General features: G+C 38.5%; 11 protein-coding genes, 1 long non-coding RNA gene, 1 other non-coding gene and 4 pseudogenes across 19 annotated transcripts; 9 read left to right on the plus strand and 8 right to left on the minus strand.

Annotated features, from left to right (window-relative positions):
* Positions 1 to 2990: 2990 nt before the first annotated feature.
* LOC144706218 (small nucleolar RNA U3) lies at positions 2991 to 3215 on the minus strand. Its single transcript, XR_013582194.1, has one exon. It is a non-coding gene; the product is annotated as a small nucleolar RNA U3 (small nucleolar RNA).
* Positions 3216 to 8613: 5398 nt separating this feature from the next.
* LOC144705518 (alcohol dehydrogenase-like) lies at positions 8614 to 11079 on the plus strand. The gene is made up of 10 exons (XM_078578245.1): positions 8614 to 8799; positions 8931 to 9067; positions 9167 to 9213; positions 9317 to 9642; positions 9754 to 9836; positions 10000 to 10075; positions 10219 to 10280; positions 10404 to 10499; positions 10602 to 10763; positions 10897 to 11079. Exons 1-10 carry the CDS (start codon positions 8763 to 8765, stop codon positions 11011 to 11013), a joined length of 1143 nt encoding a protein of 380 aa, XP_078434371.1. The 5' UTR covers positions 8614 to 8762; the 3' UTR covers positions 11014 to 11079.
* Positions 11080 to 13300: 2221 nt separating this feature from the next.
* Positions 13301 to 15467, minus strand: LOC144705499 (uncharacterized). The gene is made up of 8 exons (XM_078578207.1): positions 15317 to 15467; positions 15044 to 15174; positions 14884 to 14927; positions 14731 to 14813; positions 14557 to 14665; positions 14214 to 14227; positions 13988 to 14089; positions 13301 to 13563 (listed from the first exon to the last, which is right to left on the minus strand). The coding sequence occupies exons 1-8, from the start codon at positions 15356 to 15358 to the stop codon at positions 13429 to 13431; spliced, it is 660 nt and encodes a 219-aa protein (XP_078434333.1). The 5' UTR covers positions 15359 to 15467; the 3' UTR covers positions 13301 to 13428.
* An 88-nt stretch (positions 15468 to 15555) lies between these two features.
* LOC144705498 (uncharacterized) lies at positions 15556 to 17683 on the plus strand. 2 transcript variants are annotated; one of them, XM_078578205.1, is made up of 8 exons: positions 15556 to 15716; positions 15895 to 15992; positions 16390 to 16454; positions 16562 to 16656; positions 16939 to 17047; positions 17170 to 17183; positions 17254 to 17355; positions 17438 to 17683. In XM_078578205.1, the coding sequence occupies exons 1-8, from the start codon at positions 15642 to 15644 to the stop codon at positions 17588 to 17590; spliced, it is 711 nt and encodes a 236-aa protein (XP_078434331.1). In that variant the 5' UTR covers positions 15556 to 15641; the 3' UTR covers positions 17591 to 17683. The 2 variants fall into 2 exon arrangements, with proteins under 2 accessions (XP_078434331.1, XP_078434332.1); XM_078578206.1 differs by lacking the exon at positions 15895 to 15992 and having other exon boundaries at positions 15576 to 15716.
* A 596-nt stretch (positions 17684 to 18279) lies between these two features.
* Positions 18280 to 21093, minus strand: LOC144705500 (uncharacterized). The gene is made up of 6 exons (XM_078578208.1): positions 20909 to 21093; positions 20659 to 20690; positions 19865 to 20056; positions 18972 to 19022; positions 18828 to 18895; positions 18280 to 18463 (listed from the first exon to the last, which is right to left on the minus strand). The coding sequence occupies exons 1-6, from the start codon at positions 20959 to 20961 to the stop codon at positions 18413 to 18415; spliced, it is 447 nt and encodes a 148-aa protein (XP_078434334.1). The 5' UTR covers positions 20962 to 21093; the 3' UTR covers positions 18280 to 18412.
* Positions 21094 to 22392: 1299 nt separating this feature from the next.
* LOC144706020 (ribulose bisphosphate carboxylase large chain-like) lies at positions 22393 to 29197 on the minus strand (annotated as a pseudogene).
* Positions 29198 to 44488: 15291 nt separating this feature from the next.
* Positions 44489 to 45845, plus strand: LOC144705373 (transcription factor bHLH153-like). Of its 5 annotated transcripts, none has more exons than XM_078578000.1 (6): positions 44489 to 44971; positions 45033 to 45090; positions 45157 to 45330; positions 45429 to 45494; positions 45566 to 45631; positions 45699 to 45845. In XM_078578000.1, exons 3-6 carry the CDS (start codon positions 45229 to 45231, stop codon positions 45843 to 45845), a joined length of 381 nt encoding a protein of 126 aa, XP_078434126.1. In that variant the 5' UTR covers positions 44489 to 44971; positions 45033 to 45090; positions 45157 to 45228. The 5 variants fall into 5 exon arrangements, with proteins under 5 accessions (XP_078434126.1, XP_078434128.1, XP_078434127.1 ...); XM_078578002.1 differs by having other exon boundaries at positions 45037 to 45090; XM_078578001.1 differs by having other exon boundaries at positions 45037 to 45090; positions 45160 to 45330.
* Positions 45770 to 46634, plus strand: NDHT (Chaperone DnaJ-domain superfamily protein). The gene has a single exon (XM_078577998.1). The coding sequence runs from the start codon at positions 45922 to 45924 to the stop codon at positions 46588 to 46590; it is 669 nt and encodes a 222-aa protein (XP_078434124.1). The 5' UTR covers positions 45770 to 45921; the 3' UTR covers positions 46591 to 46634.
* LOC144705369 (pyruvate kinase 2, cytosolic-like) lies at positions 46573 to 51719 on the minus strand. Its single transcript, XM_078577993.1, has 16 exons — positions 51472 to 51719; positions 50919 to 51015; positions 50742 to 50839; positions 50169 to 50324; positions 49851 to 49928; positions 49633 to 49764; positions 49245 to 49325; positions 48408 to 48476; positions 48194 to 48283; positions 47836 to 47980; positions 47523 to 47611; positions 47341 to 47436; positions 47190 to 47257; positions 47011 to 47110; positions 46880 to 46936; positions 46573 to 46809 (listed from the first exon to the last, which is right to left on the minus strand). Exons 1-16 carry the CDS (start codon positions 51538 to 51540, stop codon positions 46666 to 46668), a joined length of 1569 nt encoding a protein of 522 aa, XP_078434119.1. The 5' UTR covers positions 51541 to 51719; the 3' UTR covers positions 46573 to 46665.
* Positions 51720 to 51869: 150 nt separating this feature from the next.
* Positions 51870 to 53810, minus strand: LOC144705371 (Thioredoxin superfamily protein). Its single transcript, XM_078577997.1, has 9 exons — positions 53569 to 53810; positions 53429 to 53494; positions 53254 to 53334; positions 53112 to 53165; positions 52925 to 52993; positions 52710 to 52772; positions 52526 to 52608; positions 52122 to 52187; positions 51870 to 52052 (listed from the first exon to the last, which is right to left on the minus strand). Exons 1-9 carry the CDS (start codon positions 53794 to 53796, stop codon positions 52010 to 52012), a joined length of 753 nt encoding a protein of 250 aa, XP_078434123.1. The 5' UTR covers positions 53797 to 53810; the 3' UTR covers positions 51870 to 52009.
* A 217-nt stretch (positions 53811 to 54027) lies between these two features.
* LOC144705370 (glycolipid transfer protein 3-like) lies at positions 54028 to 57201 on the plus strand. 2 transcript variants are annotated; one of them, XM_078577995.1, is made up of 6 exons: positions 54028 to 54383; positions 54633 to 54688; positions 55932 to 56062; positions 56149 to 56284; positions 56353 to 56496; positions 56893 to 57201. In XM_078577995.1, the coding sequence occupies exons 1-6, from the start codon at positions 54179 to 54181 to the stop codon at positions 57076 to 57078; spliced, it is 858 nt and encodes a 285-aa protein (XP_078434121.1). In that variant the 5' UTR covers positions 54028 to 54178; the 3' UTR covers positions 57079 to 57201. The 2 variants fall into 2 exon arrangements, with proteins under 2 accessions (XP_078434121.1, XP_078434122.1); XM_078577996.1 differs by lacking the exon at positions 56893 to 57201 and adding an exon at positions 56568 to 56703 and having other exon boundaries at positions 54062 to 54383.
* A 17954-nt stretch (positions 57202 to 75155) lies between these two features.
* On the plus strand, positions 75156 to 75873 carry LOC144705950 (dirigent protein 21 pseudogene; annotated as a pseudogene).
* A 6448-nt stretch (positions 75874 to 82321) lies between these two features.
* Positions 82322 to 83238, plus strand: LOC144705225 (dirigent protein 22 pseudogene; annotated as a pseudogene).
* A 235-nt stretch (positions 83239 to 83473) lies between these two features.
* On the plus strand, positions 83474 to 89210 carry LOC144705227 (uncharacterized). The gene is made up of 4 exons (XR_013582001.1): positions 83474 to 83591; positions 84990 to 87620; positions 87698 to 87774; positions 89042 to 89210. It is a non-coding gene; the product is annotated as an uncharacterized LOC144705227 (long non-coding RNA).
* Positions 89211 to 92008: 2798 nt separating this feature from the next.
* Positions 92009 to 92899, minus strand: LOC144705923 (dirigent protein 21 pseudogene; annotated as a pseudogene).
* A 23149-nt stretch (positions 92900 to 116048) lies between these two features.
* Positions 116049 to 116864, plus strand: LOC144706119 (dirigent protein 22-like). Its single transcript, XM_078579022.1, has one exon. The coding sequence runs from the start codon at positions 116114 to 116116 to the stop codon at positions 116639 to 116641; it is 528 nt and encodes a 175-aa protein (XP_078435148.1). The 5' UTR covers positions 116049 to 116113; the 3' UTR covers positions 116642 to 116864.
* A 119-nt stretch (positions 116865 to 116983) lies between these two features.
* LOC144706021 (dirigent protein 21-like) lies at positions 116984 to 120731 on the minus strand. Its single transcript, XM_078578898.1, has 3 exons — positions 120711 to 120731; positions 120509 to 120653; positions 116984 to 117497 (listed from the first exon to the last, which is right to left on the minus strand). The coding sequence occupies exons 1-3, from the start codon at positions 120729 to 120731 to the stop codon at positions 117082 to 117084; spliced, it is 582 nt and encodes a 193-aa protein (XP_078435024.1). The 3' UTR covers positions 116984 to 117081.
* Between the last annotated feature and the right edge of the window lie 22239 nt (positions 120732 to 142970).

Genomic DNA, 142970 nt, shown 5'->3' on the forward strand with positions numbered 1-142970 from the left:
TACCATTATTCATAAGAACAAACATGAGCAGTCGGATTGTCAAGGGCATCAGAACGACATGTACTTGATAGCTGGTGCATGACCAAGTTATAGGACTGCAGAAACCTGTGCTGATGTCAGGCTTACAACAGCCAACAGGCTTGGGTGGTGCTAGACTAAGCGTAAATTTCACACTGATGTAGGAAATGGCTGTGTGTGTTTTTCACATGATCAATCGTGAATGATTGGCAGGAAGTAGCAGTAGAGGGCATAAAAAGTGGAGGATGATTTTAAGGGGGAAAATATGTTATCTTTTTCTGAAATTTGGGGGAGATACAATATAGATAAAATGTTAATAGTACAAGGAGAATTATAACTTGTATATAGGGAGAGTTAGACAGCATGGAATTGAGAGAAGTCAGCGCGAAACCGGAAAAATGGATGAAGATGATAGAAATGGATCATATCTATGTTCCTAGATTTTTGATACTCATGTCCTTAGCCATCAACGTATCTCTCTCACCTCAAATACTTACATCAGCATAAATTATGCATCACAAATGTTAACAAAGAGTAATCACATTAAAACACTAACATCAACCAGGTTGAGCAACCTGGATTTTTTAGATTACCTTGTCCAGCTGGCCACCCTACGTTAGACCACATCTAGAATGATATGTGAGAGGGAACAACATAGAGCATGATTTAGTGAAATATCTTTCCATAATTTACTAATATGCCTCATTTTCATGTCTTCCTCTTTTTCCATTGGCTGAGGGATTCATAATTTGAAATTGTGTTCCGCTTTATGAAGAAAGTTAGAGGCGTTGGTAGGTGGAGCGGGGTCATGGACCCACCCTATTGCTCAATTGGTTCCCATATCCATTTGTGCACCATTATACTGATTTTACTAATGACATGAGTTCAAGTTCCCATATAATGATTCAGCGCATTGATAAGTCTCCCATGTAATTCTGATATTTCTGATCACATTAAACTAACAAAAATTAATTATTAATAAAAATTATTGAATTGTATGAGGTCGGTCAAGGTTAATTGAAAATGTCAATATTATGTAGATAATGATATCCATATAAAATTGTATTAAAATGATATATTCATGACTTATTTTGATGAGATGATATATTCATGACTTAAATACCTAAAATTTATTAAAATACTTGAAATTATGAACCCATTTGTACTATTATCAAAGCACCATTTCCTTAATAATTCAATGTAAGAAATACATGTATCTTATTCATGGTTTATTTCATTGGATTATCATTTAATTTTCATGCCTTGAAGTAGACCTAGTAGTTTGCTTTTTATTATTTTTGTTATTTGAATACAATTAATTTTCTGTATACATATTGAATTCAAAGATTTAATTTGGCATCATGAACTGTTTTTAAAAATAGCTAAATGATAATTGATCTATATGTCAACAAATATCAAGAAATATATATTTATTAAACAAAACACATTTATCATTGTAAATAAATAAGGTAGAGAAAAACTCTCACTTATAAACCATTCATTTTCATCTATTTTTATGATAAAGTATACAAGATATGAGACTGATATGCTTTGATCAATGTTCACATTGGGCTTTGATTGAGTTATATGGCGTGAAATATGATCACATATATATGTCTCAATTAAGTTGAATGAAATAAATTATCTTCCTAGTTATGGATGTGCAATTCTGAAGTCCAATGATATGTCAAATGATAAGTGAATTAGACCATACTAAAAATTTTCTTAGATTTCAACGTGCATCCTAACCATTCCTATTGATAGAATATAACTATCTATTATGGCTCTTGTAATGAGAATGATTGATCGTGTAACCATTTGCGTTAATACATTGAGAGATAATGATTTATCTTCAGGAAAAGTATTCATTGAATTTTCCCATATGAACCCCTGTGTGGTTTTATACTTAATTATCAACCAAGGTGATTCATTTCATGGTTGTTTAAGGGATCATCAAACGTGAGACATCTTGAGGATAAATGTTGTATTATGAATGTAATCCATGACTCCCTAATCAGGGTATTGTAGATGATCTTAGTTTTTACTAAGCAATAAGCTTATGATAATCATTGAGTGGTTAAGATGGTACTATCCACCCTCGACAAAAGCGGTGACATACTTAAAGAAGATGATGCAATGAAAATTTGGACTGAGCCATGAAAATGTAAAAGCAATAATTATCTGATAGATTACTGAGGCATCAGTCCTTACCTACTTCACCAATATGAGTTTTTCAGTTGATCATAGTCTAAGTCATCAAGAAAAGGTCTCACAAATTAAGGATTATATGTACGCAGTAACTGTTGGTAGAAAATAGTTGTGAACTCCTTTATACATTCAAGAGCACTAAGCATATAATGGCACCTCATTTGTTAGAAAATTATACTATAAATTGTGTTCAATTTATCAATGGAAAATCAATCATACTATGTATGTATTTAACTAATTGGTCTATAAAATGAAGAGTTATTCGATTTACTAGTTATTATGTAGACTAGGATTAAAGCTTAAATGGTTCAAACATCAGGTTAGAAACTCATATTTAGAATATATTGGAAGGTATAATTAAAGTGTTAAGGGTTTCATAAAAAGATTGTACATAATTATATTAAATTTGTGTTTATGTTTCTCTTAAATATGCATTTTTAGATGGTAACTACTCTCTTCTTGCTATCATCTCTTTAGGTCTGTCCCTGAAGTAAAAATGTGCTATCTTAAATTTTTTAAGATATCATAATCTATCTTTCGGTTGGATATATGATGGTATTGGATGATTTACTTCTGATGTTTATGGGGAAATAATCTTTGTTGAATAATCCAATATCTAAACAATATTGGACAAAACCAATGGACGTTACATTCTCGCATGCAATAATTCTTTAATATGGTACATAGAAATGGTTAGACGCTAGCATAATTTATTTTTTTTCTAATATCTCACATGTAAAACACCGATCGGGTTCGAGCGGAGGAGTCTGTCAAACAATCCCGCGGTCGTCCCGAGCCCGTCGGCAAGGGCGGGCCGAGGAATGATCATCTGCATCGCTGCGGTCACTGGCGCAAGCCGCAGAGCAACACTACTCACGCTCTGACCGCGAGATCACGCCTCATCAACCAGACTTGGTGGTCTGTCTCCTTTGTGCTAAAGGATACAGTTGAACGAGCCTATAGAACAGATCCTGTTCAAGTAACGTCGTGATCGGGTTCGAGCGGAGCGTGTTACACCATAGGGGAATTGACGCTCAATGTGATGTGACAAGGTGAAATGATGAATAGGTTTAGAGGATTTAACGAGAAGTATGACGGAAGTCAGAAGACCCGAGGCGTAACCAATTGTTAACACAGTACGGGTTATGTCACAATCAAACTCCCAATGATCTGCGTAATTGGTTTGAGGGGTCGACGTGGTGGGGGACAATCCTCGTCCACTAGTGTCCACACCGTCGACGTGAACGGGCAGATCCAATACCCTCAAAGAAAATTTCCTAACACGACGACGGTGGTTAAGACCTATATCCAGTATTGAAATCACTCGGGACAGCAGAGCATTGTAGATCTGTACTGAAAGACGCAACCAATGCTGTAAAATTAAGGGAGAGGATGTAGTGACCTGATCTTTGGGGCGGACCAATAGGCTTTGTAAGAAGAGAATGACACCCTCTGAGAATTCAGACCGGATCGACAGACTTTGGCGCTTTGCTGTTGGGCATTCCTCAGACTCGAGGGAATCGAAGCCATCGCGAATGGGCGGAAGAGCCATAACAGTAATGTCTTCGAGTGAGCAGTGACTAATTGGGCTTTGGACTGTGCAGTAATTGAATCATCGAATTCCAATAGGTTCGTCGCTATGTGATCAAGCTGGCTCACGAAGAAGATGTGTACTAGTCCCGGCAGTGGATGAAACAGTAGTGTATCGGCCTAAATTCAAGTTCGATCACCAATGGAGCCGGTGGGATGACGAATGGGTGTTCTTCACGGATCGTATGAGTAGAGGGACTAGCACATTGGAACATCAGGTCAACGGATCCAACGTAAGACCTCCCCGATGTCCACCCGAAAGGAGGGAGAAATGAACACGACTTTTTCCTTGTCCGAGTGGTTGGAGACGAACTGCAGGATTGACGTGGATCCAGAAAACATCTTGAAGAAGGGTGGAGTTACCAATAATAATAATAATTTTTAATGCCTGATTTTTTTTTGGGTGATCGGGTCCACGACGGTGTGGAGGATTAACGGGGCTGGGCTGTCTTCAAAATCCCGGTGACTTGGAGAACTGTGGGATTTGGTAATGATGCGAGATGACATAACCTCGGCAGAGATGGAGGCCCGGAACACAATCGTTTTGACAATCCAGTCTACCAGGTCTGTTGACGAATCACAAAGTCTAGAGATGATTGAATCAGCTGGCCAAGGGTGTCTTCTGCCAACGTCCCTTGCTCAAGCTTGATCGGCATTTCAGCTAACTGACGAGACAATGTGGATGAAGTCAAGATGAAGAACTTTTCCCAAAAAGAAAAAACAACATGACTTCTCCATTTCATGATAACGGTTAATTCTCAAACACAGATCTGGTTTCTAAACAACATGCTTACCTCCCATGTCCACCCTCTTCCCTTTCTTTATAGAGAGAAGAAGGCAGTTGTGGAATGCCCAAATGGGCCCCTTTTTAAGAGGGAAGCTTATTGGGCTTCCCCTTAAAAGAGTTCTTTAGGGGAAGAAGAAACCCAACATGAATTTTCTCCCCCTAAAGATGGCAACTACTTTAATCAAGCAAATAAAACACATACCAGGGGCCTAGTACTAATGCAGGAGGGGCCACCCTACAATTCGAAGACGACAAGAAAAGATGAATACAACACAAAGAGGGGCTCGTATGTGAGGATTGAGCCATCAAAAGGAAAGAACACAAATGATCACGACACGTACCAAGACGAGGCAAACGCTTCTCAAACCTGATAATGGAAATGTGGGGTCCTTCACGTTGACTCAAGCTCTGCGAGGTGGCTGGTGTCAGCTCGAGGCGCGATAGACTGGATGGTCCTCCATAAAAAAATAGATGTTTTAATATGTCATTGTTGTTAATTTCACTTCAATCAAATGATTCTTACGATTTTAATCTTACTCAAGATGTATGGCTGAGAGCAAGGTCGTCTCCACAGGGATTGGTTCATAGAGGTAGAGTTAGTAAAGAGAAAGAAGAGGGGGGTTTAAAGATATTGGAACAGTACTACTAATATAACATTTTATGATTACTAATTTTTTTAATTCAAAGATAAGGAAAATGTCGAAAGATGTCGCTTGAGGTGGATAAGTAGAATATAAGAAATAGTTAGAGAGATGAATAATTATCCAGAAGGAGAGAAAACTGAGATAAAATATGTGGTAATTGATAGGGCAGTAAAGGTGTTCGCATGAATGCCCACGAGAGAAACATTACTTATAGAGTATTTTTTTATGAAAGGGTCAAATTATATATGTACGTTTTATTTAATTATGAGCATTGACATAGTTGATTAAGATGAAAAATGATTTTAGGGGTCCTAGGTATATTTTAGAGATTTTATGGCATTAAAAATGGTAAGAAAAATGCAGAAAATAAAATTTAGAAATAAATTATTGCAAGGTGTTCGATACAACGCCTATTTGAGAACCGAGAACTTTTAATGCTATGCCGTTGCTAGTCCTACTTAAGTTTTTATGATGTGTTCCATAGAAACGAATTTTCTATGAGTTATTCAGTTAAAGGTTTACTTGATTTCGTTGTCGTTTGGTGATCGTCGATTGACTATTGTCGACTTCAAACTGTTAACTTGGCGATGTTTTCCTTCTGGTTTGTTCTCTCCACTATCCTTCTATTACTTGTCTCCCACCCTTCCTCTGGCAAGGATATCACATCCTCAAATAAAAAGGATCAAAGATTGGATTGAAGTTGGAATATGATCTTCCTCATTCAAAGTTTAAATTTGCTTTCAAAATCGCTGAAAATGATGATGTTCTTGGCATGAAACTAAGGTTTTATAGGGTGGGAATGTTCCAGGGGCTTCCCTAGTCGATATGGGATCACTCCTAATTTTTTCGTGGAAGCAATCAGGTGGAGATTTGCCTTCTTGTTGCTGGAATTTGCTTGCTCGTTGATGGAGGCGGCAGCCAAGTATAGGAAGAGACGAAGTCACCCCTTTGGCCATTTGATCGCCATCATAAATGATTCAACAGTTGCGATTAAAGTGCAACTATGAACCCTCTTATGTTCTGGTGGTCCTCGACCTAGTAAACTCTGTTCAGTCAGCCTGTATTTTCATTTGGCCCTCCTTCATTTGTCTACGTCAAATCCAGCCATTGATTCACCATCTAAAATAGAAAGAAAGAGACATTAAGAAAAAGATGAATTGAACCTGACCATTCAACCTTTGCAGTGAAGATCGATAGTAAATATTAAAACATTTGGCCTTAAAGAAAAAAACCCAGAATGACATGGGCTTCATTCTGGTTCAGCTATAGTACAAAATTCCATTCCTTTCTTTGATTTATGATGGATATTATGTGGACGTCAAGCCAATCACACAACCATGTTTATTTAAGTTCATTGAATAAAATATTCAGGTTCATTATTATTCCGGTGTGATGTTTATAATGAAGTCCATGAATACGTGCAATGACATAGTGAATTATAATGAGATCATAATACAATGATCACAATATAAGTACAACATAGCAGACCCATTAACAAGTAAGTTATCTATCACATAGATACCTGAAGCATCGGCATGCTTCTTTTGAACTATCTCATTGCGGTACTTCTTGTAGTTCCTCTTTTAGTGGCCCTTTGTTCTGCAATCGAAACACGTGCCTTTCTCGCCGTTGTCCTTCTTTGCCAATGGTGATTTCACTTGCTTCTTTCCTTTGTCTCACCTTGAAGCAAACATTGTCTTTCTCTTCTTGTTGGTCCTACCAACAAAGAGAACTTGAGGATTGTCCTTGTCAATGTTGTCCTCATCCGTGGTAAGTATGTTAAGCAACTATAGTAGAGTGGTCTGAATTTTGTTCATGTTGAAAATAACAGTGAATTGGTAGAATGAATCAGGTAAGGATTGAAGAGTGAGTTCTCATCTCGTCGGGGAGTTCAGCTCCCAACACAGTCAACCTTTCTATCTACTCAATCATCATGAGTACATGACTTTATATTGAAGACGATTAGGTCATGTGAGCCCTGAATAGACTCTTTGATATCACATATCTCTGAGTCCTACTCTGTTCGACAAATGACTCCATCAAATGAAGTAGCATTGGCCTTGGCTCCATTTCTTCCCATTACCTCTACAACTCATTGCCCATAGAAGCTAGCCTATAGCATTGGACCGTAGTAGAATTATCTTTTCACTTCTGATATTCCATTATCTCCCCTTTAGTTGCATTCAATGTAAGCTCTCTGGGCCATCACTCTCATGGATGTAGGCTATGTGCTCAGATTTGAGGATCATTAAGTTCCTGAGTCAATCAGTAAAGTTTGGTCCTGTCAATAGGTTGGTACCCAATATGCCACGAATCGGGTTGCTTGACGACATCTTTGTGTGCACAAGATATATCTAATGAATTACTACTTCAAGCAGATTTTTCACTTCGACCGTAGACATGTTTGAATTTATTCTCCGTGTCTGTTTATGGTAACCATAATACCTTACTTCTTTGGAACTTTTATGGATTGGGATCACTCAAAGGCTATCAAAAGTAGGGTATATAATTCTAGACTTTTACAGCCTCCCATACTCTTGGGTTGAGTCTTCTTTGAGCTTTTCTTACTGATTTTGCATTATCCTCTAAATAGATCCTATGCATGTCACTAGGTCTAAACCTCTTAAGTGAGGGATATAGAGAGAGAGGGAGAGAGGGAGGGAGGGAAGGAGAGCGGGAAAGAGAGGGAGAGATGGAGAGAGAGAGAGAGGAAGGAAGAGAGGGAGGGAGAGAGCGAGATAGGGAGAGAGGGAGAGGGAGAGAGAGAGAGAGAGAGAGAGAGAGAGAGAGAGAGAGAGAGAGAGAGAATCGAGCTTCTCGTGTAGCAGTGACAAGAATGGCGGTAGAAGAGAAGGAGAAGAGAGACACTGGAGTAGTTGGAATCTTGATCCTCTTAATCCATAAAATCTTCCGTTAACAATGGGTTTTTATTTATAAGTAAAATAGTAGCCGTTTTATAATAAGATTCTATGTTTTAATAATAGCCGTTGTAACAGAAAACAACGGCTATAACAAAACAAATTCTATCCGTTGGATCTTCCCTATCTATGTTTAATCCTATCTAGATTTAATCCTAGCAATCTATGTTTAAACTTACGTTTAATCCTATTCACTATTTCCTCTAACGAGTATAGGGGTACGTTGCTTCATTTTACTAGCTAGTTATTATGTTTGATCCTATTGGCTCATACCTGATCGGAGGCACGTGGAAAAGATCGGAGGCCCAAGAGCCGCTCAGATTTTATTTGCAACGAGATAAGTAGCTGGATAAGCCTCGGTGGGGCTCCAGACGAGAAGAAGCAAGTCCTGACTTTTCTTTTCCTCCGGATGCTGCAAGCTTGCTTTCCCGCTGCGCAAATAGTTTTGGAAAGTAGGACTCACGAGACACAGTATCGTTTCTTCCCCTGCCTGTTCATATAAATAAGCCTACGTTGCCCCTCGTCTCTCCACAAGTCTTGCAGGAAGATTTTTCACAGAGAGAAGAAACCAAGGGATCGAAGAAGTGCTGATTCAAGATGGCGAGCACCGCGGGTCAGATCATCAAATGCAAAGGTTCATCCGATCTCCTCTCCTGATAAGCTTTCAGTTGTGATTTTATCATGAAGCAAGGGGATCTGGTTCTCAATCGGGAACCCGATCTATCGTCGGCAACCCGATCTCACCTCTGTTGTGAATAATTCCAGCGGCGATTGCCTGGGAAGCGGGGAAACCGCTGTCGATCGAAGAGGTGGAGGTGGCTCCGCCGCAGGCCAACGAGGTCCGGGTGAAGATCCTCTTCACCTCCCTCTGCCACACCGATGTCTTCTTCTGGGAGGCCAAGGTACGGCATTATTCATCAATTCATACCAGATAGACGCGATAAGAGGCTCCGATCGAAGGTGGAATTCCTGATTTGATCTGGTTTTTGACGGCATTGCAGGGTCAGACTCCCGTATTCCCCAGGATCTTGGGACACGAGGCCTCTGGGTAAGCCGTCAAACGCGTTCCTTCCTCTCTTCTCCAATTTTCTACTCTCCAGTCTCGCTGTGTTGCTAATCTGGGATATCGTTCTTGGATTTGTTGGGATCAGGATTGTGGAGAGCGTGGGAGAAGGGGTGACGGATGTGCAGCCGGGAGACCACGTTCTGCCGGTGTTCACGGGGGAGTGCGGGGAGTGCGCGCACTGCAAGTCGGAGGAGAGCAACATGTGTAGCCTGCTGAGGATCGACCCCGACCGGGGCGTGATGCTCAACGACGGGAAGACGAGATTCTCCAAGGACGGCAAGCCCATCTACCACTTTCTGGGCACCTCCACCTTCAGCGAGTACACCGTCGTCCACGTCGGCTGTCTCGCCAAGATCAACCCCGCCGCTCCCCTCGACAAGGTCTGCGTCGTCAGCTGCGGTATCGCCACGGGTGCGTCTCCCATGAAACAACGATCTCACAGCTTTGATTTTTGAAACGATGGTCTTCGTCATCTTCCCCGTTCAAGTGTTTTGGAATTTGATGATGGTCGGCTGTGCGCAGGTTTCGGCGCGACGGTGAACGTGGCGAAGCCCAAGAAGGGCTCGACAGTCGCCGTGTTCGGATTGGGAGCCGTCGGCCTCGCCGTGAGTCTCTCTCTCTCTCTCTCTCTCTCTCTCTCTCTCTCTCTCTCTCTCTCTCTCTCTCTCTCTCTCTCTGTTTTATCTTGTATATCGCTGTTCACTGGCTCTAGCCGTTTTCTCTCGATGAACGAGGCGTTGACATGGTCATATGATCTGATGAAAACAGGCCGCGGAGGGCGCGAGGGTGTCGGGAGCTGCAAGAATCATCGGCGTCGACTTGAACCCAGACAGATTCGAGCAAGGTGGGTCTCTTTCAATTACTTTCAAGAGAAGTTTTTTTGATTTCCGTTCGTCTGAAAGAAGTGGACGAGAGCATTGAAAAGATTAGATGATGGTTTCAAACTCGGGCTCATGTTTGTTTGTTTGTTTGTTCGTTCGTGTGCAGCCAAGAAGTTTGGAGTGACGGAGTTTGTGAACCCAAAGGACTACGACAAACCCGTCCAAGAGGTTCGCCCTCTTCTTCCCTTCACGCTCTTGCGGCTTCGTCAAGTTTTAAACTTTCAACCGTGTAAATTAAAGAAAATTTAGAGCGGGTTGCTCACTTCTTCCGGGTGTGAACGTGATCGCCAGGTTATAGCCGAGATGACCGGCGGCGGAGTCGACCGCAGCATCGAGTGCATCGGCAACGTCAACGCCATGATCTCCGCATTCGAATGCGTCCACGACGTAATGATTTCTCGCCAGTTCTTGATTTGTTTACTTGCGGGTTGGTAGATAGTGGCTAATTAATTATGCGGTGTAAATAAACCAACGCCGACGGCTGCGCAGGGCTGGGGAAAGGCCGTGTTGGTGGGAGTGCCTCCCAAGGGCGCCGTCTTCCAGACTCTGCCCATCAACTTCTTGTGCGAGAGGACGCTGACGGGCACCTTCTACGGCAACTACAAACCTCGCACCGATATCCCCGGCGTCGTGGAGCAGTATCTCAACAAGGTAAAGCAACTCGTTTTCATCGTTCATCGTTTCTCCCCACACCCTGCTTTAATTTGAGCCGTTTCCCATCAAACCATATGGGAAAAAGGCTCTGATCGAATAATTTTTGTAAGGAAACTTTCTCTCTGTCCAGGAGCTGGAGCTGGACAAATTCGTCACCCACGAGGTACCCTTCTCGGAGATCAACAAGGCCTTCGACCTCATGTTCAAGGGAGAAGGCCTTCGCTGCCTCATACGAATGGAACATTGAGTTCTTTTCGCAGTTTGTATACACTATATACTTGAATGCCTCAGTATTTTGATCTCTTTTCGGCAATTAATGACTTCAAATTTTACACTCGGCGAATGGCTACCGCGTGGAAACTGACGGAAAATATTAAATAGAAAGTCAACGAATCAAGCCTAAATAAGGCATTTTTGATGATTTTGTTGCTGGGGTTTACGGCAGCAACCAGAAAATGAATAGTTCCTAGCATGATTATGCATTGATGAAACATGGATAGCACCGTGAACCAGTTAAGATACCCATTTAAAAGGGCTAAAAATTCTGAACATAAAGAACTTAAAACTTAATTGAGAATAAAGTGGGATTTGAGAGGCCAAAGGTCTTGATAGAATCTCCGAGAAACTTTTCGACTTCTATGCCTGTCTTTGTTTCGTTCGTTAATATTTCATCCATGAAGTTCCTCGTTTTTTCAAACATGTGGTCCCCTAAATACCACAAAGAATGTCAGCAATTGGATTGGAATACAGAACCACAGTTGAATGAGTCAACCTATTTGGTTCCATATTTGATTGAGCTCTTAAAACATATAGATCATGACAACTGCACAATCGAGAAACCAATAAAAAATCAATGATATCAAAATAATGGTCATCACAACATTAAATCAATGTATGCAGTGTTAACTCTGACTTTCAATGAAACCTCCGCATAAAAATGCTAATTTAGTAAACTAGGAATCGTTGACTCTGTGAAATTTTGGATTTAGGTACAGGCTCTACACAGCAGATCCACATGGGAGACTGATTCTGACATGAAATCCAAAAAAATTTCTGACACATCTGAAAATTTGATCAAAATCAGGCCCAAAAGGCCGTGAAATAAGGGACGCTGACAAAAATGATCCAATTTGACAGAAAATTTACCAATTTCTCTAAAACAAGAATTATTGGAATAAAAAGTATATTTATCTTAGTTTTGTTTTACAAAACTCAAATAGACATATTTATGATGAGAAATAAAAAATATACGTGAGAGAGTAAAGAAAGGCCAAAACTCAGTCTTATTTAAGAACTGTTCAAACCTCTCACAAAATCAAAGCTCTAGGTTGGTCTCCCGACAGGACTGAGTTGAGGGATTGGCGCCACCTTCAACCCTCTCCTGAGGAACCATCGGATAAGCTGAACTAGTTACGGCTCCAAGATTATAAAGCATTTTATTGCGTATGAAAATCAACGGCCTTTTGCTTGGAGTTTTTCTTCAAATTATTCAAGGATCCATATGAGATAGAAGAGTTTTTAAATATGCTGAGGAAGATGAAAAACCTACTGAAGCCCAAATATATAATGTGGATGAACATTTTCGAGACCTCATAAGTTGGAGTTTCACCATAATGAAAGTGAAGGATTTTGGTTCCTAGCACATTCCAGTCCAAAATAAAAATTTATCAACATTTGAGTTCTTCATCAAAATATATTTCATTCCACAACTGAGATTGACTAATTCCTTGATCGATGAAATCGTGAAAATGTACTTAAACTCGACGGGAAGGCCACAATAAATTACCTATCCTCATTAACAGTTTGCTTTCTTTAGTCGTGTTTCGCTTGAGAATCAGTCATCCGAAATACTACTTTTACGCAGGAATCACTTTTATCTACTCCATTCTTACATAGTCCACCGAATCTTAAAAACACTCAAAGTTTCATCCATATTTTTGTAATAAATTTCATGTTCCCAAATTCATCAGACCCTAGTCATGGCGTTTAATCGTTTTAATATTGAATTAATATAATCTATCAATTTATTTAAATAAGTCTGGGAAGTTAATATCATATCGAATTTGAATTCATAAGCTTCATAAAGAATCCCTAGCTTATTTATAGAGAAACTTTATCATGTTTTTAGTTTAAGATTTCAGACATACATTATTTAAAGCATCGTATGCACTTGGTACTTATATTGATGCTTTCATTTAAATCATGAAATAAATGTGAAAATGCTCATGTGAAAATTTCCATGTATCTAATTTTAACACGAATCAAGGGAAAGTTTTCTTCAGCATGCATCTCAAAGAAATCTTCTCTGCTTCAACCTGGTTGCCACTTTGTATTTTCTTACTCGCTGCAAACAGTCGCTCGCTTAGCAGTTATTATCTAACCAAATCGGCTCATTATCATCCGACAACATTCATTGAGATAAGATGACACATTATCTGTGACTAAATTTTATCGCAAAAATTGGAGTACATTTTGATTTCAAAAAGAATACAATAGATATTACGCTAAGATTGATATGTTTTATTACGAGCAGGTTTTCTAAAAAAAATACTCGATTTTTTCTTTGAATAACGGGAACGGAAACGGTTCAAAGTAGATGAGAAGTAGACTCTGAACTCTAGAGAGTGATGAGGGAGAAGAAGTGGTAGACAGGAAGCTGTCTTCAAAGTTTTCTAGTTTCCTTATCCAGCAGCTGAAGAGTGACATTGAATATCAATGACTTTCCAGGCTCGAACACACCTTCAAGTTCCTCAAAGGTCTCATCAACCTTCAAATCTTTGGTGACAGTCAGATTTTCCTGTTATGTGAAAATGGGTGCAACGAAAAACACATTATAAGACAAAACTTGTTATCTTAAAACATATTCTGAAACTATATCTAATTATAAGATAAAACTGTACTTTTATTTCATTTACAAAGCGTTAACTTTCGTCAACAATGCTTTGAATAAAATAAAATTGGTAAGAGTATGATGATCATTTGAAAATGGTTCAGATATATCACCTTGGCAACATACTCAGACACCGCCGTGTTTATTATTTTCTTGATCGAATGTTTGTTGACTTGTTATCTTAAAACATATTCTGAAACTATATCTAATTATAAGATAAAACTGTACTTTTATTTCATTTACAAAGCGTTAACTTTCGTCAACAATGCTTTGAATAACATAAAATTGGTAAGAGTATGATGATCATTTGAAAATGGTTCAGATATATCACCTTGGCAACATACTCAGACACCGCCGTGTTTATTATTTTCTTGATCGAATGTTTGTTGACTTTGGAGGACCCGAGAATATGCATCAAGATGTCTTTGGGAATCTGCCAACATACGGCCGACCAAGAAAAAATTATTTAAGCTTCGTCTATTCAGATGAAGGCAGTAAATGAGAGAAAGAGAAAGCGAACAGTATATTTCTAAAAATAAGAAAAAAAAAAGACTCACCTCTCCCGTTTTTCCTGCACGATCCAGATCATCCCACAGTGATTCATGCATGTCAAACATAGTTTTAAGAAAAGTAAGACGTCTTTTTCACACAGATGATCAAGATATTAGCGCTAATACAATCAAGAGAGTGGAGGCAAATCAAAGGCTGTGGAACTAGAGAAAAACTCAACGCTTCCTCTGGAAAATGGCGTACGGAAACACTAAATCATTGCATATTTGATCAAATTCTTTGTTCAGTAATTAGTCGAAGAGTCTAATTTTTTACAAAATACACGATATATTACAAGCTAACAAAATAAATGAGAAGGAGAGAAACAGGATGTGCAAGGGTAAATCTAACCTCCTTTGAGTCTTCGAAAGCCTGGAATGGGCTGTGCAGCGGCTACAAGCCTCGAGAAGACATCGTCGAATAAAGCTTGGGTCTTGGAACCAGAGGCATCTATTTTCAACTGCATTTTCATATTTTTAGTCCGTGATATCCTTATAAAATTTCATGGTCTGAAGGTTCCTGTACCTTAACAACCCCATCAGCTGTGATGCTTGAGATTACCGTGAAATCATCAAATGATGACGAAGAAGATGCGACCTCGTTCGTATCTGCGGATATATAAATATAAGACACCATCAAATCGTGGAATTATAGGGAAAAAGAGGTCTCGATTTCAACCGGGGAGCGCGTAATCGTTAACTGTAGGCACTCGGGAACATAGTCTGCAGAAAGGGTAAAGCCAAGAAGTTAAAAAATTCAATTCATTGATTTCAGAGATGTACACTATACTTTTTTTTTCTCCACGACTACATCATGAATCAGACAAGAAAAATCTCACCTCCGAGAAGATTCCTTCGGAGAACTTCTAAAAGCGTAATAGAGTACGCCTTTCGAGCAAAGGTTCGCTTTCCCGAGCTGCATCTTTCGTTCTTGGCAACTAATTTGGTTGCTTAACCAAGAATTCCCGACCTGAGAGTGCAAAGATTTCAGCCGGGAGAACACGTAAACATCAAAGAACAAAGCCAATCATCTAACAAAGAAACAAGTTCTTGGAAATGAGCAAGCTTCTCGGCAGCCGATTCGATTGAGCTAAAATCTCGAAAGATTTTACCTTTGGATTCAAACTAAGAAACCCATCAACGACTGCCGCCATTTCTCCGCAAAGAGCAGGAAAACTGGAGAGAGATTCGCCTGCTCTGTTAGAAACTTAGAATAAAAGCTTAGCATACCCAAGTTGTTGTCTGCTGGTCCGCCAGAGTACACTATCCTTCGGATAATGTTGGGATTTAGGAAAATAACAACCACTAATTGGAGGCATGTGACATGAGTAAGTCAGAGCCGCAGGCGCAGCAGACCGCGCTACCCACAACGAACTTCTTTCTAATCAGCGTCTCCTCTCACCAGTCGAGCTTCGTCTCGGTTCAGCAACGAAGCAAATGAAGTCAATGGCGGTGGCAAATCTCCCGTCGGGCTTACGTCTTGATATCAGTCGACCGCTGCCTACCCGTCATGTAAGATTGTTGGTTGATTTTGTTACATGAAGCCTAATTTTCGCAAATTTCAGTGGTGTCGATTGGTTTCTGGATCTAGTCGCTTTCAATTTTTTTTCCTCTCCCTTTTACTGAGTTTTCCGTTGGATTTTAATCTCGGGGGATGAAGGTCTTCATTAACATGAACTGTTTGTCGTAGATGACGGTTCCTGGAAATGTACCTAAGCTCGTTCGCGTTCGTGGAATGATGATAAGTAGCTCTCGCATTGAGGGGTCTGTATTGAGATTTTCCAGAAAGTGAGTAATTTGCATGTTACTTTTGCTTTTTTTTTTCAGTTCTCCATCTTGAACATGAGCTTCTCCATCTTGCACTTCTCATCTTTTCTTCTCTGCGTTCTCTTTTTTTCTATAACCTTTCGAGTATACCTCGTCGAGAAAAGCTATAATTCAATATAAATTTAAAGAAAATAAAAAATTGAACCTGATGCTTATCGTCTCATCACTCGCACCGAAAAAAATTCCTGTAATCTGAGACATGATTCCTCAATTTTTATTCTGATCTGTTTACGCAAATCATCGACGAGGTTTCGAATTATAGGTGAAAGTATACGACGCGAACGACAGGATACATTCGTTTTCGAAATTTTCTATAGATTCCATTTGGCATTTAGACAATTGTTGTGATTATTTTCAGCATAAACTTTTTGGGGGACACGGTGATGAGACGTCTGTCTTGGTCAACGCAGGCCATTGGATCAGGTATTTCCTTGATGACTACAGAATTTGTTGTTTGAGCTCCGCATTAGGATTTTTCCTTAAAGCTCCTGAAATTTCTAATTAAACGACGTTAATTACTTAATTCGTAGGTGTTGAAGCGTCATTTACCGATTCCAGCAAAGACGACATTTCCCTGGGAGATGTTGAAACAGTGGTTGAATCCAGTGATGATGGTAAAATTCAAGTGAGCATGTAACCTGGAATTTTCATTTCTAGCCTTTGCCGTGTCACTGAAGCTTTGCATCGTGGTGCAAAAATATCTGAAATTTTCAACCAGAAGCTCCGATGTTGTTATCTTATGTGAGATTAGCAGTTTCAAATTTTAGAACAGCGTTTGCTGTTCCAAAATTTGGAATGTATCTTCGATTCGTTACTCTGATGTGAGAGTATCAGACAGAACTTTGGTTCTTTTTCTGGAAGAGCAGAAATAAAGTTTCTCTAATGATTTCTGATATTCCTATATCAGTTGAGAATAAACTTGACGGGAGAGCAGACACAAAGAACGTTTGACGAGGTGCTAAAAAATCTGGCTCGCACTGCGCCGCCTGTCCCTGGATTTCGCAAAAGGAAAGGAGGTCAGATCACAAGTTCATACTAAGGATATTTTCGGATTTGCTGTGTCAATTTAGTGATTTCTTCTCCAATTTCTTTATTACTAACCTTTACCTTTTTTTCATTTTCCCCGGTTGCGTTGCAGGAAAAACATCCAACGTAAGTTGAAATCTACCAGAAGTTGACCGTCGATTTTTTCATAGGATTTTCTGACTCATTATCCGTGCAGATTCCGAAGAGCTTTCTGCTGCAGATGCTCGGGCGAGACCGTGTTTACAAGTTCATCATCCAAGAAATAGTCAGCACGACGATAAGAAATCACGTCACCAAAGTAAGTTTTTCTGCAGATTAACCACTGGATTAGTAAACAGTTACGGAAATGAGTACTAATTTTGCTGCTTATTTCGAACCAGGAAAATCTCAAAGTTGGGAACAAATGCACTACCATCCAGTCAGCTGAAGAACTGGAGTCTGAATTTTCCCCCGGATCAACGTTCGGGTTCAATGCCATTCTAGAGTTAGAGGTAGAGACCGAAGCATCAGAGCCCATATCTGCTGAAGCGTGAATCAAATTTTCCCAAAATCTTGCTTGGGGCCATGAAATGACTTGCTTATTTTTTAACAAGAATTATGAGAAAAAGTACGTTTGGTTTGCGTCTCCCTATTTTGAATTCGAAATCAGTCAATGTCTTGATAATTTTATGCTAAATCATTGTCCTAACCAAGCGGCCATTGCAAGAAATTCTGCACCCTCTTTGTTTCAAGTGGATGATGATCGATCCAAACAGATCGATCATGACTGCCTGATGGAGAAGTGATCCAAAAATTTATTGATAACGACATAGTCTTATCCATCCAATTCATGATAAGGATTTCAAACGGACCTTAACCTCTAGCTGCCACTAAGCCTCGGATGGCAATGCTAAGGAGTTGGTTTTGGAGCCATGTGGGCTTGAGCTGGTTCTTAATGGGCCTTATATGGGCCTGGGCCTTCTTCCGGGCCGACGCCAGGCCTCCTTGGGACTCAGTTGGGCCCTTTACTTGGCCTTCACCAACCTGCCGTAGGAGCCAACTATAAGGTTGCAAGTTGTGAATCCATATTTGAGGTTGAACGGCCACAACGTTGGGAATCCATCCATAGAAGCAGTAATAATAAACTAAAAGTTTCTGATTGCAAGTTGTGTTGCAATAATGCCTGAGACGTCTCTGTAGCAAGCTCAGTATTTGGCATGATTAATTCAGGATTATACAGATATACATCCTTGTATTGATTTCCTTCTCTAAAAAAGCAGACAGTGCAGTACATTTTTCGAAAATTAGTGCATGGATATCAGTAAGATAAAAGGCAGTCAACTGAGAAGAATGGAGCGCCAGCTGTGCAGTCCATTTCAAGTACCAGTGCTCTGACTGGCGCGCCTGAGTTCTGCCAGAAGGTTCATCTGCCTCATTAAAAAAGGAAAAATAAAAACAAATAAGAGCCTGTCTCAGATGGTGAGAACAGATGGAAGGAGGAAACTAGGATGATGAAAATCCTCATCATCATCATCATCATCCTCTCTGGTAGATTGAGATATGATGATGCTTTTTTTATTGTCATCCTAGGCATAGACCAATAATGACTTGCAATCATCTTTTGTCATTTGAGAGATATTGGCTGAGGGAGAGTGACGAGAGGTGATGATGAGACATAATCTTCATCCTATCAGTGGACACGACACAATGATGACTTTGTCATCATCATCATCATCATCATAATCATCCGTCATCATTCTGGCACTGACAAATAATGGGGATGATGCCCACCTGATGAGGAAATTTAAGCTGTGGTGCACAAGACGTGTCACTTCCTCCAAAATAAGTAATGGGCCGCCCTGTTCAGAGGAACAAAGCTGAGGATACAAGAGGAAGGAAATTTAGTAAATAATTAACTTGCTTCCACTTGCTTACCCCCAGGCAGATCAGTATTTTTTTTGTAGGAATTGACAGCCGCTGCCCATCCTGAGTTTTGCAGCAAAAGATGCATGGTTAGTGTCTTTACATCAAATTTATCCAGAGTTATTTCAGAAACTTTCATCATTTATCCACTGGACAATCTTTATTTCAGTTTTCTGTCATTATAAATACATTCAAGCGAACGCAAGAATCGTGTTATATAAAAAATTGAATGACAGATATCAAGTCAGTCTGGCAGAACTCTAGCTGTTATAGAGCTCATCTAGACTTCTCAGACATGGCAACGCTGTTGAATGATCTAAAAATCACAAGGCACCAAAGGGTACCTAGCATTTCATATTTTTATTGAAGAAAAAGAGGGAAGCTCACCCAAAATCGGTGACCAACCCCTTACCTAGGATTTCAATACTCTGAGTTGAGGCTATGATTTTTGATAGATCTGCTTTAAAGTAATTTAAATCAAAATCACGCTATATTATTTTTTAATTCTTTAGACTCGGTCTACAGATCGGAGCAATGTGACCTTAAATGAACCTAAGTTCTAACCAGTCATTTATTGAAACATCAGAAAGAACAGAAAACTGCTACATGTACATGAATAACGCATTACTTATTTCCGTGGTAGATTAATGGAGATCAGCTAACTCGCATGAACCTAAGTTATAGTAAGTTATTTTCCAAATCGTATGAAGCATTCATGACAACCAGGGACATATTAATGCGAACAAATTAATCTACACCCAGGGACAGATCAAGTCGAATGAACCTAAGTTATAGTTACTGATTTTCCAAACCGTATAAAGCATTCATGAAACCCAGGTACAGATTAATACAGACAAATTCAGATGAAACGTTTTTTTGAGGTATGATTCCAATTTTAAGCTTACTCTGATCCAGAAATTTTGCAGCCTCGCTGCCATGGCATCCCGCTAAGGGGATTAATCCGGAATGAGAATTTCTTTCTCTGAAAATCTTATCAACGCAGTGCGCGGAAGAAGAGGTTGAAGGACGCGATGTAGAATTGTCCCAACTCTTGTTGCCAGACGGGCCATGGGAGCTGCTTATCCTGTCGACCCGCTCTGTTCGTTTAACAAGAACACAACATGTTAGAAGAATAGAACAGAAAACCCGGAGACTCCAAAGATGTTAGATTTAGAGAGAAAATAGATAGAAATTGATAGATTTATATAGAGAGAGTGTTGGGAAGATAGGGAGTGGGAAATAAAGAGAGAAACAGAGAGGTAGAGGAGAGAGAAGAGAGACAGAGCGAGACAGATAGGAGAGAGAGAGCGTGACAGAAAGAGGGAAAGAGATAGAAAACGGGACAGAGAGGGAGAGAGAGAGATACAGAAAGAGAGGGACAGAGAGATACAGACAAAAACAAGAGAGAGAGAGAGAGTAGAGAGAAATATATCGATTTATATATAAAGAAGGGGGAAGATGGGGGCTGGGAGATAAAGATAAATACAGAGAGAGAGAGAGAGTGAGAGAGAGAGAGAGAGAGAGAGAGAAAGAGAAAGAGAAAGAGAGAGAGAGAGAATGACAGAGAAAAAGAGAGAACTCTGGAAAGAGAGCAGAGTTCGAGAGAACAGAGGGAGAACGAGAGAGATATACACACATAGAGAGAGAGAGAGAGAGAGTGGAAGATAGAGGGAGGAAGGGAGAGAAAGAAGAAACCCACCTCCAGATTTCCGCCGGTTGGGCACATGCTTCCTACAACAAGATGAAGAATGTCAACAGGTAGAACATAGTCTGAAGTAAGTCCTCGGCAAATCAGAAAATCAAAAACTTTCAGCGACCCACGATTCGTATGACCCTGAAACCCATTTGAAAAATTACCCAGAAATTTTCCACTCGCACAACCCAGTAGATTTTACCCCGAAAATTTCAGCCCAGCAAAAGAAAGAAAAATCAGAGACAGAACCGCTTGCCTGAAGGGAGGAGGTACGTAGCGTTTAATATCTGGAGCTACGTCCTCGAGCATCTCCACACGAACAAAGGAAAAAAAAAGAGGAATCGTGCGATTTTTCTGCAGAAAGCTTCGGCGATCGCCGGCCAGTAAGAATTACAGGCGAATAAGAACGAGCGCAGGACACGTACGAGTCTGCCCAACTCTCAAGCGTCAGGGTATTGTATAATCACCCGGGTACGGAATTTTAGGACAAAAATTTAGGAAAGACCGGAAAGAACGGAACCGTCGGTTCGCACGTGGGACCGAAAAAAAAAGGTTTTCAATAATCAGATATATTAGTAATAATATTCTTCTTATTATTATATTTTCAAGTTTAGTGGTAAATATTAAGATAGAGAGTACGGGAGGCAGGCCGTGTGTTGTGAAAATCCGTACACCTGTGAGAATTTTTCATTCACACCAAAGCCCTTGTGTGATGTCCAGTGTGAATTTGTGCGGAAATTTGCATTACACAAATTCACACAACTGATTGTCTTTTTTTGCTTACAAAAACAGTTAGGAATAAAAGCATTTAAATAACCATAGTCAGCCACCACGATAGTTAAATTAAATAAATATTTTATAGGTTTAATTTCATAATTACTGAATTTCATCACTACCTAGATAATAATTATTGAATATTATGCAAACTTAGTAACATTGTGGTTAATGTTTTTTAGAAACATTAGTTTTACTGTGGGCGTGCAATATTTTACATGATATTTGTCACAAATTAAATTTAGGCTCACTGGATTTCACCTCAATGTTGATAATAACAATAGAATCATCCAAACTCACTAATCTTATATATTAACATTTTAGAAATATTAGGTTCAACGTGGGCATGCAGAATTTTATAAAATATTTATAAAATACAGAGCAACGGAGAGGGAGAGAAACATAGAGAAACATAGTGAGAGAAACATAGAGAGAGAGAGCCTGACAGAGAGAGGGAGAGGGAGAGAAAGCGGCACAAGGAGGGAGAGAGAGGGAGGGAGGGAGGGAGGGAGGGAGGGAGAGAGAGAGAGAGAGAGAGAGAGAGAGAGGTACTGAGAGAGATATATAGAGAGAGGGAGATAGAGTTACAGACACGAAGCTAGAGAGGACAGCAGGAGGACGTGGGAGACAAAAGAGAGAAGTATATAGATTTCTATATAACGAGAGGGGGGAAGATAGAGTGTGGGAGATAAAGATAAAGATATGTCGCGAGAGAGGAGAGAGGAAAAAGGAAGGGGAGAGAGAGACAGAGAGAGAATGAGAGAGAAGGGAGAGGGAGCCCTAGAATTCAAATTTTGAAAAAGACAAAAGTCATGGGATAACATTGATTTTCCACTTTATAAGTTATATGCAAATATAAAAGATCCTCATTTTTTCTGCCCAATCTTTTATTAAGAAAGGATTGAGCTGAGTTTAATTGCATTTAGTAGAACAAATAGGAATTACTGAATTAGAAAAGCTTAGCTTTTATTTAACATCTAGCTTATCTATTAGTTTGAACTCAAATTTAATCTCTTTCCAAACTTCACAAACAGCAGCTACTTTAGGACTCCATTTTCAAACTTCATAAGCATTGTCACATCCCTCATTACAAGTTTGCGCACACACTTCTAAAGCTACATTGTTAGATACTGGACCAGGTGCATTACCCCAAGGTTGTCCTTAAGTTTCGTCACTAAAATCTAGTAGGGAATCATCTTTCAAAGATCTCATACAGAGCAGGCATATGCCAAACATGAATACCACCTGAAGCTACATAGATAACCCCAGCCAGGTATTGAAGCTACATGGATAACACCATGCATAGATACCAAATTTTGAGTGAATAAAATACCACAACTTCTATCTTTTTTAATGAAATCATCATACAATAAATTAACAAAACCTAAAGTTATATTACACTCACTTCTAGCTTACATATAATACTACCAGAGTAAATATGGTCCCCACCAGACATACATAATGCTTTAGCTAGTACATGGAAATGTATACAACGGTTCTTATGTCTATCAATAACCATATGCAGTGCATTGTGAATGTGAAGAAGTAAGACATTGTCTTGGCAATAATGCGCTAAACTAGTATTTGCAGTGAATCACACCAGTTAAGTAGTCATCCGTAATGATAACATGATAAATGCATGTATATTTTCATACATTTTAGATGATTTTGGTAATTACTAATTTACAATTTATCATATTATCACTTGAATTAACTGAATATTTATGCACTAGCTATAAACTCTAATTTTTGCACATTAGGGTTATTATTGACTAAACTCCTTGACTTCTCTAAGGTTTGAGCAATTGTAGTACTGATGAGTATTCTATAATTTCACTTGTGCAGAAATTTACTGGAATGAGAAGATGGTAATTCTTAAAGAGTTGGAGAATTTTTTTTATAATTAAGTGATTCTCAAAAGGGACTTGAAAGGAGCGAAAGTTGTAGAGGGCCTTCAAGAGAGAGGTCTGAGGGAGATGGGCCACAACCTGGCAAGCCCATTGGCCTCTCAAAAACCTTAAAAAGAAAGAAGCTAAAGATTACAAGGGGAAGCTCTCAAGCAATGGAGAAAAAGAGACAAAATGGCAATAAAAGAGAATAGAAAATGCACAGAGGGGTATTTTAGCAACTCTCTCAATGTATGAATACAATTTTTCTCCCTCATTATGGACATGCTCTAGCAATTGGCCAGCAAGCAGGACAAGACATTTTTCAGAATCCAGGTTTTTCAACATGCTTGATGTAAGTTTATTGAAGTTTTCTCTTAATCTCAATCCCATGTTTGCATTGAAAAATGCCTGATCCTGGAAAAATAAAAGTATACAGACTTGAAAGGAAGCATTGAGGGCTCAGTAAACTTGCATTGAAGTTTTAGGAACATAGACTTCCATTTTCACATCATTATCTATCCATTTTCCCTTAAATTCCATCACTTTCTCACTCTAATCTCTCATTTTCCAAAATATTTCTTCTCAATAATACACCCTTTATCTCTCTAGACCTTCATCCATAACCCAAGTTCATCCCCTCAAAATTTCATAAAAAGTCTCTTTCATTTGCACCTTCAAATTCCATCTCAAACTCCCTCTATCCCCTTCTTCATTTTCTCTCTCTATCTCTTCATTTTGATACTTTCCCTCTCTAAAACTGTTTATTTCTCTCTCTACATCCATTTTATCTCTCTTTAGACTCTGCTTCATCTTTTCAACTCATCCCTAGGAAAATTTTCATTAAAAATTTCATTTTTTAACCTTTCATATTCAGATTTCCTCCATTTGTGCCCTCCTTGTGCAGTGGTGTGCGGTGCACTACAGTGCGTGCACCAGCTAACGCACTTGCCCACTGGTTGCGCGCATGTTGCAGCTGTGTCTTCTGGGCACAAAGGCGCCAGTCTTGAGGACCTAGCCGATTTGCGGCTAAGTCCAAAGAGTTCGACTAGTTCGAACTGGTCTGAACCGGGTCAACCAGCCTTAAAAAAACAAAAAAAAAACAAAAAAAAAAATATATGTTTGTTTTGTTGGGCCAAGCACAACAGGTGACCCACTCAGGCCAGCCCTATATGGGCCACACCAGGCCCACCGGCCCATCCAGTCCGCCATCACTATTGCCACCGTTTTGCCCCCGGTGTGCCCCTCCACTGCCGCTGCTAGCGAAGGCGATCGTCGGAGCAGGTAAATTCCTAAATTTTAGCATTTAAAAATTATAAAAATATAAAATTTGGAAAAATAAAATAATTAGGAAAAAATATTTTCTACATTTAAAATTTCCTAAAAAATAGGGAAATCCCCAAATTAATATAATCAATTTCTAGTGATTTTAACATCTAAAATATTGTAAAAGATCTCTAACTCTTGTTTTTAACATTTCTAGTGGTTTTTGGTGTAAATTAAATTCTACAAAATTATTTAAAAATTTTATTTTTGATTTCTGATGGTAATTAAAATTAGAAAAAATAGTGGAAAATATTTTGTGTTTTTTTGTATTTCTGCTTCAATTTGAATCATAGGAAATTAAATAAATTAACTAAAAATCCATAAAATACCAGAAATTATATTTTCACTTTTAATGGCATATCCTTCATTCCAAGCTTGAGAAAAAGAGTTGAAATTACATTTATGTCTCTCTGTGGATCTACTGCTTACTTGCCCTATATTAATTATAGAGTATTCAAGTATAAATTTTCATAAATATTGTTCGTTATGTCTGAACTAAAACAAAGACACTCAAACCCTAAATTTGGACTTATCACATAACAATAGGGACATCAAACATCTAGAAACTATAACTCTCTTGATTATTTCTTCACAAGTACCGGCAGGAACATTTAGGTAATGCCCTTTAATTTCACCAGTTTCAGCTTTCACTTCATAAATTGCTTCAGTGTAGAATAAGAAATGGTCTCTCCGACACATAAATGGTTGTGAGTTTACATTTTCATTGTCCTTGGTAAAATCAAGTCCACCATGTAGACATTCATAAACTGTTCTACTGTAGCTTTTTGCAGATAATCCCAATTTTTGTCTAACGGTACATCCTAATAGAGGGCAACCATACTTGTTCAGTTTATCTCTTTCAACTTGGATCCACCTGTTGGGTTCGGTGCCTTGGTTCGTCCATGGAAATCATGATTCCATGGATGCATAAGCGTGGTCGATTGATTCTCAATCGATCTTTAAAACAAAATATTGAGTGTACCTTTTGGGGAACTTATTCCACCCTTGACATGCTCACTTTGAGATCGTTCCAAAGCCGCTCACACGTCTGGCCTCTAGAATTATCCATGCGATCACTCGGCGCTAGGATCTCCACCACTTCTTGTTCAACTCTCCTTGGAGACTCTCTCCTTAGTTGAAGTAGAGAATGAATAAAGAAGAGGGCTCTCAAATCAGGCTTGCATCGGTGCTTAAAATGAGACCCCTTTCCCTCTTTATATCTCACTTAAGGTTTTTCTCAAAAACCCTCCAAAGTAAAATATCTCCACCAATGCTATTATGACGTTGTGCGTGTGACCCTCTAGGCCCATGTATCATTCTAGTCAATAACTTTAATGGCCAAATAACCTTTATTGATCAACCTTATTAATTAACTATATCAACATATAGATTAATTAAATACAAATAGATTTAACCCAATCTATAGGTTAAGTTGCCGGCCCGTGGGGTGCCAAGCTACACCTCGTGCTCTAGAAGATACCGAGTAGTCTCAAAACTCTCTCATGAAACCTTTACTGTCATCGGTTACAGTATATGTATAATCCATCATACGCATGAGACTCTTGAATGACTTAGGGTATGGTTTGCCGTCAAACCCTAATCTGTCATTTGATTAGTACAGATGTGTAATGGGGATCATTGGAGAATGCCTTCTCCAATTTCCTCACTACCCTGACAAGGGATTTTTCTGCATTGTCTTCCTAGAGTCAATCTCCTCTTATACCAAGGGTGGATGATCCCATCTTGACCACTCAATCATCGCCGTAAGCTTCTTACTACATCCAATCTATAACTTATTTGAATCCCTTGATTAGAGGCTCGTAAGTCATAGTCAAAACGTAGTCGTCCATTCACGAGATCCCCTTGGTGTCTCAGGTCAGTTGATCACTCATACAACCATGACTTGAATCGCCCTGATTGACGTTTAGGTATCATATCATTCAGGGATTCATACGGATCAATTCAGTGAACTCTTTCTTCAAAGAGCACCCACTATCCGTCCTTAATGTCGCCACATTGATAGCCACATGATCAGCTATACTTATCAAATAAGTAGGATCAGCTAGTGCTATCTATCCGGATAATTCGATGTCCGTCTTGACTATACATTGAATAGGAATATTTAGAATACATGTTTAAAGACTAGTGATCACTGTATTATGATCTCATCATAATTCACTAAGTCATTGCACGTATTCATGGAATTCATTATAAACATTACACGGAATAATAATGAAAGTAAATATTTTATTTTATTCAATGAACTTAAATAAACATGGTAGTGTGATTGGCTTGACGGCCACATATTATCCATCACCACCTATGTATAAAGTTGCATATGCTTCATCTATTGGATCCTTCATGTACAAAACACTGTGTACTAGGCTTGATGTTGCCTTTTCCCTAAGTGTGACCATCATATTATAGGCAAATCCAATGGAAGGAAAGCCGGATAGAATTGAAATACATGCTTCATTACTTCATAATTACATGGTTTAAGTCTTATTTATGGAGGAAAAGAAATGAAACTTCATGGTTATACTTTATGATGCCAGACATCGTCGATGGCATCGTCTGATGGCTAAGTCACTAAGGAGATGTAACTATGTGATGATGTGATTCCAAGGTGGATGTACGTGCATGCCCCAACTTGAGGGAAATTTGACGGGTTGCGAGATCCAAGTGGACGGTCGATGATGATGATGGTGACCTTCTAACCTTCGTCAAAGCGACGACGACAAGTACGACGTCAAACATAACTAATTATGTCGACACTCACACGTAATGGACATGCTCGACCCGTACCATAGAATTCACTCAATTTGTAATTTTCACGATAAATTCTCTCACCTAATCTAACCCGAGCATGGTGGAGTGTAATATACTAAAAGACGTAATATAACTAGCAAGCGAGGGGAATGCCATACCTCATCGGTGATGTCGATCGCCATCAAATGTCTTCGTTAGTGCAGCAGCCGATGCGGGCAAGTACGATAGAGACGTGCCGGAGAGGAGCACGGTATAGCTGGACAGGCGACAGAGATACGTGACTTGGCACCTAGACCGTTGTAACAACATGGATCTAGCGGCATGACGCACGGTAGAAACAACACGCAGATATGGCAACAATGGGGTCACAATGCAAGGTGCACACATCGGTGTTGGTGTCTCAAGCCGATTGGCATCCACGAGAGTGGAGTTGCGGAATGAACAGAGCTTTCATTTGCCCAAAGAGTGACCGACGATCATCCTGGCTCATCCCGCTGCCACACGACCGGCGAACGGTCTGGTAATCAGCGCATTTGGCGAGTCAACGAGCGGTAGGCGATGCCAATCTCAGGGCGTACAGTGGGTGGTGCAGCAATGGATGGCCGATGCCGTTTGACGATTGTCGGCGGGATGTCACTCAAGCTCCCGACGGAGCAACCAGCAGAATACTGAATGCACATGTCCAACGATGGCCAAATAGAACAATCAACATGACCAGTAGCAAGGGCGATCGTCCGACGCGATGGTTTGCGTAGGCACGGGGCACCGTGATGATTGACTTCATTTGGATTTGCACGTGCAACGCTATATAGAGTGGTGGTGCAGTTCTGGATGATGGCCCAGTACGCGTCGTCACTTGGTGGAGACAGCCATGACACGGATTGTCGTGGTGATACGTAGATCAATTCTAGAGGCAGAATCGTAGCTGGTGTGGCCCACAAACCATGCAGAACTTCACGTGCAGGTTGCGTGCAAAACGTCGGGTTGGAGTACGCGGAGACGGATGGTGCAGCCTGGCATTTTGACCAAAATAACAATAGTGTTTGATGGCGTTCGATCGTGCGCTAGAGCATGCACGCATACTGTGATCGGTGTGCGGGGGACCAATAGAGAGAGAGAGAGAGAGAGAGAGAGAGAGAGAGAGAGAGAGAGAGAGAGAGAGAGAGAGCACGGTGGCAGACTGGCTAGTGGCACAGGCAAGTGGCGGTGCTCCTTTCTACTTTCCTTCCTCTTCTTCCTTCCCCTCCTTCCTCTCCTTTCCCCTCTTCTTCAGCTTACGGTGAGGATGTGGGTGTAACTGCCAAATGAAAAAACTCCAGATCTGAAAACGTGATGGTGTCCATCATGGCCTTATATAGGGCCATGATGGGCCCTTTACAAGATACCAATAAGGGACCCCATTTACAACGTAATTAAAAGAAACTAGAGAAATTAACCAACATGAAAGTAAAATGTTATGGATGGCTATGAAGATATGGACACAAAAACATGGCGAAACAAATGATGAAAACAAAAACATGATAAATTGGCGAATGAAAGGATCACGAGTCGGCGAGAAATTCGAGTTAGTCGGTGGTGTGGTTGTGCTACTCACTCGGGATGTTAAACCTATATTTCTTCATCGTAAGCCGAATTCAAGATACGACGGTTGCGTTGTCATGCTACTCGCTCATGGTCATGCTACTCACCTTGGCGTGCCGGTTAGGCAGGGCCTGAACTGGCAGGGGTCGATGAAGATGATGACGAAGGCTTTGAAGATGTGGCGGCGATCTCGGACGGTTGCACTCCATCACTCGAGTCTCCAAACCTATATGATAGTAAATCAACATTTAAAATTATGTTCACATTAAACGAAATAGAGTATATTGAAGAAAATTACATGAGCACTACTATAGACTCGAACAACAAAAGCTGACTACATTGCAAGAACCGACATGTATTAAGAAGTAGTGTGGTTGAAGAAATTCATCATTGAACTTTTTGTTCTTCCTTTGATCTCGAAACCTATTCCATTATTGTGTGACAACAATGGAAGGATAGCACAAGTGAACGAGCCACTTTCTCAAAATAAATTAAAATAATGTATGAGGCTTCACTTGATTATGAACATCATTGTTCAAGGAGAAAGTGATAGAAAGGGTTCCATCGACTGACAACATAGCAGACCAATTAATGAAGTCCTTCACTCATAAGTTCTTTAGTGTCACTGAAAATAATGGAGTTTTTTAGTAAGGGTGATTGTCTAAAGTCTAAGTGAGAGATTGATGGATATTATATGGCCATCAAGCCAATTAGGCATTCATGTTTTATTTAATAAATATTTATTCATTGTTATTCTCATGTCATATTTATAATGAAGTCCTTCAATATATGCAATGACTTTATGGATTATGATGATATCATAACAAAGTGCGGACTAGCCTTAAAGCTTGTATTCTAAATATTCTATTTTATGGATATTCGAGATGGACACAAGGCTATCCATATCGAATAAAACTATTTGATCATATTTGATGATTATGAGAGATCATATGGCCATTAATGTGGAGACACTAAGGACATATGGTGTGTTGTCTTTAGAGAAAGATTTTATTGAATTGATCTGTATGAATCCCTGAATAGCATTATCCAAAAAAATCAATCAATTGGATTCATGTCATGGTTTTATATGTTGCTTGTGAATGTAAGACACTAGGGACATCTCTTCCATGGATTTATATTTTTTGACTAATATATACATGCTTTTAATCATGAGATTCAAACATACATTTTCTTTAATATAGTGAGAAGAAAAGAAGAAAAATGAGTAGCCAATATGGGAGAATCCATCATCGGTATAGGAGCATATTGGATCAAGGCAAAATATCACATCCTTTACCACAATAATGAGGATATTGGAGAAGTCTCTTCAATGATCCTTGTTATGAGTCAATATTAAGTAAATCACGGATTTGGCCTTGACTTATAGCCATATCCTAAGTCATTCAAGAGTCTTGTTCAACCAAAAGGTTATACACATATGGTAACACATGACGACAATGGTTCCATAAAACAGTTTAATTAATATTCAATATATTTTACACCTTGAGGCATAGCTTAATACTGATGGATATTATGCGTCAATCAAGCCAATCACACCACAATATTTATTTAAGTGCGTTGAATACAATCTTATGTTCGTTATTATTTTAATGTGATATTTATAATGAGGTCCATGAATACTTGCAATGAGTTAATGAATTATGATGGAATCATAATACAATGATCATTATTCTTTAAATATGTATTTGAAATATTCTAATTTGGTGGATAGTCAAGATGGACATCAAATTATCGGAATACGATAAGAATAAATGATCATATTCATACAACAAATCTAGTTGATCATGTAGCTAGTAGTGTGGTGACACTAAAGATAGATAGTGGGTGCTCTTTAGAAAAAGGGTTCACTGAATTGATATGTGTGAATCCCTGAACGATATTATACCTAATTGTTAATCAGGTTGATCATGTTATAGTTGTATAAGTGATCCACTAACTTGAGACACCAAGGACATCTCGTGAATAGACGATTATATTTGGAGTGTAACTTACAAGCCTCTAATCATGTGATTCAAACAAGTTGTAGCTTGAATGTAGTTAGAAGCTCGCGGAGTTGATTGAGTTGTCAAGACGGGATCATCCACCCGCAGTATAAGAGGAGATTGACTCATGTAAAATGATACTAAAAGTTCCTGGCCAGGATAGTGAGCATATTGAAGAAGGCGTTCTCCAATGATCCCTGTTACACATCAATACTAATCAAATGATGGATTAGGGTTTGACAATCAACCATACTCTATGTCGTTTGAGAGTCTCACACGGATGATAGATTATACATATAGGGTAATCAATGACAGTAAAGGTTCCATGAGAGAGTTCAAACACTACTTGGTATCTTCTAAAGTATGAGGTTTAGCTTGGCATTTCATGGGCTGGAAACTTAACCTATCGGCTGGGTTAAATCGATACTTTGTTAATTAATCTACATGCTGATATAGTTAATTAATAAGGTTGGTCAATAATTATTATTGGGCCACTAAAGTTATAGAATGATACATGGGCCTATAGGGTCACACGCATAAGATCATAGGGGCATTGGTGAATATATTTTACTTTATGAAGTTTTGAGAAAACCTTAACCAGGATAGGGGCACTCATTTCAAGCACCCCAAGGCAGAAAAACCAAAATTATGGGAATCAGGGATGGAACAGGGAAGGCAAAAGTAACTTCCAGCCACGTCCATATCATCAGCAGAACAACCAAATTTATAAGAATTTTGCTTCTAACCCTCGTCCTAATTTTATTTTATTTCAAATTCTCAAGATTCATCTTCTAACTCCATGATAGACATGTTGAAGCAGATGATGCTGAAGCAAGATGAATTCTTTGAGAATCAAAGAAGAATGGAGGCCAGAATGGAGAATTTGGAGAGGAGGAATTCTGGACAAGGAGGGCAAAATTCTTGAGGGAACTTCATAGGTGACAAGAATGAAGGTAAAATGGATGACTTTGGCACCACTGCCAAAATTCAGGTCGAATTCCAACCCAACCTAGTGTTTACCCAAAAAATATTTATTTTATTGAACATGATATTGATGATTCAGAACATGATCCATGTAGTGAAACATTTGAATCTCATGAATCTTATCATGAACATGTGCATCTAAGTGGAATTTCTTGATTAAGGAATGGGAAGGAACTAGCATATGCGCTTAAGAAAAAACCTTGTGAGGAACCAGATATGGAGGAGGATGATAGGGTTGTTGATGATTTGGGAGAAGATATGAAAGAATCTCTAGAGAAAAAAATCACACTAGAACCTAACCCAAAAGACTATGTGCCCCCAATTCCTTTTCCCCAAGATATAAAACCTTCCAAAGTTCCTCCTTGTGATTGTCATTACTTAAAAATTTTAAGGAAGCCACTATCACTATTCCTTTGGTAGATGCAATTCAGAATATTCCTTCATACTCGAAGTTTTTGAAAAATCTTTGCACTCCATCTAGGAGGCAAAAGAGGATTCAATTATCTGAGAGTATTAGTTCTATTTTATTTAGTAGATCACTTTTGGATACAGGGGCAAGTGTGAATATTATGCCCAAAGCTATTTATGATAAGTTTAAATTTGGAGAATTAGAGCCAATTTTGATAGAATTGCAGCTAGCTGATGGATCAATTAGACAACCATATGGGAAGCTAGAGGATGTGATTGTGAGAGTAGAGAATTGCTGTTTTCCTGTTGATTTTATTGTAGCAGATATGAAGGTTACAGAAAATATGAGCCATGCACCTATAATCCTTGGTAGACCTTTTTTAGCAACAGCCCAAGCAACCACTGATTGGGGCAAGGGGATAGTTGAACTCAAAGTTGTCCAAGAGAAATAGAAATTCAGATTTCTAAGCTTCTAAAATTCCCTGAAAATTCTGGAGAGGATGCATGTGTCTGCAATCTTATTTTGAGTTGCATGCATCCCCTTGAATTCAATTACTCCGTATGAAGATGAGAAGGAAACAAATGATCTAGATATTGATATTCCACCTAATATGTGTACATCTGAATTAGAAATCAAACCTCTACCTAGCTCTCTCAAGTATGCAGTTTTAGGACCTCATAGAACTTACCCAGTTATTATTTATTCTCATTTATCTCACAAGCAAGAAGAATCATTGTTAAAAGTTTTAACTTTGCATAAATCAGCTATAGGATGGTCTATTGATGATATTCATGGCATTAGTAGAGAAGTCGATGAACATATAATTTTTATTGAAGATAACATCAAACCATCTAGAGAAGCCCAGAGGCTCCTAAATCCTCATATGTTAGAAGTGGTTAAAAATGAAATTATTAAATGGTTGAAAGCTAGTTTTATTTATGAAATTTCTGACAGCCAATGGGTGAGCCCTGTTCATGTTGTGCCCAAGAAATCTGCAATAACTGTGCAGAGGACTGAGCAGGGAGAAGAACTCCAAACTAGACTTTCCACAGGATGGAGAGTTTGCAAAGATTATAGAAAATTGAATTTAGACCTTCCATTTATTGACCAAATTTTAGAAAAACTTTCAGGACAAGAATATTTTTGTTTTCTTGATGGTTATTCAGGTTATAACCAAATTGCCATACATGAAGATGATCAGGAAAAAACCGCATTTACTTGTCCCGTAGGAACTTTTGCTTTTAGGAAGATGACTTTTGGTTTGTGTAATGCACCAGCCACCTTTCAAAGATGCATGAGTGCCATGTTTTCTGAATTAGTGGGAGATTGTTTAGAGAGATTTATGGATGACTTCTCTGTTTTTGGTTCTTCATTTGATATATGTTTGTCCAACTTATTTAAGGTGTTGCAGATATGTGTGAAGAACAAGCTAGCTCTAAGTTGGGAGAAGTCCCACTTCATGGTGCAAGAGGGGATAGTGTTTTGCTGGAGGTAGAGAAGTCAGCAAACGTGGGCTGGAGGTAGACAAGGCCAAAATAGAAGTGATCAAGGGCCTTCCTCCTCCTACAAACCTCAAGCAACTTAGAGGTTTCCTTGGCCATGCAGGCTTCTATAGGAGATTCATCAAGGATTTTGCTAAAATCTCCAAACCCTTAACTAATTTGCTTTCCAAAAATGTAGATTTTATTTTTGATTCTCAATCTGAAACTGCCTTTTTGCAGATCAAAGAAGCTTTAATCCAATCTCCAATTTTACAAGCCCCTAATTAGGATGAACCATTTGAACTAATGTGTGATGCTTTTGATTTTGTAGCAGGGGCAGTTTTGGGCCAAAGGGTTGAAAAGAAGCCAGTGGCCATCTACTACGCTAGCAAGGACTTAGGAGAAGAACAAGTCAACTACTCAACCACAGAAAAGGAATTGTTCACAGTTATTTTTGCTTTAGAAAAATTCTGTTCTTATTTATTAGGTAGTAAAATAGTTGTTTTTTCTGATCATGCAGCTTTGAAATTTTTGCTAAGTAAAAAGGAAGCTAAACCTAGACTCATGAGATGGATTCTATTAATGCAGGAATTTGATCTAGAAATTAAAGATAGGCAGAGGTGTGATAATCCTGTTGCAGATCATCTTTCTAGATCAAATTTTGACTCACCCTCACCCATTTTTTATCATTGTCATGATGAGCAGATCTTGGAAGTGCAATCAACAAAGATCCCATGGTCTGCACATATTGTTAATTATTTGGTTTCAGGTCAACCTCCTGATGACTGGGATGTTAATGCGAGAAAGAGGTTCTAAAAATAAATTAGGCATTATTTATGGGAAGAAACTGAATTATTGCATCAAGGGGTTGACAATATACTTAGGAGGTGTGTACCCTATGAAGAACAATGGAAAATTTTAGAGTTTTGCCATTCTTGTCCATATGGAGGACATTACTCTCCTAAAATTACAGCTTCCAAGATCTTACGAGCTGGCTTCTAATGGCCTACCTTGCACAGAGATTGTTTTGAATTATGTAAATTTTGTTTAGTATGCCAAGCTGCAGTGAATTTGCGCAAGCAAGATCTCATGCCCTTGCAACCAATTATAGAAGTTGAGGTATTTGATCTATGGGGAATTGAATTCATGGGACCATTTCCAATTTCTGAGGGATATGAATATATCCTAATGGGAGTTGATTACGTTTTCAAATGGTTGGAAGCCATTCCCACTATATCAAATGATCACAAAGTGGTGCTTAAATTTATTTTACAGAATATTGTTAGCAGGTTTGGAGCCAGTAGCAATCATTAGTGATGATGGTAGTCATTTCAACAATTCCCACTTTAGGAATTTTTTGAAAAGATATGGAGTCTATCATAAGATGCCTACCCCATACCATCCTCAGGCTAATGGGGAAGTAGAAGTTAGTAATAGAGAGATTAAAAAGATTTTGATGAAAATAATAAGGCTGATGGGAAATATTGGGCAAGTAGAATTTATTATGCTTTATGGGCATATAGGACTGCCTATAAAACACCCTTAGGAATGTCCCCTTATAGAGTAGTTTATGGGAAAGCTTGCCACCTTCCTGTTAAAATTGAACATAAGGCATATTGGGCTATTAAGAAACTTAATCTCTCTCTAGATGATGCAGGGAAAAATTGCCTTTTGCAGCTACATGAACTTCAAGAGTTGAGGAATGAAGCCTATGAGAATTCTCTCATCTACAAGTCAAAGATGAAGCACTTTCATGACAAGGTCTTGAAGAGGAGGAATTTGCATGAGAATGAAATAGTTTGGCTTTATAACTCTCGTTTGAAGTTATTTCCAGGGAAATTGAAATCACGATGGGATGGACCTTATGTTATTAATGAAATTTTTGATTCTGGTCCAAAGACCGGAAAGTCTTTTACAGTCAATGGTCAAAGGTTGAAGCCATATCCTGAAGCAGATCAAATAGAGCAACCTATGGTCACCATCCTTCAAGACATCCCAGCTCTACCACCATTTCCTGAGTCTTCCACCATCTCCTAGTTTTTAAATTTTTACAAGCTCTCCTTTTCTTAGCTTAATTTCATCCAAAGACATTTTAATTTTGCTTGTTTTTACTTGAACTAAGGCCATAGTGGCCATTTGTTTTTCTTCATGCTTTATTTCCCTCATTTAGGTTTTCCATCAAGCAAGATGACAACTAAAGCACCATCAACTAGTCCAATGGCAGCCAACTCTCATGGGATGATCAACATCTACTCCATTTCGGTTTGCATTTTTTTATCTTCCTTTCCTTGGTTTACTATTATTTGCATTGGGTCAATGCATATATTTGTTTGGGGGGGGGCTAATTTAGGTGTGCGACTGAAAATGCATTAGGTTTTATGCATGAATGGATTATTATTATTATTATATATTAATGTCATTATTCTTGAGTGCATACATCCCATATAATCAAACCCACCTTGAGAAGTTGTCCAAACCATGATCCCAAAAGCATGAGTCGAGAAGTTAGGCTCTTGTAGCGGATCAAAAGAATATCTTGATGGTATAACACATGAATCTAGACACTCTTGGTCAGTTCCTAAGTGGTTAGGATATCTATTAGGGTGAGGAGCAGACATGAAAAATAAAAGGGTAGAAGTACTATCATTGTGAAAAGGAGTGATGAGTGAATTAATTGTATCCCACTCTTTGGTCAATGATATGCATCATAAAGAATTTCATCTGGAAAAAGAGATAGTCATTTCTTCAAGTCTTAAGCACGGAATTACCTGCCCTTGAACCACCTAAAGCCAATTTGAAAACCATGTTTACTAATTTCCCCATCTATATATTTGTGAACTTAGATTTTATCATTTTAGATATTATCCATGTTACTTAGAAGATGCCCAACTCCTAAATTGTTCTTCTCTTCTTTCCCTTTGTGATATAATCTATTGATGATATATCTTCATTGTTATCTTCCTCTTTGTTCTTCTACATATTCTCATCTTACTTTGTCTCATTCTCACTAGCATGGGATGACTTGTTTTACCTTCAATCGCAAGAAGTTCATCCTATGGGTTTGTGTTTTTTCACTTCCTTTCTTGTGGGAGACTCAAATTAGCAAGGAAAGGGAAATTTAATGGTCCAAATTTTATACAATTGTTGCACATGCCCCCTACATATCAAGACCATGTAGCTAGATCAACATTTCATTTCTTCTGTTGGAGAATATGATCTCATATGTATTTGGTCTTTCACCCCTTTGAAAAAAAAAAAGAAGGAAAAAAAAGAAGAAAAAAACAAAGAAAAATATTTGAAAAAAATGAAGAAAAACAGGAAAAAGAAAAAAGAAAACAAATAAATATTATGGGGTTTCTTTTGTTTAATTCTTCATTAAGATTTATCTTTTCCCATGATTTTGTTGGTCATTGTTATTATCCTTGCTTATGTGGATATATGCCTATCTCATCCACACCCTTGATGAGTCTCCACATCCTCATTTTTGTTCACATTCCTCTTGTGTATTCTTTTCATTCGTCCATCATTGGAAGTGGGCTATTTTAAGTAACATTCACCCATCTTTCATCCATCATTTTCCCTTCACCCAAAACTCCTTACATGCCACTCACCTCTCTCTCTCTCTCTCTCTTTCCTACCTATAGGTACCTACATTTGAATTAAACCTCACCTCACCTTATTTCTGTGGTACACTCTTGATATTCATTGCTAGAACTTGGATGAGAAGCATAGCTGATTTCAAATTTAAGGTGGAAAAGAGGTATTGCGAGGATGAGATGAGGGCCACTTTTTTCTTGAGTGATGAGGGCCACCTTTCTTGAGAGGGTGAGAGCTTTTCATAATGGTACTACCATACCTAGAGAGAAGTAAGCTTCCCTCTCCATGACCATTAGCTCTTTCCATCACCACAAAGAACTTGTTCACCTGTGCTTTAGTATTTTATGGATATGTATACTTAGAGATGCAGTACCAACTCATAACACTTCATATTTGAGTCTTTTGTTCCAAGGGATGGATGGACTTCTCAAAGGATAACCTAAAGCACATTGCTAAGGGACTAGCAATGAATCAAGTTGGGGGGTGTTGATAACATGATAACTTAATGCATATTTAGATACATTTTAAATGATTATGGTATTATTAAATCAGAATTTATCATGTTATTATTTGAATCAACTAAATATTTTATGCATAAGCTATAAATTCTAATTTTTGCACGTTATGGTTATTTTTGACTAACCTTCTTGACTTCTTTGAAGTCAAGCAGTTTTAGTACTTATGAGTATTCTTTATTTTCACATGTGTAGAAATTCACAGGAATAAGAAGATACAATTCTTCACGAGTTGGAGAATTTTTGAGAGTTTAATGATTCTCAAAAGGGGGCTTGAAAGGAGAAAAAGGGTGTTTAGGCCGTCAAATGAAAAATCAGAAGATGGGCCACTACCTGACCTGTACATTGGGCTCTCAAAAGCCTTCCAAAGAAAGAAGGTAAAGATTATAAGGGAAAACTCTCAACCCATGCAGAAAAAGACGCAAAAATGGCAAGAAAATAAAATAGAAAATACCCAAAGGGGTATTTTAGTAATTCTTCCAATTTATAAATAATCTTTTCTCCCTCATTTCCCCTCATTCTGGACGTGCTCTAGCAAGTGGCTGGCCAGCAAGACAAGGCATATTTCATAATCCAGGTTCAACCTGCTTAATGTAAGTTTGTTGAAGTTTTCATTCAATCTCGTCCCTTGTTTGCATTGAAAAACGCCTGATCCTGGCGAAATATAAGGATTTAAACTTAAGAGGAAGCATTAAGGGCTCAAAAGTCTTGCATTGAGGTTTTCGGAACCTAGATTTCCATTTTCACATCATCATCCATCCATTTACCATTAAAATCCATCATTTTCTAACTCTAAATACATATTTCCCTAATTTATCTCTCTAGAATCATTTCATTCTCTCTCTAGATCTTCATTCATATCTCTAGTTCATCTTTTCGAAATTTCATCAAAAGTATCCTTCATTTTCACCTTCAAATTCTATCTCAAACTTCTTCTACACTCTTCATTTTCTCTCTTTATCTCTTCATTTCAGTCATTTTCTCTGTCTAAAACTATTTTTTTCTCTCTCTACAATCCATTCCAGTCTCTCTCTAGATCATCCTTCACTCCTTTCAAATTTCAAAAAAATATTCATATTTGAATTCCATCATTTAGGGCAAAAAAAGTGGACAGTGGAGGACTTAGTCAAATTGAGTAAGTCCTAGCCATATTCGGTCAAGCCCATTAGGGCTTAGCCCATTTGGCTAAGTCTTGACTTAGCCGAATTAGGCTGAACCTTAGTGGGGTGACCCACTAAGGCCAGCCCTATAAGGGCTACACAAGGACTACCAGCTCATCTTGTCCACCGCTCCGGCCACCGCCACGGCCACTGCAGCTGCCGCTCTGTCACCGCTCTGCCGTTGCTACCGCCGGCGGTAGCCGGAAAAAGTATTTTTCTTTTTTATATATTTAAAAATTCCAAAAAAATCATAAAATCCCTATAATTAATATAATCAATATTCAATATTTTGTAACATCTACAAAAATTCCAAAAAATATTTAACTCTCGTTTTTAATATTTCTAGTATTTTTGGTTGTAATTAAATTAAATAAAATTAAAAAATATTTATTTCCTATTTCTACTGTTAATTAACATTTTAAAAATCAGTCTAAAATTTTTTTAGTGTTTTTATTTATAATTATGATTTCATTTAGATCATAGGAATTTATATAAGTTGACTAAATATCCATAAAATCTCAAAAATTATATATCTCACTTTTAAAATCACTTCCTTCATTCCAAGCTTGAGAAAAATTCTGAAATTAAATTTCTGCCTCTCTGTGGATCGGCCCCTTACTTTCCCTATATTAATTATAGAGTATTTAAGCGAAAAATTTTCATAAATATTGTTGGTTAAGTCTGAATCAAAACAATGACATAAAACCCCTAAATTTGGACTTATCAACTAATACTAACTCGAATGACCAATTAGGATTTGACAATTGACTGTACCCTAATTCTTCATAGGAGTGTCAAGTGGATGAGGGACTATACATACACGATAACTGATGACGAACATGTTCCATAAGTGAGTTGATACATACTCCTTTGTATCTTCTAGAGCACGAGGTGGAGCTTGGAACCCCACGTGTTGGAGATTCAACCTATCGATTGGATTAAATTGACCAGACATTAATTAATCTATATGATGATATAGTTAATTAATTTGGAAGGCCAATAAAGGTTATGGGGCCACTGGAATTGTTAACTAGACTGATACAAGGGCCAAGAGGGTCACACGCAAATAGTCTTTTGGACGTAGGAAAATATATTTAACTTTTGGGGATTTTTATGAAAATATTCACTTAATAAAAATAGGGGAAGGCCCTGAAAGGATATCACCCAGACCATAATTTTTCAGGAGCTTTTCCCCTTCTTCTCCCTTCTCCCAACAACCCATCTCCATCCTCGGTGTGATTAGGAAGATGTAATGACGACGACAGAGATTGAACGGGGCTCGTCAACGAGAAGGAGGAGATATGAATTGCCGAGGATCACGTGGATACGTCTAGAGGCTGCAAATGAGCAGCTCGACTCGTCTCACTCAGGGATCCAAGAAATTACAGATGCGCTATGTGAAAAGGTAATTTATTTCATGTCTTTATCGATGTCGTACGATTTTACAAAAATCTTCCGTTGCGTGTCGTTTAATTTCTTCATCCAGATCTAGGCTTCTAAAACCCAACACTAGTTACTTATCATTTACTATATTTATTATGTTTGTTATTACGTCTCATTAATTACAACTCAACTATTAAATTCAACTCTAAAAACTAGTCCTTGTGGAGACAACCACACTCTCACTTTACATCAAAACGAGTTTTCTATTTTAAACATTTATCTGATTTAGGCAAATTTAACTTAAAATGACACTAAAATTACTTGCACAATTTTCTTTCATCATATAGCCGCAATTGTTGATTCCTTTTTCCCTCTTTTTTTGTTCCGCTCTCGCGCGATTCTCGTATCACATTTATTATGATTTAAATCACTTCTTTTTTATTGGTCTACGTCACTCCTGGGGACGAAAAGAGAGATAATGTCATATAAGTATTGGCCCATTATGGATAATTATATATGTATGACTTAGAAAATTAATATATTTATGAATAGAAGTATTAAAAATTCACAACAAATATATTCTGAAATAGAAAATGAAGTGGATTAAATGTTGAAAAATTATTTAAAATCCAAACAGATTCTTAAAAATCAGAATATTAATTTAAAAATAGTTTTAATCATTAAAATATCGATGACACATTTATATTCATTTTAATGCATTAAAGTGTATTTGACCAGAATTAACCCCATAATTTTTGTGTTATCAGGTTGTAACGATATTAAAGAAGATATTATCCAATGATTATCATCATACATCAGTATTAATAGGAACGTTGAATTAGCTATTGACGGTAAACCATACCCTAAGTCATTTGGGAATATAATGCGGAAGAAGTATTCTTCATGTATGACAAATGATGAAGGTAAAGGTTCCCGAGAGAATTCAATTAATACCATATATGTTTTAGAGCACGAGGTATTGCATGGCACCCGACAAGCTGAAAACTTTATTTATTGATTAGGTTAACTTTATCCCTGATTAATTAATCCATATGCCAATATAGTTAATTAATAATGTTGGCCAATAAATATATTGGTGCATTAAAGTTATTGACTATACTGACTAATGGTCTTAGTATGTCACACATATAATATTAATGAACATTGGTGGATACACTTATGTTAGTAGGCTTTTTAAGGAAATTTTAAAAATAAGTATAAATAGAAAATATAACCATTTTAGGTGTCCATACCAGCCAGAACTAGATGCCCTCCTTTTTTTATTTTCTTTTCAATCCATTCCCTCCTTTAGTGAGACTTAATGGTGAGATTATCTACTAGATCTCTAATGAAAGTTGGAGGAGAAGACGGCATCCATTGGTTGGGTGGATTTGTCCAATGACTGCACATGTGAATGGCTTTAGAAAACTCTGATTGGGAGAAAGTCAAGGGTGAAAGAAGTTCCACTCAAAGTGATGAGATCTTCTATTGTTTTATAACCAATCGTGTAGGGGATTTTGGTTTGTTATTAGGAATTTTAGGTTTTTATTGGATAACAGGAATTTTTGATCTATTGTTCTCTACTTTATATATAATGCTGCATGAAATATGATTTTAAATATAAATCAAAGCCCCCAAAATCTAACACATCCCGGTTAGTAGGAATGCACTGGGAACAATCAAAGAATATGTTATCCAATATCTTCACTGCATTGGCCAAGAATCTTCTTGCTCGAGTCAATATCCTCTTATACCGAGGATAGATGAATCTGTCTTGACCACTCAGTTACATTTATCTATTTCTTTCTATACCTGAGCTAAGACTAGTTTAAATCTAATATTTAGGGACTTGTAAATTATAGTCAAAACATAGCTGTCTATGCAGTATATGTGATGGGAAATGCTTAACCGTGTTCCCTCTCTTTTTTCTCTCTCTTTCTATCATGTTCTTTGTCTCTCTCCTCCCTTAGCCCCCTTCTTTGACTTTTCTCCTCCCTCTTGGTCACATTCTTTTTATCTCTCTCTCTCTCCTCACTCAACTCCTTTCTTTGACTTTTCTTCTCCACTTGTTCTCTTTCTTTGTGTACGTTCTCTCATCCTCTTAACCGCCTACTATTATTGACTATTCCACCTTTCTCTTTCCTCTCTAATTTTATTTCTTTTATCTTCTCCTATCATTTCCAAGTTGACTGTTCTCATAACCTTTCTCCCTCACCTTTCCCCACAACTTTCTCTATGTGAACCACCATTCTATCCACCACTTTCTCTTAAACCACCATTTTGAATTGAGGGTTTATTTTCTTTATAACTGCACGTTTCTTTAATTTTAAAAGGGCCATAAGCCTTGCTTGTATGGACACTTTTTCTTGAGAATTATTGTGACGTTTTTTGCAAGAAAAGAATGATTCCTTGGTGATTTTCTGGTGATAACGGCAGTAGAGCGTAAATGGAACGACTACGGTAGCTTTTTTTCTTCAACATCATCAACTCCTCTTGGGTTCCTCCTTTCCCTTTCTCCATAATTTGTCATCTCCATCATTTTCCTACCATCTTATCCCCATCATTGAACCACCCCTTCATCTCACCTCATCATCCCCATCTAGTTCTCATTATCACCCTTCTTCGTAGCTTCATCAATTCCCATGCCTGGTCCCATCCAACTTGTAAATCATTTTTCACACCATCTGCACCCCTTTCACATAACATATCAACATCCTCTCGTGCATATCATATCTCACACTTCCTTTTATCTGTTTTCCCACGCCTTTCCCTTTATTTATTCGCACCCGCTCGTGGAGTTGCAGACCAACGTCAATCAAGGCCATTCAACCTCAGAGCATTCAAGCTATTAGCTCCATCTTTAAAGTACCTTGTGTCACCTTAGCTTTGAGATAATTTTGGTTCATGATAATGGTTAATTTGCTCTGAGTGATTGTTTACTTCGAAGTTATCGTGTGCTAAACTTTGGTCGTCCACTTCAAATCTCCTATTTCCATTAAGTTAGGAATATCAAAGGTATTGCCAAATTGTCTTTGTTAAATCCTTGCTCCATTGACTTAGTCCCCTTCCATAGGATTAAACCGAATTCGGATCACTCTCAATAAACACGAGATTATACATATATATTTGTGTTAATTTAATAATTTCATGAATTCCATTTTCATGTCCCACATCAATACGTCTTTGGTGTCTCAGTTCTCAGGTCTAATGAGTAACGTGGTGCTTAAGCTTTGTACCATCAGATAAGCTCATATTCCATCAGTAGGATCATTCATAAGATTCGTACCACAAAATATTTTTGGTGAGATTCAGACCCGCCACGCGTTACTAAGCTTTAAATGCAACTGTTTATTAGAGACTTTGAGCAAGCCCTGGTTTTCACTATTTCTCTATAGCAAAAGGCACGCGCGACTCAAGCGCCATTTTCTTTTGCATTTATTGTTCTGTCATCCTGGAGTATCTTCCACGTGGTTCAAGGAGTAGCGTTTCTTTGAGCTGGATTGCGCGCTTTCTCCGTCGGTTCGGATACAGAAATGGGGGATTTCTGCCTTCGTTCGGTCAGATTGCTATCCGGAACGGTCGTCTCTTTTAAATCTCAGATATCCCACATGTCAGTTTGTCTGCAACTACCACCTACCTCAAGTCCTAGTTATATTCACAACCCCACGTTGTCCTGGATACCCAACTGAACAAAATGGTCAGAGAGAAGACCCATGCTTCCAAAACAACCCAATAACAGATAAAAATCAGCCCTCCTATGATCCCAGTTTCTGACGTACTCCGAACGTCGCTCTCGACGATTATACATCTATTATACGAAATGAATTCCGTCGCATTCTTTGGATCGCTACAAATAGCTCAAAGCGCAAGATAAAAGACAAAAAACTCTGATTTTTCTTCTGCTTCGCGTCAAAACTAGTCGCGTAGAATGGCAACCAGCGGGGAAGGTTCATTCTGACTCACCTCGGCGATGTAAGATGAACCCAAGCGCAGTTCTTCCTCCGCGTCTTTGCGTATGGCGATGTTATCACCGCCAGAGAGATGGGCAAGACTTGGCTGGAGAGACGCCGATAAGAGGACTTAAAGGCCGCATGCAGCGTGCGGGTTGGCTGTTCAAACTTGGCACTTAATGTCAGTAAAGAAATAGGCAGAGAGAGTCTCACAGGGCCAGAAAGAGACAGGAGAAGGTGCAGGTGCAGCGCCTAATAAGAGTCCGTGCCAGGCCCGTGGATTCGAGACGGAGGGCGGCGTCGCAATGGGCCTTCCTCGTTTGGATTCGAGCTGTTAAGTTGTTCCCCGCACAGTTCACTGTCAGCACCTGCCTTTAAAATGTTCTCTTGCTTTTCCCCTTCTCCCTTCTCTCTTCTCTTCTCTTTTGCGTGCTCCTCCTTCGTCTTCTTCTTCGGGGTGAAGGATAATCCACGTGAACGCCTCCGATAACTCCTCTCTGGGTTAGTCTCTCTCCTCTCTTAAACTCACGAACCAAGACTCATGGGTTGTTTTTTTTTCTAGATAGATTTTTCGACGTAATCTTCAGGAGAGAAGAGCCCGGTTCCAGAGCTTGTTCAAGGTGAGAGATTGTTCGACTTTAGAATATCACGGGAGATGTAATGTCACAGTGGTTTGAGATTTATAGCAGGAGTAGGTTTTGTTGAAGTTAGTCGAAGGCAAGGTGGAAGGGCGAGGAGAGGGCGGTCGGGCGGCCGCGATGACGATGGAGATGGCGGAACAGAAGAGGAAGAGAGAAGGGTTCCGCGACTGCGGCAAGAGAGTAAAGTCCTCGGCCGGCGAGGGCTCCTCCTGCGTCAAGGTAAACAAAAAACCCAGAAATAATCGTTCGTAAACTAGAAAAAAAAAACTGGGTTTTCCAAGTCTTTTGACTAGAACCGCGTCTTTTGACTTGAACAGGAGGGAAAAGGCGGGGTCACTAGACGAGTGGCAGCGCTGCAGCAGTTGGTCTGTCCATTCGGGAAGGTGAGAACGAAGCTTCCTCTTCTCTCTCTCCACCAACCCCCCTCCACAATCTCACTCCCTCACAACTGCAGACCGACACCGCTTCCGTTCTCCAGGAGGCGGCCGACTACATAACTTTCCTCCACGCCCAACTCCAGGTCTCTCTCTAATTCATAATATAACCAAACATACAACATATATTTATATTTTAGATTATGTCTGGAGGGTTGGCAGGTGCTGAGCAGGCCGTATCTGGAGGGAAGGGGAGACCTGAGAGAGCGGGGGTTGTGCCTGGTGCCGCGGCTGGGGGCGGAGCAGATCGCGCGTAGCAACGGAGCGGACATTTGGGCCCCCAATAAGGCGGCCCAATAAGGAAGGGGGGGCCTACCTTTCTCCCCGCCACTAATATTCCGGAGTCCGCTCCCGACCACTAATTGGAGGAGAGGGAATGGCGGCTTCGTCGGCGCTGCCGCTGCTCAGAGCGCCGGTGCGGCGGGGGCCGCGCGCCGCGGGGTCGGACGGCGGCGGGGGGCGGCGGGCCAAGGGGTCCCCTGGCGTGGACACGCGGATCCACTGGAGCAGCCCCGACGAGGGCTGGCTCGGGGCCAAGCCGCGGGCTCCCGAGCCCGCGGCTCCCAAACAGAAGCAGCCCGACCGGCTGTTCGCCGACCAGGGCGCCGACTCCGCCGACGTCTCCCACTACGACTTCCTCGGCGTGGCGGCGGAGGCCGACGCGGAGGAGATCAAGGCGGCCTACCGGCGGCTCTCCAAGGAGTACCACCCCGACACCACGGAGCTCCCCTTAGCCGCGGCCTCGGTCAAGTTCATACGGCTGAGGGAGGCGTACAAGGTGCTGGGCGACGAGGACCGCCGGCGGTTCTACGACTGGACCCTGGCTCAGGAGGCGGCGAGCCGGCGGATGCGGGCGCGGCTCGAGGACCCGCGCAAGCAGGACGTGCGCAACTGGGAGTCCGTGCCCGACACCGTGGACCGCCTCGCCGGGAAGAACATGCCGCTCAGCGACCAGGCCTTGACCGCCCTCACCATCGACGTCGCCATCATCCTCTTCGCCTTCGCCTGCGTCGCCTACGTCGTCCTCTTCAAGGAACAGTACTGAATTTCTTAAATTATAAAGCAAAAAAAAAAAAAAGATTGCGGGTGTCCCGGTACTGCAAATTCTACTTCTCCTTGGTCAGGCGTCGAGTAGCTCCCTGATCTCGACCACGGACGAGTCGCCGACCTTCTGGAAGACGACCACCCGGTCGTGGGCCTTCACCAGGCCCGAGGACTTGGCGTAGTTCAGGGCCAGCCCCAACTCCGACTCCCCCGGAGTGACCTACCCCGCAGAAAGAAACTCGGAATTAATCAAAGCTCTTTCCTCTAACATTAATAAGGCTTAATTTTACCATGCTCGGGCTTGCCAGGACGGGGTAGACTCCTCGAACGACGAGGCACTGCCGGGCCTGCGCATCACACCAGATGAATGAATCATGAAGAGAAACCCTTGATGGTGGGTGTAAATGGATTTGTATTGGACCTGCATGGCACCGGAGAAACTCCATTTGAGGGAGTTGGAGCGCAGCCGCGGAACGACCACGGCCAGCACGGGCATGGTGGGTCGGTACTTGGCGATGAGCCTGCAAAGCGTACGATTATCATCCCCATTGACAACGTAGCCGCGTGTTTACTATAATATAAGTGTGTGTGCAAAGTTACCTTGCCGCTCTGCCGGACATGGTTAAGACTACAATAACGGCGGCCTTTACTTTAAAAGCTGCGCGCACCTGTCAGCGGCGGAAGAGAGGGTTAAAAAAGGTAGAAAAAAGCGGTTTATCGGACACTGTTTAATTGAGGTATTCTTTGTTACCGCGGAGGAGGCGACGGATTCCAAGTGTGTCATGGGCTCGCCGACGTGTTTCACCACGCTTTTGAAGTGGGCGGAGTGGTCGTAGACAATTTCAGCCTGCGAGATTGAAGAAGGGCGATCAGTCGGATGTCATAAGTTTCAGCATTAAGTGGTTTTAAATTAAATTGAGGCGGATCGAATGCCTCTGCGCAGATCCTTCCAACAGTTCTGACGGCTTCAACAGGGTAAAGACCCCGCAGCGTTTCCGCGCCCAGTAAGATCCCATCAGCCCCTGAAGATGAGAGAATCTATAAAAACATAGAAATTATTGTTCCTATTGGGCCATCTGTATTTAAAGGCATCAGCATCACGACTAAATCATCTCTTAGTTCCTAAGAAAGGAGGATCAAACCATTTCTTCTGACTCTATTACAAATTCGATATATGTTGGTTGATCGTATACTTCCAACTTGATTCTTTTGAATTCGGAAAGATAATCGTGCAGTAGGGAGATACCATCAAGGACGGCGTTTGCGACGTCAGTTGCCTCAGCCCGGGTTGGGCGTAAGTTGTCGGTCATGGTATCCACAACTCTGGTAACTATGGCAGTTTTCCCCATCATGTTGCACTTGTGAAGAGCAGCCTTTTGAAACAAGAACACCTGCAAACACCATGAATCAAAGTCTTCAATATCTTGAGAGTGAAGAGAGAAGGTCACATGACTTTGTTCCAGGATGAATAAAGAAAACTAGACAGCGCGGACGTTTATACTATAGAAGTTTGGAGAATGGCGGAGTAATTTCTGATGGAAGGTTGAACCATTTATCAAACTAGAAATGTCCAACCGCTAGAGTTTGACAGATATGAACATAACCTTTTCTGGGGGAAGGTCGATGCCTAAACTGCCACGAGAGAGTATAATGCCATCCGCTTCGCGTAGGATATCATCAAAATGCTTCAGACCCTGCAGTTTAAAGAGAATTGAGTACAGTAGCTCGTGATGAAGTACATGACTTACCCATTTGAAAAAGAAGAAATTGCCACGCGATGAAAAATTGTACATGATCACGTGCTGAACATTCGCTTACCTCGATAGTTTCAATCTTTGCATATATCTGAGTGTCGGAGAGATTATGCGCATCTAGAAATGCCCGAAGCTACGACCGACAAAGAGCACACGAGGTCATCCAATGAGTAAAAAAAAAGGGATTTGGAGGAAATCTTTGTATGCCAATGTCATACTTTATTAAATAAATTATGTCCCTAGAACGAAGTGAAGCAAACATGATGGCAGGTTTTCTATAGCTGAATTATTCGCGTTCAATAGATTCACTGATTAAAGAAGAAAAGATGAAGCGAGTTATATTTTCGTAAGTTATATGTTTACTTGAAACAGAGAGTGCAAAACTTTTATATTGTGATCTTTACGAAATGCAGCTTTAAATTAGAAATCAAGGAAACTATTGAAATACAACATCCTGCTTAAAAATGATAAGTAGTGCCCTTGCTATCCGCTATATCTTCTACCACAATTGGCAAGTGCTTGAATCTAACAGAATACTATAATGATAAGGAGTCAGAGAACTCCACATAGAGAGGATGTGAAAAGCTTTTGATGGAGGTAAAAGGTACAACGAAAGATAGTGGTAGCAATCCAAGATCACGAGTAAAAAGATGAGTTTGAAAGGTTAATTAACTTCCACAATGATTTTTCCATATTCTGCAAAAAGAGCTGCCCAGAAAAAGATATCAATGTCTCTGTTATCTCTCTATCTATGGGTGGGCTAAAGCCTTCAGGAGAGACGAGACAAAGACTAATGAACTTGGCTTGAGTAAGGCAATCATCTCATTCAATAATATTTGGGACCAGAATTTGAATAGACTTCAAAATTATTTTTTGAATGAATAGATTTCACATTACTCACTTCTTGTACGTCTTGCGCCTTTCTTGTGTAGGAGAGCGCTAATATGTCAACACTGTTGCGGCTACCAAACGTAGAAATAACCTAGCACAAATCAGCTCAGCATTAATCTCGGAGTTATAAAGCCTAAGAACGAAATTGCAAAATCAAACCGCTGATAGTAAGTCCACAGCAAATAAAATACGACTCACATTGATATTCAAGTTTATAGTTTACAGATAGTAAATCCACAGCAAATAAAACACGATTCACATTGATAAAGTTTATAGATGAACCACAGGGATCTACACAAATAAGGGGCCAAATCCTAATATAATCTGGGCAATCTGAAGCATCTTCAGGAAATTATATTTTTTTCTCGAATACACCATCCATAGCCGAGAAGACTGACCTTCTTATCAGCATCGGTCAAAGAAGGCACGTTAATGTCAAGTTTCGCCACATGCATGACTAAATGAAGGCCAGTGAGTGTGGCCGTGTTCTTCACGAGACAGATGACATCCTCACCATTTGTCTCGATAACCTGAAAAAGAAACACAACTAAATTAATGATATTGAAAGGTACCACAACATTCCACAAGGCTATGATTATCAACACCATAATGTCACCTCAAGCCAAACTGATGTCGTCTCACTTCCTGTGAAGAGATACTGGCCAACAAAAATCGTATCACCCTTTTCAACAGCCTGCAATTCAGTGTAAGAGTAAATTTTTTATGCCTCACGAAACGAAGTTTTATCTCAGGCAATAACGGATTCAAAAGAAATTAGAATAAAATATTAATTGGCCCAGAGAGCGAAGCTCAGTTAAGATGCGAATTAGAATAGTGAATCTGTAGATACTCAGATGAGGGAATTAGAATAGTGAATCTGTAGATATTCAATAGAAAGAATAGATCATAGTTGTTGGTATCTCGCTCAACAAACCTTTGCTAACCCAGTGTAGTTTACTAGTAACACATCTGATGACGAATCTTTAGACAGATCGGGTGTAATGGTAACGCGATCATCTGTCTTCAACTCAATCGGCAATCCCTTATCGTTGCAAATCTGGATTTCAGGGCCAACCGTGTCGACCATAACCTGGAAAAATACTCCACAAGTTGGCTTCTTCAAAAAAAAAAAAACGAACATATGCCTACATGTTCCAAATAAAACGAGATCGGAGACGGAGGGAATAGATTTAAAAAAAATCAACTATGGAAGTGAGAGAAATCGCATACAAAAATTAACAAAAAGACAACAACAATATTTTAGAGTAAGGTGAAAAAAAGCATATCTAACATATAAGGCAGGCTAGCAGTCATATATAACGAACAATTAAGCTCCTCCTCGGTACATTAACGCCTTATGAGGAAAGATTAATGAGTAAATGAGAAAATAAGGGATATTCGAGAAGATCAGACCACTAATTTCGCGAATAGCATGGAAGGAAACCAGAACGAAGCCAGAAAGGAGAAAGACTCGATTAGAAAGACAAGGTGAATCTCTTGAACTTACGGCACATAGTTTTTTCACATTTTTCACAGCCTTCCTCAGATTCTCAAGGGTTTCCTGGTGATAGTCAGTATCCAACCAAGAGAAGTCAAATCGTGCAACTGGCAAAAGAAAAAGGCGTCATCAGAAAATTATGTATTTGCATGTAAATATACTTAATGTCAAACTTGAAAAGATTACCTGACATTCCAGCATTCAGGCATGATTCAATAACTTCGACCGAACGAGACTTTGGTCCAAGCGTCGCAATGATTTTGGTCAGCGATGAGAAAACTCTCTGCGCATCATGAGCGTCTTAAATCAGACTTCAGGCACAACCCTGGAAAACCCTTGAGTCGAAAGCGAGTCGATACAGAATATAATAATCCCCAAACCTCAGCAAGATCCTCGATAAAAGTAAAATGACCACCCCCAAAGCTATACTAGACTCAAGTCCACAGCTCAAGATTTCACTCTAAAATCGCCACTTCTAATGACGCAAAAAAAGCATCAAGGATAACAATACGCGAATGCCGAATCTCTATCTAAGGATAAGAGAAGGCTTTGGAGAAAACAGCGACAACACTTCGGGAAAATCTCAGTGCGGATGCCAAGTGGCTCCAGATAATCACGACGCATGAAACAACATACATTCTGCCGGAAAAACTACAAATTAACTCCTAAAAGACAACACAAAACACTTTCAGATCAAAAACAAAGCCAGAAAGAAGGGAGTTGAAGGATGAGAATCTACAAGTTTCGAAGGCGTGAGCACAGTAGAGAGCCGAACGGACTCCTCCATCAACATCCGCCCACCCTGCATTGTTGAAGCGGAGAAGAACGACGGCGAGAGCTCACAAGACTTGCGAACGAAGAAAGGGTGGCGCGCAGTGACCAACCACGCGGCCGCCCGCTGAGGAAGAGAGATTTTAAACGAAGAGTCAATGTACACAACAGACCGGCCGGTCGGTCACCTGTACCCGCGGTACAACTCTGCCGGGATGCCGCGTCGTCCTCGTACACTACACACGCGATCAGTTTCGCTCTTTATTTTCACGGACATTCTATTCCGCAGGACCAGCGCAAGCGCTGCCGTACCAACGTTTAACACTGCCCTGGCCCACGAAGTTCGGCCCGGCCCACATCATCGAAGAATTTAATACGTCGGTCGATAGATACTGAGGCAGGAACCGTGTGATAGACAAGTTGACCCACAAACAACAAAAATGTTGACCGAGAGTTGACTTTCGGTGGGCCCAGAGTTCTCCCGTTGACTTTTCTCGCGGAAGCGGTTAAGAGCTCCTCTCGGGGTGCCATTTGATGCTACAGCCAATACTGAAGAGGAACCATCGGCGTCAGAGAAGAGATTATAATAGAGAAATGGCGCTAATTGTGAAAACCCACCTAGGTTTTTGCTTCGAGGGAGGCTGCTGGCCGCTCAGGCATGCGTCAATGGCCGCGCTCAAGTCCCTGCTTTGGAAAATCATCCATGATTAGAAGCACTTCTCAATGAATCAGTCGTTTGAGCAAGAACATAAAGATGGTGAAATAAAGATGAGTGATCTAACTTGCTCTTATAAACTTTGAGGGAAGAATCATTCGTCCCATCGCAACCAGCTAAAATGTCATGATGACTTCTTTTATGACGCTTTTTGGTAGGTTAATTTAGATGGGAGTGTTTAGAAACAAAATAGGGTTCCAAATTTCCAGTGATCTCATCACACATTAAACCAAATTCGTAAGTTATGAAGTCAAGTCAGATGCATCTTCATGTTACGAAATCAATTCAGATTAGAAATGGGTTCCACCTTCCTGTCACCGGAACGCCGTTTCTCGGCCGGGAGTCGTCGAATTGGCCATGGTAGAACAATTCAAATGGCCTCCGGCCATCCTGCAGAAAAGAGACAAGTGTTTTTCAAAAAAATTGTCAACCCTTCTCCTTCGTTTGATGAAAACACAAGGATTAAAGAGGGAATTTTGGTGTGAAGAGACCTTCTTAAAGAGAAAGAACTCTGGCGTGCAGACGGCCCCAAACGCTCGGGCAACATCTTGAGTCTGCATCTCAGATGAAACGCGAGTCCAGAAATTTTTTTTTTTTTTGAATAACACGAGTTTAGAATTTTGATCTATGACTGTACAGAAGAGAGACGCTGCCCAATTTCTCTTTGATTCGGCGTCATGAAAGAATTGAAGACATAGAGATCTACCTCGTCGAAAAGGTAAGGGAAAGGATAATCCAGAGATTTGGCTTCTTCTGCCATGAAATTCGGCCCATCCTGTGGGATTTTGTCGAACAAGTTATCATCATCGAAAAGAAACATATTAATGAATGATAAAGGAATTTTTAAAATGAGCGAAACATGCGAGATCATCAACCGTGCGGTCGATTACAACCTGAGGATGAGTGGCAGTGGAATTAGACGAGATCGCAACGACGGCTAGTCCTTTCTACGATGAAAATTCGCAAATGAGAACCTCAAATTTCCAGGTTTGACAGCCCACGAGACTCTGGTAAAATAGAAAGATTCAAACTCACTTTCATGTAGAAATTCGCGAGCTTCACGATGTCCTTCTTCAAGTGTACGACGAACGGACAATGATTGCAGATAAACATAACCTTCATCGACCGATTGACGAGGAACCAAATAAAATTCAGTACGAAAATAAATCAGATCATAACCACAAGAGAGACAACAGAAGCAGATCACAACCAGGAGACCAGGGTAACCCTCGAAATCATCCAGAGTCCATGTTTTCCCGCTTAAAGGCTCCGGAAGCTGCGGAAGAGTAGCGCCAACTCAAAATTTTTGACAAAAACAAGTTCTCCAATCGCAAGAACTGCTCGAATTACCTCGAAATAAGGAGCTCTAAAACCGAGATCGACGCCGGTTGACTCCATTCTCGCCGCTCGGACCTGCAATTTCCTCGCAGGAGTCGATCTCCCGCGACGTAGACAATTGGCGGTCCTTGAGCGAGGAAAGAGCGTCGTTGTCGCTTCCAAAGAACTCAGCCGGCGTAGCGAGCTCGCTCCACAAGCGGCATGGACGACCGCTGAGCAAAGAACTCTTGCCGACGCCATACCCCTCCACCTCTCGATCACGTAGGATAACCCGGCATTCTCAGGCCCATTAACAAAACTTATTGGGCTTGGCCCATTTACCCGAAAATCCAAATCGATCATCCTCGGCTATTTAATAGCCGCCAAACCGGTCTACTTCATATTAACCCAGATAAGGAAGAGTACGACATATAGATTTTATTTTGATGAAGGAAAGTCAATTTCAGAAAAGAATATGGGCTTGTTGGCAATTAGATGACCGAGGATGAAATAAAGGAGCTAGATTATATGTAATATTATTGCCACGGAAGTTGATCCTCTGCTATGCCTTGGCCGCTGCGGGCGTTGACCCTGTCGGAAGAGGGGAGAAGAAGGCCGGCGGGAGGATTAGGGGGGGGGCAAGATGAAGGAGTTGCAGGTGGAGAAGAAGCGGAGAAGCGACGACGATGAAGAGGATTGGCTCCGATTGAAGAAGAGATGGAAGGAGGAGGAGAACGGGGCTCCCGATATGGCTTTCGTGGTCGATCAGCTCTCTCGGAGGAAGCCGGGCGGCGGGATTCCTACCGCGGCCTTCCTCTGCGCCTCTCGACTTCACCTCCATGTCGTGGGTTCGTGTCTCTCTCTGAATCTCTTCTTCGAGCTCCATCTCTTGTTCGATCATCCGTCGCGGCCTCGATTTCTTTGCCGATTCATCTTCAGCCTTGCGATTTTGAAAATTTTGGGCCATCGTTTTGGGGTTTTTTTTTCGTGTCTGATGTGGTTTTAATTCGATCGATTGATTGCCGTGGGGAAACGGACGGTTTGGGTGTTCTTCGCGTGGCTTACACGTTCTCCTCGGGTGTGTGGGGCTTGGGCAGATAGGATTGGACCGACCATGGCGGTTCTTCGCGAAGACGTCCGCCGCAACATCGAGGTTTCGCACTCGTCCTCCCTAAATTCCTCTCATCATGAAGGCCACTCTCTCTCTCTCTCTCTCTCTCTCTCTCTCTCTCTCTCTCTCTCTCTCTCTCTCTCTCTCTCTCTCTCTCTCCTCTCCTCTATATCCTTCCCTCTCCTACATCTCTCTCTCCTCCTTAATTCTTATGGTGAATTGGTGATCACCTGGTATTCGACTGGACCTTTCATCCTCTTCTCCTGCTCTCTCTTCCTCTCTCACCCTTCTCTCTCTCTCTTACTCCTCTGCCTTCTCTCTCTCCTCTTCCTTGATCCCCCTCTCTATCTTCTTATCTCTCTCTCTCGCCCTTCGTCCCACTCTCTATCTTCTTATCTCTCTGTCTCCCTTCTTTCCCCTCTCTCTCTTCTTATCTCTCTCTCTCCCTTCTTCCCCCTCTCTATCTTCTTATCTCTCTCTCCCTCTCCCTTCTTCCCCCTCTCTATCTTCTTATCTCTCTCTCTCTCCCTCTCCCTTCTTCCCCCTCTCTATCTTCTTATCTCTCTCTCTCTCCCTCTCCCTCTCCCTTCTTCCCCCTCTCTATCTATACTGTTGCCTCTCTCTCTCCTCAGGTTTCCTCTGGCTCTCCTCCCCTTCTCTCTCTCCTCTCTCCTCCACTTCCCTTCTCTTCCCTCTCTCTCTACTCTCCTCTCTCCTCTCTGCTCCACTTCCACCTCTCTTCTATCTCCCTTCTCTCCACTCTCCTCCTCTCTCCTCTCTGCTCTACTTCCCTTTCTCTTCTATCTCTCTTCTCTCTACGCTCCCTCTCCTCTCCCCTCTCCTTTTCTCTCTCTTATCTCTACGCTCCCTCTCCTCTTTCCTCTCCTTCTCTTGCCTCTCTCTTCTATCTACTCGCTCTCTCTCTCTCTCTCTCCTCCCTTTCTCTTCCCTCTCTCTTTTCTCTTCTCTCCCTCCCCTCTCTCCTCTCCTTCTCTTGCCTCTCTCTTCTCGCTACCCTCTCTCTCCTCTCTCCTTCCCTTCTCGTTCCTCTCTCATCTCGTAACTCTCTCTCTCCTCCCTTCCTTCTCTCATCTCTCTACTCTCTCTCTCTCATCTGTCCTCTTCCCTCTCTCTCTCTTCTCTCCTCTTCCCCCTGTTGCACTCCTCTCTTTCTCTCTCCTCTCTCTCTTTTCAGTCTCTCTCCCTTCTCGCTTCTCTCACTCCTCTATTCCTCTCCCCCACTCTCTCCCCTCTCCCTTATCTATCTACTCTCCCGCCCCGGCAGAGAGTGGAGTGCGCGTACGCGGCCGACCCATCGACCAATTCTTGCCTCTCCGGCATGATTAAGAAGGAGATGGACGCGGCCACGGCGAGGTCCGCCGAGAGCTGCTCCCGAGCCCTTCTTTGGCTCGCCAGGTCTTCCTCGCCCTCTACTTAGATTATTACTTAGATTATCACCTCTTCTTTGTCTGACTTCGTCTTCACCGGCCAATCTTCTCCAGATCCATGGACTTTGCCGTGGCCCTCGTCGCGGGTCTAGAAGGCGACGCCGAAGCGAGCCTTGAGCACCTGGTAGAGGCCGCCTACGAAGCCACTCTCAAGCCCTGGCACGGCTGGATATCCACCGCCGCCTATCGAGTTACGCCCCTCTTTATCTCAAGAATTATCTCCTTGAAAGGCGTTTAATTGACGTTGCTTCGTCGCAGGTGGCTCTGAAGATGATTCCCCATAGAAGAAAGCTTGTGGAGATGGTTCTGGGCGAAGGGGAGACGGGCGATTCCTTCGAGGGAGGGATACGGGACTTGGTTGCCCTGCTGCGCCCTCTTCTCGACGAGATCCATGCCCTCTTGGTAAGTTCTCTCTGGCCTTCTGCTTCTGCCTTCTCTTCTTGAGCTTTATCGCAGAGCTTTAATGGCCGCAGGGGGAGTCTCGCTTGGACAGGATGAAGTCTGCGTAGGGTTGTTAGATACGCGGGTTGCATGTCCGCCTCTGTATAGCCCGCCATTTTTTGTGGCCTATGTATATAAATTTGCGATGAGATGACCGTGATTACCGCTCGTCCGTTGTCATTTAATTTACCGTTCGATCGGCGAGGTGAAAAACAGAGAGAAATAGGGAAATCGAGGGGAGTTGACAATGTCATTCGATTGAAATCTAGGGTTCTTCGCCTTCGGCGGGGAATTCCTTCTCGGGAGATTCAAGAACGTCGTTAATGGAATCCATTTTACCGTCTTTCTCTTTTCCAGGATGATCTTCTTCCGCTGGGGAGCGGCTTTGGCGAAGGCTTCGTTGATGGCCTCTGGAGGGAGAGCGCAGTCTTCCAGACCTGCATCTTCTATCTTGATCAGCGCAGGAAGCCTTTGAATTTCTTCTTCCCTGGCACCGTTTGTTGGTTATATGTACGCATGGAAGAAGAGAGGAACGTTTTTTGACTTTTCTTCTTTTTTGAGTTTGACATTGACTTGTCAACCTGATTGGACAAGGGCCTGACAAGACAAGACAAGGGCCTGACAACCTGATATAAGTTTAGATAAGGTTTAAGTCCTTGCTCAAAACCCGTGCCAAATCAGGAATGTCTAACCCGTGCCGTATTTAAAGGCCATATAGTGGCCAGCTCCCCATTTATTTTGAACTGTTTGTGTGATTAAGATGCACTGGGTTGGCAGCTTATGCTCTCCCTTTTGGCGTGATATGTCCTGGGTAGGAGCTTATGATGGCATTGCTTAGTTGACCCCTCAATCTTCTAATACCGGGCTGGGGGGTTTGACACATTCCAACACTCACTCATAGTAACTTGGTTTGAGTGAGTATTGGAATGGGTCAAAACCCCCGGCCCCGGTATTACAAGGTCCTTCCCATGGCTTATCACTCCAAAAGGTTGAGACGAAGCCACCAACTACAAGAATCTTAATCACTCATGAACAGGTCAAATTAAATGGCTGACTGGCCACTATAGAGCCTATAAATAAAGCTCAAGGTGGACGCCATTTTTTGAACCTCCAAAAAATGGTTACTGGTAACACCCAAATTTCAGTATTTATTTTAAGCAATTATCATAGTTTTATGCATCGAAAGAGCTTTAAATAGGGTCCTTGTCATATATTACATGTTAATTAATTTTTCCAAGTGAATTCTGATTTTCCCCTAATTTTCTAATAATTTATGAATTTTCTGGAATTTATGTAAGCTTGGAATAATTCTGTTTAAAATGAAAATGGCAGGTTTAAAAGTTAATTTTAATCTTAATGCATGTGGGGACGAATTACTGAATTTTCTTGAATTTTGTAGGATTTTATTAGATTTGTGGGAAATTTATTCGAGGAAGAAATGAATTTTTAAAGAGGAAAAGGATATATTTATAAGGGGAATATGAGTTTAACAGTAATTTCTAAACTTTGAGGGGTTTTTCTTAATGTTTTGTTGCAATAAGGCCTTTAAAAAAGCTCTCTATCTGTTGGGTTCTAGTGGTCTTGAGATGGATGAGCAACACAAAACGATGCGCAGTGGAAAACGTAATTGCGAATCGAACAGCATCAACAAAACCATTAAAACGGTGTACCTTTGCACGAATCCGATTCGTGATTTCTTCGATCCCGGAGCAAGACGAGTCAAGCTGCTCAAGTGTGTAGCCTCTAGACGTATCCACGCGATCCTCGGCACGTCGGATCTCCTCCTTCTCGTAGACGAGCCCTGTTCGATCTCCGTCGGCGTCGTTACGTCGTCCCGATCACATCAGGGGTGGAGAGGGGGTGTGGGGAGAGTGGAGAAGAAGGGGAAGGCCCCTGAACAAATCTGGCCTGGGTGAATTTCGTTCAGGGCCTTCCCCTATTTATACTAAGTGTGTATTTTTCATAAAAACCCCCAAAACTTAAGTATATCTTCCAACGTCCAAAAGACCATTTGCGTGTGACCCTCTAGGCCCATGTATCAGTCTAGTTAACGACTCCAGCGGCCCAATAACCTTTATTGGCCTTCCAAATTAATTAACTATATCATCATATAGATTAATTAATGTCGGATTGATTTAACCCAATCGATAGGTCGAGACTCCGACACGTGGGGTGCCAAGTTACACCTCGTGTCCTAGAAGATACAAAGGAGTGTCTATCAACTCACTCATGGAAACTGTTCGTCATCGGTTACCGTGTATGTATAATCCCTCATCCACTTGACGCTCCTTGAACGACTTAGGGTATGGTCAACTGTCAAACCCTAATCGATCATCCGAGTTAGTAATGATGCATTCGGAAATCATCGGAGAACTCTTCTCCGATATTTCACTGCCTTGGCCAAGGACTTCATCGCATCATCTTCCTTGAGCTGTCACCTCTTATACCGAGGGTGGACGATCCCATCTTGACCACTCAATCGCCTTCGTGTACTTCTTGATGCACTCGAACTAAGACCGTTTAGAATCCCATGATTAGAGACTCGTTGGCCATAGCCAAAGTACAACCGTCTATACACAAGACGTCTTTGGTGTCTCAGGTCTAAGGACCACTTACACAATCGTGACGTGAATCAACCTGATCGACAGTTCGGTATAATACCATTCAGGGATTCGTACGGATCAATTCAGTGAACTCTTTCCACTAAAGAGCACCCACTATCTATCCGTAGTGTTGGCACACTAATGGCTACGGGACCGGCCATACTCATCATATGAGTGAGGCTAGATAGTGCTATTCTATCCGGATACTTCGATGTCCTTCTCGTGTATCCTTTGAATAGGAATGTTTAGAACACATGCTTAAAGACGAGTAATTTCTGTATTACGATCTCATCGTAATTCACTAAGTCCGATCATGTATTCATGGACTTCATTATACGCATCACACGTGCACTATAATGAATATGTTCTATTAATGAATATGGCACGAGATGTGGATTGTGTGATTGGCTTGCCGGCCACATATATTTCCATCACTATCATGACGGCAAGCGTAAAGATACGATTTAAACAAGTACAAGGTTTAATTGCAATTCAACCAGATTTTTTTTAACGATTTCAGAAGAAAAATTAGAGGAGAGAGAATGTGGAAGGGAGTATACTCAAATATTTTTGGGTGGCATCAAGCGGCAAAGAAATGTTTTAGAAAGGACCTAAATGCAAAATGACAAGGGGGATTTTGGGGTGACCCACGTGGCAAAATCGTTGTAGTGGGATGAGAATACGACGGCGCTTAAGGCATCTCTCTCTAGGTTGTAAGTTCACTGCCCGCTTCTCATACAAAGTGCACACATGCTCTTTCCGATTGGGTCACGCTATGAAAAGCGCACAGCTGAGTGCATTTTGAATTTTCATCTGTTGGTTTTTTTTCCTTCTTCATTCTTATTTCCGCTAGGGGTACGTGGCGCTCACGGAAGCAACCTGAAAATTGGAATTCAAATTTCTCCAGCCAATGGGACATTGACACATCGTTTCGTGTGAAGAAAAAAATTATTAAATAAATAATTTTTGATCCAACGAGTATGATTGGTCGAAATTCATTTATCAATAACTTTTGATCTTGACGTCTGTTTGAGGTGATTTTTTTATGGATTTGTTCGTCTAAACCTTCTCTTTCCATCTGTATGTTTAGATCATTCAGATCAAGACTACATTGATGGATAAAAATTAATTACTAAATGGGGTTAAAATGGTAATTTTTATCATGTAACCTAAGCATAAAAGCCAAATTTCAAGAGGAGGAGGTCATTCTGGAGGTGGCTCTATCACAGCTGCTAGACAAAGAGGAGCTTCAGCCTGGATAAACCCTATTTGGGATTTCTTGTTTCATTGTATTAGATTTTGAGTGTAATTTGGATTATGTGTAGGTAAATTTTGTGATTGTTCTTCTTGATCTTGGTCTGCATTTTCTAAATCATTTGGCTTGAGCAGAATGTACAAGCTCATACTAGGATTGAGAGGATAAATTATGAAAGTGATGTAGCTATTCCATTTGCACATTGAGAAAAAAACTTATAAAAAGTTTAATTTCTAGGAGATATTAAATTGCCCTTTATGATCTAATAGATAGTAAATTTGGATATGCTATTGCCCCAAAACAATTAAAATCAAAATTTCTTCTTATTCCCTCTACTTGATTCCTTTGATCCTTTTCATTGGATCAAAGAATTCAATCTAGAGCTCCCTATTTCTTCTATCCCTCTCATCTTTTCTACCTCCCTTTCTAGATTCCTCCTCTAATTAGGGTGATTTGATCTTTAATCAAATTATTCAAGCAAATCATCAATTGGATTCCTTACTAGTTTCCCTTAGATGATACCTCTACTTATCATTATACATCTTAAGTTAATGTTTTATAAATTTTATTGTATAAGCTAAAATTAACAACGACAAGGGGTTAAAAAATTGTAAAATTCACCCTTATTTTTGGCTTATCAGTTACTCATATTAGGATGGAGCTGAGAGATCCTCTCATCCATAGTGGGATTCACTGATCCAATGTCTCCATTGTATTTTCACTACTACATCCCACACTCTTCCTCCTTGTCAGAGTCTTTATTATTGCATCGTTGTACAGTTACATTGTTCTTGATTACTTTCTAGAATCAGAGCTGGCTGGGGTTCATTCTTCTATTGGATTATGAATCTATCCTCACTGAGTATTCTATCTTGAGCTATTCTATCTTGGGGAGAGGGTGAGACTGCAAGCTACTACAAATGAGTATTGGAATGTGTCAAAACACCAGCCAATATTACAAGATTGAGGGGTTGACTAAGCAACGTCAATTATTATATTGTAGATCCTTGAGCATTGGAACATGTCTGTTTTCTAGGGGGCAACTACGGCCTTGGTTTGTGGGTTCTTATAGGCTGTGATAACTATTGTTTTTCATCCCTGATATTGGGTTCCTTTCAAGGTTCTTTAAACTAGGGGTCTCTATCTCTTCTCTTTCTAACTCCCCATTTGTGCAAAGGATTTTCTCTTCACGAGGGACATGACAAGGTTGATGGAGCTGCCTTGGGTGTTCTCCTTGCATTAATTCATTAATCACCTTCATTTACTTCTGGACTCACGTCCAAATCCGCTTGTGCAAGTGTTTATTCCCAAACAAGTGGTATAAAAGCTATGTGTTTGTTTGGACGTGTGAAGTTTAATGAAATGTTGACTTCTATTATTTCTCAATATGATGTTGAATCTGCTAGTTCATCACCCTCTCTTAATGGATCTGCCCATGCTTCTCCTCCCTTGGTTGACATATTCCCTCCTTAGTATATTCTAGAATATTCCTATCAGCTGAAGACTCGAAACGACCATTAAGTTATCTAAATAGACACTATGGACATACGATGGGTGATCTTTAAATAAAGAGTTCACTTAAGTGCTATGAATGAATCCCTTAATGATATTATACCTAAAAATCTATTATGTTGAATCATGTCACAGTTGTATGATGTGTCTTTTGACCTACGACACCAAGGACATCGTGTGCATGGATGGTCTTGTTTTAACTAAACCATACTCTCCAACCATGGCATAAAGACATGTCTCAGCTCAGCTATAGTAAGAGATACACGAAGGCGCTTGAGTGGTCAATATGGGATTTATCTGCATGTGGAATACGAGGGGACTAACTTTAGCAAGAATATGCATTATATCCCTATCAAAGGTAGTAGGAATAATGGAGAAGGCATTCCCTAATGATTATCTTTATGCACTAGTAACAATTGAATGACAGATTAAGGTTTAATGACTAGCCATGCCTTCAGTCATTCTGGAGTTTCACATGGACAAAATATTATAAATATACAGTGACCGATGACTACAAGTGTTTCATTAGAGACTTCAAATACTAATTTATATCTTCTAGATAATGAGATGTATCTTCCCACCCTAAAAAATGGAAACTTAACCAATTAGTTAGGTTAAATTGATCGTTGATTAATTAATAAATATGTCAATTTAATTGATAAGGTTGGCATTTAAGTGTTTGTGGGTCACTAAATGTATTTACTACATTGATACATGGGCCTGGAGGGTCATATGCGTGAGATTAAAGGACCCTGGAGGTTTTGCTTTATTTTTAAGAACTTCTATGAAAATTTATTTAAAAAGTTTAAATTGAGGGTACCCATTTTAGTTTTACTCACTAGCCAGACCTGGCCAGCTCCCTTTTCTTCTTTTATCTCACGCTCCACTCATTCCACTAGAAGGTATTTATGGTGAGAAGATAAAATAGATCTTTAAGAAGATTTGATGAAGATGAAGAGGCGATCCAATTGATAAGCCAGAAATAAGGGGTGCATTATTTATTTTTAATCCCTTATTGTTGTCAGTTTCAGCTTATTCAATAAAATTAGTAAAACCATAAACTTAAGATGTATGATGATGAGTATAGTGGTCGCCCAAGGGAGGCTAGTAGAGCAACGTAATTATTGATCCAATTGAGTGATCTGGCCATAATTAGGGTTAATTTAATATTCAATGAATATCAAATTACTCTAATTATATGAAGAATTCTGATGTCGGACGACGTCGGTGACGTCATCCAACGGGTAATAACCGACGGGGATGTAAGTGCGTGAGTGCATTGTCCTAGGTGGAGTGTACATTCAGGTTCGACTCGTAGGGATTTGCAAACTTTCCAGCTCCGGGCAGGCGACCAGTAATGGTGACCTTCTGACCCTCGTCGGAGTGACGACGTCGACCACAGCGTTGAATGGAACAATTCCGTTGATGCTTGCACATAATGGAGGGGCTTGACCCGTTACTGGAAATTCAGTCGTGACGTAGTTTTGTCAAAATAATCTCTTGCCTAACTAACCTGAGCGAGGTGGAGCGCAACTGAATGTATACTAAAAGATGTAATATAACTGATGAGCAAGGGGAACGATGTACCTCGTCGATGGTGTCATTCGTTGTTAGTGTCTTTGTGTGTGCTAGGGACAATACGGGCAAGTACGGGAGAGGAGTGGTGCCAGAAATGAGCACGGGGTAGCTCAACAAACGATTGCGGTGTAACGTTGGAGCGGGAGGCAGAGCGAGGTGTGCGGTGGCGAGTCAGCTCAAGCGGATGATCAAGTCCGGCGAGCATGATCCAACGAGATTCGGCGCTATGGAGTTTGACGGTAGACACGAGTGATAACATGTAGCATGACGACCTCGGGGAAGTGGCAACTGCGAGGTCGAGAAGGCACACCATTGATCAGACGATGGGCGTGTAGTGTGACGAGTCCAGTCAAGGCGCAGGTGCCAGTGGTAACGATATAGGTGCCAACGATGGGCAAGCGACGACTAGTCGTCCACGCCCAAAGCGGCGAACATGAACAATGTTCGCGTTACCTGGAGGACAGTTAGGGTCCACGTGGGGTTTCTTTGTTGTGGGAGGTGTCGACATTTCGCAGCCGTGCGCAGTTAGCTATGGTGAAACCTAGCGGCAACAACCTGGGGTGACCCATCGTGGCAACGGCTACATCACGTTGACCCATCACGGAGGTGCACCGGATCCCGTTCGAGGAATGACGGCCAAGCATATGCGCCCGATGCGTTGAATAGGAACAGTGGTCACGTTACCTGGTAGGCGTCTCGATTCCACATGGGACCAGTAAGCTTTGACTTTTTGGGGTCGTGCGCAGTCAGGGATACACATGGATGCACAGTGATAGCAATCCGGTGGACAGCGAGACCACCTAGGAGGGGAGACAGGCGATCGTTGGCTTAGTCTGGGGTTTGCTACGCGTTGACATGAGGCCATAGGCACGGTAGGACACCGCGCATGAGGGGCAGACATTGATCGCGTCTAGCACCAGTCGCGTGGCTCGGTGTCGTTTGAGGGAGGTGCATCTACAGAACAGCTAGGGAAGACGCTCGCGGTCTGCCGTGCTTGAGCAGAAATGGACTGCATATGTAGGTTCCCCTCCCTTCTCCCTCTTCTTCCTCCTCTCTTCCTTCCTCTTCCTCTTCACCCTTCTTCTTGAGAGAGATCCAAATTGAACGTACCTTCTAAATGAAGCACAACCAGATCTCTAACCATTCTGGCGCCCATCATGGCTTTATGTAGGGCCATGATGGGCCTTTACAAAGGATCCATTATGGGACCCTTATGATTTAGGGCCCCATTTTGAAATAAAATAAAAATAGAATTTTGAGAAAACACTTGACACATGAAACAAATATAAAATGACTTGAAAACGACACGAGCACCAACATGATAAAATCGAGGAAAGCGATACAACATCAACTCCAGAAAAATACGGATACACTTTCACCGAGGTATTTGCACCCAGGCGCCTTTACTTGTGCCTTGGTGTGCCAATTGGGCTGGATGCGAACCGGCGGGGCTGTCGATGAAGATGATGGTGGTTCCGAAGATGTCTCTGGTGGAGCGAGCTGGCACACTCCATCAAATTCTGAAGGGGGTAGAAGAATTAAGGATTCTTTAAATTGACTTCTTTTATCTAATAAAAAGGATCACATGAGTCAAGTAGAGGGGTTAATAAGTAAATTTCGTGTTAATTTGTTTTTGGGGGAACTGGGTCCAAACTAGCTCACAATTATCTCACAAACACAATCTATTCTTGCCTAGCAATAAACTCTTCTTTTTTGTTATTTTTTTTGTTCTTAATGTGCAATTGGAGCTCTTAGCTCAATTCAATTATCACTCTTATTAATCATAGTACGGGCTTGTACATGCCACTCAAGCAAGGGGATTTAGAATTTCAGACTAAGACAAGGAAGAACAATCAAGAATTTCACTAAAAAAAATCTCAAATACACTAGAATTCAAATACAATGAAGTAGAGAAACCAAATATAGTTGATCTAGTCAGGTTCTCCTTGCTGTCTTGCAGCTATCAAAGAGCTCCCTCTAGAATGACCTCCGCAGATCAAATTTTGATTCTTATACTTAAGTTAAATGGTAAAACTTACCATTTTACCCCCCAAAATTAATTAATTTTTATCCATCAGTGTAGCCTTGATCTGATTGATCTAACCATATAGATAGAAAGAGGAGGTCAAGATGAGCAAGCCCATAAAATTTGAGTTTAATCTTACTTCAGGAAAGGATAATTAATAAGCAAATATTGACCAATCCTAACGGTTGGATCAATATTTTATTGATTTAAATAAATTTTGTTTTACTCAAATGTCATGTTGATTTCTCATTGGACGGTGCCATTTGTACAGAAGTTTTCTGGCTTCTCTATCAGCGTGCCATGTACCCCCTTTCAGGAAATAAGATAATAAGAAATATATTTAAATTTGCACCTACCTGTGTTTTTTTACCAACGACACCCACTCAATTGTTGCCATGTCACCTCCCTTGCGAGCATATTTATATGCATATCATGGGTGGTGCACTTACCACCCTCAAGATTTGATGCTGCCAACCGCATTATATTTCTCAAATTCTCTTATGATGGACTAGATCTTGCCACGTGGCGCCACAATCTCACTTTCGTGAAAATTTGTGCAAAAGTCCCTACTTTTAGTTGCATATGCAAATCGATGCCAGCCCAAAATAGTTGTCAGTATGTCCCTCTGCTCCCTCTCCTCATATTTTCATGAAAATTGTAAAAATACCCATAGAAAAAGCCATACTAATTCAATAATAATTTTAAATTATTGTTTATTGGATATTTACGACTACATCACTTATCAAGAGCTATTTTATGGGTATATTTGCATCCAAATTATAAAAAAGTACCTCCGATTTTAGAAATTGCTTGAAACTCCTATTTTCCTTTTATTTATACCTTTTTTTATTTAAAGAGTCATTTATTTGTCAAACTGATAAGCCTAAGAATGATGTGTAAATACGTCGTTGATTGGGCTTTTACACTTATGCAATAAAATTTATAAATACCCTTAATCACTAAATACAGTGTATAGAGCAAGCAAGGGGTCGAACCACTGGGGGGCAACAAGCAAGAATTTTTATAAAATTTTTAATAAATTAATTCAAGAATGAATTAATTTTGAAATTGACAAACCTTAATTATAGTTAATTATGTTTTTAATTAATAAAAATTAAGTTAAAACTTAAATTTGATTTGAAATATTTTTGGTAAAAACCCTCAAGATAGGATAGTTTTAATTATAAGATCAGATTAAGTCGAATTACTAATTTCCCAATTATTATAAAATTTTAAGACAATTTTATGAATTAAAATTGGGAATTAATAATCAAGAAGGGGTTTTTGACATTGGACTTCAAGATGGACGAATTTTTGGATGCAATTTTACATTAAGGTTTTTTATATATTGAGTTAAATTTCCAAAAAATTAATTTTGAAATATAGAGAGATAAAATAGATGAATTAACGTAGAGAGATAAAGTGAAGAATTTGGGGAAAAAAGTGAAATCCGACCCTAATTTAAATTCTAAAAATGCAGGCCTGTTCCAAATCTATTTAAAACTAAGTATTAAAAATCAGACCTCAAATCAGACTCAAATTGAAATGCTAATTTCATTATAAAAAAATGAGAAACTTACAACATTGAATGCAGAATCAAGATCTGTCAACTTCCAAAGCAACTCATGTGTCCTTCGTGGCCAAATCCTTGGTGAGAGCTTCAAAAAGTGAATTTCACCTTCTTCCAGACCTCTATTTTAAGATCCAACCATCTGGATTGGAAAGGGGTAAGAGACGAACATGCCCTCAAAATTTCAGCTCAATCGGATGGGAAGATCCCAAGATATCATCGTATTACTGAGGATTAATCGTAGCCGTTGGATTAATTCTATCTCTCCTCCAAGAAGGTAGAAAATGGCATTTCTGATTGGTTGGCGCATTTTTTTTCTCGTTTCCCCCCTTCTCGGATTGCGTTGTGACATGGCGTTGTGCGCGTCCGCAGCACGAAATCATTGGAGAATGATTGCTGTGTTCCAACGGCTAGAAAAATGCGACGTCACCCTATATTTAAAAAAGAATAAATGACAAAAGATACCTTTTTTCTTTTCGTTAGAATTAATAGTACGCAGTCGATTTCCGCATGCATTTAATGCACGCTGCGAATCGACAACGGGCGTATAATAAAAAAACCTTAATGTAAAATTGCATCCAAAAATTCGTCCATTTAATGCATGCATTTAATGCACGCGGTTTACCGACTACGGTGTGAGGTAGATCATCATTTAATAAATGCATGCAGAGATCAATTCGCTGCGTGCATTTATTGCACGAAAATCTAACTAAAAAAACGAATCTTACCTTTACTTAGCCGTCAGTGCCACGTTGTCTTTTGAGCAAATCATTCGCTCATTATGGCATCACGCATTGTGATGCCATAATGAACAAATAATGCTCTCTCTCCTCTTATAATTATTATTAAAAAAAATCATCCAATTATGTGCCCCAATTTTGGGCGAATGACATGGATGCCACATGGTATATATGCAAATAAATTGTAAAAATGCCTTCTTAAAATGTAAAATAAATAGAATATGTTTTATTTAAATTTGTAAAATCATTTCTTGGCTCAATATTGGTCAGAAAATTACAAAAAAATGTGGAAAAATTACAGAAAAATTAGGAAAACACTTACCAACCTTAGCCAAGTATTTTAAGCACTGTAAAAAATATTTCTTCGATGCAATGGGGTTAAATACCATATAAAAAATACTAAAAAATTAGAAACAATAATAAAATCAAAATGTATATCATTTATCTCTATTTATATATGATAATATGCAAATATGATCATTAAAACACATAAATATAATGTTATATTCACCAATTAAACATGTTAATTTGCAAGTCATCACAAAAAATTCTTAAAAAGTTCAATAAAATGCTAGAAAAATTTAGAAAATTCATAAATTCATCCCCAAATTAATGAACGTTAAATAAATTGTTACTATCACTAATCACTGAAACACGTGCATACTTCTAACGGGTGGGTATGTGAACAACTAGAAGACACTGGTGGAGATTCCACAGTAAACCCACCCAAGAGTGCGACATGAATGATCCACATACGTATTTGTGGAGGATCAATGTCGTTGAAGTAGCAACCGCTGCCACCTTCCTCCCTCACTCTTCCCACTTTCTTTCTCTCCCACCATGGATTTATAAGATCCGATACTCTCCTTGTTTTCGATGATGAATTTGCTTTGAAGAATAGATCCCTTTGAGGGATTTTGCTCATAGGTTTCTCTTCAACCACCAGCACTGGAAGTTACTGCCACTGTTGTGGGCAAGCCCTCCTGCTGCCTTCAATCACACTCAATCTCCCTTCAGTCAACCAGTCCCCTTTCCCCTCTTTATCTCTGTCTCCCCTCTCTCTCTCTCTCAGTAAAACTCTCTCTCTCTCTCTCTCTCTCTCTCTCTCTCCCCTAGGCAACTCCTCGATTTATCACACTCTCTTCTTTCTCTATCACACACTCCCTTCCCTCTCTCCATTGTTCTTTCTCTCTATCGTACCCTCCCTCTCAATTGTTCTCTCTTTCCTGTTTTCTCTTGTGATTAACTCTCTTTCCAGTTCTCCCCCCACTCTCTCTTTCTCTCTCTTTCCCCATTACTCTCAATCATCTCTCTCCAGTTATCTCGCAATCACTCTCTCTCTTTCCTGTTCTCCCTCTCATTGATCTCTCTTTCCAGTTCACTCTCTCAAATCGCTTTCTCTATCTTTGCTGCATTCTCTCTCGCCACCTCTCCCTCTCATTCTCCTTCTCCGTTGTTTCTTTCTCTTTAGTGCACTCTCTCTCTCTCTCTCTATTACTGCACTCTCCCTCCACCACACTCTTCCCCCTCATGTGCTCTCTCTCTCTCTCTCGCCCTTTTAAACCTCTCTCTCCATTTCTAGTCTCTCCCTCATCACACACATCCCCCTTTACTGAACTAGTTAATAATGAACTCAAGGACAAGTCAAAAGTCAACTTAAGGATAAGTCAACGGTCATCCAAATAGCAATATTCGATGCTCACAACCCATTGACCTTAGACTGTCAACTCGCATTTGTGTGCCATCCACGATCAAACTCTCTTACAATAAGCATGTCAAGGGCATAAAAAGTTCTCCAGGAGGTAATATGAGTTTACATTGTTATATAGATCAACCATGAATTGATTGCCTCTTATGCTGCATTGAAATGTCTTTAAATCACTAACCATATATTGATGGCCCTCCTTTGCTGCATAGAAAAGTCATCTAGAATATAAGAAATAATTTAATGGCATTCTGTTGAAACCTTAAAATGTATGTTTTAATGTGAAACCCTAATCAGTAATCTGAGGAAGAACTAATATATTTTTAAATTATTAATGAACTCTCCTTTTGTTATTCCACTATATTGGCCAAGGATTTCATCAAATAGTGTTCCTTGAGCTTTCTCCCTGTATATTTAGGTCAAACTATTCCTTCTTAACTGCTCAATCATCTTCCTAAAATTTTAGCTTCATTTGAGCTTGAGTTTTTTGGAGTTCCATGAATAGTAACTAGTAGGTCGTATTTTAAGTACAATCGTCAATCCATAATACTTGGTGTCTCAGGTTTAAGGACCACTTACACATCCTTGATGTAATCTACTTGATTGACATCAGGGATCCATGTTGATCAATCTAATAAAGTTATTTTTCAAAAGAGCACCCATTATATATCTTTAATGGCTGATGGCTATAGGATCAATCATGTCCATTATATGAGTGGGACTACATTGTGATATTCTTTAAGGATATTTGATGTACTTAATATGTATCTTTCAAATGTGAATATCTAGATCATACATTCATAATTCAATAAGTCAGTTCATACAATCATGAAATTTACCATAAGCATCACATGTGAATTATAATGAATACGTTGTATTAAGAAACACACAATGCAATATAGAATGTGTGATTGACTTTCCAGCCACATATATTCTGATCAACTACATTTGGGATGCATTTGTTTAGGGTTTAAACTCCACATCACATGATGTCACTGAAAAACAACTCACAAACTTTGTCAAAAGCCTCTCTAAGATTTCTTATAATGTTTAATGCACCAATATAAGGGTATTTGATGTATGGACTCCATCTAATGGGTGAATATTTGGCCTTCAGATTCAAATAAATTCCTACTTCCCATTACGGCCCACGGCTCTCTGTTTATCTATCTCATTTCCCCCCTCTCTCTTCCACCTATATCTACTAGTGTATTCTTCAGGGGCAATATAATTAAGCTCATTTTTTTCCCCTATCTTTAATAATCAACACAGTTAATAGAGTATTTTAGATGCCTTTTATATTTGTGGGATTTTATATATTTTATAATAATTTGATTTCATTAAAAGGCATCCCATTTGTGAAAACTGATTTTAATACAAAAATCTTTATTTTAGTTTTGATAGATTCTACTAATGCTATACTTTGCAGGAATTTTAGGTGGTCGGCTATCTGATAGTAATTTCTGTTGGTAGTCATGGTGACTAAGGTGGTAATGTTGGGCAATAATACCATGGATGAGAGACTTGGGAAATGGCGTGTGGTAGCCAAAAAATGCTTTAGCACTTTCTAAATAAGTTTTTAACATGGTTGGTAGATTTGGAAGTTTCCTAAAGAAAATTGTACCAAAATTTAAATCCAACATTCTAAAGAAAATCTCATTGTCACTTGCCCCAGGGTGGAGTGGTTCTTTTTTCCAAAAATATTGATCAAACATGAATTTTCTCTCTACCTGACTTTCCAAGCCCTTGGATTTAATTCTAAAGGTTTCGAGGTCTAGGGCATCTTGATAACCAGTTTTTATCCATATCGTTCCTCTGCCAATTTTTTTAGATATACTTTCTAAAATCAAATTTGGATAGCATTTCACACCAATGTCCATCCACCACCATAGAGGGTCTTTCTCGGTTTTTATATCAGGCACCACTATATAGCTCTCAAGCTTTAAAAAAAAAAATGTTGATTTAGTTTTTAAAATTATGATGATTACAGATACAAATATCTCAAATTTCTAGTAGACTCATTTAACCACATACATTCAAGTAATCAATGCTAAAAAACACACATAAGTTGGTACAAAGGTACTTGCATAATATTTGAGATCTGAATTATATAATTATCTAAGTACCTTTTGTGCGCCTAAAATAAAAAATAAAACCTAATACATAATACTTGTATTCATCCAATAAACATGTAGCAAGAAGCAAGAAAAAAACTACTGAAACTAAGAAAAATCTCTCACTTCCCCCGATTAAAATAAATAAGATTATTCATACAATGCATGAATATTTTAGTGGGAATACACTTTCATAGCTACATCTGCATATATTTTTTGTGCTTTTCAAATACTTTGTGTTATACTAGTTTCAGTTTATAAGTCTGTAGATATGTTCTACTTTTTCATTTTCTAGAGAGACAATATTTAGTCCCACTGTGACAATAGTCGGGCTTCATTTTATGTAGTGCACATGAAGTAATTTATAGTGATTCAAGATATACTTTTGTACATATCTTCATCCAAAATAAATTATATATTTGCAATTTATACATTATGTGAAAGTTATTAGCGCTCATAGAATCATTAAAAAACTTAAGTAAACTCAAAGGGTTTAATAGTAGATTCTATAGGCTCATAACCTATATTATTATAATCCATTAACCTGAGATTTAAAGGCATTATGAGTAAATTTAATATCATTCTGCATAATTTATATCTGTTTTAATATTTTGATAATCAACTTGTGACATACCTATCTTCACTTGGATTATTTTAATGGGAAATGTGGGAAGATATGTTTTATCTTATAATACAATTAGCTTCAAGGATGTGAAATATATATATAGAGTGGAGGAGAGAGAGAAAGAGAGGGAGAGAGAGAAAGAGAGAGATAAATAGAGAGAGAAGCGGGAGAAGTCACACTCCCTGCCTTCCAAAGGTGCCTAGAGGACGGGCCAGACGCTGCAGAGCGACGACCCGGGAGCGGATTCCCCACAGGGGGACAGGAGACGGCCATCTCGAGGTTCTGAAAGAACGACCTACAGGTAACACCGGCGAGACTCAGGAAGGCAACCCGATTGGGAGTCAGAGGATCCATAGTACCTGCAGCCTCCCGGATTTAATATTCATAATTTTTGAAAGCGCGGGTAAGGGATCTTTTTTCTGCAACAGAAAAAACACAGAGCAGATTTGACTCGGCACAACCTAACGATACATCCAATACCAATGAAGAAAGAGAGAGAGAAATAAAGAAAGAGAGAGAGAAAGAGAGAGAGAAAGAGAGAGAGAAAGAGAGAGAGACAAAGAGAGAAAGAGAGAGAGAGAAAGAGAGAGAGAGAGAGAAAGAGAGAGAGACAAAGAGAAAAAGAGAGAGAGAGAGAGAGAGAGAGAGAGAGAGAGAGAGAGAGATCCTTAAAGTATACACAATACCTATATTTGATATTATCATCCTCTATTATTTCTAATCATTTAACTTCTGATTAAAAAATTTAGGCATCCATTACTTATTCATGTTCCTGTTTCAATGTCACTAATTAAAGATGGTTTTTTCTATGCACAATTTTATCCTTCATTTTATTTTTCACTATCTCTGTCTAATGCCTTATTGATATATTTTTGAGTCATCTATTTAATCACTCTTGCTTTATTTTTTATGTTTCAATAACTCTCCATACTTTCTCTGATAACACTCTCCCAGGAATGATTTTGTAAAATTTATCTCTTCAAAAAACAAAAACCATCTGCTATCTATATAGGTGTCCTACCCTTGATTAATTTTTCAGGATTCTTATTTTTTATAATTATGAATATGAATGGTGAGTATTCATATGTATATTTTCACCCCAATCTTTATGCCGAGCTAATTTCCTTTATTAACTCAACGTTTACTGTATTTTAATATCCTTCTGTTTTAATCTTCCAAAAAGTATATAAAAATTAAAATGAGACATATTTTTCTTGTGGCATAATTTGTGAACCTTGAGAGAGAACCTAAATGTCCAACCCTTGAGAGAGAACCTTGATAAAAAGAGTGGTAAGGCTGACATTGTATGTTGAGGCAACTAATGTTCTTCATTTTATAGTATCATGACAAGACAATATTAGCTCTGCCCAACAATTTCTGTAGTCATTTATAAACCATAAGCTTACTTACAAGCAAAGAAGTTGTCTATAACTATGAAGATTGATCCACATTTAGAGGCATGATTTTGTCTTTAAACATATCATATGCATATAATAAAAGTCTTAAAAAAGGTGGATGGTCTTAGAAAAATCTTGGGGCAATTCTACGATGACAAAGATTATTCATGAAGGACAAATCCTAACTAATGATAATCATATATTAGAAAGGTGATAAATTTGTTTATATTCAAGGTAAGGATAGACACTTGAACCCATAAAATAGGTGGATGGTCTTAGCTCCGACATATGTGGATGAGATAAGAGGATGCAAATAATATGATAGTGGTTGAATGTAGAACAATGTGATGGAAAGGATAAAGACTAGATAGGGATCACGTAAGGGAGTGAAAGAGTAGTGAACAAGAGAATAATAAACCCTAATAGAGCTAACAATGGTGTCAAAAAAAGAGAAATGTAAGGCAAAGATATTTACCTTAGACCCTGACGTTCTGCCAAGATCACGGAGATTTACGAGTGCCGGTAAACTCCTCTTCTCCAATGCTTCTCCCAACACACCCAGGATACCAAGAACACACTCGATAAATCTCAAAACTCACCATCTTTCAATCAGCCCACACAAGTAGGAAGCACGTTCAAGATGAATTTCACAATGATCCATCTTTGAAGGCTCCGGCTGCATCCTTTTCACCGCTTCTAAGCATTCTCCAGGCCTCATTTGTTCAAAGCCATGGAGATGCCTGATAGAGGAGTTGAAAAACTCGGCGCCATGTCAGCATTTGACGCCACATCAAGCTCCAGCTGAGAAGCCACATAGGACACTTAAATAAGATTAGTTAATGAGAAAAGGAAATATATATACCCAGTATGGGATATTAGTTGATAGGATTCAACATAGGAAAATCTAGTGGCTAGGATTAAAGATAGACAGGGCTCATCTAGCGGTTAGGATTAAAGATAGATAGGGCACATCTAGCGGCTAGGATTAAACGTAGTATAGACGTTATATTTAGTTATAACGGCTAAGATCTGTTTAAGAAACTTGGAATAATTAACTATTAGTTTATTATTATAAATACTGAACCAATTGTAACAACACTTTTGCGGACAAGACAATCTCTGATCCACTTCTTGTCGTCTCTCTTCTTACTTCTCCTTCTCTTCTTCTCTACGTATTGTTTTTTGTTCTTGTTACTTGGAAAAGATCTACGATCTTCGAATGCCATCGTAGAGCAGGACGTCTACGTCCTCCATCGCACACGCGCTGACCGCCTCTTTCTCTACCTTGTTTTCTCCTCCAACACGCAATTATCTTTCATTCGTCGCGGGTTCTAGTCCTGCAAAAGTCTTGTAGATCGACAAATTACAGTTTCCGCGTTGGCTTCTCTTGTCATTCCCTCACCTAACTTCTCAAAAAAGGATTTTATTTTGTTGACTCCACCAAAATGTTGAATAGAACGGTACCCCAACCCTTCTCCTACAAATACGTGTAGGGAGATGATCGGTTGGCACTAGCGTCGTGTCTTTCTGAGTTTCCATCAATGGCGTCTTCCTTGCTCTTTGCCTCCAGTGTCTGCGTCTTCCTCTTCACGGCCGCTGTCAACGGCCAGGATAGCTTCGATCTGGGGAAGGAGAAGAAGACCCACCTGCACTTCTTCTTCCACGACCTCGTCAGCGGTCCAAACGCGACGGCCATCCCCATCATACGGGTGCCAACGATAAACTCCTTTCCCGGCAACTTTGGCATTGTGGTTTTGGTTGACAACGCGCTGACAGAAGGGCCCAACCGCTCGTCCAAGCTCATCGGCCGGGCTCAGGGCTTGTACGCCACGGCGTCGCAGCAGGATATCGCGTTGTTGATGACGATGAACTTCTATTTCACCGATGGAGTCTTCAGGGGAAGTTCACTCGCTATGCTGGCGAGAAACGCGGTGATGGAGGAGAGAAGGGAGTTATCCATCGTAGGCGGCACTGGCTACTTCAGATTTGCGCAGGGTTACGCCATTGCTAAGACGACCTCCTTGAATCTCGGTACGGCAGACGCCATCGTTGAGTATGACGTCTACGTCGTCCATCGCGGCGCAGCGTAGGAGACAGCGTAGATGAGTGCTCCTCTTTCATTTAATAGTTATATTTTTCTTGAGAGTTCTTCCGCCTCCCTGTGATGTACCTTTTGTCCGTGAAGAATAAAGTACCGAGTTTTCTCAAAACAATTGTTATTCGTCTTGGCCTGGATGATGCAGTCTCGTGTGAATCTATTATATGGTCAACTGTAATTTGTGGATTTTTTTTATCAATCGTCAACAGCGAAAGGAGGAATCCGCGTCAGTTATGGCGTCTTTGATTGCCTGAGTTGTCGACGATAAACGGGAAATGATCGGGGTTTCCAGGCAATTGTCAGCAGTCAAAAGGTCCACATCTCAATAATTTTCTAGCAGATTGGTTTTTATTTTTCTTAGTACATTAGAGTTTTAGTATCTCTTACTGATTATACCTTCACGGGTCATCGTGAATATGCAATATCACTATTCCCCATTTAACTACAACAGGCATTTAAAACATATTCTGTACTCGGTCAATACATTGAAGGCATATGAAATGTCGAATTACATTGGATTAAACAGCATTTAGGGTAATAGGATCTGAATTTTAAAATATACTGTACTATTTTCTTATGAATCATATTTAAATTAATTAAAACATAATGCTGCGATTTATCCACTACTATATCCCTATGAATAAATGAACCCCGATAACCCACATAATGATATAATAGGCTGAACTCTCCAATTGATACGGGGATACACAAACGTCTTATTATAAAGAATAAGACATTATGAAAATGACAGTCATATTTTAAATTTAAATAAAACTGGGAAAAAATATATTTTTTGATAACTACTTCGTATCCATTAACAACTCATTTGTTGCACGAGCAAAAGGTTATTATATATATATATATATATATATATATATATATATATATATATTTATTAGATCAAAGCCTTAAAAGGATTATTAAACATAAATAGTCTTTTATCAATACGACACAAATTTATCTTTTGAGGGCTCCTTATTCTGCACTTTATTTCTTTTAAAATTGGAACCACAAAAAATCTTCGCTAATTATGATTTTTTATGATCATAATATAGCAAAAACATCAGAATCACTAGGAAAATAAAGTGAAGATAAAATCATAATACCTTAATGGAACTGGGTTCAAATTTTGTTGCCAAAATAATAGAACATGTGACACTAACAGTGGCTTAAGTTCAAATTTCATAATAAATTTCATGGAATTAAGTTCAAATTTTGTTGTCAAAATAGTAGAATATGTGACACTAACAGTGGCTTAAAATATAAATCAAGTCACATCCAACCTTCTCAACATATTATTATTGATTAGCTCGAATGATATATTGTATATAAAGTAGAAATGATGAATTGGAGTCATAATTAATAAAATTATGTTGGTATTTGTTTCATGCTTTTTCATGAAGAGATGATTGTAAACAGGAAAAGCTGTGGCATCATCCAAAACTTGAATTAAGGTCTTTTGGCTTTCATTCTATATGAATGAAAGTAAGAGAGTTGGTTAAAGACACTAGTTTATAGATAAAACCATAATTAACGTTTTGAGAAAATGTTCATGCACAAGATCAAAGTGTTGTCCTGTTGCCAACATATTCAAGATTGACTACCTTCATAAAATTGAATACTTTAATCCTAATTTATCTGAAACACTCAATCAAACAGTACTCCATATGCCCTCATTTTTTCATTGAATTTTCAGGAGAAACTACCAATACTGTATTAATAAAATTACATAGTCATCGCACATATATGCTACAGTCAATACTATCCAAATGAATTAACATTTAACTTTATTGGAAACTACGAGATATGCATTGTTGGTTTTAAAGTAAATATAACTATCTCTTATTTATCACATACTTTTTCAGGAACTATTAAGCATCTATTTGAGTAAGGATGGAGATAAGCATTTACATATTTTCTATGAAATGTATATTAGAACGGTGTAGATGATCTAAGTTAGCTGATATAGTTTCAGAATTATGTTTTTGTTCATTTATTGACTAAAAAACACCTTAGAGTGGAATTATTTATTATTTAGATACGGAATATTTAGATTAAAATAGAAAGAAACATAATGTTGAGACAATAAGAAATGAATCTGAATGTTGATTGGGTAATAAATAATCATCCAGCTGAAATATATCAAATGACACCCAAAATGTATTTAAAACAGCTCTTGTGTATTTATTTATCTAAAAGAGAAAATTTTGAATTCTATATCCTTATGCAAAGATGATCTAAGCGCATTGTGATTGATTTTTTGTTCTAATATTTTTAAATCCAGAAAACTCTGACAATCAGAATGATAAGCCTAAATTTGGTGTATAAAGTATGTCGCTATTTTCGCTTTTAGACTTATGCAATACAATTTATAAGAACACTAAATCACCAAATACTATGTATAGAGCTAGCAAGGGGTCGAATCACAGGGAGACACTCTGCAAGATTTTTTATCCTATTTCAAATTAATTAATTCAAGAATGAATTAATTTTGCATTTAATAGGCCTTAATTGTGTTTAATTTTGTTTATGATTAATCAAAGTTATGCAAAGCTTAATTTTGATCTTAATATTTTTGGTCAAGACACTCTAGATATGATAATTTTGGATCCGACATCAATTTAATTTGGATTACTAATATTCAAATCAAGATAATTATGAAGATAATATTTATGCATTGAAATTTGGGAATTAATAACCAAGAAAGGGATTTTTAAAATTCGACTTGAAGATGGACAGACTTTAGGATTTAGGTTTTTTATATATTCAATTGAATTTTCAAAAAATCAATTTCTAATCTAGAGAGAGAAAGTAGACTAATTAACCTAGAGAGATAAAGTAGAGGAATTTGGGGGAAAATGAATTAAAGGTGAAATTCGACCCTAATCTAAAGATCTACGATGACAAATTGGATGATAATCAATGTAGAACTAATGACTCAGAGTGAGATCTAGAATAAAATCAAAATTCAATGCTAATCATCATTCAAATCAACATTAAGGGCATGTACATTTCGCCCATGCCAAGATGTTTTAGTATCGTTCAAGAAGAAGTTCAAAAAGAAAATTAGAATTTTACAACTTTCAATGATAAATCAAGATCTCTCGACTTCTAAAGCATCGCCTATGTCCTTCCTGGCCAAATCCTTAGGGAGAGCTTTCAAAAGACAAATTTCCCTTCTTCTTGACCTCCATTTAAAAATCCCCGTTTGGATCATAGAGGGTGAAAGGACAAACCTTCCCTCAAAATTTGAGCTCAATCGGACGGCTAGATCGCAAGACATCGCCATTTTACTAACGACTAATCATGGTCATTCGATATTTTATCTCTCCTCCAAGGAAATATGAAAAATTTCTTTTTTATTTGTTGTCTTGATTTTTTTACCCTCAAAACGCATTCTGACACGTTGTTCCACACTTCCGCAGGCCGTAATCATTTCCAAAAGGAGATGTCTTTTCAGCTGCTACAAACATGCCATATATGAGATGTATATATGTGTGTAAACAAGACGATCAGTAAAAAGCTTCCTATTGAGAGCAGGAAAGGAGAGATCAAAGTGCAGATTCTATTTGCTGGCATATATAACAAATTTGAAGGGATGCCTTTGTTACATACCTATAAGAGATGAAGTGAAAAATATTGACATAAGATGCTTCTATAAATTCCGTGGTACCTTAATTTTAATGTTTTGAAGTTATTTTATCCTCTCTAGTTTTAACTGAATATAATTCAAAGTTGTGCTTTGAATAAAATAGTTAAGATCGGAGAAATTTAAAAACATATTTTTTCAGTTTTGAAGGGAACATCTTGAACAAGTATTTAGGGAATCCATGAGCTGATAATTAAAATAAATACTAGAATGAACTAATCATTTATTTGAATTATCTTAAGGATACGTTGACATCTATAATATTATGGGTTGTGAAATTTTGACAAATAACTGTCATTTTAGCGAAGCAGAAAAAGGAAAATGTGAGATTTTAAGGATATAAATAGATACATATTTGATTTGATTTTATTTTAATAACTTGGTGTAAAAAAATGGGAGAGTCCAAATTTTTTTGATAGGTAAATATTAAGACCTCATGAAAATATAAGAGGATATAGGAACGAAATGGAGTAGATCTGAGGTTGAAATTGAAATTCATGCATATGGGTAGGACGTAGGACGACTACGGGTAGGCGAGGAAGGGCGGGACGACAGGACTAAGGGTAGGATGGGCGTGAGGGATAAAACAATCCACAGAAATTCACGGTCGGCTTCGGACTTTAAAACCGATGAAAAATCTGGTGGTGCAGCTCTGACCCTTATCAAGGGCGGGAGTACTGTCTTCCCCCACCGCGACGATGCCTAAGCACCGAAATCAATAAGTCGGATTCGCGTCGTGAGGAAACACTCGAGAGGGAGGTAGAAGAAGCAGAGAATCCAACCCAATTCAGATTCCGACGGCGGTGAAACTTCCCGAGAAAACACTGGACGGAGAACACTTCGACACCAAAGAGTTTAGGCGTACCTCGGCACCATAGTGCGTGAAGAGGTTGCGGGGAATTCTGATCGTGACGAAGCTGGGCGAATCCGGGCGTTGAAGTGCCCACTGGACGAGGATGTGGCTGGACGTTCCGGGCGTTGAACGGCCCTGGCTGAGTGCGGTTGTCGTGGGCGAAGTGTCAAGCGTGGGCAAACACCCGCGCGGATGGCGCTTGGATGGCTCGAAGCGGATGGCGGACGGAGGCGACGGATGGTGCGGCGCGGCGAGGGCGCGGACGGCGCGGGTGGCGCGAGGGCTAGCGGGCGCGCGCGGTGGCTCACGAGGGCGGGCGGGCGGTGCTCGGGGTGCCAGGCAGCGCCACGGGCACGCGGGCGTGTGCGGGCGGCGCGCGGGTGAGCGCGGGCATGCGCGGGCGGCGTGCAGACGTGCGCGGGCGGCGCGCGGGCGGCCTGAGTGTCTCCTTGGCGGGGCTACCCTTGCAGCCTTGGGCGAGAGAGGGAGAGGGTGAGAGAAAGAGAGAGAAGAGGGGAGGCTGACGTCGCAAGGCCACGTAGGTGACGGCAGCGGCGGCGGCGACAGCGGCTGGGGTTTGAAGGTGGAAGAGAGGGGAGGCTGGGCAATCCTCCAAGAAGAGTTAAACAAAAACTCGATTCTTGAATTATTACTGCCTAAGAGTTTCTAGAAAACAATGGCCTTTATATAGGCCTTGGAGGAAAGAGAAAATGACAAGAAAATAAAGACGTGCGCCGTGTCACGCCAAAGGGCAGTTGTGGATCTGCCTTTGGCGTCGTGTCATGACGCGCGTGGGGACGTGCACGGGTGGAGACGTGGTGGTCGACGGTTGCGGCGTGTTGACTCCTGTGTTGACTCCCGTTGACCGTGGTGGGTTGACTTCCATTGACCGCGATGACGTGTTTGACGCTGAAGTGTTGGCGTCCTCGCCATCAATATAGGAACGAAATGGAGTAGATCTGAGGTTGAAATTGAAATTCATGCATATGGAGACATATTGATTGAGTCGAGATATTGCATTGTATATTATATGAAAAAATGGGATTGAGACGTATACCTACATATCTTCAATGAGTTTTCGTTGAAAATTTCATGTTAACCTCATTGAAAATAAAACTACTTAACTTCTAGTGATTCAATAAGTTATAACACTGAAGAATACTTCCTAGTACCGTCCATGCATAAAATTATAGGAATTAAATAAGGGTAATATGAATCAGCAATAACACTTTATGGGATCTTGAAGTCAAAACATTTTGATATTAGGCTTAAAAGGATCCTTTCTGTTTTGGGCTTCGAAGGGAAGTTAGAGAAGTGCAGTTCACATACAGGATCCGTTCAGTAACCCGTCTATTTTCACCAAATTCAAGTTACGGGCCTCTCAACTTATTAGGAAACAGGAAGAAAGGACATGGAGAGAAACTGGGAAATGATTGAAGGGAATGTTCACAATCATTAGCATGTGAAACTATTGTATTCCTCTCTTTCTTTCTCTCATCTTAGATGTCCCCTAGTAGTGGCTAGCCAATAGGACAACACTACTCTGGATCCGGGTTGCTCAACCTGTTTGACGCAAGTGTTTTGAAGTGTTCATCCTCTTTTTAAATGCCTGAGCCTTGTGAAATATTATATCGAATTTGAGAAAGAGGCATTCAGGCTCAAGACACAATTATCAACATCCCGGGAACTTATATCCATATTTTCTGCATCATCCGCATTACTTTCCTCCATTTTCCGCTATTTTTTCCCAATTTCTCTCTCTATCTTCGCTTTCAACAAATTTCTCCCTCTCTCTAATTCAGAATATCAAATTTCTCTCTCTAATTCTATTTCTTCCTCTCTCTAATTTCGTTGACGCCTAGGATCTCCACTGCTGACGCGCCGACGACCGCTTACCGTGTTTTCTTCACCGTACGCGCCAATATCGCTCCTTCGTCGTGGGTTCATTTTAATCGTACATCAGTTTTTGTAGCCCAGCAAATTAGACTTTGTTTCCGCCATGTTTTCTCGAATGATTCCCCCACCTAACCTTTCCAAAAAAAAATAGTTCTTTTGTTGATTCCACCTACTCCGTCGAAGAAAAGCTCATAGACCATGTCTTCATTCCAGAAACGAGTCTGGCTCCTACAAATACGTGTCCGGAGAGGTCCGGTTGCCATTGGCGTCGTGTCTTTCTGAGTTTCCATCAATGGCGTCTTCCTTGCTCTACACCTCCTGTGTCTGTTTCTTCTTCTTCGCGGCCGCTGTCAACGGCCAGGATAGCTTCGATCTGGGGGAGGAGAAGAAGACCCACCTGAACTTCTTCTTCCACGACCTCGTCAGCGGCCCAAACGCCACGGCCATCCCCATCGTGCGGTCGCCGACGATGAACTCCACCGCCGGCAACTTCGGCCTTGTGGCCTTGTTCGATAACGCGCTGACAGAAGGGCCCAACCGCTCGTCCAAGCTCGTCGGCCGGGCTCAGGGCTTGTACGCCACCGCGTCGCAGCAGGATCTCGCTCTGTTGATGACGATGAACTTCTATTTCACCGATGGAGTCTTCAGGGGAAGTTCACTCGCTGTGCTGGCGAGAAACGCGGTGGCGGAGGAGACTAGGGAGTTATCCGTCGTCGGCGGCACCGGCTACTTCAGATTTGCGCAGGGGTACGCCGTTGCGAGGACGAGCTCTTGGAACACCACTACGGGAGATGCCGTCGTCGAGTACGACGTTTACGTCGTCCACCGAGGCCCAGCTGAGGGAACCGCGCCGGGCCCAGGCGCTGCTGCTGCTTCTCCGGCGATGTCTGCCGCCTCCCATAGCGCTGTTTTCCGCCCGGCGGTGCTCCTCCTGGGGGCGTACTTATCTATGGTGCTCCTTGGGCTTTGAGTTTTCATTATTATGATATGTTTCATTATCATGCTATGTTTCATATTAATATTCATGTTTCGTTTCTCTTGACTGTTGAGTGTAATTTTATCTCATCGTGATTCACTTTTTACATGATGAAGAATGGAGTATCTTTTCCCTTGTCCCTACCTCGTGTCACGCCGGTATAGTTCCGAATCGTCCAGGACGTGGACAAGGACGGGACGGGACGAAATTCGTCTCGTCCTACGTCCCCTCCAATAATCTCCGGACAGTTTTTCGTCCCGTCCAGGCGTAAAATCGTCCCGTCCTTTGTCCCGGACCAAAAAAATATAATATAATAATATAAACAACTTCAATATTTCATAAGTGCTCCAACGCTTGATAGATTTGGGGCAATTTCTGCTTCTCTGAAGGAGGGACAAGACCATTCACTTCCGGCGCTGGGCGATCTTCCACCAGGACCACCACTTCTTCGACGTCCAGGTATGTTCTGAAAAGCCGTTTTGGGTGTGTTGCCGGTGTATCATCCTCAGTAAACAATGAGAAAACAAACAAAAAGATACTCAGTTCTTTGATCAATCGTTCTCATTGGGCCTTTCTTTCCATGTTCGTCCTTGCTTGTTTTCTCCTTCTGTTCATATTCTTTTCTGTCTTCTTTTTTCATCTGTGTTCTTCTTGTTTTCTTTTTTTTCTATTATTCTTATTTTCCTCTTGTTTTCTTCTGCCTTCTTCTCTTTCTTGTCATTTCTTCTTCTCTTTTTGTATTCCTTTATTCTTTTTGCGTTCTTATTTTCTTCATCTTTTCTTAACCCTTTATTTCTTATTTTCTATTCCTTATTTGTTTCTTTTTATCTTAGTCTTCGTTCTATTTTCTGTTCTCCCTATCTTCTTTCTCTTCTTTCCCTTTTTTAATTCTTTTCTTTACAAATCGATTATTTTGTCTTCTTCTTTAATTTTTGTTTTTCTTTCTCTTTTCGTCTTCCATTCTTCTTCTTTTCATTTAATATTTTTTTTGCTTCTTCACTTTTAATTGTATTCATTTATTTAGCTTCCATTCGTTTTTTGCTTTTTATTTTCTGTTTAATTTCTTCTTGGCTTGTTTTGAAGTTCTTCACCTTTTACTATGTCCTTTTAATTCAGTCTTTTATTCTGATTATTTTTTATTCCTTTCTTTCTCTTCGATGAACCTTTATATTTTTTTTTTCATTTCATCTTTGCTTGTTTTCTCCTTCAGTTCATATTCTTTTCTGTCTTGTCTTTTCATCTGTGTTCTTTTTCTTCTCTTTTTTTTTCTTCTCTTTTTTTTTCTTCTATTTTTTTTTCTATTCTTCTAATTTTCCTCTTGTTTTTTTCTACCCTCTTCTCTTTCTTGTCATTTCTTCTTCTCTTCATGTATTCCTCTATTCTTTTGGCGTTCTTATTTTCTTCATCTTTTCTTATTCTTTTATTTTAATTTTCTATTCTTTATTTGTTTCTTTTTATCTTAGTCTTCGTTCTGTTTTCTGTTCTCCCTTTCTTCTTTCTCTTCTTTCGCTTTTTTATTTTTTTTCTTTACAAATCGATTATATTGTCTTCTTGTTTCAATTTTTTTCTCTCTTTTCGTCTTCCATTCTTCTTCTTTTCTTATAATATTGTTTTGCTTCTTCACTTTTAATTGTATTCATTTATTTAGCTTTCATTTGTTTTTTCTTTTTATTTTCTGTTAATTGTTTTATTGGCTTGTCTTGAAGTTCTTCACTTTGTCTTCTTTGTCTTTCAAAGTTTCATAATATATTGAAAATATTTGCTTTGCCCATCTTTCTCCATGTGTTATCAAGATTGTACTTGTTTTACAATGATGATGTGGCAATTCAATTTATTAATTAATTGTAACTTATGCAGTCTTCCCCTTCAGCGGGTACAGCTGGGTCTTGGTCACGCTCTTTAGCAAGCTAAGTGTTGTTGGCTCCCTATTCTTGTGGCCTCTTTAGGGACTGACATTGTTTTATAATCAGGTACGTGCATTCTTCTTCGCGTTCTTTGATGGTCTGTATGTTCTATGGTGGTTCGTATGTTGGGTGAGTTTTGTTTGTTAAAAATTAGTTATTTGTTGAGATAACGATATAATGAAAAAATTATTCAAATAATTTTAAAGCAAAAAATGTTGCCTGAGCTAATTTTGGTGGATTTAATTTCTTTGGAGAATTTTTTTGTTTAATTTTGGTCCTATTAGTGTTGTTATTGATTGCGGTGATTGCCTTTTTTTGAAATTTTATGATTTTCCAGGATTTGTGAAAATGTTAGTGAACCAACCATGGTAATTGTATATATAAGTTTCTAAGAGTAATACAGCAGCATTATTTCCTGTGATTTAAATTTGTTTCTGAGATTCTAGTTGGATGGATTTTAATTGTAAATGTAAGTCACATGTATTTTACAAATGATTATGTCTTGTGAATTACCGTGGTAGAGTAATGGAGTCTATATCTGCTACCACCCCAAAATCGACGGCTAGGGCTACGCCGTCAATGTCCACGGAGTGCATCCCAGTAGAGGTTGGTGACAACATCGCAACTCATAGCGGAAGGTGCAATCGGTCTAAAGTTTTAGATCGATTTGTTGAAGTTTCCCCGGATGAGTACCAGTACACGCTGTGTCAAGTAGAAAACTCCACCCTCAAGGCCATCATCAAGAGGAATAAAGATAAAAGCACAAACGTATTTTGGAGACATCTGGAGAAGGCGCACCATAAATTTTATGATGAAATTAAGGGACTCAAGATGAAGCAGAGAACCATTCTCTACTACGAAATACTAGTTTCATCTGCGACAACAATCTTCCTTGGCATCTCATGAAGAAGTCCTTCCAAAGACTATGGTTCTACGGGACACAAGTGGTCGGGGACATCCCTGGTCCTGATGCGGTCAAGGCTATGACTGAAAGAGTGCACAGAGAAGTCCAAGGGAAGCTGGTGGAGATGTTCACCGACGTCTCCAGCGTCCCACTTATCGTGGATGCTTGGACATTCCAAAACAACCTTCCCCTTATAGGTGTCACTGCCCACTAGATCGATCCCGACTGGAAGCTCTTTGAGCTTCTTCTCGGTCAGCGACAGATCAAGGGACTCCATTGCGGCACAAACTTAGCGCGGATCGTCGTGGAAGTTGCATATGAATATGGCATCGAGTCGAAGCTACATGCATCCAACAATAGAACGATGATGGCCTCCATTGTAGATTAACTAGAGACTATAAACCCCTAATTTACTATGTACCGACATGTACCATGTGTTGCCCATGTACTAAACCTCGTAGTCCAGGCCGGACTCAAGGTCATTCACAATCCAGAACCTCTTGTAAGTAAAACGCTACGTGTCAGAGATCTTTGCCCAAATACACCGTTGGACACGGATGACCCAACCGATTCACAGGTCGACGAAGAAACTACGGCGATAGTTGCACCTTTGGGACAAGCAGTTTCATGCGTGAGAGCCATTGTCAATGCCATTGATGGATCCACACAGTGTATGGAGAGATATGTTGGTATGTGCAAAATGTTTGAGCTTCTAGATTCTAACAAGATAAAGGTGGACTACCCAACGCGATGGAACTCCATTTTCGCCATGTTAGAGCGTGCTCTTGCTAAGAAAGAGGTTTTGGGCCATATGGCTTTGAGGTTCCCATTGACATCCACTAGAGATTACAGCCTATGTTAGGAGGACTGGGTGTGGATTAATGAATACGTGTGCATCATCGGCCCATTGTGCCAGGGAACTGATTTTGTGTGTTCGACGACGAAATTGCCAATGATTGAAGTAATGTCATTGGTCGTAGAGCTGAAGAATCACCTTGAGCATGCTATGAATGATACAGGGGCATCATTAGATGTTGAGCGATGGAATGCCCTATGGTATCCGTGTGGTGCTATGCATAACAAGTTGATGCAGTATGCACTGGTACTTTGGGGCAATAATACTATCGCTACAGCGGCGACATTGGATCCATTCTCTTAATTAGAGGTTGTCCATCCGTCATGTCGCCAAAGTTTACTTTCCTATCTCAGTAGTCTCTTGGATTATGCATCTATGACAAAAGCAGGTGAATGTGACTCACAACAGGGAGAGTTGTCAGAAAGTCACCGTTCGCCTAGGTATGTTTCGTCCAAGTGGCAATATACGCATCCGTGTAATCTTTCATCGACCACCGTAAACGTCGAGGCAAGAGCTGGATAAGTATCTTAACATCCCATGCAACGAGGAGGAGGATAATCCTCTAAGTTAGTGGAAGGATGTTGGGACGCGGTACTTTCCAAATTTGACAAAAATTGCTTGCCAATTTCTGGCTGTGAGTCTGACCAGCACACTAGTGGAGCGGCTCTTTTCAATCGGCCGAGGCATCACAACATTTCGAAGATCACACTTGGATGCACAGAGCTTTGAGATGTTGATGATGCTTCACGCATGGTTCCATCGTGTAGAGCGGGACTCGTCTGACTCCGATGATGACTCTAACAACGATGACAGCTCGTGTGCTGGTGCGTTATGCTCTATCACTTTCCACCTTTTTGTATTCGTATTTCTTTTTACTGACTCTCTCTATTACATGTTACAGAGTAAGGGGGAACAACATGATCACAATGGAGGGGTTTCATTCTCTGATACACTCGACACGAAAAGGTGTAGAGTAATGTAAGTGATGCCTCTTCGTTACTCTCTCGATTTCATTTGCTGATTCATTCCATGTAACAGAGTCCCGTTTTATCTTTTCTTTTTAGATGATTGCAGACAGACATGATCTATTTTACCATAAATTTATCGTTTTAAAGTTCTACACATGAAACTGACCTGTAAGCACTCCATATTCATTTAACGCATAAATGGTATTTTTCTTCATATCCCCCATGCTTGACAGATCTCCAAATTCATGTAATGTATAAACGGTATCTTAATTTCATTCCATGAAATGGTATCTTTATTTTGTATCTTTCACTCTTGACACATATCGATCAAAGAGCATGACAAAAACAGACTTGATTGCACGGCTGATTTCTTAGATGATCGCATAAAAGATGCATATTATTACTAATATATTGTAATCATGAATATGATTTTAGAGCAGATCTATTTTTTTGTAGAAACTCACAGATAACAACTTTTCATGATTTAATGCTACTAATTAATAATCTGCTCTTGATTGTAAGGATTAATATTTACTTTCATTGAATATTTTATGTCTTTCTTGTCTTCACAAAGTTAGTCGTTCAAGTTCTTCACTTTGTTCGGATTTTGTTCTTCGAACTCTGATTGTCAGGCTAAAATTTCTATGTCTTGGTCTTCATTTAACTGGGATTTACGAATTGGAGTTCTCATTACTATGTCATCTGCTTTTGATTGTGAAGATTAATATTTACTTTCATCGACTATTTATGGCTTTGTGGTCTTCACAAAGTTCATAGTTTGTTTCATTCTATAGTTACTTTCAATTATTTGCAGGATAAAACTAAGTAGATTGATAATTAAGGCTCACCTGGATCACTCTATTTACTTTCAGAAAGTGGCCAATGTATTTTTTCAGATTTTGATGTAATTTATTATATTCAAATCTTATTTCTGGGTACTTAGGCCAAGTATGCAAATTACATTTGATTTGCTCCCCCATTTTCTGTTCAAAGTCTTCAAAATATATCACAAATTGCGCTTTGGTTCGTTGGTTTTTGGAAAATTTGGACTTATTTGCTCTCAATTCGAATTCTAATGCCTTTGTTCCTGATCTTAACAATTTTTAGAGTTCACTACATTTCTGAACTTCTCGTTCATTTACGTTTAAATAAGGCTGAGCTGGTTCCTTTAAATCTTTTTAGGAATTGATCATTAGTTTTTCAAATAATATTATGAATTTAATTTATTCCTATCTTTAATCTGCAATATATAATTATATTTCTGGTTAATATTGCAGGGCGGGGAAAGGCCGGCCTTTGGGCATGACGGAGGCGGCTACGGTGCTTACCGGCCTCCCAGTTCATCCTCTTTTGAGTAACAGGTTTTTTCCCGCTTATTCCGTTTATTTTTGCCCTCTGAAGATGATTAATATTTGCTTCCTCATCAGGATTTTCTGTTCCCTTTTCTGTCGTATTAGTCTTTTAATTTCCTCTTACTGAAAATACTTGTTTCACAGGGTGTTAAGCGCCTTTTGTTAGTCTTGTCATTTCGTGGAAGAAGTTCCTTACTCTTAAATGGAGCAAAGTAACAAACTCTATATTCTGTAAAAAGCTGTACTTGAATATCTAATCAAAATTTTACATTGATAGACTAAGAAATGGACAAAAAATCAAAGTGAATACTCAGATCGAGTAATTAACCTCTAGAAAAGTAATATTCAATTTCTTAAAGAGGGAACCAATTTTTTATGTTTCGGTCTTCCCTATTCATTGATTTAAGAAATCAAAATTGAACCCATAAACATAATATTTTACTAGCGAAATATATTAATAAGTAATAAGACCAGAAAATTCTTGTTACCTTGGGGGATGCTAGAAAATACGTGCTGATTGTAAAGAAATTTGTCCATATCTATAGTTAATTTTGATTTATTAAACTTCACAACTAAATTCAATTAATTAAATAGCAAAGGGACTCAACTGTAATAAATAAATACTTACACTGCAGGAGGGAGGTAATGGCATTTTCCATTTTGCTGTTATTTTTTGCATTATTTCAGAATATAATCCAAATAAAGATGTCATTCTGGAAATTTTAATTTACCCTAATTAGACTTTAAACTATTATTTTAACCCAATGAAATTAAAAAATAGATATAATTTAATATGGTGAGAATAATTTGAATAGAAATTGATTATAAGCTTTACTAAGTAGGGATTAAATATTGCCCTTTCCAACTTTTATTGTAAATCCACACATAAATCTCGCAATTTAATACATTTATTTAAGATGTATGAAGATTTATTATATACTTTATTAATTAGAGATTTAATAATGACTTTTACATATTTTATTGCAAATCCATACTATCTTTTGAGAATTGAATACGAATTTTACCATTTTTTTTCGTCCCACATTTGTCCGTCCACCGTCCACGACTGTCGGACGGGCGAATTTTTCGTCCGGCAGGACAAAAACCGTCCCGTCCCACTGTCCAGTGGATGAATTTTCGTCCACAAATTCGTCCACACCCTTTGGACGGGACGAATTTTTCATCCCATGATGAAAAACCGTCCCGTCCACGTCCCTGCACTATACACGTGGGCCCAAGAGACCCCCGCAAATATTTCATCATCCTTCTTTGTAAATGCCCTAGTCCAATGACTCAAATGTCAATGCTTGGTGGACAGAAGTCAAAACTTTATCCTCTCATAGTTTCCAGTAATGATAACACCTAATTAATTTGTATAGGGTTGACTGTAACGTACATATGTGCGATGACTATGTAATTTTATCCATATATTGTTGGTAATTTCTCCTGAAAATTCAACCACTAAATGATGACACATGGTGTACTGTTTGATTGAGTGTTTAGGATAAGTTAGGAGTAAAGTGTTTAATTTTATGAAGGTAGTCAATCTTGAATATGTTGGCAACAGGCCAACATGTTGACCTCGGTCATGAAGATTTCATCAGAAAATTAGTTATTCTTTTATCTCTAAAATATTGTCATTTACCAACTCTCTTATTTTTCATCCATATAGAGTGAAGGCAAAAAGATCGTGATTCAAGTTTTGGATGACTCCACAGACTTTTCTGTTTTACAATTATCTCTTCATGAAAAAGCTTGAAACAAACACCAAGATAGTTTTATTAATTATGACTCCAATTCATCATTCCTGAATTTTACATACAATATATCATTTGATCTAATCAATAAAATTATGTTTAAGAACTGTTAGTGTCATATATTCTATAATTTGGCAACGAAATGTGAACAAAAATCCATTAAATTTATTAGGATTTCATCTTCGCTTTATTTTCTGAGAGATTATGATGTTCTTGCTATATTATGATCACAGAAAATCACAATCAGAGAAGTTTTTTGGTGGTTCCAGTTTTAAAAGAAATAACATGAAGAATAAGGAGCCCTCAAGAGAGAAATTCGTGCCATATTGATAAAAGACCATTTACGTTTACTACTCCTTTTAACGCCTTGATTTAAAAAAACAATATTTGTAATAACCTTTTATTAGTGCACCGAGTGAGATAAGTGTCAATGGATACGAAGTAATTATCAAAAAATATATTTAGTTCCCAGTTTTATTTGAATTTGGAATATAACTTTTATTTTTGTAATTACTTAGTTTTAGTATGACGTTTTTGTATCCGTATCAAATTGAGAGTTCAGCCTATTATACCGTAATGCGGATTCTCGGGATTCATTTATTCATAGGGATAGGGAGGTGGATAAGTCGTGGCATTCAGTTAATATGATTCATAATAAAGTCGTATAGTATATCTTAAAATCCAGATCCTTTCACCCAAATATAGTTTAATCCAATTTAATTCGACATTTCCTATTCCTTCAATGTATTGACCGAGTACATAATATGTTTTCAAATGCCTATTGTAGTTCGATGGGCACTAGTGATATTGCATATTCACGATGACCCGTTAAGATGTAATTAGTAAGAGATACCAAAGCTCTAATGTATTGAGAAGAATAAAAACATTGATGATAACCAATCTGCTAGAAAATTATTGAGATGTGGACCTTTTGACTGCTGACATCAGAACGTATCAAACAATTGCCTGGAACCCCCGATCATTTCCCGTTTATCGTCGCCAACTCAGGCAATCAAACACGCCATAACTGACGCGGATTCCTCCTTTCGCTGTTGACGATTGGTCATCAGAAATACACAACTTTCTGTTGACCATATTATAGATTCACTCGAGACTACATCATCCAGGCCAAGACTATGATAATTGTTTTGAGACTATGATAATTCTTCACGGACAAAAGGTACATCACAGGGAGGCGGAAGAACTCTCAAGAAAAATATAACTATTAAATGAAAGAGGAGCACTCATCTACGCTGTCTCCTACGCTGCGCCGCGACGGACGACGTAGACGTCATACTCAACGATGGCGTCTCCCGTACCGATGTTGAAGGAGGTCGTCTTGGCAATGGCGTAACCCTTCGCAAATCTGAAGTAGCCGGTGCCTCCGACGATGGATAACTCCCGTCTCTCCTCCATCACCGCGTTTCTCGCCAGCACAGCGAGTGAACTTCCCCTGAAGACTCCATCGGTGAAATAGAAGTTCATCGTCATCAACAGCGCTAGTTCCTGCTGTGACGCCGTAGCGTACAAGCCCTGAGCCCGACCGACGAGCTTGGACGACGGGTTGGGCCCTTCTGTCAGCGCGTTGTCAACCAAGACCACGAGGCCGAAGTTGCCGGCAGTAGAGTTCATCGTTGGCGCCCGTATGATGGGGATGGCCGTGGCGTTTTGGCCGCTGACGAGGTCGTGGAAGAAGAAGTGCAGGTGGGTCTTCTTCTCCTCCCCCAGATCGAAGCTATCCTGGCCGTTGACGGCGGCCGCGAAGAGGAAGACGCAGACACAGGAGGTGTAGAGCAAGGAAGACGCCATTGATGGAAACTCAGAAAGACACGAAGCCAATGGCAACCGAACCTCTCCGGACACGTATTTGTAGGAGCCAGACTTTTTTCTAGAATGGAGACATGGTCGATGACCCTTTTCTTCGGAGTCCGTGGAATCAACAAAAGAACTCATTTTTTTTCGAAAGGTTAGGTGGGGGAATCATTAGAGAAAACTGGCGGAAACGAAGCCTAATTTCCTGTCTACAAACATTGTATATTCGATTGGAACCCACGAGTCCACGACGAAGGAGCGATAATGGCGACTTCCGTGGTGAAAACACGGAAAGAGGTCTTCGGCGCGTGAGCATTGGAGATCGTAGGTGTCGGCGGAAGTTGTCTAGAAAAATCATCTAGAAGAAGACATTCTTTATAAATGACTTGTGGTATTTTGTAGACAATATTATTTATTCTTTATAAATAACTTGTTGTATTTTGTAGACAATATTATTTATTCTTTATAAATAACTTTTGGTTTCGTCTATGGGTCCCTTTCAGCTCAATCCATGGTTTTTATTTGATATATGATATTTTGCCCTATTATTATCTTTAGCAAAAACCAGTGTTTTGCTCGATGGGCCTCAAGACATCGGTAAGGGATTGAGCAGAAAGCTGGGTTAGGATATCCCTTGGACAGGACTAAGGGTCTATCGCTATCCTGAAAAAAAACAAATTTATCATCCTTCTAATATACGATTATCATTAGCTAGGATTAGGTCTACATGAATAATTGTTGCTCTCGAAGAATTGCCCCTATATTTTCCTTGGAACAGTCTAATATTTTAAGACTTTTATTCTATGCATGTGACATGTTTAAAGGCAATATCATGCCATGCCTCTAAATGTGGATTACCAATGTAGTTACAGACATCTTCTTTGCTTGTAAGTCAGCTTGTGGTTTATAAATGACTACAGAAATTGTGGAGCATACCTAATATTGTCTTGGCATGATACTAAATCAATAAAAACCATTAGTTATCTTAACGTAAAATTCGGCCTTCCTACTGTTTTTGTCTAGGTTTTCTCTCAAGGGGTGGATGTTTAGGTTCTCCCTCAAGGGTCACAAAATATGCCACAAGAAGAATATATCTCGTTTTAACTTTTATACCCTTTTTGGAAGACTAAAACAAAAAAAGATATTAAAATAAAATAAAAGTTGAGTTAATAAAGTAAATTAGCTCGGCGTAAGGGTTGCGGTGAAAATATACTAATAGATACTCACTATTCGTATTTCTAATAACAAAAAATAAGAATTTGGAAGAATTATTGAAGGGAAGACATCTATATAGATAGCAGATTTTTTTGGCTTTTCAAGAGATAAATTTTAGAAAACCTTCATTGAAGAGTGTTATAAGAGAAAGTATGAAGAGTTATCAAAACATAAAAAATAAAGCAAGAGGAATTGAATAGATGGCTCAAGAACATATCATAAAGGCGTTAGAGAGAGATAGTGGAAAATAAAATGATGGGCAAAGTTATGCATTGAAAAAATCATATTTATTCAGGTACATTAAAACAGAAACATGAATAAGTAATGTATGCCTAACTTTTAATCAGGAGTTAAATGATTAGAAGATATAAATTTGTGGTGGTTTAGAAATAATGGAGGATGATAATATCAAATCTAGGTATTGTGTATATTACGTTAATGATATATATCTCTTTATTTTTCACATCCTTAGCAAGATGCCTCATAGGATAAAAATAACTTCTCACAGATCCCATTAAAATAATACAAGTAAAGATAAGTATGTCAAAAACTGATTGTATAAATATTAAAATAGATATAAATTATGCATAATGATGTTAAATTTACTCATAATGCCTTTAAATCTCAGCTTAATGAATTAGAATAATATAAGGTATCAGCCTATAGAATCTACTATTCAGGCCCTCGAGTTTAATTGAGATTTTAAACAACTCGATGGGCACTAATAACTTTCTGATAAGATATAACTCGCAAATATATAAAAAAATTGGATAATGAGACGTGAAAAATGATGTATTGAAACTACTATCAATGACTTCATATATGCTACATGAAGCCCAAATAAAGCCCAAATATTTTAACAGTGGGACTAAATATTGTCTCTCTAATATATGAAAAGTTAGAACATATCTATAGACTTATAAAGTGAAACCTGCACATTGATATCTCATTCACATCCATTCTTAATAAAAAGCTTTTTAGTGATTTTCATGTTTACACATTAATATACATATCATATATGAGATTTTGATATGTGAGTGGTTCATTTTCTCAGAACTATGATGAAGATAAAAATAACGATTTCTCATGTAAAGTGTGATTAGGGAGATGATATTGTTCTTTCACATCTCCTCCAACTTGTGCACTTCTGGTTCTCACATTTTGCCCAATTTTAAAATATTAGAACATAAAATCGATCAAAATGCACTTAGATAATCTTTTCATGAGGATTTGGAAACCAAAACTCTCTCGCGTGTATTTTTTATTGAAATAAATATGTAAGAGATATTTAAATCATTTTTGTGTCGATCTCTTTTGCTCATCATGGTTCATAATGTCGTGTAATATCTTTTAGCTTCACCAGTTATTACCCTGTCAACATTCTGAATCATTTCTGATTATCTCAACTTATTTCCCTTTCTATTATAATCTAAATCTTAGTAGTGACTATTATGCTCTTGCATGTTTAGAAAATAAATAATTCCACTCGAAGGTGTTCTTTAGTCACCAGATGAATAAAAAATAATTCTGAAACTAGATCAGGTAACATATATCATCTACACCTTTCCACTATACTTTTTATAGGAAATACATAAATGCTTCTCTCCATCACTAACCAAATCGAGTCTTATAAGGTCATGAAAAAGTCTAGGATAAATAAGAGATAGTGATATTTACTTTAAAAGCAACAAAGCTTTGTCCTCTCGCAGTTTCCATTAATGATAACACTAAATTAATTTGTATAGGGTTGACAGTAGCATACATATATGCGATGACTATGTAAATTTATTAATACATTATTTGTAATTTCTCGTAAAAATTCAACCACTAAATGATGACATTTAAATACTGTTTAATTGAGTGTTTAGGATAAGTTAGGAGTAAAGTCTTCAATTTTATGAAGGTAGTCAATCTTTAGTATGTTTGCAACAGGCCAAGATGTTGACCTCGGGCCTGAAGATTTCATTAGATTGTTATTTATGTTTTTATCTCAAAAATAGTGTCATTTACAAACTCCCTTGTTTTTCATCCATATGGAGCAAAGAAAAAAGACCGTGATTCAAGTTTTGGATGACACCACAGCTTTTCTGTTTTACAATTATCTCTTCACGAAAAAGCTTGAAACAAACAACAACATAGATTTATTAATTCTGTCTCTAATTCATCATTCCTGAACTTAATATACAACGTATCATTTGAGCTAATCGATAATATTATGTTGAGAAGGTTGGCTGTAACTTGGTTTATATTTGAAGCCATTGTTATTGTCATATATTCTATAATTTTCACTACAAAATTTGAACCTAATTTCATTAAAGTTATTAGGATTTTACCTTCACTTTATTTTCCTGGTGATTGTGATGTTTTTGCTATATTATGATCACAATAAATCATAATCAGAGAAGTTTTTTGGTGGTTCCAATTTGAAAACAAATACATGAAAAATAAGGAGCCATCAAGAGAGAAATTTGTGTTGTATTTATAAAAGACCATTTATGTTTACTAGTATTTTTAAGGCTTTGATTTAATAAAAAATACTTATAATAGCTTTTATTTGTGCATTGAGTGAGTTAAGTGTCAGTGTATACGAATATATGTTTCTCAGTTAAAAATAAATATATATTTATATATTTTCCCAGTTTTATTTAAATTTAGAATATAACTGTCATTCCGGTTATGACTTATTGTTTAGTAAGACGTTTGTATATCCCTGTATCAAATGGAGACTTCAGCCTATTTATTTCATTAGGCGGATTCTCAGGGTTCATTTATTCGTAGGGATATAGTGGTGGATAAGTTGGACCACTATGTTTTGGTTAATTTAATATGATTCATAAGAAAATAGTACAATATATTTTAAAAGTCAGATCTTTTCACCCACATAGAGTTAAATCCAATGTTATTAGACATTTTTCATTCTTTCAATGTATTGAACGGCTACGGAATACGTTTTCAAATGCCTATGGTAGTTAGATGGGCAATAGTTATGATGTTGGACGTCGTCAATGTTATCATCCAATGGGTAATTCACTAGAAGATGTAACTAGGTGATGACGTGAATCCAAGGTGGATGTACGTGCAGGCCCCGAATCGTGGGGATTCGCCGAGCTCTGAGATCTGAGTGGACGGACGATGACAATGGCGGTGACCTTCTGACCCTCATCGGAGCAACAACGACGAGTACGGCATCGAACAGAATAAATTCCGTTGGAGCTCGCACGTAACATACAGCTCGACTTGTACCTAGGAGTTTCACTCTTGACGTAGTTTTCTTGATATATAAACTCTCACCTATTCTAACCCGAGCGGGATGGACTGCAGACAAAAATATACTGTAAGACGTAATATAACAGACGAGCAAGGGGAACAGCGTACCTCGTCGGGGGCGGCGTTCGTCGTGGATGTCTTCGTCAATGCAGGGGGAGGTGCAAGCAGATAGGCTGGACGTCCTGGAGACGACACGGTGGGGCTCGACTGGCGACTGGAATTTGTGGCTCTGGAGTGATTGTCGAAAAGAGGAGGCAAGGAAGAGAGAGTAGAGTCATATGAGAGGGAAACAACTCAAGCAGTCGACCGAATCTGGTGTGGTGGTCGTGAGCAATAGCGAGTCATATAGGCTAGGGCACGCTTACCGAGAGCAACGCGGGCGCGGAGCAAACAGCAGTGCAGCAGTGTCGGTCCCAAGGTAGGACAAGAAGCGTATACACACCCTATTGCAACACGGTTAGGGAGACAAGGCAGCATGCTCGGCTGTGTAGTCGAGGAGACTGAGCAGAAGCCACCTATGTCATCAACAGATCCACCAACAGACAAACAACGATGTTGGGGTTGCATTGGCTAGTCGCGCGACGTCCGAGGCACAGTCAACGTGCTCGACACATGAACGGAAAAGGTAGCATTTGAGCGGTGCACCGTCGACTTCCCTTTTCGTGATCAGCAGAACGTGAATACGATGTTCAATACTGGGGGTTCACTAAACACCTAGAACGTGGGGTACAACTCGCGACCATGCTTGGAGAGAGAAGGTTTCTGTCAACAGTCGCATGCCATTGATGATTGTGCAAGAATATCCGCACTGTTCCACTGATGGGCGAATCTCCACCGTGGATGGTTGTGCAAGGACGTCCGCGCGTGATTCCCTCGACGGGCAAGCCTTTACAGTTGCACAAGGAATTTCCGTGCGCGATTCTACTAACGGAGCAAGTCTTCACCATGGATGGTTGTGCAAAGGCGATCACGCATGATTCCACCGAGGGTGTAAGTCTTCGAGCACACTCAAAGTGCAATGCAACTCGCGTTGACCAATGCGGTCGACGCAGCGGTCAACGACTTGGTATTGCACGAGCACATATGCAACGGTTGGTCTTGCGTGGTGGGACACCGCACGAGAAGGGTACAGACTGGCATGGGAGCGAGCTTACTCACCAGAATGGAGGGAAGAAAGAAAGGGGTGATGCGTCACGGATCAGATGAGAGCCCTCTCTTCCCCCCTTCTTCTTCTCTCCTCTCTTCCTCTTCTTCCTTCCTCTTCTTCCTTCTCTCGATGAGACCTGGTTTTCAGAAAATAACTGCCACAAAATAAACCAGATCTGGTCTCTAGGACATGCCCATCATGGCCTTATATAGGGCCTTGATGGGCTGATTACAATGGTTCACATAAAAGGCTCAACAAGGGACCCCTTTTACAATACTTAAAATGAAAAAAACACATGGAAAACTAAAATAACATTTCAAAATAAAATGACGGATAAAATGCAACGATATGGACGCGTCATCATGAGTACGGTGAACTCATCGTGATGAACATGAAACACGAATTAGACAAACAAAAATGGAAAATTAAAACACTAGCACGTGCGCAGATGTGCTTTACCCAGGGTATTTAAAGACGGGCGTCTTCACGAATGCTTTGGCATTTTGGTCGGGCAGGATACGGACTAGCGGTGATGTTGATGACGGCGAGGGCTGCCCCGATGATGTATTCTCGATGTCGTTCATGAATGCTTTAGCATTTTGGTCGCTCCATCAATCCTCTCAAGGTCGGAAGAACTCGGCTCATACGAGTTGGTAGTGGCGAACGACAATGGCTGAAGGAGATCCAACCACAGTCGTTGTAAATCGTTCTCTGTGATCCACGAGTCATCCACACTTGTGCGTCCCTGCCAACGCACCAAAAACCTCCACGATACCTCATACCCTGCATAGTTAATTACCTCCTACAGTATACAATTGACTAACTTGTGCCAATCGGTTGAAATGATCGGGGGAGTGGTCGCATCAAACTCACTCACACTAAAGGGGTCTAGAAAGGGTGGGTCAGAGGGGGGAGAAGGGGCTCGGTACAGAGCTAGGTCCGCCATGTTAAACTTGGAGCTAATCCCCCACATAGGAAGTATTTTGATGACGTAGGCGTTATCGCCCACTCTTCGGAGGATCGAGAACAGGCCAACGCTACAAGCATGTAGCTTGGTTGCCATCTCAAGAGAATATCTCTCTGGTATAAGTCTCACCATCACGTGGTCTCCTATGTCAAACACTTGGGGTCAATGATGCAAGTCGGCAGCCTGCTTGTACAATGAATTTTGACTCGTGATTCTATCATGAATATTCTTATGCATCGAAGAAACATGCTGGACGAATGCAAGACAATCCTCAGAAACCCTAACATGAGGATCTACGAGTGCTTAGTCGAGGGGTCGACGAGGAACCTGGCCATTAGCGATCTCGAAAGGACTCAACCCGGTGGTTCGATTCACCGAGGAGTTGTAGGCGAACTCGACATGGGAATTATCAAATCCAAAATTATAAGGTGCTCGCCTACTAGGGACCGGAGTAGGTTACCTATGCTCTGATTGACTACCTCCGTCTGACCGTCAGCCTGAGGGTGGTAAGCGGTCGAGAACTTGAGCTTTGTCTTGAGGAGACTCCACAAGGTCTTCCACGAAATATGAATTAGACAAACAAAAATGAAAAATTAAAACATGAGCTCGTGCGCGGACGTGCTTTACCCGGGTATTTAAACCCGGGCGACTTCACGGACGCTTTGGCGTGCCAGTCGGGCTGGACACGGACCAGCGGTGATGCTGATGACGGCGAGGGTGGCTCCGATGATGTATTCTCAGTGTCATTTGGGCGTGCTCCATCAAGTTATATTGCATATGCATGATGACCTGTTAAGATGTAATTAATAAGAGATACCAAACCTCTAATGTATTGAGAAGAATAAAAACGCTCATGATAAACAAAGAATTGCCCGGACCATTGTATGATCACCCTCCCCTTTATATAGTGGGGAGGGGGGGGTTGTGGGGTGCCCTAATGGGCCACCTTATGGGAGGGGTCCAAAAAGGGACTCTCCCCTAAGGATCAAAACAAAACAAACAACACAAAACCAACAAAAATGACATTCGTGGAGGAAGCCCGTACACACGCAGGGGGACCTCCCTATAGTCAAAGGAAAATGGTACCAACACAAAATAAACAATGATGCGATAAATAATGAAAATAGGAAGCCGAGGTCAAACCTGATATCAGAAATTTGGGTTCTTCATGCCGGCTCAGGCTCCGCAATGCGGCTTTTGACAAGTCTGGGCTTGATTTTCTGGATAGTCCTCCATCATGTCCTCTCCTTATTCTTCCCCTTTTTCTCCTTTTTTTCATCTTCTATTTCTTCTGATCCTTATTGTTCTCCTTCTTCCTCTTCTTCTCCATCCTTCTCATCTCATGCTTCTTCTCATCATCTTATCCTTATTATTCTCCTTCCTGGCCATATTCTTCTTCTTCTCCTCTTCTCCTCTTTTCCTTATTCTTCCATTTGTCCTTCATCTTATTCTCCTTCTTCTCCTTGTCCTTCCAATTCTTCTCCTCCTTCCTCTTTTTCTTCGTCTTCTCTTTGTTCTTCCAATTCTTCTTCTCCTTCCTCTTTTTCTCATTCTTCTCCTTGTTCTTCCAATTATTTTCCTCCCTCTTTTTCTCCTTCTTATCCTCCTCCCTCTTTTTTCTCCTTCTTCTTCTCCTTTTTCATCTTATTCTCTTTTTCTCCCCCTCTTATATTCTTCTCCTTCTTCTCATTAATCATTCTTCTTCTTCTTTTCTTCCTTCTCATTCATCCTCTTTACTCTTCTTCTTTGTTTCCTGATTGTGTTTACTCTCCTTCGCCTCATCCTTTTCCTTCCTCGTCTCTAAGAGTTTTTGTTCATATTTAATAATATTTCTAGGTTTTCTATCACGTATAAATATTTAATGAAAAAAAATCCATTTAAATTTATTTTGGTCATCTAATCTTATTTTGAGTTAATATTATAATATGCTATGTTTATATTTTCCTAAACCTGACAGTAATAGTGTTTTGTTTAGAAACTTGAATTGATTATATTATTATTGTATATGTTGTTTTAGTTGTAGTACACACACATACACTCTACACATAACTTTTTAAGGATAAGACTGATCATCCTCTTATGATGTTAATAATTATGACCGCATGTGGTAGTAATGTCCTGCCCCAAGTCACCTTTAGGGTGGAGGGAGAGAACACTAATAGAAATAGGGGGAAGATGAAGACAATTAAGAGAGTATATTTAATCGTTATATGTAAGTATAAGCTGTTGTAATGTCTATGTCTAATCTAACGGCTACGGTTGAAGTTGTTACTTTGAATCTTGGCCATCACTAACAGCAGAATATTAGGGTACATGTTTGATTGTTATTATTTATTCATTAAGTTAGATTATATTTGTTGTGGGGTTGGTGTATGTGGTTGTTGAGTCAAACTTCTCTTAACAGTGCAGACCCAATGCCATTCAGAGCATCTCAGGAGGCCCAAAGTCATCCACATTCAAAACATATTTTTCATCATCGACTAACTTCACACCAATTGGTGATGGTTACTATGCATGCGTAATCTGTGAGGAGAAGAACCAAATCAAAAAGAACAAAACCATCAAGTGGAAAATATGCATGTGTACTAATGTATTTTGGAGACATTTTAAGTCTTGTCATCTTTGACAAAATGATGAGCTGAAAGGTGTTATCCACAAGCAGTAGATATCTATTACCTAAGCTATGGCTAGAAAATCACACATACTTTGATGTCCACCTTAAAAGGGCCATACACCTAAGGAGACAAAATTGGTAACTGAAATTTTCATTTTCTAATGGGATTTTCCTTTAAGTATCATTCATAATGCAGGATTCACGGAGCTTTGGCATCTTCAATACAGGTCAAATTTGACTCAGAAAGCATAGAAGTCATTTTGTGACGCACGATCTTGATGCACGTCAGCATGATAGAAGTGCTGAAGTTGTTTTAGGATGATGTCCATTGAACATCACTCACTATATGCTTTCAGGCATCACAATTTATTGGGTGGCTGCGGTATCGAAGAATTTGGACAACATTTTAAAATCAAGATCTGAACTTTTTTCTGGCTTCTAAGTTAAATCTGAGATTTTATAAATGTCATACTCTAAAATTAAATCTACCATTGATTTTGGCCTAAGTGGATTTCATTTAGGACCTTCCCTTATTTATATCAAGTGGGAATTTTACATAGAACGTCTAAATTTTAAGTATATCTTTTTGATGTACAGAAGACCATTTTCCTGCAACCCTGAAAGCTCATGTGTCAGTCTAGCTCATGACTCCAACGATCCAATAACCTTTATTAGCCTTACTAATTAATTAATTATATGCTCATATAGATTAATTAATGACATTTCAACTTCACCGAATGGATAGGTCTTGTCTCTACCTCATGGGGTTCCAAACACACCTTGAGCTATAGAAGATACAAAGGAGTGTTTATCGTCACACTCATGTAACCTATTTGTGATCGATTATCGTGTATGTAGAGTCACTCATCTACTTGACACTCGTAGCATGACTTAGGGGGGTATGGTAAACTACCAAGCACTAATTGGTCATCCTAGTTGTTATTAATGCTTTTTAAAATCATTGGAGAACCCATCTCCAATATTCAACTGCCTTGGCCAAGGACTTCATTGCATCATTTCCTTGTTGTCTCTTCTTATACCAAGTGAGAATGATGCCATCTTTACAACTCAATCATATTTTTGAAATTCCTACTGAAAACATACTAAAACTATTTGGAATAATATGATTTGAATCTCAAAGTTCATCGCCAAAGTGCAACTAGTTGTCTAAAATATGTCTTTGATGTCGCATGTTTAAGAAAAACCTACACAACCATGATATGAAGGGGCTTGATTGACCTCCCCTGATTGCCCTATTTAGACACTCACCTGATTGGAGTTTTTTTGTCATTCCTCTTGGAGTAACTTCTGAGAGAGATTTCCTACTCAAACTTAGGTCAATTCATTTGGCATCCAGCAATCATCACCCGTGTCATATTCTTCCTTTGGACATGCATGCACCGTGGCCTACCTACTGATGATTAGGTGACTCGTATTGGTCACTCCATTAATTTGCGCTGCCATTGTTGACCCATATCTTCTCAGGTTGAGACTTTGGAACACCTCTTCTCCCATCGTGAGATTGCTATGTAATGTTGGAGCAAATTTTACTCATCATTGGCATCTGATTTTCTGTTCCCATACTACACTAACACCGATAGAGTGTTTAAACAAGATTTTTATGTTTTCAACACACTCTAAGCTTAGTCCTTCCCTACACATTACCATATCATACTTAAGATGGGAGATATAGAAAGGGCACAACTTTTCTTGTTTTCTAGGGTCCACCATGAGCGTACAAGATGTCATGAGCTACATCAAGCAATAGCTACTATAAAACTATCACCTCGTACCACCTATCGCCTGATGCTTACTACCTATGTTTGATGTGCTCTGCACCTGGGGCATCTTGGTCGCTTTGACCCTCATCACCACCTAGCTATAGATAGTCTATTGACACCCACTGCCAATGTGTTCTCTCAAGCCCAACGTGGATGGTGTGGCCAAAGGGAATTTTGGGCCATCTGGTGGAGGTGGTCTCCTTTGAGACCAGCAGGAAGAGGAGTACTTTGGGGTTCTCACATTTTCATTGAGTTCAGACTAACACATCAGCTGAGGCTATGGAGATACGTGATGGCTTGCTCCTCTATGTGGAGCGAAACCTTCAGTGTATCATCATAGAATCAGACTGACAATTCTTAGTCAATATGTTTTGTGCATGCTCATGTTCTAGTGGCATCTCCAGGGTGTATGGCGAGACATCATGTGGTGTCGCACACACTTCACCAAAATTTTCCATTAGCTGCGAGAGGGGAATCAAATGACAAATGCCCTCATTAATTATGCGGTACACTCTCTCGCACCCATTCCCTTTCTACTACTTGGCAATATCTTCCTTGGGAAGCCCGAGGCAGCCATCACATCGAGAGACTCGCTCTACTTGCTGATTGCACATGCCGGACTCTTGTGCCTGATGATACCCACGAGTGGTGTATCCTCTGGACGACGTCCTACCTAGATGTTAGTCTAGGGCTGAGGGATTATATTGGATTGTTATCTCTAAAACCTAATTAACTCAAAATTAGGGTAAAATTACATTATGTTGTCAGATTCGAGTTTAATCAATAAAATTTAGAAACCAATACTTATGTAAATATACTAGATAGTGGATAGGTACGAGTCCTCTCCACGGGAACATAACTTAGGGAAATAACTCAGTTCATATGGTGATTTTAAGATGAAAATGGAGTGATGAGATCAGGACAATAATGATCGAATGAGGATAAGACTAAGATTACTATGAATGGTAAATAGTGGAACGTGAACGAAGCGGGTGAAAATGAGAGTGTGGGATACATGAAGACATGAAGAGATGATAATAGGAAACGATGATGTAGGGGGAAATTCTAACAAGAAATATTTAAATTAGGGTTTACGAATGAACTAATGGTGTGAAGACAAAACATGATGGAGATGATGGGGCAAGACATTGTGATGAAGGTGGTGGAAGCAAAGAATGAGTGAGGAATGATAGGGTAGAAAATAGTGGTTTAGGGTTTATAATGCAGATACAGAGTGAAAGATGTGATGATATCATGACATTGTAGATGATGCGTCATTTAGGTGGTATATGATACATGTCGCAAGTGGTAGAAAATGATGGATGGTAATGGATAATGGTGAAAAATGATGATGATGAATAAGATATATCTAAGTAAATGTGTTGAGGATTGATCAATGTTAGGCAAGAGACTAACCTCATATCACTATGTTCCGTCAGAATCAAGGTATTTCCCTCGTGCAGATAAGCCTCCTCACTTCTCTATTGACCTTCTCCAAGGACTTAAGACACCAAGAACACCCTTAATAGACCTTCAAACCCTACTCTTTTTCAATATGCCCCTCTAGGAGAAAGTGAGTTTAAAAATTTTTGCTCTAGGAGTGAAAAAATATGCCCTTGAGGAGGCTGAATTTACAGTAGAATCATACATATGGAGAGAATAGAAAGATGAACTACCCTCAAAATTTTAGCTCCATCGGCCCTCTAGATCATCCAATATCAAGCCTTGAAGTTGGACAATACCCAGCCATTGATTTGATGTAAGGATTATTTTGTACTCGTCCTCATCATCACCATCATCTCATTTTAAGGGTTTTCTTGTCATCATTGCATTAAATGCAATCATTGGTTAAGATTGGCCCGGATCATCCATGATCACATGATGTCAGATGCTGCCTCCCAAAAAAGGCACAATAAATCTTAACAGTATATTAATGTAATAATAATATACTGATTGAAAAGAAGAGGGTGTGTGATGGGGCGGTGTGTGAGCCCGCTCCACATCAACACATTTTATTTAAAAGCAAACAAAATAATGATATGTATCTGCCACATGTGTCATGACACGTCAGTCGCGTTGTTATTTTTGACCAGTCAAAGAATTTAAAAGATGTTTATTTGAAAATGCTAGCCTTGGTCAATGCGCACATTTAGTGCAAAAAAGTGCATTGGTTTTTCTGACTAGGCCACATTATGTGATTTTAAAAAAAAGGAGAGAATGTTTTAGCAATAAATATCATAATTGTCATGCCATAATGGTTTCACCTTTAATGATTGGCTGATGCTAATCATTAATTTGGTTGACTGATTGGCTGTCACCAATGGTTAATGGTAATAATTGGTTTGTCTTCATTTGGCAAATCAATTGCCTATACGTAGCAAAATGGAAATAAGACCCCATAAATATTTTATAATCCATCTAAAACTAAATATATACGTAAAATATATATTGACTTATAAAAATCATATTATTATGTGTAAAATGTTGAAATGTTCAGAAAAATCATATTATGGCTCAAAAAATTATATGATGTAAGAAACATTTCTAAATTACTTTTAAAAAATGATTTTTTTGTATCATTTTGCTAGAAAATAAAAATATTTTTTGAGCCATAATATGATTTTTTTATGCTTATAATAATGACAATCCTAAGGGGTACCTCAAAATAAGATGACCCTAAACTCTAGGGGAAGTTAAAAAACAAATATATGAAATAAAATTCATAAAATTCAAAAATATCATTATAAAACATCTTTAATTATTCTAGGCTTGATAAAACAAATATACATCCAATTTAATGCAGATAAACATGTAAATATCATCATATTAACCTAGTAATAATGTTTGTTATTAAATCCCATAATCCAATTGTGAGCCACCGTTCAACTATTGGGTCGGACGACATTGAATTGTGAAAGTACAATTCACCATGATGGTCGAATTGGGAAAGACAAACCCTTTGTCCTTAAAGAGGTCCGACTATCTCTTCCCAGTGCCCCTTCATGAATGGTTATACGATCAATCATACTCACTATAGGAGTGGGGCAAAGAATGCTATTATATATGATATTCCTATGAGTAGGAATGTTTACATTATTTTTTTAAAGATGTGTGATCAACAAGTTATGATATTATCATAAATTACTAATAATTTACTGTATTCTTAGAATTCATTATAAAATAACACATAATTTATAATTTATTTATATTTACATTAATGAATATGGCATGCGATATGAAGGTGCAATTGGCTCTAAGATCATATATAATGGTTTTAATAAATACATTTTTGCATTCACAAATCCAACATGGATGATCACTTTCCATTGGAAACTGACTATTCTACACCATCATAAATTAATACAAATCCCTAAAGTTTATTAAGTTCTATATCTCACTTTACTTTATGCTCTTCCATATGTCACACAACGTGTCTAGATATTTCCTTCGAAATGTATAAAGACTGCCATAAGATTCATGATACATAAACTATCAAATATATATTTACGTGACTTTAAAGGTTAGTAACCTAAACAAGTATCTTAATTAGCATCAATATGGCCTTTTTATTTTACAATAAAAATTAATGTTCGTTGGCTTACCTATTTTTGTAAGTAAGGCCAAGCCAACCAACTTAGTAAGATGGTCAAACCGGACTTAAAGCATTGTTAATTTCTAGTTTCCTTTATAACTTCCTGTGGAGTTTAGGGTCATCTTATTTTGAGGTACCCCCTTAGGATTTTCATTATTCTAAGCATCAATACAACCTTACTCTCAAAGACTGTATGAGAAAGTACTTGTCATGCTCCCCTAGTTATAAAAGATATACAAATAAATACCTGCTAACATGAACTTATATGATGATATATATAATTTATCTATTATTTTAATGCCCTATTAAAAATATTTAACATCCATGATAGGACGGATTTGACCCAGTTTTTATGCCTCAATTATTAGATTTATAGAGTTTATTTTTATTTATCCTACTTTTTTTTGTATGAGTAAAGTGGTTAGTATATAATTATATTTTGAGGTAAAATTCTTATCAGAAGTGGATGATAACTTTTTTTCAGAAGGACATGTGTTAGCCCAAATTTGAGCTAGCAAAACGGCTAATGAGGATCATAGGAGAAGCAGCTGGATCTGCAGCACATGAAACCTAGAAATTCTACTTCCATCTGTCCTACATCTGATCCAAATTGACGCAAGAAACCATGGTTTTTCCTGGGCCACTGTCTCATATTAAAAGTGGAATCCAAGGGTAACCAAAACAGTTATGGCTTACATACTTGTAAAACAAAAGTAAATGAACGTGACATGGGCCCAATCGCTTTAATCATCAAATGTGGGAGTAAGATGGGTGTTTTAAGCATGCAAATTCCTTGATATAAGAGGTTGTAAGCCCTCTCTCCTCCTCTCTGGAAAAAAGACACATTCTCTCTTGAGGTCAAATAGGTTTTTGATTTATCAAGTTACTGATTTTTCATCTTAAACTTTTGATTTTTGCTTTTTTTTTTGTTTAAAAGCACATGGTTCGGGTATAATGTACTGACCCTAATTAGAGTAATTTGATCAAGAGCATCGTTAGACAGGTCAATCAGCCAATAATAAGAATATACATTCATCCTTTTGTTGTCCATCTTATGGATAATGGTAGGCAATTTTTTGTGATAATATTTCAAAGTTTCAAGGATGGATGAAAAATCACCCCCTAAATTGGCTTTAATCAGGAAATATTTTATTGACATCTTACTCAACATTTTACATAAATTATATTGAATATTAGAGGCTCTTAGTTAGGTGATGATCTATACCTCCAACCTCAATCAATTTACATGAGAATTACATAATCAATGCACAATTTGTGGTATTTATTTTTAAAAAAAAACTGTCAAAATCTGTAATGGTATAAAGGTTTTGAGTATCCTGATTTTTCTAGAGTCAGTAATAGAAAAATCAAGATATACTAAAAAATCATTAAATATAAATAGGGATTGTCTTCTGATGTAGATGTGATGAGATTGATTGCTTGTGTTATCGTTGTACATTTGCTATCAAAGTCCACATAAAATTACACATATCCCCACTTCAAATTTCATGCTGGTTAATATCTCTTGTGAGCAAACAAATAAATCCTTATAGAAAATGGGATTTTCCCCAATAGTTTTATGATTTGACCTAACACTATGGGCTCCATGATCCCAAGCTATTATGAATCATTCAGGCAGGCCCTTTCTTAAATAAATTTATATCATAACCTTCAAAGGAACATAATTATATTATTTAGAAAAATATTATAAATTTTAACACTAGAAAGCTCATTTCTAAGTATGGGTTGAAGTAAGAGTTTGGCTTGTACACATAGGTAGGGCCCATAAGCTAAGTAGGATGATATGTGATAAGCTCCAAAAACAAAGGTTTAGGATTGTGTTGCTGTTTTTGAGTTGAATTAATAGAAATATAAAATTTTAATCAATTAATTAAATTTTGGTATCAATGAGTATGGATCAACTCCACAGGGAGCAATTATTATGGATTCATTATTCTTTAAATAGTGATTAGTGAGAAGATGAGAAGCATAAAAAATACAAAGTAGAACAATGAGATACTGCAAGGCAAGACAATGATAATCAATAATATAATTGAGATGGTTAAAATTGATAGTAACAACTGAATTTTAGAAGGACGAGGGATAGTGAGAATGTACGCGTGGGCAACATGAAGAAAAGGACAAGTTGTGTAAGGGGGATGATGAGTGAGGTGATGATGCGACGATGATGTATGAGACAAGAGCGAAGAGAATAGAGATGTAAGGAAATGGTGTTACGTGATTGTGAAATTGATCTATGCAAATGATGATTTTGAAAAGATTCAATGTATAGAGGGGATATGTACCATAGATCCTCATGCTAAGTCAGGATCACCTTGATTTGAGAGTGCATGTAAGCTTCCCTCCTCTTTTGCATCCTCCCAAATACCTTGGACACCAAGAACAAGCTTGATGGATCTCAGAAACTCACTAGCTTTCAACCAGCCCTCGAGTGTAGAAAGCAAGTTTAAGGATGAATATCACAAATAATCATAGCTCTATTGATAGATCGGAGGGCATATATGGAAAGAGAGGTTGAAGGCAAAGTGACCCTAAAAGTTTCAGCTCAATTCAGCTTTTGGATTGTCATCTATTAAGCTTTGAAGTTGCAGAAATCTTGGTCATTGATTTTTCCTTTCTCGTAGTCGTCGGCATTGTTTCCTCTTCATTTTATGTTGGCGGTCATAATATTCAATTATCATTTATTTTAGATTATTGGCATGATCACCTCGTCTTTCGTGATTGATCACTCTAAGAACGCCACATGTCCCTGCCTAGAGGTAAAATAAAAAAAAGCATTTTAATATTATTTGAAATCATTTTGACATGGTGGCACATCGTTGAGCACCACATCTACCTCTTTTTTAGTTTTCCTTTATGTATTAAATGACACAATGACACGTATCATTTGTGTCAGACAAGGTAAAGAAGACTCCAATCATTAGGGTGTAATATTATTTCTTAATATTATTTTATGGTATCATATTGCTATTTTATTTCTACCTATGATATGAAATAAAATAATTTGTGTCAAAGCATGAATCATATAAATATGCAGGAATAAAATAATACATGCATTACTTAAATAATTGATGCAATAAATAATAATGTCATAAATTAATGGTAATATTAATTCATCAAACATATCAACTGTTTTTATTACTTCCCCCTTACAAATGGTGCATTACAATACGTCATTGATGACATTGGTCTCCCCTTTGATTCTATTAGTCCTCCTGTAGTTTACTTTCACAAGGGTAAAATATTTATTCTTAGAATAAATAATTGTGCATATAAGGACCGATCAAATATATTTTAGTCTAGGATTGAGCCTCCCTTACCTTGTTTCTCATCCTACGTGAATTTTCTCATCTCTCATCCTTACAATAACAAGCATTTATATATTATCTCTATTATTTTCTTAAGGCTTGGCAAGGCATAGTTTAATAAGAAAATAATTCATAAGAGTACATCTCTCTTCTAAGATATACTCTTATGAATTATTTTCTATGTTTTATGTCTTTATAAAAGGTTTGGAAAAAATAATGCACATTCCGAAGAGTTACAAAGCTTTACTCCATGACACTTAAATTTAAAAGTTTGACATAAACATTTTCTACCCTTATCTATTATGTTTTGTCTCCATTATAGTTTATTTTAATTTGTACTTGGATATTCATTTTTATCATTTTCTCTCCTTTATTTATTTCAATCGATCCCTGAAATAAATAATTAAGTCCAAAATCCTATTCTTCCTCTTAAAGTAATTATGAAAAAATATTGAACCTTTCAATCATGAAAAATGCATAATAAAAATCTAAAAATAACATGATGGACCAATTGATCAACCAAATGTAATTTACATTAAAATGAAAACACTTTGGACATTATGACATCCAAATAGCCTTAAAAGGTCTATGAGTGCGTGTTCGCCACGTGCTCGGCCCACGTGTCGCCGAGAGCGCGCACGCGTGGGCACCTAGCACCGCGCGCATGCTGAACATGCACGCTGGGTGGTAGTGCCACAATGCTGCATGTGAAGTTGTGCAGGTAAGCTGCGTGTCTGCGCGACACACACTACATGTGCGGGGCATAGGGCGGGAGACATTCTGCCAGGAGACTAAGGCATTGCCGCACAGAGAACGCCTAGACGGTTGCAAGCACTTGGCGCCCCTACGGATAGTGCTGGACGCCCTACGCCCAGTTTCAGGCACTGAGCACGCCTGCGTTGTGTGGACTGTGTGCGTATGTGTTAGCATAGGTGCTGGTGGCGCGCACAGCGTCAAGGTTGGGATGGGCCGACAGATGGTTAAGCTCCATGCTCGTGGGCATGCGGCGCTTGGCCCACGGACACTGTGTAGCGGTGGCACCAGCAGTCGCGTGCAGAGCGATGGGCCTCAAGGCGTAGGAGAGTGATGGGCCTCAAGGCGTAGGAGTAACACTACCAAGGCACACGATGCCTCATCTCTTTACCTTGGTATCTTCCCTTGTCTTCCCCCATGTAATGTACATGACTACAATGTAACCTCCTTGATAAATAATGCAATTCCTGTGTAGGGTTGCGTCCCCACCTTCTCTCCTAACCCTTTCTAAGCATTCTTCGGCTATTGTGAAGACTTCCGCCGCAACAAAGCAACGTTGCTTATTGATATTCTAAAAGCATCGAGGCATGCACGTGTCATATTCAACCATTGTTCGTACATCAGGATTTGACCGCATAACACTGGGAGATAGCAGCGATGCTTTCTTTGGTCCCAGTTGGTTTTCGCGGACTGAACTCTAGAAGGTCTCCATGAAGCTTCTCCTTTCTCAATATGCAACCCAAAGCCTTGAGTTCCCCCGATTAGATATTTTCTACCAAGATTTTCCTTGGGCGGACTAGTCCTCGCTTCCCTTTTCACAAATATAGCAGAATTGTACTTATGTGCTTTTAGTGTCAACAATAGATGGTCCTCATCTTCTTTCATCTAGTGGCCTCGTAAGTGTGGGTATTTTTTCCTAATGAAGAACTTGACGAATGAGATTTTTCTTACAGGTGCATTAGGATGAAAATGAGTCTCTTCTTCAGTATACACTCCTTTCCACCATGTTGACATGGCCAAAGATAGTCGGCTTCCCTTTAGATGCCCTTCAACTTGCAGGAGTACACCATGATACTGGCATCTGTTTGCCTGGCTTGTGAAAACTTAGAATTAAACTCATAGAGAAGCCACAAATGATGTTTTCCACTATAATTAAGAAATAAATCCCAAAACTCCTTGACAGTCTCTAGTTATAAAAATATTTCAACATGTTAGGGATCAAAGGAACTAATGGCCTTGTTTACTTTGTATATGTGTCACTTTAGGAGCAGAGGAATGAATAAAAATTTTCTAAACACTTTTTCATGTTTGATGTGGGTCAAGACCCTAAATGTGGGTAGAGGTCAAAGTTTTATGTAAAGAATCTCCTTTTGAAATCAGTCTATTGGTCTAGTGATTCCCTAATTTTTATTCCCTAATCTTTTGAAATCAGTCTTTTGAAATCAGTCTTTTGAAATCAGTTTTATGCTAAATCAGCCATTTTTTTCATTAAAAAAGTTCACCAAAATCTGTCACTCATCATTGATCTTTGTCATAACTGATTCATATACACCTTCTGACCTTTCATAGGGAGGCAAACACTCAAACATATGACAAATGGACAAGTTATGGAGGACCATGAATGTCGCCTTACAAACATGTGATTCAAGATCGTGATGGATGCGTAGGATGCAAAACTCACGAGATGATGCTCATGGTGATTTGCTCTGATACCATGTTATTTATGATTTGCCCCTTCTTACTGCTGCCTCCAGCCACCTGCCCTGTTAAGGTTAGACACAACCCTGAACAACACACAAACCTTATGATCGTATTCCTCTCAAAAAATTCTTGACTGGTTTATATAAATCAAATCTTGATTTGATTAACTTAGCAACTTATTGCGTAAGTTATTCTGAAAGGGCTTTAAATGAAGGAAGACAAAGATAGGAGAAGGGTTCACCATTTTATACAGAAACTCGGTAAAACCAGACCGAACGGATAGTATCGGTTCAGCGATATCGATTCACTGAAAGGTTGGTATCGGGTTCAGTTTTATGAGAAAACAGAATTGAAAATCCAACTAAAAATTATTAAGAAAAAAATATTAAGGACAATGTGGACAGACGGAATTGGCCTAGGTCTTACATACCTGAACAGGCACTTTGTGCTAACTGTGCTAACCCTGTTAACTATCGAAGAATGTTAAATTAATTACTACACACTCATAAATATGAAAAAGATAAATATGCAAATAAGATATACAATTTTTTTCATAAATATGAAAATAACATCCATAGGAAAATAATATAAATACCCAAATATTTACAAAATATTTCGTACATGTGAAAATAACATCAATGGGAAAATAGTATAAATATGGTAATACCATATAAAAAGATCATCAATATGAAAATATCATTAACAGGCATATACTATAAATATGCAAATAACACCAATACTTTTTTTTATAAACATGAAAATAACACCACTAGGCAAATAATATAAATGTGTAAATAACATTTACATAAAATATAAAAATACAAAAATAAGATAGATACACAAATAACATATAGAAAAAATACATTTATATGAAAATAAGATAAATATGCAGATAACATAAATATGTAAATGTGATATATAAAAAATACATAAATACGTAAATGAGATAAATACATGAATAACGTATATAAAAAAGCATAAATATGAAAGCAACATAAATACACAAAAAAATATCAAAATAACATAAATATACAAATACAAATAATATAAATACACAAATGACCTGAATATGTAAATATCCAAGTACAGAACTACACTGAAATGTAAACATTTAGATATGTGATTGTGTGAATACCTAAATAATTAAATATATAAATATGTAAATATTTGAACATGTACATATATAAACATATAAATACATAATATCAAATATAAATAAATGAAAATGTGCACAACTACAGTTTTGCCTTTGATTCTGTAGTGAATCCATGACAAAAAGGACACTACCTATTACAGTGGTTTATTTAGCTCTTTTAATTACTATTTCTACCTGAATATTGACTTTGATTTTTATAAATTTAATTTAATATTTTCAGAGGCATGTGACCAAATGTGCAGGTTTTACTGAAACAAAACCGAACTTGGACCAAACTGAGACGTATTGAAGTTTAGGTATAAGTATATGTATTTGCCAAAAAACGGATACCGAGATCAAAACTCTCATTCCCTAGATAGAATAATTCAAAAATAAACAAACAAACATTTTCAAATATAAAATTTTCCAAGGTTTAAATATTTTTTGAAGTCAATGAATCGTGGGAGAAGTGAAGATCGAAAGAGAAAACATTCTGTAGTAGTTCAAGTGGCCTTATTCCTTAAACCATCTCCTTGAAGCACATGTGAGCACTTTCTCCCTCTTGGTCCATCACACTTCATCAAGATCTTTCTCCAAGCCCAATCTCCCTTCAAGCTTCATGACAATTCTTGCACACATAATTATTAAACTACCAGACCTCTATGAAGTCTGGCAGTGTTAGTTGTAAAAAGAAGCTACATTGAATCATATGTGATGCATGAAATAGAACAAATCAGATGGCGTAGGTGTTGAGCTTGATTGATCTCCGCAATTGATTGTAACCGGAAGCGAAAGAACAAAATGTAGAAAAGAGAAGAGAAGAAGAGGGCAAGAAGACACAAATGTAGATCAGGATCGTTGTATTAACCCCCAAGTTTTGTGGTTACATGTGTTGGCTATAACGTATATATGTCTGCTATGATCGTAGCTGTTATAACATTTAATAACAGCTATATCAAGATTAATCTGAGCAATTGATCCTATCTACGTGTTATTCCTATAACTATGTGAAATCCTATATATGTTTTATCCTATATCTATGTTTCAACTTATATTGAATCCTATCTAATCTCATAACGAGTGTAAGAGGGGCACGTGTTCTTTTCTTACTAGCTAGTCTTTATTAAGTTTCCTATTGGTCCACATCTTGTGAAAAACGCTGATGTGTCGTGCTGATATATCAAGCTAAAGTGGCAAGCTGATGTGGCGAGTAAAACTCCTCAATAGTAGGATCTTCTTTATAATTATGCAACAAACATGATATTTGAGGTAATTGTATTAATGCTCTATTTATGCGGGTAATATCATGACATTATCTTCATTAAGACACATAACATATTAACGATGGTTTTATCCTGTCATCAGAGATCATGAGCTTAGATGCAATTAAAACTAAAAGCAACAGCTAATATGATCTACTTCTCCTCTGCCATCTCTGCAGACCCGTGTCTTCGCCGTTGTTCATGTGGCCTCGTGGGAGTGGTTCCATAGAGTCATTAAGCAACCAATGACGAGTTAAGGGGCTGAATCCCCCATAAAGATATTAGGTCTAACATTTGTATATAGGAGTTAATCGAAATACATGGGATAAATAAGGCGCGACGGTGAAAGAGGGAGGTGGAGGAGAAGAATGTGTACTATGGAAATCAATTTTTATGAGAAATCAAGTAGGAAAGTAATGTCGGATATATGAAGCTCAACTGATATGGATCCTGAAGATTATCGACCTTGAATTGTACGTCTCATTCGAGATGGTTACCTACTCCCTCCACCGAGTTGGTAAGGAAAATACATCAGCTTTCCTCTCGGGTCTCCTCTATATCGACCGTAAACGAAGGTGGACGATCACCAACCAGGCCAGTTCGGACACGACGTCCTACAAATACTTTAATCTTCTTCTTCTGTCGAGCAATTCTCAAGCTTTCTAATGGCCTTCTTCTACAGGGCTCTCCTCCTCTTCGCCCTTCTGCTCGGCGCCGGTGCTGCCAACGAGTTCAACGTTGGACAAGAGAAGAAAACTCATCTGCACTTTTTCTTCCACGATGTGATCAGCGGCTCCACTCCCACCGCCATCCGCATCGTCGGCGCCCCGGGCAGGGTGCCGTCTCTGAGCGCGTTCGGTGACGTTACGATGACGGACAACGCCCTAACAGAGACGGCCGACGGCGCCTCGAAGCTCATCGGCCGCGCCCAGGGTTTCTACGCTGCAGCTTCTCAGGAGGAGATAGCCCTCTTAATGACCATGAACTTGTACTTCGTGGACGGCGTCTACAACGGCAGCACGCTTGCGCTCTTGGGGAGGAACAGCGTCCTGTCCGCCACGAGGGAGATGGCCATCGTTGGAGGCTCCGGCTACTTCCGTTTCGCCCGCGGCTACGCCATCGCTAAAACCTATTCATTCAACACAACCGGCGACGCCATCGTGGAGTACGATGCCTACGTCCTCCATCCTTGAGTCGCCATTATCGTTCCTTCGTCGCCGATTCTAGGTGTGTATCAGTGTTTGTAACCCCGTAAATCAGTCTCTAGTGAGTTTACCTACTATATAGAAGAAAAAGGTGGTGCACCGTGTCTCGGTCCTGGGAAAGAAGCAGATTCTTTCTACTGTGTCCGAAGCGGTTTGGTCGGCACTGCTGTAGTCTCTTTCAGAGTTTTCCAAATGCCTCTTGCTTCCTTCTCGTCTCCTGTGTATCCACCGTCTTCGTCCCGGAAGAAGTGTAGGTGGGTCTTCTTCTCTTTCCCCAGAACAAAGCCATCCTTGTCGTTGACGACGGCCATCCCTATCGTGCGGTTGCCGACGCTGAACTGCACCTCAGGCAACTTCGGCCTTGTGGCCTTGTTCGACAACGTGCCGAGAGAAGGGCCGAAACCGTCGTCCAAGCTCGTCGGCCGGACTCAGGGCTTTATCGCCACGGCCTCACAGCAGGATAACTCCCTTGTCTCCTCCGCCACCGCGTTTTTGGCCAGCACAACGAGTGAACTTCCCCTGAAGAATCCATCGGTGAAATAGAAGTTCATCGTCATCAACAGAGCGAGATCCTGCTGCGACGCGGTGGCGTACAAGCCCTGAGCCCGGTCGACGACCTTGGACGAGCGGTTGGGCCCTTCTGTCGGCGCGTTATCGAACACCGCCACAAGGCCGAAGTTGCCGACGGTGGAGTTCATCGTCGGCGACCGCACGATGGGAATGGCCGTGGCATTTGGGCCGCTGACGAGGTCGTGGAAGAAGAAGTGCGGGTGGGTCTTCTTCTCCTCCCCCAGATCGAAGCTATCCTGGCCGTTGACAGCGGCCGCGAAGAGGAAGACGCAGACTCAGGAGGCGTAGAGCAAGGAAGACGCCATTGATGGAAACTTTGAAAGAGACGACGCCAATGCCAACCGTGGAGACGAAGAACACAGAGTGACAACGCCAGCCAATAGGACCCTTAATAAGAAGTATCCTATACTCGTTAGAGAATAGAAATAGGAAAATATAAGTTTAAACATAGACTAGAATTAAATATAGATAGATCAAATATAGATAGGATCTAACGGTTATGATTAAATCAAGATATAGCCGTTATACTTGTTATAACAGCTATGATAAAAATGGATCTAACAATCTAAACCATTCTATCCATAGCCGTTATAATTCATATAACGGCTTGCAGTTTTAAACACCTCCTATTTTAAGTAACATCGCTCAGTATATAATACGAACGAATGTAGTCTTTGATTTTATGGAGAATAAGAGTTCCTAATTACTAGACTTAAGCCGGTTGATAAGCTCGAAATGTACGTGTTTATATGTCGTTATTTAAGGGTTTTTCAAACTTAAGCAATAATATTTATTTTATCCCTTAGTGTTTAAGTAAGGGGTCGAACCCTAGGGAGGCGGTGGTGATATTCAATTTTCTCTCTAATGAGGATTTAGAATTCGAAAACTATATGAAATGATGTTTTATCTATTTATTTAAATGCTAATCTTTGTAAATTGCAACTAAAATTCTATCTTTTTGAACTTAAATGATTTTAATAGTTCTCTGTTATTTAATAACATGGATCTAAAATCACTTAAATTTATCTTTATATTTGATTTAAAATATTTAATTGTTTTGAATTATATATTTTTTTTGTAACGTCCTTTTTAATGGATTTGAAATCTATTTCTAAAATGGGTTTAACTCTTAAGTTTTTTTTTTTTGTATTTCTTTAATTTGTTTTATTTATCAGAGGATGTTTTACTATTTTTAAAGAATCAGAAAACTAATTTTTATGCTATTTTTAAGAGCATTTTTATTATATTTTTATTTTATCCTAATTAATTCAAAATTGTAAAAATGTCCTAAAATAACAAATCGTGAATACGATTCACGATTTGCTAATTTAAGAGGTAAGAGATCATGAATACGATTCACGATTTTTATGCAATTTAAGGGACAGCTAGGATTTGAATTAGGAATTTGATAATCAATCAATACTAATTGATTTGAAAACGAACTGAAATCTACGAATTAAGATGATTAAAAGTAGAAATTAAGAAAAAAATGGCGGGGATGAAGGATGTATGAAGATTGCTAAAATTAAACGTAAAAATCAAGTGCAAAATAACTTTGGGTTGAGCCTAGGAGTACCCGGGATGATCTAGCATCCAACTTGAGAAAAATCCGTGCACGAACGACCGAATTTCCATGATATAATGCTTGAATCTTGAAAATACTTGCGACGCTGGATCGTCGAGTTTCTCTTCAAATTGAGGCTTAAAATCACTCCGAACTGTCCTTGAGCCTTCGAGACAGCCAGGCCTACTCTCCTCGAGCTTAAAAAATCAAGAACAGCTGCTAAATTTTCATTCCCCCCCTTTTATTGCCGCGGAATCGGAAAAAACAGCTTCTTCTGATTCCGTTATTTTCTTTTTCTTTTTCGCGTTGTACGCAGAGCATACAACGCAGCGCCATTCGTCGTTTCCACCTCTACGTGGCTCCATTCCGTGCGCGACACGCACGGAATTGTGTACGTGCATATCCCGGACTGAGGAACTGAGCGCCCCTTCTGATGCGTATCTGTGGCGCTGCATGCGGAGCACGAGTTTCCTATGTGTTGTGCCCCTTACCCACTTGTGAGTGCCAAAACTTGCCCAATAAGGGCCAGTTTAATTTTAAAAAAACATTTTTAATTGAAAAACGAATGGAATAAGTCACAAAATTGTTTATTAATGAAAAAAAAAGTTTATTGATTTCTAAAATCCATTTTTATTGTTTAATTTCTTTTTATTTATAGAAATGGTCAATTAAACATTTAATTTCTTTTAAAAAATCATTTAAAATCTTTAAAATGTATATGTTGACCTAAATATTCATCAAATGTATTATTTATCTTGAAATTTAGAGAAATTCTCCTTTTAACCTAAAATCATGATAACATGCATTAAAAAATAATGTTTTTAAGTATTAAAAGCCTAAATATATGATGAAATTAACAGTTTATCAGCTCCTATTTGCATGTTATCACGGGTGTCTCCTCTCCTTCTCTTCCTTGGTCTTTTCTCTCTCTCTCTCTCTCTCTCTCTCTCTTCCCGAATTTCTCTCAAGCAAAGTTTGAGTCTTTACAACCCGAACCTGTCCAGACATGTATTTGTAGGAGCCAGACTTGTTTCTGAATGAAGACATGGTCAATGAGGTTTTCTTGGACGGAGTAGGTGAAACCAACAAAATAACTAGTTTTTTTTTGAAAGGTTAGGTGGGGGAATCATTCGAGAAAACATGGCGGAAACTGTAAAACTCGGTCCTCGCGTTGAGAAGAAGAGGTTGAGAAGAGAGAAAGAAGGGGGATGAGAAGAGAGAAGGAGAGTAGAGAGAACACGGGACACAAGATGATTAAGATCTCTTTATTCCCCACAATTTGGTCTTAGCATTGGTTGGTATTTAGTTAAACTGAGTTGTACTAAAATATAGAAAGGTTGTTTAAACTTTGTAGTCGTTATAACTTGTATAATGGTTTGTGGGTCGAACGGTCTGGTCCGTTTGATCTGTTTAAATCCTAGCTGTTATAACTAGTATAACGGCTATGGATTGAATGGTCTAGTCCATTCGATCTGATTAAATCATAGCCGTTATTACTGGTATAACGGGTATGTCCCAATCTAATCCTAGCCGTTAAAATTCCTATCTATGTTTTATCCTACCTATCTTTAATCCTATCTATCTTTAATCCTGATCTATGTTTAAACTTATATGTTTCCTATTTTATCTAATCTCTAAGGAGTATAGAATACGTGCATCATTACTATATAATCTTTGTGAAGTTTCCTATTAATCCGATGGTGAGCTTCCTCCGTCTTCACCCCCCTTCAAGCACAACGGCCATTCTAGGACGTTGAGCTTGGATTGTTGATGTAGAAACTGCCGTTGTTGAAGAGGCTTTGTTAATGCATCTGCTAGCTGGTCTTCTCCTTTCACGAACTTGACTAGGATGTTTTTGGAGGCAACCTGCTTATGAAAAAAGTGAAAATCTATTTCTACATGTTTAGTTTGTGCATGAAATACCGGATTTGCAGCTAAATCCATTGCTCCAATGTTGTCACACCATAAAATTGGACTATGATCTTGCCAAATTTGAATTTCCTTAACAAGGGATTGGACCCAAAGAATTTTGGCAGCACAGTTTGCTAACGCCTTGTATTCAGCTTCAGTACTTGATCGGGCAACTGTTTGTTGTTTCTTTGAACTCCACGAAATAATATTTTTACCAAGTTCTGGTGGATCGTCTATCTATTTTACTACCTGCCCAATCAGCATTACTAAAGGCGTTTGTAGTTAAACTTGGATCATTAAAAAATGTGTAATCCATGATATACGGTTCCTTTCAAATATCTAAGTAGATGTTTAAGAAATTGCCAATCACCCATTGTGGGTGAGCGCATTTTCTGACAAGCTTTATTTACGGCAAAGGCAATATCTGGTCCACTTAAAGTGAGATATTGCAATGCACCGATTGTTTGTCTATAGATAGTTCCATCATTCATTGGAGCATCTAAATCAACAGAGTCTGCAATTGTGCAGGGGGTAGCAAGTGGTTTACAGTTTTCCATGTTGGTTCTCTCAAGAATAGATAGAATGTATTTCGATTGTGTCAGAAAATAATCGTTTTCATGTTTTAAAAATTCAATACCTGGGAAAAACCAAGCAGGTCTCAAGTCTTTAATAGAAAATTCAAAGCGTAATTGTTGAACAATATTTATGATGCAAAGAATTAGGACTTAGTACTAAAATATTGTCAACATAAATCGAAATAAAAAGAGGATTAGGACCAATTTTGATAAATAAAGAAGTGTCTGTTTTGGAACCAACGAAACCAAGTGTGAATAATTTGGTGGTAAGTTTAGTAAACCAGACACATGGAGACTGTTTTAGACCATATATGAACTTGTTTAAGCGACAGACATGTTCAGGAAAAAGTTTATTTCTAAACCCTGGTGGTTGTTCCATGTAATTAATTTCGTGTAAATCCCCATGTAGAAAGGCATTGGATACATCTAATTGATGTATCTGCCAATTCTGACTAACTGCTAGAGACAACATAAGTCTAATTGTAGTATGTTTGACCATTGGACTAAATGTCTCATTAAAATCAAAGCCTTCCTGTTGGTTGTAGGCTTTTGCAACCAACCGAGCCTTGTATCTTTCTATTTCTCTGGATGGTTTATATTTTAATTTATAAACCCATTTGCAACCAATGACATGTAAATTTGGATTTCGAGGTACAAGAGACCATGTATTGTTTTTCATGAGTGCATGAAATTCAGATGTCATGGCTTGCATCCAATTTATGTTTTTAATGGCAGTGGAAAACAAAGTAGGCTCAGGGACATTAGTTTTTTTAACATGAAAACATGATGGTATTGGATATCTAATAGAGCATGAAAATAATTTCTTAGGATGACTGCATGGATCATTGTATAGATTTGTAAGTGTTCTTGTTTTTAATTCAACATTTGTTTTGGGGGTTTGATCAAATGTTGAAAAAATACCTGGATATTTTTTACTAAGAATATCCAGATAGTATTTACTAGTTGTATCAGCTGAAGGACTAACCGATTTGTTTAGTTCTCTTCTTGTTGATTTAAGACAGGATCCGATGGCAAGCTGGATCTTGATGAAGTATTTAACTGAGTGCCTTTTATTGTGTTTAGATGTTGAAGTGATTTAGATCACATTTGGTTACTTAAACAATCAGAAGCTGAAATTGGTATATCAGTGTTTTTCGAAGAATTAGTAGATGCAGAGAAATTCTTCAAAACTCCGTTGTACTGAACATTCTGATCAATTCGATAAATTTTAAATGTAAATGATTCTTCATAAAAAACATGTCTGGAAATGTAAAGTTTACCTGTTTGGAGAGATAGACACCAGTATCCAAGATGCATTGAGTTGTATCCCAAAAAGATACATGTTTCTGATCTGTCTTCGAGTTTATTATGAGAATATGGTCTTAAATACGGATAACAAAGACAACTAAACGTTCTTAAGACAGTATAGTCAGGCAGATTTTGAAATAAAACTTCAAATGGAGATTTATTTTTAAGAACTGGTGTAACAAGTCGATTAATAAGGAAAACTGCAGTGGCTACTGCCTCATCCCAGAAATACTTAGGCATGTTGGCATGTTTTAACAATGCAAGCGATGCTTTAATTATATGACGATGTTTTCTCTTAGTAGTACCATTGTTTTCGGGTGTATGAGGAAGGATACTCTGTGTATTATACCATGTGATTTCAAATAAGTATTCAGTGATTGAAATTCTCTACCCCAATCAGATTGTACATACTTGATTTTGGCATTTAATTGATTTTCTACTTAATTATGAAATTCAATAAAGACATTGAGAAGATCACTTTTCTTTTTAAGAGGATAAATTGAAGTATATTTGATAAAGTCGTCAATAAAAACAATATAATAAGAAAACCCCAATCGAGATATCACTGGAGAAGACCCCACAAATCCGAATGAATAACTTCTAAAATTTTATTCGAAGTATGACCAGTATATGCAAAAGGTAACTTGTGAGATTTAGCTAAATTGCAAGGTTTATATATAAAATTTGAATTCTTTGAAACAACAGGCAGACCAAATTTTTTCAAAATTGAGTTTAAAATTCAGAACTTTGGATGACCAAGGCAACAGTGCCAGGTTTCTAATGATGCCTTTTCTGCAACAAAAGCATATTTTGAATAATCTTGGCTATCTATATGATATATTCCATTTCTAACTTCCCTGTAGAGTAGAACTTGATGGGTTTCCTTGTCCTTCACAAGCCAAAACAAGTCATGAAATTCAATAAACACATTTTATCTTTAGGGAACTTATGAACTGATAGTAGAATCTTAGTAATGTCCAAAACATGAAGAATATCTTTTAAATGTAAAATTCGATTCAAGGTAGTAATTTTTGAAAAGCCAATGGATAAAATCTTCAAACCTGAGCCATTACCTATATGAAGTTGATCATTTTGTGGGTAAGGCTTTAGTTGAGACAGAGAATTCTCGTCTGCCGTGACTTGATGTGTTGCCCCATTGTCCGGGTACCACTCTTGACTTCCTGTAGCTATGGATAGGAAGGCTTGTGCATTTGATCTTGAGGTCTGAAACTCTAAGCACTCCTTTGCTCTATGGCCTAACTGGAAGCAGATTTGGCATCTAGGTTGAAATATCTGATTTCTTCCTCTTCCAAGTCCTTCGTATTGAGATGTATATCTGTTCTGTCCTCCAAAATCGAAATTCTTCCTTTGATAGTTGACACCTTGCTGGTTTCTTTAGATCTGCAAGTTGTTAGCTATAGGTGTAAAGGAGTTCCTCTCACTTCTTGTTCATAGACAAGAAAGGCATCATGCGACTTAAGATGTGCCACTATTTCATCAAATTTAAGATGATATAGATTCGCATTGGTGCTTACTACAAATTGGGAATATGCTGACCCCAGTCATCTTAAGAATGTGTAGATGATAGAAGACTCATCCACTGGATTCCCCATTCCTTCTAAGGATTCTACCACTTCTTTAAAATACTTTATTTAATCTTCAACATTGATAGTACCTTTCTTCATATTGTGAAATTTCCTTTGAAGCTCCATGACACGGAATTGATTCCAGCTTACGAAGGTATTTTCCAAGCTTTACCAGTCTTCACATGAGGATTTTTCTTTCCTGATGTAAGGCCGTACCGAATCTGTAATGTTTTGATGCAGGAATCCCAGGTCCTGTAGATCGATTCTCTACCATTTCGATCATGTTTCCTTGAGCATCTACAGTAAGAACGGGTGGAGATATACCATCTATGAATTTCATTAAATCATACCCGTACAATACTGGTAGTATTGAGCTCTTCCACATCTGAAAAGTTTCACTGTTCAGTCGTGGATTGATCATGATTCCAGGGGGAACTGCAACCTGGACTTGTCCAATGGTTGCCGCACAAACTTCTCCAATTGCCATCATGGAAGAACTGGCCGTTGCGCTTTCTTGCGCCAAAGCAATTTCTTGAGCTTTCTTGATCGCCGAAGTTGGCTATGATACCATGTAAAAGTCGATCGTCGTGTTGAGAAGAAGAGGTTGAGAAGAGAGAAAGAAAGGGGGATGAGAGGAGAGAAGGAGAGTGAAGAGAACACGGGACACAAGATGATTAAGATCTCTTTATTCCCCACAATTTGATCTTAGCATTGGTTGGTATTTAGTTAAACTGAGTTGTGCTAAAATATAGAAAGGTTGTTTAAACTTTGTAGTCGTTATAACTAGTATAACGGTTTGTGGGTCGAACGGTCTAGTCTGTTCGATTTGTTTAAATATATGCTAGTCATTCGTTAGGATTAGTTCTACGTGAAGAAGCGTTGCTCTCGTAGAATTGGTCCTAGATTTCCTAAGATCATCTACCTACTTTAAGACTTTTATTCTATGCATATGATATGTATAAAGACAATACCACGCCTCTAATTATTGATTTAACAATAAAGTTACATACAAAATCCTTGCTCGTAAGTCAGCGGATGGTTCAACAATGAGTACAGAAATTGTGGGGCAGAGCTAATATTTTCTTGGCATGATACTATAGAAGTGAAAAAATTAGTTACCTCAACGTACAATTTTGGCTTTACTATTATTTTTATCAAGGTTCTCTCTCAAGAGGTGGCTATTTAGGTTCTCTCTCAGGGGTCACAAAATATGCAACAAGAAAATACATCTCATTTTAATTTTTGTATACCTTTTGAAGGACTAAAATAAAAAAAAAGAATATGAAAATAGAATAAAAAATATTTCAACTACCATAGGCATTTGAAAACATATTCCTTGGCCGGTCAATACATTGAAAGAATGGGAAATGTCTGATAACATTGGATTTAACTGTATTTGGGTGAAAGGATCTGAATTTTAAAATATATTGTACTATTTTCATAGATCATATAAAAATTAACCAAAATCACCGTCACCACCTCTGAATTCCTTCGCTGTCACGGTCACTTTTCCATCACGGTGACGTGTGGCGTGACGGATGACGATTGCCGTTCCCGAACTCCATGTCCCGCATCACCATCGCAATGACGAGAACAATGGCAACTACGAAGACGAGGGTTTGCCCTGCGAAGAAGATTTATCCTTAGCGGAAGAAGATCATCCTGGAAAAGAGAAAGACAGTAAATTGGATTCCATTAACAGCGTTGTCGAATCTCCCAAGAAGGAATTCTTCGCCGAAGGCGAAGAACCCCAGATTGTCAACTCTCTTCGATTTCCCTCTTTCTCTTTGTTTTTCACCTCGCTAGACCACATTCGCCAATCGAATGGCCACGGGAGCTTTGCTCCGCTTCCTCCTTTGCTCCTGCATCCTCCAGCATCTGACGAACAGCGCAAACGATAGTGTTGAAGTTCAGGGTCGAGCCCTGGATGAGCAAAGAAAGAAAGATGTTTGCTAGAATAGAAAACACACTTGATAAATATATTGAAAAACCCGTGACTCGTTCAGTACATCATTGTCTATTTATAGACTACCGGAGTAGGACTTAACCTGACCATGGTAAAGTTAACATAACCATGGTTGGGTTAGGTTATGACCGTTGGAGTCTTCGATCCAGGAGAGCACGTGACTGCCGATCTGTCGTCATTGTTGACTTTAACAGATAGAAACCAGAGAGAGATCAGGCAGAGGTGAACAAAGAAACAAATATACTAGCGCGAATCGCAGCCTCACCTACAAGCTCCACGACGAAGGTCGCCAGCCACTGCCCGGCGAAGAACACCGGCCCATCGAGCTGCAACGATGAAACTCCATCAATCGTCGCTCAATTTTGATCAGGGACAAGAAGAAAGTTTCTACCTCTTCCGTGAAGATGATAGAGTCGTCTCTGCACCGTCGAAGCTCCGGTTCATGGGAGAAGTTGGATGTTTTGAGATCACAGACAGTGCTGATAGAAGGGTAACCGAGGAGCTTCCTGTTCTTACCCATCAGCTGGAGCTTGTTGTAGCTTTGGCCTCCCCATATTAAGGGCAGTCAGTGAAGTCTAGAATGCTTGTCCTCGGCTGGTAGCTCTTCAGGATCTCATACGAATTCAGGAACCGTTGGTGGTCGTGGTGACTAAGGTGGAGATTCTGGGCAGTAACGCCATGGGTGAGAGACTAGGGCAATGGCCAGTGGTAGACTAGAAAATGCTTTAGCATTTTCTAAACGAGGAAGTTTTTAACATGGTTGGTGGAATTTTAAAGTTTACTAAAGTAAATTATATGAAAACTTAAATCAGACATTCCAGAGATAAGTGCACACCTCATTGTCACTTGCCCCAAGGTGGAGTGGTTCTTTTTCTCCAAGAATATTGACCAAACATGAACTCTCTCTCTCTGTGACTATTGTATAACATGACTTGCATCAAATAAATTTAGTGAAAGGCTGGGAACAACATGTTGAAGGCAAAAATCTAAGATGAAAGTGAGGCGAAAAGAGATTAAATAGAGGCCTTGACTCTTCAAGCTCTTGGATTTAATTCTTAGAATATCTGATTTAAATTTTTATATGGCCTGTATCCATGATTTTCATCTTCCAAATTTTTTAAATAGAATTTCCAACGTCAAATTTGGATAGCATTGCACACCGGTGTCCATCCACTATTGTAGAAGGTTTTCCTCATTTTTGATACTAGGGTCCTAGTTATAGCTCTCAAGCTCATAAAAATAAAATAAACATGTTGATTATGTTATGTGAAAAGTCACGAAATAAAATTATGATGGTTATAGACAAAAATATCTCAAATGTGTCATAGACCTATCTTACTACATACATCCAAGTAATCAATGCTAAAAAACATACATAAACACATAAGGAAGTACCTGGGAAGGCATGATATATGTCATTTGGCTTATATAATTCTCAAAGTACGTTTTATGCGTCTAAAATGAAAAAACTAAAGCCCAATAAAAAATTAGGATATTTATATATCCGATAAACATTTAGCAAGAAGCAAGGAAAAAACTAATGAAACTAAGAAAAAACTCTCACTTCTCCTTGTTACAATAAATTACATTATTCATATGATGCCTGAATGTTTTAGTGGGAATACCCTTTCATAGCTACATCCTCACATATTTTTCATGTTTTTCAAATACTTATCGTGTCTTGCTTTGTGTTATACCAGTTTCACTTTATAAGTCTTTAGATATTTTTCTGTTTTTTCATAAATTAGAGAGACAATATTTAGTCCCACTGTTAAAATTCTTGGGCTTTATTTTATGTAGTGTAAGTGAAGTCATTAATAGTAATTTCAATACATATTTTTGTACATCTCTTCATCCAATTTATATATATACATATTTTCAAGTTATAACTTATCAGAAAGTTATTAGTGCCCATCGAGTTGCTATAACCTTAAGTAAACTCAAGGGTTGTTATTTCAGATTTTATACTTGTATAACATATATTATTATAATTCATTAAGATGGTATTTAAGGGAATTATGAGTACATTTAACATCATCATGCATAATTTATATCTATTTAATACTTATACAATCAACTTTTGACATACCTATCTTGACTTGGATTACTTTAATGGGAACTGTGGGAAGATATATTCTATCTCATACAATATCTAGCTTTAAGGATGTGAAAAGTAAAGAGATCGTGTCACGCGGTACTCAACGAGACACAGATTACCCCCAAGAGACTTCGGCAAATATTTCATCATCCTTCTTTGTGAATGTCCGAGTCCAATGACTCGAATGTCAATGCTTGGGGCACAGAAGTCAATTCAACGCTTGAGTTTTAAACTTTGACAGTCGACGGTTGAGAGTGGGTCAATGATAGGGGCCTTGGTAACCTACATTTATCAATGATAAACGGCCAATGGTAAGGGTTCTAGGTCAACTATTTGATATGAATTGCTGCCAAAAGCCAACATCTCAAGAATTTGGTACATCGTGTGTCACCCTCAAACGATATGCTATGAATTTTTTTTTGTTCCTCTTATCATCATCTTCATGGGTTATCATCAATAGGAGATCATAAGTTGGTATCTTCTATGACATGGCATTCAGCTACTATGGAGCTTTACAAACATATTTGGTAAATGCCAATTAAGGTAGAATATCATTTTCCCAGATGTCAAGGATTTGAATATGAGATCTTAGCATGCATTAAACTGAACTTTATAAAAGATAATGCCCTTCATATGATGGGTACAACGAATGTGGTACTAAAAGTTAAAATATTAAAAAAACAAAAATTCATATATTAATTTAAAAAAAAATTCTGAAAACAAATGGATAATTAACATAGTTTTTGGACTTATGGAACAAACATTGTTTGTGATGAAATTTTGTTAATTAAGCAACCTTATTATTTCTTCTTCCTTTTTCTTTTTCTTCTTATTTGTATTATTCCTTTTTTCTTCAAATTCATTTCCTTATTTTTTTCTATTAATTTTCCTCTTTTTCTTCTAACCCATATTCTTCTTTTTCATTCTATTTTCCTCTAATTCATATCATTTTTTATTCTAAAAATTCTTCCTCTTTTCCTTCTAATTCCTATCCTTCTTTTTCATTCTGGACTTCTTCCTTATTTTTCTAATTCATGTCCTTCTTTTTCATACTAAACATATTTTATTTTTTTCTTCTAATTCCTATCCTTCTTTTTTTCTAAACTTTATCCTCTTTTTCTTCTAATTCGTATCCTTTTTATTATTAACTTCTTCCACTTTTTCTTCTAAATTCTATCCTTCTATTTCATTCTAAAATTCTTCCTTGTTTTCTTCTAATTCATGTCCATATATATTTACCTAAACTTCTTCCTCTTTTTCTTCTAATTCCTGTCCTTTTTCATCTTAAACTTGCTCCTCTTTTTCTTCTAACTCCTACCCTTCTTTTTTTCTAAAATTTTTCCTCTTTTTTATTGTAATTCCTATCCTTCTTTTTCATTCCAAACCTCTTTTTCTTTTAACTCCTGTCCTTTTTTTACTCTAAGCTTCTTCCTATTTTTATTCTAATTCCTGTCATTCTTTTTCATTTTAATCTTGTTCCTCTTTTTCTTTGAATTCATATCATTCTTTTTTATTCTAAACTGATTTTTTCTCTTCTTGTATTTATTCATGTCTCTTATAAGTCGATGACAAAGGCACCCCTTGAAGGTAGTTACCTATGCAAGTAAATGAAGTATGCGCATTGATCTCTCATTCGCATCCCTTCTTAATACAAAGCTTTCTAGTGATTTTCGTGTTTACACATATATAAAGATCTTATATATGAGATTTTGATATGTGAGTGGTTCATGTTTCTCAGAACTATGATGAAGATAAAAATAATGATTTCTGATGTAAAGTATGATTAGAGAGATGATGTTGTTCTTTCACATCTCCTCCAACCTGTGCACTTCTGGTTCTCACATTTTTCCCGATTTTAAAACATTAGAACAGAAAATCAATCACAATATACTCAGATAATAGTTTCATGAGGAATTAGAAATCAAAACTTTCTCTCATGTCGTTTTTATTGAAATAGATATGTGAGACATTTAAATCAGAATGTCGTGTAATATCTTTTAGCTTGATCATCACTTACTGCCCTATCAACATTCAGAATCATTTCTGATTATCTCAACCTTATTTCCCTTTCTATTATAATATAATTCTTAGTAGTGACTATCATGCTCTTGCATGTTTAGATGTTAATTAATTCCACTTGAAGGTGTTCTTTAGTCACAAGATGAATAAAAAATAATTCTGAAACTAGACCAGGTAAACTAGATCATCTACACATTTCCATTATACTTGTTATAGAAAATACACAAATGATTATCTCCATCACTACCCAAATTGAGTCTTATAATGTCATGAAAACGTCTGGGATATATAAGATATAGTGATATTTACTTTAAAAGAAACAAAGCTTTACCACTCGTATTTTAAAAGCAACAAATAAACAAAGGTCTGGGATATTTAACGCTTAATTAATTTGTATAGGGTTGACAGTAGCATACATATGTGCGATGACTAAGTAATTTTATTAATACATTATTGGTATTTTTTCCTAAAAATTCAAACACTAAATGATGACATTTGGAGTACTGTTTGATTGAGTATTTAATATATGTTAGGATTAAAGTTTTTATATGTTGGCAACAGGCCAACATGTTGACCTCGGGCATGAAGATTTCATCAAAATGTTATTTATGGTTTTATCTCTAAAATAGTGTTAATTACCAAATCTTCTATTTTTCATCCATATAGAGTGAAGGCAAAAAGATTGTGATTCAAGTTTTAGATGACACCACACCCATTTCTGTTTTACAATAATGCATTCATGAAAAAGCTTGAAACAAAAAACAACATAGGTTAATTATGTCTCCAATTCATCATTCTTTAACTTTATCTAATCAATAAAATTATGTTTAGAGGGTTGGCTGTGACTTGGTTTATATTTGAAGCCACTGGTAGTGTCATATATTCTATTATTTTGACGAAAAAATTTGAACCCAATTCTATTAAAGTTATTAGGATTTTATCTTCACTTTACTTTCCTAGTGATTCTGATGTTTTTGCTATATTATGATCACAAAAAATCATTATCATAGAAGTTTTCTGGTGGTTCCACTTTGAAAACAAGTAACATGAAGTATAAGGAGCCATCACAAGAGAAATTTGTGTTGTATTGATAAAAGACCATTGATGCTTACTTGTCTTTTTAAGGTTTTGATTTAATAAAAAATATTTATAATAACCTTTCATTTGTCCATCGAGTGAGTTAATTGTCAAATGATACAAATATATTCTTCCCAGTTTAAATATATATATATATATATCCAATTTATTTAAATTTTGAATATAAGTGTGATTTCCATAATGACTTATTAGTTAGTAAGACGTTTGTATTGACGGATATTATGTGGCCATCAAGCCAATCACACGACCATGTTTAGTTAAGTTCATTGAATAAAATATTTGCATTCATTATTATTCCGTGTGATGTTTATAATGAAGTCCATGAATATATGCAATGACTTAGTGAAGATGATTGAGTGGTCAAGATGGGATCATCTGCCCTCGGTATAAGAGGAGATTGACTCGAGGAAAACGATGCAGAAAAAGCTCTGTCCAGGGTAGTGAGGATATTGGAGAAGGCATTCACCAATGATCCCCGTTACGCATCAGTACTAATCGGATGATAGATAAGGGTTTGACGATAAACCATACCCTAAGTCGTCCGAGAGCCTTGCACCGATGATGAATTATACATATACGGTAACCGATGATGGTAAAGGTTCCATGAGAGAGTTCGAGACTACTCGATATCTTCTACAGCACGAGGTGTAGTTTGGCACCCCACGGGCTGGAAACTTAACCTATCAATTGGGTTCAATTGATCCTCATTTAATTATTCTATATGTTGATATAGTTAATTAATAAGGTAGGGTAATAAATGTTATCGGGCCATTAAAGTTATTAACTAGAATGATACATGGGCCTAGAGGGTCACATGCACAAGGTCATAAGGGCATTGGTGGATATATTTTACTTTGTAGGATTTTTGAGAAAAACCTTAAGTACAATATAAAGAGGGAAAGGGGTCTCATTTTAAGCACCCATGCAAGCCTGAATTGAGAGTCCCTCCCTTTCTTCACTCTCTTCTACACTCATCCAAGGAAGAGTGTCTTCATGGTGATGAGATCTTCAAGATTTTCAAGAAGAGTCGAAGAAGATGTGGAGATCCAAGCGCCGAGTGATCGCGTGGATACTTCTAGAGGTCAAACACGTGAACGGTCACTGAACAATCTCAGAGTGGCAAAGTCAAGGGTGGAACAAGTTCCCCAAAAGTTACACTCACTATTTTGTTTTAAAGATCGAGTGTGAATTGGTCTACACATTTTCGCATCCATGGAAGGTGCTTTCCATGGCCGAACCAAGGCACTGCCAACACGTATATCCCTGTATCAAATGGAGACTTCAGCCTATTTATTTCATAATGCAGAAATTCGGCTTCATTTATTCATAGGGACATAGTGTTGAATAAGTTGCACCACTAAGTTTTGGTTATCTAATATGATTCATAAGAAAATAGTATAGTATAATAAAAGTCAGATCCTTTCACCCTATAGAGTTAAACCCAATGTTATTAGACATTTCCTATTCCTTCAAGGTATTGACCGAGTACAGAAGATGTTTTCAAGATTTTGGTTATCTAATATGATTCATAAGAAAATAGTATAGTATAATAAAAGTCAGATCCTTTCACCCAATATAGTTAAACCCAATGTTATTAGACATTTCCTATTCCTTCAAGGTATTGACCGAGTACAGAAGATGTTTTCAAGTCCCATTATATTTGGATGAGTAATAGTGATATCGGATATTCCCAATGACCCATCAAGATGTAATTAGAAACAGATACCAAAGCTCTAATGTATCGAGAAGAATAAAATCGTTGATGATGACCAATGAACTAAAAAAATTATTCAGATGCGGACCTTTTTGACCGCTGACTTTAGGTCGTATCAAAGAATTGCCAAGACCCTCCTGGTCATTTCCTGTATATCATCGATAACTCAGGTAATCAAAGGCCAAAAAACTGATGCGCACTCTTCCTTTGGCTGTTCAAGGTTGAGCATAAAACAATCAAAAACTGTGGTTGACCATACGAAAATTCCTCTGTGATGTTTACATGACGAATAAAAAATTCATCCGGACGAAGACGAATAATAAAGTTTAAAAGGAAAAATGGTAATTTATTCTTCACGGACAAAATGTACATCACATGGAGGTGGAACAACTCTCAAGAAAAATATAACTATTAAAGGAAAGAGGAGCACTCATCTACGCTGTCTCCTACATTGCGCCGCGATGGATGACATAGATGTCGTACTGAACGATGGCGTCTCCCATAGTGGTGTTCAAGGAGGTCGTCTTGGCAATGGTGTAACCCTTCGCAAATCTGCAGTACCCAGTGCTGCCGACTAGCTCTCTTCTTTCCTCCGTTATCGCATTTCTCGCCAGCACACCGAGTGAACTTCCCCTGAAGACTCCATCGGTGAAATAGAAGTTCATCGTCATCAACAACGCAAGATCCTGCTGACGAGCTTGGACAACGTGTTGGGCCATTCTATCAACGCATTGTCAACTAAAACCACAAGGCCGAAATTGCCAGCTATGGAGCTCACTGTCGGCACTCGTATGATGGGGATGGTCGTGGTGTTTGAACTGTTGACGAGGTCATGGAAGAAGAAGTGCAGGTGGGTCCTCTTCTCCTCCCCCAGATCGAAGCTATCATGGCTGTTAACAGCAGCTGCAAAGAGGAAGACGCCGACACAGGAGGCATAGAGCAAGGAAGACGCCATTGATGGAAACTCAGAAAGACACGACGCCAATGTAAAGTGAACCTCTCTGGACACGTATTTTTACGAGCCAGACTCTTTTCTAGAACGGAGAAGGGTTGCGGTACCATTCTATTTAACATGTTGGCGGAGTCAACAAAATAAAATCCTTTTTTGAGAAGTTAGGTGAGGGAATGATAAGAGAAGCCAATGCGGAAAGTCTGATTTGTCGACCTACAATACCTTTGCAGGACTAGAACCTGCGATGAAAGAACAGTAATTGCAAGTTGGAGGACAAAACAAGGAGGAGAAAGAGGTGGTCAGCGCGTGTGTAATGGAGGATGTAGACGTCGTATTTTACGATGGCATCTCCATGGCTTTGAATTTCAATGTTTGAACGAATGAGGCCTGGAGAACGCGTAGATGCGGGGAAAAGGATGTAGCTGGACAAGACACTGTCCTCCCCCAAGAGGGTATGTGCGCTAGTGTTTGTCCAACCGATATCCGTCGGATATCTGATATCGGACAACCAATATCCGATACCAACAAGAAGACTGGGACGGTGTCTGATATCGGATATCGAATATCGATCAGTATCCATCTTTTAGATGTGGATGGATATTGGTGACGGATATCAAAGAGGTAAGCACGATCTGGATATCGGATACCAGATATCCGATTTTGATATCCGGATATCGCAACCGGCATACGGATATCGATATCCGGTATGGACATTAAAAAATAATCTTAATCATCATTTTCAATGATTTAAATATCCAAGGCCATACGATTTTGTCATATTTTCAACCCCGGTTAATTGATACGGTGCAAGTTTTTTATTTTCTTCCATATGGGATAACGGGATTCAGAGTTTACATTAGACTCTGAATCCCATTATCCCATATAGAAGAAAGCAAAAAATGTGCTATGTATATATTAAACAAGGTATAATATTCATCAAATGATATAGTAATATATTTATAAATATATTGTATATTTTAAGCCGATTATATATATAATATATTTAATATGTTAATACTTCGTCCAATAAATACAGCCCGAATTGTCTGTTTTCTTCCATATGGGATAAAGGATTCAGAGTTTGATGTTAAACTCAGAACCCTGCTGTTATCCCATATGGAAGAAAAAAAAGTTCGAGCTGTATATATTAAACGTGCCCCTCATTAAAATAAAAATCTCCCAACAAACCTCTTCCACATGTTGACTCGTTTAACAGCTGCTTGATAATGATTAAATTAATTTTGTATACAACCCTTCTAACTTGGATATCAGAATACGATATCCAACACCGATATATGATGTTGTCATCCTCCCCGTCAGACAGAGGCGTATGGTGACATTGAGACAGATACCGATATCAGATATCGGCACTATAGCAACCAATATCTGATATTGTTATCCGATATCAGGATATCGGAAAAAATGGATACTGAAAATTTGATTTTCGGTACAGCATCCGCCCTGATACCTTAATTTGATACCGTTATCGAGACAGGCAAACTCTATTGTGCACTGCCATTCTAAACATCATCCAGGACATACAAGTCCATGGCCATTAAGTGTGGAGCCAGCCAGCCAGCTGGTCCACTAGGATACTTAAAACATAATTGCTAGTAATAATTGAACACGTAGCCTTAAAAAAAAACTAGTTAGGATTCAGTCAAAGTAATAAATAATAGATAGGAAAAATATCAACAGTTGAGATTAGATCGAGCATAGCAGTTATATTTAGTTACAATGGCTATGATTAAATCTAAACAGGAAACAGATCCGACACTTAGGTCTATTTTAACATAGCAGTTATATTTAATAATAACGGTTATGATTAAAACAGAAACTTGTTATGTTTAACATCTATTATATCTATTATAAATACGAACCAATTACGACAATTTAATTTAAGGAATACATATTATACTAATATAGCTCCTATGCCTTCTCTCTCTATCACTCCTCCCCTCATCTCTTTTCTCCATCACGTTCTTAAGTGAGAGTGACTTCTTACTTTAAAAAGGTTATCTATTTTAAGGATACTTTGGGGTAGAGACCAACTATTTTTTTGGTTATCGTGATGTCACCGAACATGACAAGATACGTTGTGTACGTTGGAGCAGAGCTGCCAACCAAATGGTGTAAGAAAGAATGGAGGCGGTCGCTTTATGAATGTGACAAAGGAGCTTTACTCGCGCCTTGTACTAGTAATCACCAACTGAAATGTAATAAATCTCTGCAAAAAATTGTAACATGTATCACCTTAGAAAGAGCAAACTAAAAAAATATGAAAGGTAGTTTATCCAATAATAATAATAATAATAATAATCATCAATTGACGTCCAAGACATAATCTTGACTAATTTAATCTAATATGCAGAAAACAGACAAAGAATGACGTGATTATTCAGTTATTTAAAATTAATGATGTGTTTTAAAAAACACCCATGTTATTAATATAACATATTCATTATAGTGCAAGTATGATGCTTATAATGAAGTCCAAGAATACATGATTAGACTAAGTGAATTACGATGAGATCATAATACATAGATCACTAGTCTTTAAGCATATGTTCTAAATATTCTTATTCAAATGATACTCAAGAAGGATATTGAAGTATCCAGATGGAATAATTGTATCTAGCCTCACTCATATGATGACTATGGTCGTTCCTATAGCCATTAGTGCGAAGACACTAAGAATAGATATTGGGTGTTCTTTAGTGAAAATAGTTCACTAAATTGATATGTATGAATCCCTGAGTGGTATTATACCAAACTATGAATCAGATTGATTCACATCGCAGTTTCTAAGTGGTCCTTAGACTTGAGATGCAAAGATGTATTCTGGACAGACAGTTGAACTTTGATTCTAACTTATGAGTTCTTTATTGTGGGATTCTAAATAGGCTTAGTTCGGGTGCATCAAGAATTTCATGAAGATGATGAAGTGGTCAATATGTGATTGTCTGCCCTCGGTATAAGATGAGACAGCTCAAGAAAGATGATGTGATGAAGTCCTTGGCCAAGGTAGGGAAATATCAGAGAAGACTTGCACAATGATTTCTGAATGCATCAATACTAACTCAGATTATAGATTAGAGTTTGATAGTTGAACATACCCTAAGTCATCTTAGGAAGGTCACGAGGATGACAGATTATACGTAAATGATAACTGATGATGGACAAGTTCCATGAGTGGGTCGATACACACTCATTTGTATCTTATAGAGCATGAGGTATTCCTTGGAACCCTACAAGCTGGAGACTCGACCTATTGATTATGTTAAATTGATCTGACATCAATTAATATGTAGGATGAAATAGTTAATTAATTTGGAAGGCCAATGGAAGTTATTGGGCCAGTGGATTCATTAACTAGACTGATACGAGGGCATAGAGGGTCACACACAAGTGGTATTTTGGACATGGGAACATATACTTAAATTTATAGGGTTTTGATAAGAAAAATATCCCATTCATATAAATAAGGGAAGACAATGAATAAAATTAACCCAAGACAGAATTTTTAGAGGCCTTCTCTCTTCTTCCCTAGCTCCTCTCCATTCTCAATGCTATTAGGACGACGTAACAATGACAATAGAGGGTGAACGGGGCTTGCCAAGGCAAAGGAGGAGATTCAACACGACAAGGATTCCAAGATACTTATAGAGGCTCCACACATGAGCAACTCCACATGAATTATTTAAGGATCAAAGGAATCATGGATGCGATCTGTGCCTAGGTGATTCTGTGGTTTTAATCATACAATTATGATTCCATTTTTAGTCTTCCACTATGAATCATTCTTAGCTTTCATCCAGATCGAGGCCCTAAAACCCCACATAAGCAAGTGGATTCAATAGGCACATGTCCAATTTTCTCTGAATAATCTATAATATCCAATTTTCTCTGATATAAGTATCCCATGTTTCTAGATTTCCCAAGGCATATGCCATTTCCTATATCCATGTTACGCACCTTGGGTTTTTTTCTATTCGTTTGCGTGTTCGTATTATTAATTTCAAATGTGTATTTATTCTCAAGCACCATCCTGACTCTTCGGGTCATCAAAAAGCACTACCAGTGGCAAGGGGCTATAGGTACGCTTATAGCGTGGACTATATAAATGTATTCTATATGTTGCGTTATCTGAATTACATTCCTGTAATTATGTCCTTGGCCATTAAATATGTTTCATGCGTGAAATTTAATGTACTTTTAAGGTTCTTTCAAGTCTGGAACCTAAACTCTGGTACTTCTATTTTTGTAAAAAATTCTATTTCATGCATTAAATAATTCATTAATTTATCCCATTGTGAGTCCATTATGCATTTCTTTGAAATAAAACAAAAATAAATATTCTTCATTTCTATTCAATACCAATATGAATATTGATGATATTAAATATTTTCATGATTCGAATGGTCATGTACATAATATATTTCTCTATTTTATGAAGCAAATATAGGAGAGAGATTTTACAGAGTGAAGTTTCATAAAAATTATAATGGATAATAATTTTACATAATATTAAAAGGCAAAAATACCCGACCAAGCAGTGGTTCCAGTTGTTAAAAACTGAAAGCGAGGTAACACTCATTCTCTCTTAAAATATGAATATTTATTTATTTTAGGTCATGACAACGACCAACATGTGTTTTCTATCTTGTACTTTATTGGTCATGACAAAAATTGCAGAGTCTTGTGTTTTAATATTTTCTAAATTTCAGACTCTTGTGTTTTATTGGTAATATTTTCTATTAAGAACAATATAGTTATTACCCTTTCAAATAACTAGAGCTGTTGAAAAAATATCCCACTAATTTAGTGATATCCTGATGTAAATAATTTGTTAAATAACTCATACCAATAGAAGTTTACTAAATATGTTTTTAGGAAATTGAGGGATTAATATTTGAAGACATATTTGGCAGTGATAATCTGAATTTTAGGGCTTTAACTTATTGTTGGTATTCTTAAGATTATTCAGTAAAAATATAAACCTGTACTCACTTTGTAATATTAGTTAGTGATGAGTACGGATCGTCTCCACAGAGAGTGTTCATTAAGAATTTAATATTCTTAATATGGTGATTATTGAGATGAGAAGAGATAATTACTAAATATGAAATCAAGTGACGATAAAATACAATGCGAGATAGTGATATTAAGTTGAGTAGGATAGTTAGATAGTCATAATTAAGGCTTGAGAAAAGTGAATGAATGTGAGAATGAAATAATGATGACTCACAGAGTGATGGGAATGGGGCAGAGAACGAGTCAAATATGATAATTGATGAGTAAGTTAACATTAAAAATAAAATGATGAGGTGAAGGTGGGAAGACATGATTCAGAGACCGTATGGAGTTGGCGTGATGGTGAGATGTGTAGTGAATGGGAACTAAGCTACCGACGATGTCTGAAAAGAACAATGTAAGGTGGATATGCTTCCCATAGATCCTTACGTTCCTATAGGATCATGGCAATTTGCAAGTGCAAGTAAGCTCTCCTCTTCTCTGTTTCTTCTTCCGACACATCTAGAGCACCAAGAACATACTTGATTGATCTAAAAGGTTCACTATATTTCAATTAACTTACATGAGTAGGAACACAGTTTAAGGATGATTAGACAATGATCCACACATCTATTTATAGATCGGAGGGATACGGACGGAAAGAGGGGAAGCCAAAACATCGCTTAACAGTTCCGCTCAATCAGAGCTCTCAATTGTCAGATATCATGCTTTGAATTTCTTTCTCCTCATCATTGGCGTTGACTCTTCCTCTTTTTCCATTATTTCTTAAAGAGTCAAATCGTCATATACTTTAATCATTACACGATCCCCTTGTCTTTGGCGATTGCGCACTTCAAAATTGCCACGTGTACTTGCATGAGAAAAAGACAAAAACCAACTTTAAATCTTGTCATGAATATTGTGACGTGGCAGCGCGTTGCCGTACACCATGCCACAATAGTCCCTTTTTTTCTTGAATGGCATGCTGACATGTGTAATTCACGTCAGAATAAAAATGAAAGAATTTTCCTTTATTGATTGATGTAGCATGCGTTACCGTGTGCCGTGTTAGCATTCTCTTCCCTTTAATCATTAGTTTGGCATCATGTGTACTGCCGCAACTTTTGACTTATGTTTTTTGTTTTTAATTTTTTCTTTTTATTAATTTATGAATCACATTTATTGCAATTTAAATCCTCTCTTTTTTTATTGCCGCTTGTTAAAAAGGGCATCAGATGTCAGCTAACGAGTGGCACATTATGGTATTGCGATTCACAATGCCATAATTGTGCCTTTTTGTGATTGGTCGCATTTGATGGATTGAATAGCAATATGTGCCAGGCACATATCAAAACAGAAAAAAATTAATAAATCATTATAGAATAATTACTAGGTCAAAAAATATAATAATTATATATCTCGACTTAAAAAAACCATTCTTCTCTGAATATAAGTTCAAAACATTGTAATAAATATATCCAAAAACAGATAATTAAGTTCCTTAAGGATACGATGTCAGAAATTTCCTTAAAAAATTAATTCAATAAAAAATCAGAATATCAATCTAAAAATAGGTTACATCATTTAAAGGTTATTAAATCATTATAACACAAATTTTGGTTCATTTTTATGCATAAACAACCGTAAATTTCCCATGATTAAAACAAAAAGTTTACGTGTTATCAGGCAGTTGGGTAAATTGTTTCCCAAAAAATGACATTAGAGATGAGAGCTTACCCCAAGGGTTGAATATTAAGTCAATGCAGTTCCATGGCAATTGCTGAGTTTGTGTTTTGATGAATGTTAACTAAGTTAAGGGTATTATTATGTCGCACTTACTTGAGTTTAATCAGTAATGTTTATATAACTTAATTCACTGTTATTGATGAATAAGGAATAGTGATCAGGAATTTAATATTCTAAACGTGGTGATTTAGGTTGTGAGACGCGATAATGATTTGGTAAGAGCTATAGAAAAGATCAAATTGATGAGGTAAGAAGGTGATAGATTGAATTTCAGGAGACCATGAATTAATAATATGAAATATGGAAAGTAGAGGACATAGCTTAGAATATGTTTATATAGAGCTCAAAATAGGTATTTATGTTTGGTAATGGTGTAATAATGCAGAAATATGATATGGAATGGTTCAGGATAAGGGGAAATTTTTATGTGATTTGAAAATGCAATTGAGATCATCCTCTTCTCTGTAACTTCTCTAAAGTCAGCTAAGAAAATCTAGAATACCTTGATTGAATTCACTCTCTTTTACACTGCTTAGGCATTTCCTTTAACAATCAGAGGAGATGGATGTATAGACAGGAGAGATCAAAAGCTTATCTATAAAATTTAGTTCAATCAGCCTTTTGGATCATCAGATATAAATGGTTTGAAGTCGGCACAATCTGGACCATTCCTTTCCTTCATTATAGCTCACTGCTTGTTATTTTCACTACATCATCAAAGAGTGCTGAATCCTCATTTTCTCTGAAAATTCCCCGCCAAAGATTGGTATATATTTCTTACATCATTATTAATCATATTTTCACCATATAATAAACGTCTCTGCAGGATATACAAACCCTTATGTTACATTGGCACTTATTGCATGCCATGATGGCACATTTTTTGAATGAGATATGGACATATTTCTCTTTCTCGACTAAGGATCTTAAGACGCGTGGGCACAAATTTTGGGCATTGTAGAGTATTTATTTCAAAAAATGGAAAGATTTTATAGTGTTTCTATGAGTCTTCTATTTAAATTGCATCCATTGCAATTGTAATCAGTCCTTTTTCTTGGGATCACATGTCCCTATATTAAAAACTAGGTACATATCAGCTCATAATTTTCGTTACATCATTGTAACTTTTTATGGCATTATGGCACCTTTTTGTGATGATTACCACAGCTAAAACTTAGCAAAACCCAGTTACTGGTAATTAGTCAATAAATAAGACAACAACATGGCAGAAAAAAATAAAGCATAAAAACTATACAAAATTCCCAAAAATAAATTTAAAATAATGTAATAAAAATATAATATATATTCCAGCTTTAACAATTATCTGTACACACATAATGTTAGAAAAATATGAATATATATGATGACTTAACATTTATTTCTGGTGTAACACGAAGTTCCATAATCGAACAGCTCATGTCACACCATGGGGGAGGGCGATATGCATGATGCAATGGAAGGATGAGGCGTTCGTTTAGAGAAATTCAACAAGAAGTACAACAGAAAACCTACTGGCCTGGGATGGTAGTCCGGAGAGTCAACAAGAGGGCTTTTAGCCACAGGCAAGCTCCCAATGACCCAAATGATCAGCTCAAAGGCCGACGGGGTGAGGGACATGAAGGAGGTAATCTAGAAGGAATCTGTTACAAGAACAGTTTGTTTTTGTTGTTGTTTCTGTTTCAAGATAGGTTTTCTGTTTCTGAATGGATGGCTGAGATAATCACAGGTATGTGACTCTAACTGAATGGTAGTTAAGTGTCCTACCAAGGTGGTAGCCCCCTGAGTTGTATAAATACCTGTGTGGATCAAAGATCAAATACAGCAACAAGTGTTTTCCTTTCTTTTTCTGTGTGAGTGAGAAGGGGCTCTTGTGTTGTCATCTGGAGTTCTATCCAACAGGACAATCATTGTCCGTGAGCGTCCACAACCATCACCGAGAACAATGTGGATCTGACACCAACAATAAGAATCCTTGACACAAAGTTCAATAGCTATTCCTACGACTTGAAATCTCTCGGCAGAGGACTAGAAGAAATCAACACTGAGGAAGATAGTAATACTATAAAGAGAGGAGAGATGATGTGACCTATGGGCTCTAGTCTGGACATTCAAGGTGAATCGCGACCGTCAGGTTGACGAGGAACCCTTGGGGGCGAGAGAAATCTCAGGCGCAGACGGAGACAACGCAGTGGGTCGG

The sequence above is a fragment of the Wolffia australiana genome, chromosome 7 (assembly GCF_029677425.1).
Source record: "Wolffia australiana isolate 7733 chromosome 7, ASM2967742v1".
In the NCBI taxonomy this organism is placed as follows: domain Eukaryota; kingdom Viridiplantae; phylum Streptophyta; class Magnoliopsida; order Alismatales; family Araceae; genus Wolffia; species Wolffia australiana.

Bases quoted from the DNA above. Each gene is read 5' to 3' on its own strand.
- LOC144705518 (XM_078578245.1), top strand. From the start codon at position 8,763: ATGGCGAGCACCGCGGGTCAGATCATCAAATGCAAAG. The intron at 9,643-9,753 runs GTGCGTCTCCCA...GGCTGTGCGCAG, and splicing joins CAGCTGCGGTATCGCCACGG to GTTTCGGCGCGACGGTGAAC. The intron at 10,076-10,218 runs GTGGGTCTCTTT...GTTCGTGTGCAG, and splicing joins CCCAGACAGATTCGAGCAAG to CCAAGAAGTTTGGAGTGACG.
- LOC144705499 (XM_078578207.1), bottom strand. From the start codon at position 15,358: ATGGCGGCAGTCGTTGATGGGTTTCTTAGTTTGAATCCAAAG. The intron at 14,928-15,043 runs GTGAGATTTTTC...CCCTTTCTGCAG, and splicing joins CCGAAGGAATCTTCTCGGAG to ACTATGTTCCCGAGTGCCTA. The intron at 13,564-13,987 runs GTGATATATCTG...TTCACATAACAG, and splicing joins TGTCTGAGTATGTTGCCAAG to GAAAATCTGACTGTCACCAA.
- LOC144705498 (XM_078578205.1), top strand. From the start codon at position 15,642: ATGAAGTCAATGGCGGTGGCAAATCTCCCGTCGGGCTTACGTCTTGAT. The intron at 15,717-15,894 runs GTAAGATTGTTG...TGTTTGTCGTAG, and splicing joins GACCGCTGCCTACCCGTCAT to ATGACGGTTCCTGGAAATGT. The intron at 16,455-16,561 runs GTATTTCCTTGA...CTTAATTCGTAG, and splicing joins AACGCAGGCCATTGGATCAG to GTGTTGAAGCGTCATTTACC.
- LOC144705500 (XM_078578208.1), bottom strand. From the start codon at position 20,961: ATGCTCGAGGACGTAGCTCCAGATATTAAACGCTACGTACCTCCTCCC. The intron at 20,691-20,908 runs GCAAGCGGTTCT...ATCTTGTTGTAG, and splicing joins TACGTACCTCCTCCCTTCAG to GAAGCATGTGCCCAACCGGC. The intron at 18,464-18,827 runs GTGGGCATCATC...TTAATGAGGCAG, and splicing joins AGCTTAAATTTCCTCATCAG to ATGAACCTTCTGGCAGAACT.
- LOC144705373 (XM_078578000.1), top strand. From the start codon at position 45,229: ATGACGATGGAGATGGCGGAACAGAAGAGGAAGAGAGAAGGGTTCCGC. The intron at 45,331-45,428 runs GTAAACAAAAAA...TGACTTGAACAG, and splicing joins AGGGCTCCTCCTGCGTCAAG to GAGGGAAAAGGCGGGGTCAC. The intron at 45,495-45,565 runs GTGAGAACGAAG...TCACAACTGCAG, and splicing joins TGGTCTGTCCATTCGGGAAG to ACCGACACCGCTTCCGTTCT.
- NDHT (XM_078577998.1), top strand. From the start codon at position 45,922: ATGGCGGCTTCGTCGGCGCTGCCGCTGCTCAGAGCGCCGGTGCGGCGG.
- LOC144705369 (XM_078577993.1), bottom strand. From the start codon at position 51,540: ATGCAGGGTGGGCGGATGTTGATGGAGGAGTCCGTTCGGCTCTCTACT. The intron at 49,765-49,850 runs GTGACATTATGG...TTTCTTTTTCAG, and splicing joins CGACATCAGTTTGGCTTGAG to GTTATCGAGACAAATGGTGA. The intron at 47,612-47,835 runs GTATCTCCCTAC...TCTCATCTTCAG, and splicing joins CGCAAACGCCGTCCTTGATG to GGGCTGATGGGATCTTACTG.
- LOC144705371 (XM_078577997.1), bottom strand. From the start codon at position 53,796: ATGGCGTCGGCAAGAGTTCTTTGCTCAGCGGTCGTCCATGCCGCTTGT. The intron at 53,166-53,253 runs GTGAGTTTGAAT...TTTTCATCGTAG, and splicing joins TCGCGAATTTCTACATGAAA to AAAGGACTAGCCGTCGTTGC. The intron at 52,053-52,121 runs GTGGGTTTTCAC...GTTCCTCTTCAG, and splicing joins CCCTCGAAGCAAAAACCTAG to TATTGGCTGTAGCATCAAAT.
- LOC144705370 (XM_078577995.1), top strand. From the start codon at position 54,179: ATGAAGGAGTTGCAGGTGGAGAAGAAGCGGAGAAGCGACGACGATGAA. The intron at 56,063-56,148 runs GTCTTCCTCGCC...AATCTTCTCCAG, and splicing joins GCCCTTCTTTGGCTCGCCAG to ATCCATGGACTTTGCCGTGG. The intron at 56,285-56,352 runs GTTACGCCCCTC...GCTTCGTCGCAG, and splicing joins TATCCACCGCCGCCTATCGA to GTGGCTCTGAAGATGATTCC.
- LOC144706119 (XM_078579022.1), top strand. From the start codon at position 116,114: ATGGCCTTCTTCTACAGGGCTCTCCTCCTCTTCGCCCTTCTGCTCGGC.
- LOC144706021 (XM_078578898.1), bottom strand. From the start codon at position 120,731: ATGGATTTAGCTGCAAATCCG. The intron at 120,654-120,710 runs GTATTTCATGCA...TTTCATAAGCAG, and splicing joins TGGATTTAGCTGCAAATCCG to GTTGCCTCCAAAAACATCCT. The intron at 117,498-120,508 runs GTGAAGACGGAG...ACGCCTCCTGAG, and splicing joins GCCGTTGTGCTTGAAGGGGG to TCTGCGTCTTCCTCTTCGCG.